The 134,024-nt window shown below is 49.0% G+C and overlaps 47 protein-coding genes across 47 annotated transcripts; 26 read left to right on the forward strand and 21 right to left on the reverse strand.

The window, feature by feature from the left end:
* Positions 1 to 7,782: 7,782 nt before the first annotated feature.
* On the forward strand, positions 7,783 to 10,065 carry FTJAE_8584 (transcription factor STE12; the record flags this gene model as incomplete). Its single annotated transcript, XM_037355415.1, has 5 exons — positions 7,783 to 7,879; positions 7,933 to 8,032; positions 8,087 to 9,592; positions 9,646 to 9,729; positions 9,783 to 10,065. 5 exons carry the CDS (start codon positions 7,783 to 7,785, stop codon positions 10,063 to 10,065), a joined length of 2,070 nt encoding a protein of 689 aa, XP_037204301.1.
* A 484-nt stretch (positions 10,066 to 10,549) lies between these two features.
* On the reverse strand, positions 10,550 to 11,504 carry FTJAE_8585 (swr1-complex 5; the record flags this gene model as incomplete). Its single annotated transcript, XM_037355416.1, has 2 exons — positions 10,550 to 11,092; positions 11,151 to 11,504. The coding sequence occupies 2 exons, from the start codon at positions 11,502 to 11,504 to the stop codon at positions 10,550 to 10,552; spliced, it is 897 nt and encodes a 298-aa protein (XP_037204302.1).
* A 503-nt stretch (positions 11,505 to 12,007) lies between these two features.
* Positions 12,008 to 13,024, reverse strand: FTJAE_8586 (swr1-complex 5; the record flags this gene model as incomplete). Its single annotated transcript, XM_037355417.1, has 1 exon — positions 12,008 to 13,024. One exon carries the CDS (start codon positions 13,022 to 13,024, stop codon positions 12,008 to 12,010), a length of 1,017 nt encoding a protein of 338 aa, XP_037204303.1.
* Positions 13,025 to 13,939: 915 nt separating this feature from the next.
* On the forward strand, positions 13,940 to 15,646 carry FTJAE_8587 (RRB1-like protein; the record flags this gene model as incomplete). Its single annotated transcript, XM_037355418.1, has 1 exon — positions 13,940 to 15,646. One exon carries the CDS (start codon positions 13,940 to 13,942, stop codon positions 15,644 to 15,646), a length of 1,707 nt encoding a protein of 568 aa, XP_037204304.1.
* A 1,449-nt stretch (positions 15,647 to 17,095) lies between these two features.
* FTJAE_8588 (component of SWI SNF global transcription activator complex) lies at positions 17,096 to 21,498 on the forward strand (the record flags this gene model as incomplete). Its single annotated transcript, XM_037355419.1, has 3 exons — positions 17,096 to 17,188; positions 17,269 to 21,240; positions 21,295 to 21,498. The coding sequence occupies 3 exons, from the start codon at positions 17,096 to 17,098 to the stop codon at positions 21,496 to 21,498; spliced, it is 4,269 nt and encodes a 1,422-aa protein (XP_037204305.1).
* Positions 21,499 to 22,105: 607 nt separating this feature from the next.
* Positions 22,106 to 23,530, forward strand: FTJAE_8589 (uncharacterized protein; the record flags this gene model as incomplete). Its single annotated transcript, XM_037355420.1, has 4 exons — positions 22,106 to 22,147; positions 22,235 to 22,392; positions 22,455 to 23,293; positions 23,343 to 23,530. 4 exons carry the CDS (start codon positions 22,106 to 22,108, stop codon positions 23,528 to 23,530), a joined length of 1,227 nt encoding a protein of 408 aa, XP_037204306.1.
* A 148-nt stretch (positions 23,531 to 23,678) lies between these two features.
* Positions 23,679 to 24,463, reverse strand: FTJAE_8590 (3-hydroxy acyl dehydratase; the record flags this gene model as incomplete). Its single annotated transcript, XM_037355422.1, has 3 exons — positions 23,679 to 23,764; positions 23,814 to 24,164; positions 24,229 to 24,463. 3 exons carry the CDS (start codon positions 24,461 to 24,463, stop codon positions 23,679 to 23,681), a joined length of 672 nt encoding a protein of 223 aa, XP_037204307.1.
* Positions 24,464 to 24,956: 493 nt separating this feature from the next.
* On the reverse strand, positions 24,957 to 26,120 carry FTJAE_8591 (gibberellin 20-oxidase; the record flags this gene model as incomplete). Its single annotated transcript, XM_037355423.1, has 4 exons — positions 24,957 to 25,089; positions 25,141 to 25,367; positions 25,413 to 26,030; positions 26,076 to 26,120. 4 exons carry the CDS (start codon positions 26,118 to 26,120, stop codon positions 24,957 to 24,959), a joined length of 1,023 nt encoding a protein of 340 aa, XP_037204308.1.
* A 554-nt stretch (positions 26,121 to 26,674) lies between these two features.
* On the forward strand, positions 26,675 to 27,811 carry FTJAE_8592 (2-amino-3-carboxymuconate-6-semialdehyde decarboxylase; the record flags this gene model as incomplete). The annotated part of the gene is made up of 1 exon (XM_037355424.1): positions 26,675 to 27,811. One exon carries the CDS (start codon positions 26,675 to 26,677, stop codon positions 27,809 to 27,811), a length of 1,137 nt encoding a protein of 378 aa, XP_037204309.1.
* Positions 27,812 to 27,898: 87 nt separating this feature from the next.
* FTJAE_8593 (pre-mRNA-splicing factor cwc23) lies at positions 27,899 to 28,747 on the reverse strand (the record flags this gene model as incomplete). Its single annotated transcript, XM_037355425.1, has 1 exon — positions 27,899 to 28,747. The coding sequence occupies one exon, from the start codon at positions 28,745 to 28,747 to the stop codon at positions 27,899 to 27,901; it is 849 nt and encodes a 282-aa protein (XP_037204310.1).
* Positions 28,748 to 30,244: 1,497 nt separating this feature from the next.
* On the reverse strand, positions 30,245 to 31,008 carry FTJAE_8594 (uncharacterized protein; the record flags this gene model as incomplete). Its single annotated transcript, XM_037355426.1, has 2 exons — positions 30,245 to 30,679; positions 30,733 to 31,008. The coding sequence occupies 2 exons, from the start codon at positions 31,006 to 31,008 to the stop codon at positions 30,245 to 30,247; spliced, it is 711 nt and encodes a 236-aa protein (XP_037204311.1).
* A 1,261-nt stretch (positions 31,009 to 32,269) lies between these two features.
* Positions 32,270 to 33,457, reverse strand: FTJAE_8595 (transferase CAF17 mitochondrial; the record flags this gene model as incomplete). The annotated part of the gene is made up of 1 exon (XM_037355427.1): positions 32,270 to 33,457. One exon carries the CDS (start codon positions 33,455 to 33,457, stop codon positions 32,270 to 32,272), a length of 1,188 nt encoding a protein of 395 aa, XP_037204312.1.
* Positions 33,458 to 36,597: 3,140 nt separating this feature from the next.
* Positions 36,598 to 37,350, reverse strand: FTJAE_8596 (uncharacterized protein; the record flags this gene model as incomplete). Its single annotated transcript, XM_037355428.1, has 1 exon — positions 36,598 to 37,350. The coding sequence occupies one exon, from the start codon at positions 37,348 to 37,350 to the stop codon at positions 36,598 to 36,600; it is 753 nt and encodes a 250-aa protein (XP_037204313.1).
* Positions 37,351 to 42,873: 5,523 nt separating this feature from the next.
* FTJAE_8597 (ATP-dependent RNA helicase DBP8) lies at positions 42,874 to 44,493 on the reverse strand (the record flags this gene model as incomplete). Its single annotated transcript, XM_037355429.1, has 1 exon — positions 42,874 to 44,493. One exon carries the CDS (start codon positions 44,491 to 44,493, stop codon positions 42,874 to 42,876), a length of 1,620 nt encoding a protein of 539 aa, XP_037204314.1.
* A 2,604-nt stretch (positions 44,494 to 47,097) lies between these two features.
* On the forward strand, positions 47,098 to 49,029 carry FTJAE_8598 (STE STE7 MKK kinase; the record flags this gene model as incomplete). Its single annotated transcript, XM_037355430.1, has 5 exons — positions 47,098 to 47,142; positions 47,197 to 47,925; positions 47,974 to 48,635; positions 48,690 to 48,780; positions 48,835 to 49,029. The coding sequence occupies 5 exons, from the start codon at positions 47,098 to 47,100 to the stop codon at positions 49,027 to 49,029; spliced, it is 1,722 nt and encodes a 573-aa protein (XP_037204315.1).
* A 431-nt stretch (positions 49,030 to 49,460) lies between these two features.
* FTJAE_8599 (multisubstrate pseudouridine synthase 7) lies at positions 49,461 to 51,794 on the reverse strand (the record flags this gene model as incomplete). The annotated part of the gene is made up of 3 exons (XM_037355431.1): positions 49,461 to 51,482; positions 51,538 to 51,625; positions 51,679 to 51,794. 3 exons carry the CDS (start codon positions 51,792 to 51,794, stop codon positions 49,461 to 49,463), a joined length of 2,226 nt encoding a protein of 741 aa, XP_037204316.1.
* A 1,671-nt stretch (positions 51,795 to 53,465) lies between these two features.
* Positions 53,466 to 54,974, forward strand: FTJAE_8600 (uncharacterized protein; the record flags this gene model as incomplete). The annotated part of the gene is made up of 5 exons (XM_037355434.1): positions 53,466 to 53,507; positions 53,680 to 53,776; positions 53,829 to 54,369; positions 54,434 to 54,712; positions 54,764 to 54,974. The coding sequence occupies 5 exons, from the start codon at positions 53,466 to 53,468 to the stop codon at positions 54,972 to 54,974; spliced, it is 1,170 nt and encodes a 389-aa protein (XP_037204317.1).
* A 451-nt stretch (positions 54,975 to 55,425) lies between these two features.
* On the forward strand, positions 55,426 to 55,886 carry FTJAE_8601 (peptidyl-prolyl cis-trans isomerase PIN4; the record flags this gene model as incomplete). Its single annotated transcript, XM_037355435.1, has 2 exons — positions 55,426 to 55,551; positions 55,605 to 55,886. 2 exons carry the CDS (start codon positions 55,426 to 55,428, stop codon positions 55,884 to 55,886), a joined length of 408 nt encoding a protein of 135 aa, XP_037204318.1.
* Positions 55,887 to 56,179: 293 nt separating this feature from the next.
* Positions 56,180 to 56,826, reverse strand: FTJAE_8602 (40S ribosomal S1 protein2; the record flags this gene model as incomplete). Its single annotated transcript, XM_037355436.1, has 3 exons — positions 56,180 to 56,304; positions 56,366 to 56,678; positions 56,824 to 56,826. The coding sequence occupies 3 exons, from the start codon at positions 56,824 to 56,826 to the stop codon at positions 56,180 to 56,182; spliced, it is 441 nt and encodes a 146-aa protein (XP_037204319.1).
* A 578-nt stretch (positions 56,827 to 57,404) lies between these two features.
* On the forward strand, positions 57,405 to 58,087 carry FTJAE_8603 (40S ribosomal S2 protein2; the record flags this gene model as incomplete). The annotated part of the gene is made up of 2 exons (XM_037355437.1): positions 57,405 to 57,537; positions 57,828 to 58,087. The coding sequence occupies 2 exons, from the start codon at positions 57,405 to 57,407 to the stop codon at positions 58,085 to 58,087; spliced, it is 393 nt and encodes a 130-aa protein (XP_037204320.1).
* A 955-nt stretch (positions 58,088 to 59,042) lies between these two features.
* Positions 59,043 to 60,599, forward strand: FTJAE_8604 (beta-1 2-xylosyltransferase 1; the record flags this gene model as incomplete). The annotated part of the gene is made up of 1 exon (XM_037355438.1): positions 59,043 to 60,599. One exon carries the CDS (start codon positions 59,043 to 59,045, stop codon positions 60,597 to 60,599), a length of 1,557 nt encoding a protein of 518 aa, XP_037204321.1.
* A 527-nt stretch (positions 60,600 to 61,126) lies between these two features.
* On the reverse strand, positions 61,127 to 62,606 carry FTJAE_8605 (DNA-directed RNA polymerase II regulator; the record flags this gene model as incomplete). Its single annotated transcript, XM_037355439.1, has 2 exons — positions 61,127 to 62,283; positions 62,336 to 62,606. 2 exons carry the CDS (start codon positions 62,604 to 62,606, stop codon positions 61,127 to 61,129), a joined length of 1,428 nt encoding a protein of 475 aa, XP_037204322.1.
* Positions 62,607 to 63,330: 724 nt separating this feature from the next.
* FTJAE_8606 (RER1) lies at positions 63,331 to 64,061 on the reverse strand (the record flags this gene model as incomplete). Its single annotated transcript, XM_037355440.1, has 4 exons — positions 63,331 to 63,416; positions 63,466 to 63,765; positions 63,821 to 63,938; positions 63,993 to 64,061. 4 exons carry the CDS (start codon positions 64,059 to 64,061, stop codon positions 63,331 to 63,333), a joined length of 573 nt encoding a protein of 190 aa, XP_037204323.1.
* Positions 64,062 to 65,232: 1,171 nt separating this feature from the next.
* On the forward strand, positions 65,233 to 66,177 carry FTJAE_8607 (enoyl hydratase; the record flags this gene model as incomplete). The annotated part of the gene is made up of 1 exon (XM_037355441.1): positions 65,233 to 66,177. One exon carries the CDS (start codon positions 65,233 to 65,235, stop codon positions 66,175 to 66,177), a length of 945 nt encoding a protein of 314 aa, XP_037204324.1.
* An 801-nt stretch (positions 66,178 to 66,978) lies between these two features.
* FTJAE_8608 (cysteine synthase) lies at positions 66,979 to 69,839 on the forward strand (the record flags this gene model as incomplete). Its single annotated transcript, XM_037355442.1, has 3 exons — positions 66,979 to 67,029; positions 67,077 to 68,980; positions 69,407 to 69,839. 3 exons carry the CDS (start codon positions 66,979 to 66,981, stop codon positions 69,837 to 69,839), a joined length of 2,388 nt encoding a protein of 795 aa, XP_037204325.1.
* Positions 69,840 to 70,147: 308 nt separating this feature from the next.
* Positions 70,148 to 71,319, forward strand: FTJAE_8609 (cysteine synthase; the record flags this gene model as incomplete). The annotated part of the gene is made up of 2 exons (XM_037355443.1): positions 70,148 to 70,265; positions 70,322 to 71,319. The coding sequence occupies 2 exons, from the start codon at positions 70,148 to 70,150 to the stop codon at positions 71,317 to 71,319; spliced, it is 1,116 nt and encodes a 371-aa protein (XP_037204326.1).
* Positions 71,320 to 71,445: 126 nt separating this feature from the next.
* Positions 71,446 to 72,849, reverse strand: FTJAE_8610 (uncharacterized protein; the record flags this gene model as incomplete). The annotated part of the gene is made up of 3 exons (XM_037355445.1): positions 71,446 to 72,550; positions 72,619 to 72,787; positions 72,834 to 72,849. The coding sequence occupies 3 exons, from the start codon at positions 72,847 to 72,849 to the stop codon at positions 71,446 to 71,448; spliced, it is 1,290 nt and encodes a 429-aa protein (XP_037204327.1).
* A 133-nt stretch (positions 72,850 to 72,982) lies between these two features.
* FTJAE_8611 (ribosomal L19 mitochondrial) lies at positions 72,983 to 73,728 on the forward strand (the record flags this gene model as incomplete). The annotated part of the gene is made up of 2 exons (XM_037355446.1): positions 72,983 to 73,133; positions 73,190 to 73,728. The coding sequence occupies 2 exons, from the start codon at positions 72,983 to 72,985 to the stop codon at positions 73,726 to 73,728; spliced, it is 690 nt and encodes a 229-aa protein (XP_037204328.1).
* Positions 73,729 to 75,221: 1,493 nt separating this feature from the next.
* FTJAE_8612 (alpha-actinin) lies at positions 75,222 to 78,069 on the forward strand (the record flags this gene model as incomplete). The annotated part of the gene is made up of 5 exons (XM_037355447.1): positions 75,222 to 75,438; positions 75,811 to 75,994; positions 76,047 to 76,113; positions 76,168 to 77,147; positions 77,208 to 78,069. 5 exons carry the CDS (start codon positions 75,222 to 75,224, stop codon positions 78,067 to 78,069), a joined length of 2,310 nt encoding a protein of 769 aa, XP_037204329.1.
* Positions 78,070 to 79,331: 1,262 nt separating this feature from the next.
* On the forward strand, positions 79,332 to 81,020 carry FTJAE_8613 (d-lactate dehydrogenase (cytochrome); the record flags this gene model as incomplete). Its single annotated transcript, XM_037355448.1, has 1 exon — positions 79,332 to 81,020. One exon carries the CDS (start codon positions 79,332 to 79,334, stop codon positions 81,018 to 81,020), a length of 1,689 nt encoding a protein of 562 aa, XP_037204330.1.
* A 1,067-nt stretch (positions 81,021 to 82,087) lies between these two features.
* On the forward strand, positions 82,088 to 84,101 carry FTJAE_8614 (transcriptional regulatory moc3; the record flags this gene model as incomplete). Its single annotated transcript, XM_037355449.1, has 4 exons — positions 82,088 to 82,310; positions 82,692 to 83,107; positions 83,158 to 83,277; positions 83,331 to 84,101. 4 exons carry the CDS (start codon positions 82,088 to 82,090, stop codon positions 84,099 to 84,101), a joined length of 1,530 nt encoding a protein of 509 aa, XP_037204331.1.
* A 604-nt stretch (positions 84,102 to 84,705) lies between these two features.
* Positions 84,706 to 85,736, forward strand: FTJAE_8615 (proteasome component PRE6; the record flags this gene model as incomplete). Its single annotated transcript, XM_037355450.1, has 5 exons — positions 84,706 to 84,736; positions 84,796 to 84,802; positions 84,851 to 84,903; positions 84,959 to 85,346; positions 85,406 to 85,736. 5 exons carry the CDS (start codon positions 84,706 to 84,708, stop codon positions 85,734 to 85,736), a joined length of 810 nt encoding a protein of 269 aa, XP_037204332.1.
* A 190-nt stretch (positions 85,737 to 85,926) lies between these two features.
* On the reverse strand, positions 85,927 to 86,426 carry FTJAE_8616 (zinc finger protein; the record flags this gene model as incomplete). Its single annotated transcript, XM_037355451.1, has 3 exons — positions 85,927 to 86,246; positions 86,328 to 86,371; positions 86,422 to 86,426. The coding sequence occupies 3 exons, from the start codon at positions 86,424 to 86,426 to the stop codon at positions 85,927 to 85,929; spliced, it is 369 nt and encodes a 122-aa protein (XP_037204333.1).
* A 412-nt stretch (positions 86,427 to 86,838) lies between these two features.
* On the forward strand, positions 86,839 to 89,316 carry FTJAE_8617 (DNA excision repair ERCC-3; the record flags this gene model as incomplete). Its single annotated transcript, XM_037355452.1, has 1 exon — positions 86,839 to 89,316. One exon carries the CDS (start codon positions 86,839 to 86,841, stop codon positions 89,314 to 89,316), a length of 2,478 nt encoding a protein of 825 aa, XP_037204334.1.
* Positions 89,317 to 93,061: 3,745 nt separating this feature from the next.
* Positions 93,062 to 96,070, forward strand: FTJAE_8618 (potassium transporter TRK-1; the record flags this gene model as incomplete). Its single annotated transcript, XM_037355453.1, has 3 exons — positions 93,062 to 93,161; positions 93,307 to 95,057; positions 95,108 to 96,070. The coding sequence occupies 3 exons, from the start codon at positions 93,062 to 93,064 to the stop codon at positions 96,068 to 96,070; spliced, it is 2,814 nt and encodes a 937-aa protein (XP_037204335.1).
* Positions 96,071 to 96,671: 601 nt separating this feature from the next.
* On the reverse strand, positions 96,672 to 98,943 carry FTJAE_8619 (uncharacterized protein; the record flags this gene model as incomplete). Its single annotated transcript, XM_037355454.1, has 3 exons — positions 96,672 to 96,857; positions 96,914 to 98,567; positions 98,627 to 98,943. The coding sequence occupies 3 exons, from the start codon at positions 98,941 to 98,943 to the stop codon at positions 96,672 to 96,674; spliced, it is 2,157 nt and encodes a 718-aa protein (XP_037204336.1).
* A 1,664-nt stretch (positions 98,944 to 100,607) lies between these two features.
* Positions 100,608 to 102,538, forward strand: FTJAE_8620 (AMP-binding protein; the record flags this gene model as incomplete). The annotated part of the gene is made up of 4 exons (XM_037355456.1): positions 100,608 to 101,425; positions 101,480 to 101,726; positions 101,785 to 101,827; positions 101,880 to 102,538. The coding sequence occupies 4 exons, from the start codon at positions 100,608 to 100,610 to the stop codon at positions 102,536 to 102,538; spliced, it is 1,767 nt and encodes a 588-aa protein (XP_037204337.1).
* Positions 102,539 to 102,731: 193 nt separating this feature from the next.
* FTJAE_8621 (members of the aldo keto reductase family) lies at positions 102,732 to 103,684 on the reverse strand (the record flags this gene model as incomplete). The annotated part of the gene is made up of 2 exons (XM_037355457.1): positions 102,732 to 103,064; positions 103,130 to 103,684. The coding sequence occupies 2 exons, from the start codon at positions 103,682 to 103,684 to the stop codon at positions 102,732 to 102,734; spliced, it is 888 nt and encodes a 295-aa protein (XP_037204338.1).
* Positions 103,685 to 105,033: 1,349 nt separating this feature from the next.
* On the forward strand, positions 105,034 to 105,825 carry FTJAE_8622 (uncharacterized protein; the record flags this gene model as incomplete). The annotated part of the gene is made up of 2 exons (XM_037355458.1): positions 105,034 to 105,154; positions 105,224 to 105,825. 2 exons carry the CDS (start codon positions 105,034 to 105,036, stop codon positions 105,823 to 105,825), a joined length of 723 nt encoding a protein of 240 aa, XP_037204339.1.
* Positions 105,826 to 107,537: 1,712 nt separating this feature from the next.
* Positions 107,538 to 109,065, forward strand: FTJAE_8623 (beta-glucosidase; the record flags this gene model as incomplete). The annotated part of the gene is made up of 2 exons (XM_037355459.1): positions 107,538 to 107,581; positions 107,637 to 109,065. 2 exons carry the CDS (start codon positions 107,538 to 107,540, stop codon positions 109,063 to 109,065), a joined length of 1,473 nt encoding a protein of 490 aa, XP_037204340.1.
* A 412-nt stretch (positions 109,066 to 109,477) lies between these two features.
* FTJAE_8624 (uncharacterized protein) lies at positions 109,478 to 110,341 on the reverse strand (the record flags this gene model as incomplete). The annotated part of the gene is made up of 1 exon (XM_037355460.1): positions 109,478 to 110,341. The coding sequence occupies one exon, from the start codon at positions 110,339 to 110,341 to the stop codon at positions 109,478 to 109,480; it is 864 nt and encodes a 287-aa protein (XP_037204341.1).
* Positions 110,342 to 111,731: 1,390 nt separating this feature from the next.
* Positions 111,732 to 113,781, reverse strand: FTJAE_8625 (uncharacterized protein; the record flags this gene model as incomplete). Its single annotated transcript, XM_037355461.1, has 3 exons — positions 111,732 to 111,839; positions 111,896 to 113,347; positions 113,689 to 113,781. 3 exons carry the CDS (start codon positions 113,779 to 113,781, stop codon positions 111,732 to 111,734), a joined length of 1,653 nt encoding a protein of 550 aa, XP_037204342.1.
* A 2,693-nt stretch (positions 113,782 to 116,474) lies between these two features.
* On the forward strand, positions 116,475 to 118,005 carry FTJAE_8626 (uncharacterized protein; the record flags this gene model as incomplete). Its single annotated transcript, XM_037355462.1, has 2 exons — positions 116,475 to 116,920; positions 116,985 to 118,005. The coding sequence occupies 2 exons, from the start codon at positions 116,475 to 116,477 to the stop codon at positions 118,003 to 118,005; spliced, it is 1,467 nt and encodes a 488-aa protein (XP_037204343.1).
* A 4,965-nt stretch (positions 118,006 to 122,970) lies between these two features.
* Positions 122,971 to 126,371, forward strand: FTJAE_8627 (sulfite exporter family; the record flags this gene model as incomplete). The annotated part of the gene is made up of 2 exons (XM_037355463.1): positions 122,971 to 123,319; positions 123,370 to 126,371. The coding sequence occupies 2 exons, from the start codon at positions 122,971 to 122,973 to the stop codon at positions 126,369 to 126,371; spliced, it is 3,351 nt and encodes a 1,116-aa protein (XP_037204344.1).
* A 580-nt stretch (positions 126,372 to 126,951) lies between these two features.
* On the reverse strand, positions 126,952 to 128,748 carry FTJAE_8628 (pheromone a factor receptor; the record flags this gene model as incomplete). The annotated part of the gene is made up of 3 exons (XM_037355464.1): positions 126,952 to 127,513; positions 127,565 to 128,063; positions 128,127 to 128,748. 3 exons carry the CDS (start codon positions 128,746 to 128,748, stop codon positions 126,952 to 126,954), a joined length of 1,683 nt encoding a protein of 560 aa, XP_037204345.1.
* Positions 128,749 to 130,118: 1,370 nt separating this feature from the next.
* On the forward strand, positions 130,119 to 130,645 carry FTJAE_8629 (single-stranded DNA-binding protein; the record flags this gene model as incomplete). The annotated part of the gene is made up of 3 exons (XM_037355465.1): positions 130,119 to 130,396; positions 130,456 to 130,544; positions 130,596 to 130,645. 3 exons carry the CDS (start codon positions 130,119 to 130,121, stop codon positions 130,643 to 130,645), a joined length of 417 nt encoding a protein of 138 aa, XP_037204346.1.
* Positions 130,646 to 131,137: 492 nt separating this feature from the next.
* On the reverse strand, positions 131,138 to 132,841 carry FTJAE_8630 (glutathione synthetase; the record flags this gene model as incomplete). The annotated part of the gene is made up of 4 exons (XM_037355467.1): positions 131,138 to 132,161; positions 132,219 to 132,354; positions 132,413 to 132,492; positions 132,540 to 132,841. 4 exons carry the CDS (start codon positions 132,839 to 132,841, stop codon positions 131,138 to 131,140), a joined length of 1,542 nt encoding a protein of 513 aa, XP_037204347.1.
* Between the last annotated feature and the right edge of the window lie 1,183 nt (positions 132,842 to 134,024).

Genomic DNA, 134,024 nt, shown 5'->3' on the forward strand with positions numbered 1-134,024 from the left:
CCTAGGTCATCCTGGTCGCTTCATCACTGCAGGAAAGTAACCGAAAGTGCATACCTAGGGTGGCTTCTAACTACCGCTACATGATTTACTCTGAACCAAAGGTATATGCACAACGCAGCTGAGGAACAGCATCACAACCAAACATGGGTTGTTCCTAAATTGAGTATGCGAATGCACCGTGCGCTCGAACCTACCCTACACTATTTCACATAACTTTACCAACACCACAAACAATGTCGGTCTTCTCATGTCCCTCACAATGATCAGCCCGGTGCATATCATCCTTGGGTTGTCTTATGGCCGCGTTTCAATATGCGCTTACTCTTTAATTCGGCTGCAGGTCGACCATTCGCGTACTGGGCCACTTTCGATGGGCGACAATGCAGCGTTTCAAAAACAAAACAATAAATCAAAAGGAACACTACTATTTATATAGTGACTATTTGGTTTACTTGCACCTACGCGCCTTGAGACACATACATGGTGATTTGACTGGTCGCTTCGCAAGAAGCCCAAGATACTAAGGTAGCTGAGCTTGCTCGAAACAAGCACATCAGCAAGCAAGGCTTTAGCACGCTCACACTGTGGCTGCCAGATCAACCAACATATCCCACTGGAGGGGCTAAGAATTCTGCTCAGCCAGAGATAGTGGCGATCCTCTGGTCCTGGCAAGTCTGGGCAAGGTCAACGAGTGACAGACCGATCAGTCTGACGACCTTCCGTGTATCGACCGCCGGAAAGCAACCACTCGGGAAGAAGCAGAGCTGTGGGTTTGTCGTCACATTATGCCATCACAGTTAGGCCTCTCAGCGAGGTAAGCTCTGATAGTGGCATTGTTTCACAACAAGGAGCCCTGATGGGGCGCATGGTCCAGACTCGGATCTGTCCTGACGATGAGAAGAGCTTCCGAGAGACCACTACTGTGTGGTACATTAGCAGTAAGCAATACCTTCTTGCAGAGTGACCGGGTCAATTACATGCTGAACAATGATAGAGTTGCGACACGAGACCCAACAATGGAAAACTCGAGCCAAGTGTTCTGCTACAGCATTGATCATTGTCTCCGCCATCGTGAGAGCCACCTCGCTTCGAGACCAACGTTCGGATCTAGATCACGACCGAGAACAGGGATAGAGAAGCTGCCGATCAAACAATCAAATGGCGTAAAAGGGTTTGACATACCCCGTTAGTTTGAATGGGGTTGCATTCACAGATATCTGGATCCATATGGGGAAGTCAGTTCAGCCAGGTTCACGAGAATAGCGTGCCAAGTGTGGTGAAACTTTGCAGACATGGCTCGCTTCAACAAGGGAGAGAAGAAGAATGCCCACTCAGCCACTACCTCAATTCATTACCCACGGGTAACATGACTCAAGGGAGGGCATCGCACATGGCTATACTCTGTACGGAGAGGTCGTATGCAGGAACAAGCGGACATGGACCCCTGATGCCCCGGAAACAGGAGTACGAAGTGTGAAGGAACAGGTCTGATGACCGACAACGCAAAGAGCCTGCTTCAAAATCTTCTGGAAAAGCTGGTGGCTGGACGCTTCGTGTTTCAAGTATTTGAAGCAGAGAACAGGGTCCGTTTCACGATCTCGGCAATATGATGTGAAAGGAGGTTTTGGGTCACAAAAATACTGTGGTCGATGAACCAGAGAACCGACGAGTTCACTTTGATGAACACACAGATCTCGGTTACGGCGAATAGTTTAACACGGACCTACTTGTACATATCGTAACGAAGCTGATATCGGGACAGCGTATCGTGAATATATGATCGCTGCTTGGGGCTTGGGCTGTTTCAGGTCATTAGTCTGTTCTACGGTTGAGATAATGCAAGCCAGATCCGCCAGTGCTAATACAGAATCCTGTCTTCGAGGTAGCAGGGAAGAGACCTAGCCAAACAAATTTAGTTCTCAGCTGAATATAACATTCATTCGGTTTGCGGCAGTGGTATATCAACTGAAAGGCGGGTCGATTATACTGGTACAACGGGTGGTTTATGAGAGTATTCTTGGTCAACCACAGGCCAATTTTCCGAAATGAGACATTATAAGCCCCATAGGCTTGTATTAGTATCGAAAATTCATGATAAACACAATTCTGACCCTTCAGGCTTCGACTGAGAAACTTCACAAGTTAGCGCTGGGTTGATGAGGAGGTGACAATGATGACTGGAGATAACCATCAACTCAATCCTTGACATACCGTGAGAGAAAAAAAGAACAAACCCGTAAGAATTGGTCCACCGCCGGGAAACAGCCCGATCGGCGGCCATCCCCTGCCAGCAGGTTTGATGAACATGGTATTGATGCTATTTCTGGCTTGTAACAGAAACACGAGAGGCTGGAACGAAGATGAAGCATAAAGATGATGCTGGGGCGACGACTTGATACAGCCAATGGAGCCGCCGAGACGCACCTCAAACTGGACCCCTTGCGGGACTTGACTAGAGAAATCTTGGGTGATGCCGACAGGGGATGTTGCCGAATTTGTGATTGGATGCTTTCAGACGCTCAACTTAAACTTGGGCACACACCAGCTTTTGAAACACCAGCGTTAAAAGATGTGTGGCGGCCCGTTCGGCGAAGTCCTTGGCTACCAAGTGCTAAACAGGTCAAACGGAATGAGGCCCAGTAAATGCAAGGCGTTGCCATTTTCTCGTGGATTTGATGTAGGATTGGTAGGATAGACGCTCGATTGTTGGCTTGCGGTCAGGAAATGGGAGATTATTTTTAACCCCAAGTTGTGGTTGACGCACCTTTTGGTATGTGGACAGGCAAGTCACTGGGCCACCGGGAAGTGACTCGTGTTACATACTTCCATGGAACAAAGTGACAAATTAGGCACAGTTTGCAGTAACAGCTGAGGCCATGACATTCAAGACTTGTAGTGGCCCGCAATAGCGCGAATCAGAGGTCACAGGCTCACATGAAGTCGCCCACCTGGTTGTATGTAATTTTAAAATTACTCAGGGGTAATGTTGACCATGGCAGTCAATGCAACCACACTTTCCAGCCACTGGTACTCGATCGTGTTGGCTTATCGATGGTGTTTCCAAGGATTTGATGAAGTCAAGGCCACTGACTGCAAGCCAGACATAATAGTTCCGGTTTAGATATCTCATTATGACTTGTCAATGTTGAGTCAAACCCAGGCCCAGTCAAAATTTGAGAAAAACGAAAGGAAGTCTTACTCGTATCCAGAACGAGCTTGTTAGTTGCTTAGCTAGCTGCTTGGCTGCGAATGCGAGAGATCATGATGGCGCGCAGATTGTACAGTATTCTTATCCACGACAACGACGCGATACTAGGCTCACTTGTCTAGTGTCACTATAAAGCTGTGATTATCGGAGTTGATAATTAGTAAATAATACTGATTCGAGACAAAACATGAAGTTCTGGTAGCCAAACAACCCAAACTCTTTTGAGAAGCAGCTCAACATGCTCCCTATACTTCACACTTGAATATCAAGTGCAGAGTTCTCAACCACTGAACCAAACTGTTAGTCTACAGAAAATGGTAATGTGAATGAGCATTGGTCCATAAAACAACACGCTTGTATCCAATCAATGTGAAAAATAATTAATAGGTCGAATGTACAAACGGGTAGTAGGCGCAAAGTGTGAAGATGATTCGATCATGTTTGATAGAATCGTAAAACAGAGTAACCCAACGACCCAGCTAGTCCAGCTACCCTCTCTACCTCTTGATCACAATCCAGGGTACATTGAAGGGGTGTGATGGTTTCAGATGTTCTGCATCACTGGTGCACAAGCATCTAGGCGAGGATGTGGTCTTTGATGCAGTCCAGCGGGTACGTTTCACCTCGATGAAGACGTTGTCTTAACACAGCCCTGGCAGGGATGTGTAGAGACAATTGATCCTGTAAGCCGAAAGGATATCCTTGTCTTGCATTCGGACATACAACTGACCAGCGGAACACATCGGCATTTCTGATCAAAAGCGGAGGATGGGATCAAAAGAAGATGGCGCAGACGTTGCTGAGTGGAATCCAGCTCAAGGATTCGTCAATAGCTGGGCATTGTTTATCGAACCCTCTTCCTGGGTCTTACCCTTGGGAACATCTCCCTCCCCGCTAATATGATGCTTTCTCTTCGAAGGCTAAGCGATAGTCCAGCTACTACGTAGTACAGTATGAACTACGTTGCGACTTGTGGGATGATCTTTAAAAATTAAGTTATCCCAATATCGATGTCTGCTATAATATTGTTATTAACGATTGGTATTCATCATGTCTAGTTCTCGAACTACATTTGATAGTTTTATGTGATGTAGTTACTGACTGTACGAAGTATTGGCTAACGTTAGGTCAGGAAACATGGCAAATAATCCACTACATGGATTCGAATCATTCGATGAACATTTTAATACAGCACAGTTTCCCCACATAAATGAATAAAGTTCTGTTTTGTTCAACAAGCATAAATAGTGAATGCTGTGTCGTGCATACAACGAGCGATCTACTGTACGAACCTGATGAGATTATGTACCCATCCCTAGAAGGCTCGAAGGTGACAAGATGAGCAATCTGCGACTGTGTTCGGTTGGGGGAATCTCGAGGGAGAATGGACCCATCTCGCTTCAATCTGCTCATAGGTAGATTACTCGTTGTGTCCTCGGCTGTAATCAAACATATAGATGGCTTCCAACATTTGAAGACATTATCAGCCCCTTTTCTTGACATCCAAGGGATGGCCTTAAGCCATCAATTATGGCTTTCATTATGATCGTAGCTTATACCGGCCGGCCACCCACGTTGTAACTGGACTGTTCCTGCATATTGATAATGTGGTGCCTGGTAATATCAAGAATTGCTGTTTGCGAGGAGAGCGTCGGCCGAGGTACTCCGTATTGAATATGAATTGGCCCCATTTGTTTTAGCAGGAACACTATAGTGCATGGTATGATAGTGATCTCCGAGATTGACTCTGGAAAATACGATGAGATTGCGACACTCGCTTGGACAAAAGCCACATTATGTGGTTGGCTTCCGTGGGAAACTTTTGTCTTCAAAGCTGATGGTAAACGGTAAACCAGAACCAAGCATGGTTGGCTGACAGCGCTAAAGGCCCCGATGGTTCAGGCTTTCTTTCACCGTACTACGTGTAGGTAATAATAATAATAATAGGTAGTTAGTCGTTGTGCCCGTCTCTGAAAACGCCCCTACCTATTCTTCCTGCAAGTTTTCAAACCCACTGAAAATTTAACACAACAACTACCTAGGCTGTCCGACCATCGAAGGGATTCTGAAGTAGAAGCACACCTTGCCTACTAGTCACTGAAGTTGAGATATTACTGAATGAATCCCACTAGCATCATGACCGGGCAATGTTTGTGTCGCAATTTCGAGATTAGCTCACAAGCTTTTAGGCTAGACTTCAGAGAGGCCTTTGAAATCCAATTATTAGGCTGAGACAAGCGGCACGATGCGGCCAGGCCATGAACCGACTGTGTTTTACGTTTCAGTCTTTGGGGCTTTGTTGTGTACATGTCCCCAGTCATTGTTTCTGTGGATGACTTGGTATAATGGTTGTACTGGTAAGACAGCAATCAAAAGACAAGAATGAGGGCCGTTACCCACGTTGCTTAGCTGCAAATGCAACTCTGGATTTGTTTCCGCGACCCTTGTCGATCTTTTCGGCCTCAACCCTATTCTGTCAGTCTCGTCCGACGCGGAAGGGAGCGTGGGTTTGTTTTGAAGCAGGGGCGTGGAATCAACCTGTCGAATTCTATACCTGGTACTCCGTAGTCAAGGGAGCCAATAGTGAATGACTTTGTTGGCGTTGTTGACGTCCCCGTCTTTTCTTTGCAAGCTGCCATGCAATCTTCCCATTCTATTGTTTCTTCACCTACATTGTACGCGGTAATATCGCCGTTTGCGCTGGGTTTAAGTTGGAGCCCCTACAAAAGCCACTTACTGGAAAGTCAGCTCCACGGCGCCTTGCAGCCAACTCCATACCGGTAATTGATATTAAAGAATGAGGGCGCGCGCAAACTAGTATGTAGCAAGGCTCCAAGCCTGGCTCTGTTAAGGAAACTGGAGTACTCTATGCGGAGGCACCATGTTGAACCTAAGTGTATCAACTTCATAGGACTTCTGTTGTGATACTATTATAGCACGTGATACTGTACAGTACAATCCATTACCGTACGGATAGAATGGCTCACATCTCCCTGCGAGTCTGTTATTAGCCTGGGTTCCTAATCGGACTGCTAGAATGGAGTGGGTGGTCCAGTTTTTGGTCTCCCAGGGGTTTCTAATCTAGAATAAACTAAAGACCAAAAAGTGTTTGGGTAATTGCTAAGTGACAGGGTAGAGGCGTATGTATAAGTGGAAGACAAGAAGCAGAAGAGGATTAATGACATGGAATAGAGAGCTATTGCAGGTTCCATCAAAGGTGACCTGAACCCATCCATTGCCCGTTATCGTTCCCATCTATAGGTAGGATTTAGTTTATTCGTTGCAGTGCATAGGTACCTAAGGTAGGTAGGAATGGAAGCAGAGAGGAAGCCACACTGTGCCGGCTCCAGTACAAGCAGAGCGATGGGCCTCCACCTGTTGTCTCTGATTGGCACGCTGAATCATGCTCTGACATTGACTCCGCTGCTCCCGTTGCTAACGAGAAAGCCCTCCACCCTCCATCCCACTTGGCTCCTCACCAAAAGCACCGTGCGTGGTATGTGGCTGCTCCCGCCCTCGCAACACCGTCGTTCACTTTTTCAGGTTGGCGCGTGCTCTGGAAGTCCAATCCCAACCTAATTGGAACCCACCCCATCTGTCCGCGCGCACCTCACGTCCTCACCTGCCATGCCAGGCCCAGCACCCAGGTACTTGCCCTTGGGTTACTCTGTCCTCCTTTCCATGGGTCTCCGTCTCTTAACTCACTCACTTACTTGCCTTGCTCTTCCTCTGCCTTACTTGCTACCCAGACCCATCGGCGCGACACTCTCCCACACAACATCTCATTAAACCCCCGTATATCCTCGCTCGCCCGCTCAGATTTCCCTTCCGAAATCTTTTCCTCTTGTCGTTTTGTTTTCCCTTCATTTTGCACTCCTCCCTCCTCCCCTCTCCCCTCGCTCCACACTCCGCGGACGCATTCCGGAGTTGCCCTCAAACTCGTTTCTCTTTCCAACTCAATAGAAGCCGCCTTCTCCCCCGACGTCTCAAGTTCATCCTCAACGCGCCGCTACGCTTTCAGCTGTCCTTCGTTTTCCTTCACGAAGCCGCTGCTCGCTCTTGATGAACATTGCTCTACGGCTCTGTTGATATCTTTTCGCTTCTTGATTCTCCATTGTTGCTTGCTTATAGCTTTAATCTGGTTCGATTTCTTGTTTCGCGCGAAACTTCGACTTCGATCCCCCACCATCGCCTACGCCTTGACGGTTGCACTCCAGACGCCTCTCAGTCACATTCGCTTGACGCGGTTGCTGAGTCTTGAATCGCATTGCGCAGCGATTCCATTATTCCGGGCTGGTCTCGAATTTTGGTCAACAAGCATCATTCCCATCATTATTTATACTCAGATCCAGGCTGCGCCTCGACCATTTCATTCTCATTGAATCTGGCTAAAACTGTTGTTTGCACCTTCATCACTTGCTCGCCACAAGTTTCGACTGTCATCTGCCAGACTTTTCGGTTCCCTTCGCAACGACTCCCGGCCGTTGAGCGCCATCGACTCGACTGACCAACCACGGTCACGTCACTATAGACAACACTCAGAGCCCGGCAAGATGTATCCGCAACACTCCACAATGGCGCCTCAGAAGCCCGAGACTTTCATGCTGAGTACTGAGGCTCAGCAAGCCCTGCCTCACGATGCCCAAGTCGCCCTGCAGCAAGTTGACAACTGTAAGTTCTCGGTGCGAGAAAATTGTCTCTGGTGTTCTGACACATTTTTTCAGTGAAGTACTTCCTCATCTCAGCCCCTGTCGACTGGCAGCCCGATCAGTACATTCGCCGATTCTTGCTGCCAACTGGCGAATACGTCTCTTGCATTCTCTGGTAAGATGAGAGTGACGGTGTCAATCACGAGTTTGGTCACTAACTTGACCTCAGGAACAATCTTTTTCACATTTCTGGTACAGATATCGTGAGATGCCTGTCGTTCCGATTCCAGGCTTTTGGCCGTCCTGTCAAAAACTCCAAGAAGTTTGAGGAGGGTATCTTCTCCGACTTGCGAAATCTCAAGTCTGGAACGGACGCTTCTCTGGAGGAGCCAAAGAGCGCCTTCCTCGACTTTCTCTACAAGAACAACTGCATCCGAACACAAAAGAAGCAAAAGGTCTTTTACTGGTACAGTGTCCCACACGACCGTCTGTTTCTTGACGCGCTGGAACGCGATCTTAAGCGTGAGAAGATGGGTCAGGAAGCCACCACCGTTGCTGTCAGCGAACCGGCTCTGTCTTTTCAATACGACTCATCTCAGTCGCTCTATGAGCAACTGACTAAAGCGCAACAGGCCAACTCATCCTCTTTCAGCGCTCAGCAGTCTGCTTTCTCTCAGAGCCAGTCCACCTCCCCAGTTATGCGTGCGATGGACTCGATGCCTCCTCCCCCGACAATGATGCCCCAGTCCATGCCCCCTTTGGCGGAGGGGATGGACGCAATGGTACCTTACGGGACGATGGCGGTGCCTCACCCAATGGCCCAAGCCGTCCCTGTCAAGAGGGAACCTGATTTCACCCGTGTTCAGTACAACCATAATGGTGTTCCAATCACTCAAGGGCACCAGCGCCATGCTTCCATGCCTGCCTATGGTCTCGAGTATTCGCCAGCTCCTTCATTCGTGTCGTCTCAGTACGAGGATTACAGCAACCGAGGAATATCTTTTGAACCCATCACCCCCCCTCAACAGGCTTTGGGTATCTCGGCTGAGCCCGCATATATCGCCAATGAAGAGACAGGCCTGTATTCGGCCATTCCTGACCATATGGCTAGCATGAACGGTCTTAACGGCATGGTTCAACTACCACCTTCCAACTTGGCGGGCCCTCAGTTCTCTCGTCCCTACGGTACAAACAACGTCTACTCTGTGATCGAAGGTTCACCGACATATAAGCAGAGAAGACGGCGTTCATCCATTCCTCCATCTATGTCGGCAATTTCGACCCCTGCTGCTACTGCCCAAGCAGTCTCACACACACACTCCCACCGGCCTTCTGAGCTTCGCCGATCAATTTCTGCCTCAGTTGGTCCCGTAGCTGAAGGTGATGAGTCGGCAGACAATTCACCCCCAGGCCTCTCCTACAGCACCTCCGCAGTTTCTGTTAACACCCAACACCACCAGAATATGTCAAGGCACGGAACCCCCCTGTCTGCCGTGGAAGGAAGCCCTGCTGCTCACCCAATGGGTATGCACCAGCAAGAGTTTCCCCATCTTGCTGGCGAGGAATATTCTGGTGATATCAATGATCAGCGGCGCTCTGTTTCTGCTCCCAACGGCGCTGTCAGACGTGCTCGCTCTGCAACCGTCATGGAAGTCGGTCCATATCCTCAGAAGTCACACTCTTGCCCCATCCCCACCTGTGGCCGTCTATTCAAGCGTTTGGAACATCTCAAGCGGTAAGTTCGCCGCCTCATACTAAGATATAGAGACTAAACTGAAGGATGTATAGACACGTGCGAACACATACGCAAGAAAGACCTTACATCTGTCCTCACTGCAGTAAAGCATTCTCAAGATCTGATAACCTGGCGCAGTATGTTGCACACCCAACCATGTAATAGAGCTGTCACTAATACTCAACACTAGACACAAGCGTACTCATGGCCGTGAAGATGGCGGAGATGGTTCCTTGAACCTGTCAGGCGAGGAAGATGAGGATTTCTCTGGTGACGACCACCTTGGCTCACTCGAAGAAGCCTCCCCACACTCTGATAGCGCCTATGTGACCGGCTCCCTGAACGCTGCTGCGCATGGCTCAACCCCACCTTCAAGTATGGCACCCACGCCATCATATAATAGTCTCGAGACTCTCAGCATGCCGATGACAATGAGCCAACCGGCTGCTATCAACGCCAGCGGTATGATGTAACGGCAAACCTGCGTACGAATTTGTCATTTTAGTTGCGCTCAGATCATGACTTTAAGGGATTTATGGCTTCAAATTTGGTGGAAATTTGCAATGGTTATATGCGCGCGCTGTCCTTGACCTTTCCTTTGTTTATACTTTAAATTCCTTTTTTTTTATAACCTGGAAGCGCTTACATGTGCTTAAAATATGGCCCCAATAGATTCATACTCTTGTAACTTCTGGGAAGGTTCTCAAATAGCTCAGAACATTACGAACGTGTTAAGTCGAAGTGGACTAGGGAAACATCTGTATATATACGGTTCGTATTCCTTGAATAAGACTGTATTCCTAGGCATTATGCTCGGGAGACTGCTGACTGGGAATGGTTACATGGAGTAGATCAAAAGAAGAGACTGTTGCTTTTTTACATGACATTTCGAAGGCTGTCGCTTGAAGTGATGATGAGGTCTTGCTGCGCGCATGAAAGTGGGTTCCAAATACCATGCTAACGCCGGCTTCTCCTACCAAACGCATCTCTTCCACCCTCTATGCTCTTGATATCCTTGTCGCTCAAGCGTAGTTCTGCCCCCTTGAGTCTACCAACTCCCGGTCGGTCAACAGCAACACCCCTTCCCCTATCTCTACGCCCTTTCTTCTTACCAGTCTCTCGTTCGAGGATCACTCCATTCTCCTTAGCTTCTCTCCGGCGCTTCGCTTCTCGTGCGTCTGCCGCAGCAACAATACCCTTGCGCATGTTCATGGGCATCTTTTCTTGCTTGTGAATCGACACTTTGGATCCTAGAGCCTGGACGCGCAAGTCCGTAGCCTTTTGACGAGTGCGGCCTGTAGCAAAAGCTTTGGGTGTAATAGTGGTACCCGATGCTGAAATGGCCGGCGCGAGAAGATGTGATTCTGCAAGGAGTCGTCGGAGTTCAAGGTCTTGGGCTAGAAGGGAGGGTGCATCTTCGGGGAGGGTGTTTGAGGACGATGAAGTCGCTGATAGAGACTGCTCGGTCTTGGGTATTGTTTGCTCTGGAGGTCGTGATGACTGTGGAGTTTCCCGTTAGTGCCATGTCCTGGAGTGATCAATACGACGCAATCCATACCATGAAAGCTTTGAGCTCTCGTTTTGACATTGATGCTGGTTTCGGCGGTTGCTTGCTCGAGTGGTCTACGACCTGTATTGTTGGATTTTGTTCTTCCTCTATGACAGAGTCCTCGTCGGAGAGCCCACCCCATTCGCAATCGCCCCCGTCACTATTGTTGTTATCCTCCTCTTCCTTGCTCTCGATGTCGTTGCTGCTTCCCTCATGTTTGGGTTTCTTGAAATCCGATCTAGCGGTTTCCGCCTCTGGCAGGGGTGCAAATTCCGCCTCGAAATGTCGTCTGAAAATGGCTGCAGCGTCTTCTTGGGATACTAAAGGCTCAGGTTCAGCCTTGCGCTTGCCTAAGATAGCCATTGCGGGCGGATTTGATTCAAGGTCAACAATGGTAAGCACCGGGCTGGGATTATGATGCAAGGAAATTTTGGCTGCTGCTAAGGTACCGAATAATTTTCAGCCTCACATCCCACTACAACAAGGCTGCCCCGCTCTGTTATCGATTTGGGTGGTAAGGTATAAGGTACTAGTCTACCTACCTACCTACAGTAGGTACCTACGTAATTAGGTAAGTGCCTATTCTAGGGTGCAGAGTAATCTATGATCAGCGTAAATATTATGAACAAAACATACGCTTGGTATGTGATATTTAAGAATCAAGAAAAGCTAGTAGTATTTGGGAGACCTTTTGATGTTCCCAATATTGATTACCTGCCTTACAGATGCCTGGTCCCATGGAATTGCAGGTCGATATACCTACTGACCTTGTGAACGCCAGAAATTGATTGAAAGTGATACCCAGTCCCATGGTATCGTGCCAAAACGCCAAAAAAGAAAAGAAGAAAAAAAACAGCACAGGCAGATCAAGATTTCCCAGCGAGCCTTGCCCTTCTCGAATCCTCTTCTCTAAGAGCCTCGCTCTTTGCCAAAAAGTCTTCTCTCGCCATGTATGAATCTTTGGACTTGCCAGCCAACTCAAGCTCATCCTTGATGCCTTCCTTGTCCACGTAGCCAGCCCAGTCCATACGACTCTTCTCGACAACATTGAGTTTCTTGGCTTGTGCCTCTTTGCCAGCCTTGATCCGGGCGGCCATTCCGAGATTCAGATCGACCCGATGGGGAAGAAGATCCACCTGAGGCTCGAAAGCTGATCGGAACGCCTTTCTGGTAACGTTCTTTTCAGGGCTATTCTTGGGCGCCTCCTGACCTTGTGAGGCAAGATAAAGCTTTGCTTCGGCTGAGTCACGCGGAACCAGCTTTTCCTCTATGTGAATTCGACCAGCAAAGTTATACGTACGTTTGATTCGAATCATTGTTGATGACTGGTCGGATGCTGTTGAATGCGACTTTTTCTCAGCAGAGTCGTCTGGCTTGTCAATGAAGTTGGTACTTGTGTCTGCGTCGTTGGGTCGCTCGTCCTTGTTCCCTGGAGTTCGTGGTTTCGATATCATTTGCGCCCATAGCGCATCAACATCGATAGTGACTGGCTCGTTGTTTGTCGCATACTGACGTTCTTCCTTCCTGGTAGTTCTTGTCAGTAAAACACACTGAGGGATGCGAACATCAGAGACATACTCAGCGGCACGCTGTCTACGAGTCTTGATCAGACCGCCCTCGCCCTCGTCTGGGTCGCGTATGCCTTTTGCTTGCGTTTTCTTACGACGCTTCTCATCCCTTTTGATGATCGCCTCATCACCCGAGTTGTCATATCCTGCATCGGCTTCATCTTGTGGGTGACTTCTTTTGTTAGCTGTTTTGTCGCTGGAATCTTCTAAGTCAGAGTGATCGGAAGTCCGGTCCGGTGAATCATCCAGAGCGAAGTCTGAGTCTTCTGAGGATACATATGATCCATCTTCGTCTAATAGAGAATCTGGAGGCATTCTGGCAACTGTGCTGTTGGAGCTTGGTGCCCTGTTATTCTTGTCGCGTTAAGATGACATAACTCAGTGAGGTGAAGGTCTGCTCTGGGTCAAGAAGTGGGTCGTGGTAGTCAGCCAATCAATCAATATGTACTCCGTATTGCTTTCATCACTCGGCGATGGAAGGCACGAAATATACTCCTTGTGGGAGGTTTGTTCTAATCCGTATCTACTCGGCGATTTCATCCAAGAACGATAACGTGAATTAGCTCTATTGTTTAGGTGAAAGAAAAGACACGTGCAAGGTCCTTTCATTAGAGAGTGCATGCAAATGAATAAGGGAGCAGGGGTGCTTCCAGATGGAAAAAGCTACCGGAAACTGAGTATTTCGGGCCAATTCTACTCCGTAGCAAGAATAGACCATTGATGTCTTTTTTTCGTAGGGATGCGTATCGACTAGACTACCTGACAGTTTGTCTGTTGGCAAAATGAAAAACGGCATCAGACCAAACTTCACCATAGTGACATACCAAACGAAGCACAAGGAGTAATGGCACTTCAGTTACAACTGGTTACTCGACCTAACGAGAATGAGAACTGTTATCGACCATAGAAATATAAGAGATTACGCAGACTGGCCACTACCAACGAGCACGCGGCATTCGTAATAGCAATGGGTGAAACGAGGTATCAATTCATGTCCCTAGATACCTATTCATTGTCTTGCTCAATAGGAGGAAAAGAACCGGGGCGGTCGACAAATCCAACCAGCGCCGCCCAGGCAAAGTTCAACCAGATCAGACCGCCTGCCCGACTGCCCGACTACCTTCTTCATTCATACCTTAACTGACTCCCACCGTGACCTTCTCAGCCCCACGTAACTTCGTCTTTCTTTCTCTTCCTCCTATTTGGCGATTAAATACCAACCTGTCTGCCATGAGTTCCGACGATGATTTCGAGATCGAAGTTTCCGAATTGGCAGCAGACGATCCTATGAGATCTTTCTTGCCCACATCCTTTGGGAAGAAATCGAAAGAGGCCGATGTCGCCGCCCAAATCGAAAGAAGTCGCAGAAAAGCCGCAGAAGTCAGTGGTGGAAGGAAAAAGCAAGGTTCTAGTGATGACTCCGACAGCGACAACAGCGACGATTCCGATCAAGATGAATTCCCTGTATCACACGAGCTTGTTCTTAAAACCCACGATCGCGCAGTCACCACAGTCTCGCTAGATCCAGCAGGAGGACGCTTAGCAACTGCTTCCACAGACTGTACTGTCAAGTTGCATGATTTTACTTCTATGACTCCCAGCACGCTGAGATCTTTCCGATCCGTCGACCCCTACGAAACGAAGGCATCCGACGTTAACTCGCAATCGCATCCTATCCACCGCATAGAATTCAACCCTCTAGCAGGAGGTGTCCTTCTTTGTGTGTCAGCGCATCCCCAAGCGAAGATCCTGTCCCGGGACGGCGATATTGTTACAGAATTCGTCAAGGGAGACATGTACCTTCGTGACATGCACAACACCAAGGGCCACATATCTGAAATCACGACTGGCACCTGGCACCCAACTGACAAGAACTTGTGCGTAACTGCGGGTACAGATAGCACACTGAGAATTTGGGATATCAACAATAAACGGACGCAGAGAGACGTCGTTGTGTTCAAGTCCAAAGCCGCTGGCTCTGCTGGTCGAACCAAGATGACCGCTGTTGCATGGGGATCTTCACCCCAGGGAAACAGCAACGTCCTTGTCGCAGCAGCCTTGGACGGCTCGCTGGTCATGTACAGTGGCAATAGTCCTTTCTCACGACCTGCAGGAGAAATTCGCGACGCACATAAACCGCAATCGTGGACCAGTGGCATTGATATATCGAGCGACGGTCGCATGGTAGTCACAAGGGGAGGCGACGATTTGATCAAACTCTGGGACACCCGCAAATTCACGAAGCCTCTCGTCACAGTCGCACATACCTCAACCTCAGAGCATTTCCCTACGAGCAACATCAAGTATGCGCCAAACTCGACAAGCATCATCACGGGCTCCGCGACCGGCCATCTCCACATTCTGAATCCTGGCAATCTGCGCGCAGAATATGTCACTGAAATAACACCTGGGTCGCCACTAATTACAGTGGATTGGCATCCGAAGATTAATCAGATCGTGACAGGTTCAGCTAATGCCGAGACTCATGTCTTGTACAACCCGCAGATGTCGAGTAGAGGCGCTGTTGACGTCATGTCACGAGCACCGAAGAAGCGACATATTGACGATAATCCTGAATTAACAATGGACCAGTCTGTTGGCGTATCTGGTGATGCGATTGTAGTGCCAGGTGCGACAAGAAGCTCAAAGCCATCTGGAGTTACAGTATCAGGGCGCTCGAAAGATCCTCGACGCCCCCACATCCCCCAACAAACACCATTCCAGAAGAACCAGCCGGACGAGAAGCTCATTGCAGAGAATGTTCCTCTTGCACGCATGCTGCACGAAGATCCGCGAGAAGCTCTACTGAAATACGCAGACAAGGCCCAGAGTGACCCTATGTTTACCAAAGCCTGGAGCAAGACGCAACCACAAACCCAATACGCGGAGCTGAGCGACGAGGAAGATGGCCCCGAGAAGAAAAGGCTCAAGAGGTGAGACCACTAACACATGCTGGGGGTTATGGGGCTTAAGATCGTGTCTTCTAAAACATACAAGAGCCCAGTAAGAGCCTACTACGTCCTCAAGCCTCCTAGCTCGTGTTACATTGTGATTGATCGATTTGAAGCCATGGTGAGATCTAGGCATCTCGGTAAAATGACACATTAGCTTTTTGCCCCTCTTCCAGACTATACTCTATTACTCTTCTATCCAGTCTGCCAGTATCAACTCTCAATAAAAGACATTGATTGATGATGCCATCGACTTCTGTCACTCGGTCAGATAGATCTCGGCGTCTCGGCAAAAATAACACATTAGCTTTTTTCCCTTCCAGGCAGAATAGACTCTGTTTTCCTCTTACCCAATACCAACTCTCAATAAAAGACACTTGATATGCTTTTATCATGAGTCAACCATTCCTTATGCTCATTGGTCTTATGCATTTATATGGGTATGACAACAATTGATAGATTGGCTGCTGATCTTTTTAAAATACCTACAAGCCTTGAAAGTAGGCACAGCAGCATAAGTCAAGGTCACAGCCTGCAATTCGCATTTCCAATTGTACTTTATTCCATACTATAGATAAGAGAAGAGAGATTTCTGATACTGTCACTTTTATTGCATAGGTAGACCCTAAAGAGATACCTCAGAGGTGTCCTAAGGGATATAAAAAGACTGCTTTGTTCTCTCCAGTGTGACTGCACCAGAAGATACAAGCCAGCCAATGCAGACGGGACTAGCAAATACATTACCTAATACTCTTTCTTGGCTGCCTCAGGCGCATTTTGTAAATTGTCAGGTCGGGGCTGCTTAGGTAGGTTCTGACAGGGGAGCCGTGCTGAAAAATACTCTGGCTGGCCGACTCAAGACCGCACCAACCATCACGCTGCATCTTGTTCAGTTGTGCCTTCACCACTCCCCATCATCAACCGGCGAGCGCGCGCATCCAAAAAATCGCCAGGGCCCTTCTAAACCATCGGTTCTCATCGAGAGAAACCACCGAATCCGTGTTGCACGCGATTTTTACGCCGCCCCGATCCCCGGTACCGATTCAATACGCGCCTTATCGCCACATCAAACACTTTCCCTTCAGTATTCGACCTTCGGACCATCGAGTGTCCATTCCCGTGCCTCTAGCAACTCACTGCAACCGCCGCGTTCCAAACTTGAAGGTTGCTCCACGCCAAGGATATCCCACGCGCCATCTCCGACGTGTTGCCATTTTCTTGACAACTCCTTCCAACGTGTTCTTGAACATTGTCTTTTTTGCTTCGATTCCGACGCGTTCATTATCCCTTAATTGTTTTCTGCGTCAAGCATTCGTTTTCGCGACGCCGAGGCACGTCCCATCTTGCGCGACATGCGACATAGGTAGCTGCATCTTCACAACTAATTAATCGATTTGACTATCAAAAAGTCAACGCGCTGTACACTTGATTCATCATGGCGTCGGTGCATGCACCACATGCTGTTCAGCACCCAGGCGCGCCAATGCCTGCTGGCGCGACCAAGCAACAGGCAGAAGAAGTTTTCAGGGTATGCTCTCATTATGGACTCTTTTTCTTCTTCTTCGAAACTTTCATTGCTTCGGACTATCATGCTGATACGTCATATAGAAACTTAGGCAGATGAAGGAGCAAGGCGTGCCACCGTCGGACCCTGAATTCATTAAGGCTTCACAGTTCTTGATGAGTTTCCAGCAGCAACACAACATGCGACGTAACCAGCAGCAATTCCTGCAGCAGCAGCAACAAAAGCAACAGATGCAAAATGCAACAAACGGTACGCCTGCTAACGGTGTTATGCCTGGACGTTCTATGCAGCAAGGCTCGCCCCAATCGACTCAAACTCCTTCTAATCCGCTCGGTGCCTCCGCAATGCCAAGTCAAACAACTCCTACTCCTGCATCCACTGGAACGTCTCCATCGACTGCACCATCTTCAAACCATTTTACGCAGCAACAGCTCGGCCTACTTCGACAGCAGATCCATGCCTTCAAACTGCTAGGGAAAAACGCCGGAGTCTCTCTGCAGCTGCAGCAGGCCATATTCAACCAGCGCCATCGTAGACAGGCCGCCGCCGTCGATGCTGCGCAGGTGATCCAAACGACTAAATCGAACCAGGCAGAATCCGAATCCACTAAAGATGGACAGAACGGACCTGGAACTGTGACGGAAGATGAGGCCTCGGAGATTCCCAAGGCGCATACATTCAAGACAGTAAAGTCTCCCTATGGCACCAGCATGATTCGCCCCGAAATCAAGTACTTTGATCATTCCCAACGGAAGAATCGCTGGTTCATTCCTGGTGTATTCCCTACTGGTATTGATTTTGATCATTTGCGATACGAACGAGAAGTTGTTGTCTCGAACAGAATGAGACAGCGATATGCCGAGCTAAAGAACCTGCCTGGCGATTTGGCTCACTGGGACTCTTCCAAGGAGACACTAGAGGCCGACGACTCTCTCAAGCGAAAAGCAATAATTGAGATGAAAAGCATAGCTCTCTACGCCAAGCAACGGGCTCTTCGGGATAAGATTGGACGTCAAATGATGCATTATGATAACCTCGCCATGACCACAAATCGATCCGGTTTCCGCCGAATGAAGAAGCAGAATGTCCGTGAGGCTCGTATTACCGAAAAGCTCGAGAAGCAGCAACGCGATGCCCGCGAGAACCGAGAGAAGAAGAAGCACACCGATTTCCTTCGAGCTATCTACACCCACCGTCAAGAAATTCAAGAGTCTGCTTCTTCTCAACGTACGAAGTCGCACAAGCTCTCTCGTCTTATGTACCAGCAACATTTTAACATCGAAAAGGAGGAGCAGAAGCGTATCGAAAGAACGGCCAAACAGCGTCTCCAGGCTCTGAAGGCCAACGACGAAGAAGCTTACCTTAAGCTTCTTGACCAGGCCAAGGATACCCGTATCACACACTTGCTCAAGCAAACTGATGGCTTCTTGCATCAACTCGCGTCATCGGTCAAGGCCCAACAACGCCAGGCTGCCGAGCGCTATGGTGACGGGGATGATCCGCAGATGGATGATGCCAGTGATTACGACGAGGATGACGAAAGCAGCAAGAAGATCGATTACTATGCTGTGGCACATCGCATTCGTGAGGAGGTTACTGAGCAAGCCCACATGCTCGTGGGCGGTAAGCTCAAGGAGTATCAAGTCAAGGGTCTCCAATGGATGATCTCACTCTACAACAACAATCTGAACGGTATCTTGGCTGATGAGATGGGTCTCGGAAAGACCATTCAAACTATCAGTCTAATCACTTACCTGATTGAGAGGAAACAACAGGCTGGACCATACCTTGTCATCGTGCCTTTGAGTACGCTGACAAACTGGAACTTGGAATTCGAAAGATGGGCTCCTTCTGTGAGCCGCATTGTCTACAAGGGACCTCCCAATGCTCGCAAACAGCAGCAAGACAAGATTCGGCAAGGAGGGTTCCAAGTATTACTCACGACCTATGAGTACATCATCAAGGATCGCCCTATTCTAAGCAAAATTAAGTGGTTCCACATGATTATTGATGAGGGTCATCGAATGAAGAACTCAAACTCCAAATTGAGCTTTACCATTCAGCAATACTATCATACCCGTTTTCGACTCATTCTCACCGGCACTCCTTTACAAAACAACCTCTCTGAACTCTGGGCCATGCTCAATTTTGTTCTGCCGAACATTTTCAAATCTGCAACGACTTTTGATGAGTGGTTCAATACCCCCTTCGCGAACACTGGCGGCCAGGACAAAATGGAACTCACTGAAGAAGAGCAAATTCTCGTCATTAGGCGCCTTCACAAGGTCTTGCGACCCTTCCTCCTCCGTCGTTTGAAAAAGGATGTCGAAAAGGACCTTCCCGACAAGACAGAGAAGGTCATCAAGTGCAAGTTCTCTGCCCTTCAGTCCAAGTTGTACAAACAGATGGTCACCCACAACCGACTTGTCGTTAGTGATGGCAAGGGCGGAAAGACTGGTGCTCGCGGATTGAGCAACATGATTATGCAGCTCCGGAAGCTTTGCAACCACCCGTTCGTCTTCGATGTTGTGGAAAATGTCATGAATCCTATGAATGTCAGCAATGATCTCTTGTGGAGGACAGCAGGAAAATTCGAGCTGCTTGACAGAATTCTCCCTAAATATCAAGCAACTGGCCATCGAGTCTTGATGTTCTTCCAGATGACTGCGATCATGGATATCATGGAAGATTATCTGCGTTACAAGCGATTTGAGTATCTCCGATTGGATGGTACGACCAAATCCGACGAGCGCTCCGACTTGCTTCGAGAGTTCAATGCCCCTGACTCTAAATACTTTATGTTCTTGCTATCCACACGCGCAGGTGGTCTTGGTCTCAACTTGCAGACCGCTGATACCGTCATTATCTACGATTCCGATTGGAATCCTCATCAGGATCTTCAGGCTCAGGATCGTGCTCACCGTATTGGCCAGAAGAATGAAGTCCGAATCCTCCGACTTATCAGCTCCAACTCGGTAGAAGAGAAGATTCTCGAGCGAGCAAGATTCAAACTGGATATGGATGGCAAGGTTATTCAGGCCGGTCGTTTCGACAACAAGTCATCTGAGACCGACCGTGACGCTATGCTTCGAACATTATTGGAGACTGCTGATATGGCGGAATCCGGTGAGCAAGATGAAATGGAGGATGAAGAACTCAACATGCTCCTTGCGCGCAGTGATGATGAGATAACTGTGTTCCAGAAGATTGACGAGGAGAGACAGAGAAATTCGCCCTATGGCAATGGACCAGGCAGCAAACCTCGACTTATGGGTGAGGATGAATTGCCAGATATCTATTTGAATGAGGGTAATCCTATCTCGGATGAGACGGAGGATGTTGTGCTGGGTCGTGGTGCGCGTGAACGCACCAAAGTCAAATACGACGATGGTCTCACTGAAGAGCAATGGCTTATGGCTGTGGATGACGATGATGACTCTCCAGAGGCAGCTGCGGCTCGCAAGCAAGCCCGAAAGGATAGGCGAGAGAACAACAGGTTAAAGAAATCTGGAATCTCCAACTCGGTGGATGAATCGCCATCAGGTAGTAGAGCAAGCACTGAGGAGATTGAAACCCCCAAGAAACGAGGTCGTAAACCAGGCAGCAAGAACGAGAAGCGCAAGGCTGAAGATGGTAATGATGAGCCTCCTCCCAAAAAGCGACGTGGGCCACAAGGACGCCCCAGCAAAGTCAGTCTGGAGTCACGTCTTCCACCACATCAGCGGGAAGTCTTACAGAAGAGTCTCCGTAACTTGTACGATGCTCTAATGACCTTGGAGGTGGACGATATTGAACCCCCCGAGGATGACGAGTCGGATCCTGGCAAGCGTCTCATCATCGGACCCTTCGTCAAACTGCCGCCCAAGCGCGATTACGCCGATTACTATGTTATCATTCAGAACCCTATCTGCATGAACCAGATACAGACTCGGATCAAAAAGGAGGAATACACATCCTTAAGTGGACTGCGAAAGGACATCGAATTAATGATTCGTAACTGTCAGACTTACAACGAGGATGGAAGCATTCTGTATCAAGATGCTAAGGTCATGAACGTAAGCATACTCTGTCTGTGGTTGTCCGTCTGATTTGTCACTAACGTGTTATAGGAATTCTTTAACTCCAAGTACCAAGAAGAACTGGTTGCGCATCCCGAACTTCAAGAACTTGAAGAAGGGGTAAAGGACAGTTCAGTGGCGCCCTCTGGAGGTGGCGGCACACCGCAGCCCAGTGGCACCCGGATCAAATTGATTTCTAGTGGCTCGAAAGAAGCAAACGGTGGTAGCACTGCTGCTCAAAGCGACGAGGAATGACAAATGCGGCTGCCAAGGGGGGACTCTTGATCGGTAAAGATCGGGCCGCACAGTAGCCCGTAAAGTTGTATCGACCAAAGTGGCGATTGTTTGATGATATATGCAATGGCGTTCGGCAGGACAGGTGTCAATAAACAACATGCGATCAGGGTAAGAGAAAGCGAAGGGAATCGAGGACCAAAATACCATACACAGACGACGCATTGACGGAAGTCGTTTCATGGACCTCCCAATGGACAACTCTGGAGTGAGTCAAACCTGCAAGGGGATGGCGAACTTGCACTGCGTGTTTAGATAAATAGTAGGATGTATTTTAATTAGAAGACTTACATGCAGTAACTTTTATTCACCTTTCTATCTATAACGATGACAGCGGTGGTGATTGATCATTTGATGCGATAGCATTCTGAGTTTGATAGTACAGGTCAGGTGTCTTGAATTTAATGCTTTCTCAACCCAATTCAGCTCTGCTCTCTCTCTCTCTCTCACTGCAACAAGCCTAGACTTGTCTTCATTCACCACAACCCCCGACACGCAGACAGTCTTAGCTGGACCTTCTTCAACGTATGTTTTCCGTTAGGTCGATCTTGATGGACAAAACTTCATAATGAAGAAGACTCTGCTACTTTGTTTTATTCATGGTTTCAAGGTATGCACACCCCATACTTTGCCTCCACCTCTCGCTGCCTCGTCTGTCGTCATAGTTAGTGTCAGCCATAATACTAATTTTCTCAAGGGCGGCGAGGACACGTTCGGTGTTGATTATCAATTCACCAAGGACCTACGCGATTTGGTAGGGCAGGCTTTGCCAAAGGTTGATGTTGAAGTGGTTGTTTATCCCAAATATGAGACTCGTGGGGATTTGGGCAGTTGTGTGAGTCGCTTCCGCGACTGGTGAGTGTTCCTTGCTGGACTGCTGCTGTTCGCAGAGTGTTAGCTAAAAGCGATTGCTATAGGCTTCAGAACAAGGTCATAGATATGGAGGTTGCAGCTGGCACGCCGTCGCCAACGATAGAGCCTTCGGTACGAGCCATACTCGTCGGCCATTCAATGGGTGGTATCGTGGCGGCCGAGATGCTCATCGGCTTAGCTTCTGAGAAGCCTATCTACACAGAAGACGGGATTCAAAAGCCCGAGAAACCAACTTTCAATTCCCTCATGTTTCCCTACATCCAAGGTGTTCTCGCCTTTGATACTCCCTATCTTGGCATATCTCCTGGTGTGGTAGCTCACGGCGCAGAGGATCAGTACCAAAACGCTGCACAAGCTGTAGGTGCAATATCGCAGCTGAGCGGCCTCGGAGCATCACTCTGGGGCGCCAAAACAGCAGGCTCTCCTTCAACATCGCCCGCTCCCCCGAAGATAGCTGGAGCGTTGCCAGCTCCCTCCGCATCTGGTGGCAATTCATGGCAAAAATGGGGCAAAATGGCCATGTACGCTGGTGCAGCTGGAGCGGTAGCAGCTGGGGGTGCTGCAGCATGGATGAAACGCGACCAACTGGGCGAAAGTTGGTCTTGGGCGTCATCGCATCTCGAATTCGTTGGATGCCTTGCTAGAGGAGAAGAATTGCGCAAACGAGTGGCGTGTCTGCTTCAATTGCGAGAAGAGTTAGACGTGGGCTTCGCCAACATATACACTCGTCTTGGTAAAGCAGCGCCGTCGAAGCAGATCAACGTCGTTGGTACCGTATTGGGGCAGGACAGGACATTCTGCAATCTTCCCAAAAAGCAGCCCGGAGGGGTGTGGATAGAAGCCATCAACAACAAGGCGACGGACGAGGCTGGAGCACATATGAGTAAGTCAAGCCGCCCCAGAGACAACCGCGATACTGAGACTGTTTCTAGATATGTTTACGCCGAGAGAAAATCCTGGGTACAACAAACTGGCACAGGATGCCACTGAGATGATTCGTGGTTGGTTACAGAACAGCTGGTATGAGACGAGTGCTGAAGAACCACTCCTGTTGGAAGACGCCCCATTGACTGAGGACGGCCTCTCGCCCGAGACTCCACAGGTCGAAAAAAATGTTTAACCTGCTGGATTTCTGTTGCTTTAGATATATCTGCCCCTAGACTATATATGGATCATATCGAGATAGTTCTTGGTCCCCCAAAGTCTTTCAGCTGTATGCCATTCAATGGAACGCGTCTCTCCTCTTTTCTTTACCGTCTAGATTCCTTTTATTGAGCCTTCTGACCATGGGCTTTCAGATTTCGCATGACCTTGCGCCTCTGGCTCATCAAATGTGTGTACAAGACGTAAGATCCTATGCAGAGTTAGGATTGCAGTCGCACACTCGGTCTCTTTTAGCTTACCAGGAACATAGATAACCAAGATGGCGTAAAGTGCCCACTTGTAGAGCTCGTTGATGTTGCCCGCAGGCTCAGTGGCGAACCAGATGAGGGTGCATTCACTGAAGATACCAATGGGGTAGAGCACAAAGAAAGTGTTGTAACGCAACCAAGTAAGAAACTTGGGCTGGTAGCCGGACAGCGAGAGAGCGAAGAAGGAATAGCGGATAATCTCGGTGACGGACCAAGCGATGAGCATGGACGAATAAAAGGGCGAGAGGGCGAGGAAGGGAAAGACGTCGACGATGGCCCAGACGAGCAGGAAACGCGAGGCGACCTGCATAAGAGTGGTGACAAAGGAAGCGCGAACGACGCCTGCAGGGGACATTCTATGTTAATATATACCACAGTGCAATGTCAAGGAGCAGGGGAATCATACCAAGCATCGAATGCAGGATCTCCAACCCAGCCAAAGTCTGTGTCCATTTTGTATATTGGCCAATATTAGGATATACGTGCTCAGGCCCGTAGGCACTGGCAAGCATGGCGGTGCGGCCGAGCACAACAGACCATTGCACAGCTGAGATGAAGTTGTAGAAGATCAGATAGGCCTTGTTTGCTGTCGAAGCCTCCTGTTTCAGGGGTCGTTTTGCGGTCGCAGTAGTGGAATCCATTGCTGCTAAGACTTGGAAGCCGGGAACTTCAAAATTCGAGCAGTAGGTTATTAGTTCATCAAATGCGTGATTGCGAGTCAAAGGCAAAGTTGGAGCCGAGTGTCAGTGTGAGCGTTGACGATGGAAAACAGATGTTGAGGATGCCATGTAATAAAGGAACCTCGAATTTCTTCATTGGGTTTAGTGCCTCGGTGTTGAGTGTTTCTGGTGGGGATCACTCACGGAGTAACTTAGCGAGTTGCCTAACCCACTTCGATCCAGATTCACATCCATTGGATGGATGGATGCTAACCAAAATCTACATACACTCTAGGTTGCTCCATGAGACAACATTATCACAATACTTCACCTTGGGGCCAAGGGAATTAAATTTTTTTAAATCATGATTTGGCTATGTCTCGTATCACTGCTACGCCACTTGAATGCAGAGTTACTCAAAGAGCGAGGTCTGTGTGCGCTGACCATGATGTTAGGTTCTCAACGAAGCCGACTCTCAATACGTCGCAGTCAGTCTCTGGATCAAGTAATCACCACTATTGATGCCTTCATACTTCTTATCTTTCTCCGTAATGAACGTCCCCGGAATCGCCTCAATATAGCTTTTGAAGTTGGGGTTACAAAAGTATCTGCCACCAAGTTAGTCTGACAACACCACAGTAAAACACTACTATACTCACGCAATGCTGTATCGAGGTGGGTAAGATTCAGCTTGCTTCTGCGGTGGCTCAACAACTCTATGGATAGTGCTCTTGATGGTGTCGTTACTCCATCTCGCAAGCAAGTCGCCGGCATTGACGACGACCGTGCCTTCGATTGGTGTCGCATCGACAAATTGTCCTGTTGGGCTCTTGACTTGGAGCCCCCCTCGAGCATCTTGGAAGAGAAGGGTGATGGATCCATAGTCCTATTCTGGGGTCAGGGCGAAACTCGTAGGATCAGAAGAACTTACGCTATGTGCACCAGCTCGAACTGTGCCTGGCTTCGTTTTGAAGATATTGGACTCAACGGCTGGATAATGCAATAGCCGCAGCGTATTGTCTCCGACATCGACAAAAGAATCGAAGAATCTATCATCGAGCCCCATTCCAACAGCAATAGCTTTCATGACCTCCACATGCAGTTGGCGGCACTTCTCAAAGAATCCAAGCATATCCTTTCGAAACCCAACAAGGTCGCCGGTTTCTTCAACCCATCTATTCGGATGTCCGGGCTCATCTTCACGGCCAATCTCAAGACTCTCTTTCAAGTCCGGCAAAGCAGCACGCACTTTCTCAACCTCCTGAATATCCTTGAGTTGACTGACTTTCTCGCGTCCAGGGGCTGAATAGCCTCGGTTTGCCTCTGGAGTTGTCCAGGCTACCTCCATCTTCTTCTCCAAAGGTTCATTGAAGAAGCGGGCTGATAGATCAAATGCATGCTGTAAGTCTTCTGGAAGGATGGGATGGTTTTTGAGATAGATGAATCCAGCTGTTTTGAACCCGTCAAGAATGGCATTGGCCGTTTCACTACGCTCCACAGGAGTTCCGCTAAGGAAGCGTGAGAAGTCAATGAGCTTGAACAGGGGAAGCTTAGTTGGTAAGAGTTACAGCCTGTTGGGCATTGGATTACTGACGGGAATTGAGAGGCCCTCCTTGCTCACAGCTAAACTCGAAGCCATGGCAATGGTACTCGTAGAGGCAATATAGTCGACAAGACAATTGAATGAAAAGGAACTGCAGTAGGTATTTCAAAACAGGTTGCATAGAAAATGAGTCGTGAGGGATGTCTTTAAGTTTGCTGGCATCTACTAGCTACATATACATAGGCACAGCACCTCTACTCAATATAGGCCGATAAGCCTGGACGGCACATCCCTCCACTTGGCAATTAGAAACGAAAGAGGCTTGCCGGCGGCCAACGCCTAACCCCTCAACGGTTACTGATAAGCAGGTGATAGGACATCGCAAGGTTGTAGTGATAACAGCCATGCGGGGTTAGTATCGATCTCAATCGCTCTCAAGTAGCATCTTATGCGTGTCTCTCAACTTGGGTAACCCGATTTGTTGATCTGCAACGTTGCTACAGCTTGGCCCGCAAGAGTTGATAGCGAGTGTGTGTGCTGGCTGTGCCTCATCCAGACATTCTAGCTTGCTTCTTTACTCACTCGAAGCTTTGTCCAATTTCCAACCTCACACTTCCACCATTGCCTCTCTTCTCAGAATTCGAAACACCATGTCGTCCTCTACCTCCCGCGTGGTAGACATACACACACACATGTACCCTCCCTCGTATATCCAAATCCTGGAATCGCGTTCCCAAATCCCCCTCGTCCGCAAGTTTTCTCAAGCACCTGATCCGAGACTCATCCTTCTGGAGGCTGAGGTCAAAGCATTGGAAGATGCGACACACAACCCCGATGCAAAACCACCTGGGCGGCCTCTAACCTCGCATTACGCATCGCTTGCGCAAAAGTTGCACTTCATGGATACGCACAGGATTGATATATCTGTCATATCCCTGGCGAATCCATGGCTAGACTTTCTAAGCCCATCAGAGTCAGGCCCAATCGCGCAGTCCGTCAATGAAGAATTCTCGCGCATGTGCAGCGATCACCCTGGAAGACTCTTTTTCTTCGGAACACTTCCTTTGACAGCAGCTCTCGAGACTGTCCTCGCCTCTATAGAACATCTTCGGGTCCTCAGATACTGTCGCGGGGTCATTCTGGGCACTTCAGGACTCGGGAAAGGCCTAGACGACCCTGATCTTCTCCCCATATTCGAGGCTCTCGCAACAACAGGACTGACTGTCTTCCTACATCCTCACTACGGTCTCCCGAATGACGTCTGGGGACCTCGAGCGAGCGCCGAATACGGGCATGTGCTTCCTTTGGCCCTCGGCTTCCCTATGGAGACAACAATCGCTGTAGCCAGGATGTACTTGGCTGGCGTTTTCGACAAAGTCCCAGAACTGCGCATGATCCTCGCCCACAGTGGCGGAACCCTGCCTTTCCTTGCTGGGAGGATCGAAAGCTGCATCATGCATGACGGGCAGCTGCTTCGTGAAGGCAAGCTCAACAAGGGCCGCCGAACAGTGTGGGAGGTCTTGAGGGAGCAGGTTTATCTTGACGCTGTTATTTACTCAGAAGTTGGGCTCAAGGCAGCTGTTCAAGCTAGCGGTGCTGACAGGCTTATGTTTGGCACAGATCACCCCTTCTTTCCACCACTTTCGACTGATGAACAAGGTGAATGGGAGAGCGTGAGCCTGAATGCAGAGGCCGTTGCTCTTGCAGTGGGACAAGACACGGGGGACTTCAAGAACGTTATGGGGATGAACGCTGTCAAAATATTGCGGCTCGACACTGAATCGTGATTCTAAGGGATATATTAGCGTGAGATGAGCCACTCCGTATAGACATAGCTACCAACCTTGTTCCGAATCCTCTCTCTAAAAAGACCTTTACGAAACAGATGCATGCTCCGCAAATCGAACTTCTGCCTGATGTATTCTCGTTTTTGCGTCAAGTAAACCTTGCTCCGCTTGTTGGTACTCTTGAGGGGTCCCTTCTTTCTGCCGTAAATCCCTGACTGCCTGAACCGCGCGGAGTTTATCGCAAACAAGCTCCCAGTAAAACTTTTGGTCAGCACCGAAGTCAACAGAGAAGTCGCCTGGTACATCCATGACACCATTAATTGGTCCGGGTGCAGGCTTGCCGGCTGAAGCCTCCGCCGCCTTTCGTGACTTGCGCAGAAATTTCTCTCTCGCCTCGTCCTGTTTCTTCTTCTCTTTTTTCTCCTTCAGTCGTCGGCGTGCTTCCGCAAGGTCTTCGACTTCTTGCGCAGCAGCGGCTTGGCGCCTTTCCTCTTCCTCGCGCATGCGCCTCTGTTCAACCAATCGTGACCTCTCCTTCTCGATCTCTTGTTTCTCCCGCTGCTCCTTTTCCGCTCTCTGTACCTTCCAAGCATTCTCTCGCGCCTCGAGGTCGTCAACAAAAGCCTTACGCTGCTTGTCCATGGTCTCACGCTCTTGTTTTCGTAGCAGGGCAGCCTTGATGGCGCCGTCGTAAGCGCCGCGCGCGCCTGGTTCGGATAGGATGTCGCGGGCGCGTTCGAAAAGCTGCCATTTTTCCGCATCAAAATTGTCGCCTGCTTTGTCGGGATGGTATTTCAGAGATCGCTTGCGCCACGCGCGATGGATGTCTTCCTTAGGTGTGAGGGCATCGATGCCAAGGAGTTCATAGAGATCTACATCTTTGGAGGCATATTCTTGAGCGAATTGCAGCAAATCGGCGGCTTTTGTGTCAGACATATTGGGGTCTCCTGAATCATATGTTACTCGTAAATAACTGTTCGAGTGTGGAGAAAGGCAGAAGCTTTTAGACAGTAGCCAAGGCTTGGTTGAAGAATCACGAAAGCACGTGACCTTAGAGCGATCAAGCCTTTGTGATGGAACTGTACTCCGAATTTGATAAGAGACTATTAACTAATAAGATGGTTAAAAAATCTCATGTCTCAAACGATTCATTTATTATGATGGACTTCCCAAATGCGAGGCGTTGACGCCTCGCATGGCCCGAAACATGTACTCATCATAAATGCCGGAAGACTTAATACAGTCTTTAGAAAGGTGAGAAGACAGTGTCTTCACATAGTATGTTAAACTCATCATTAGATATCATATAGTAATGTAATGTTATCTAAGTCTTTTATCCCTTCGGGCTGTAGTCAGAAGACTTCTGCCGCCTCCTACCCAGCAATCAAGCCAGAGACTTCAACTGTTTATCGTATCCGCAAAATGATACACATTCGGTGATCCTGCTGATAAGCTGAGTAAGTATCGCTCATAGGGTCCCAAAGGCTCTTCAACCATTATCCGTTGTCTTGCTTCTTTGGGGCCATCATTCTCGTTACCGACGTATTCCCAAACCCATCGCCCCTCCGACCAATCGTTAGGATGGCCCATATGATCTTTTCCACGGTTCGGACACCAACCAGGCTGGAATGGAACTGGATCAGTATATTTCTCACGCGTTCGTTTGAGTTTCCAGTTACTGAGCAAAGCTCGGCAGTCCCAGACGTGGTCATCATTCAAGCCGAGGCCTTTGCAGACAAGCCTGACTCGTACGGAGCTGTGTATTCGCTCGTTTGTATCAAGAAGGTATCTTGACCTATCGCATTTCGATTGGCGGTCAGTTGGCCTATACAGACCTGGTGTACGAACTGTCTGGCCAGAGAGTTTGTAGAGGAGTCCTGGAGCTTTGCTTATTGTCCCAAGCCCCCAAGGTCTAAATGGGCGGTTATTCTCGTAGATTGGGTTTATCGCCCACTGGCGTTTCTTTGTTTTCTCTCTCCTCTTCCTCGACTTTATGCTGAGTTTTGACGGAGTTTTGTGATAGAATTTGAAGTTCTGGAAGAAGCATCGTTCTAGTGCAGGGAGGTCGAACTCAATCCCAATTGAAGCCAGTTGGTCCATCATCCCTATTTCGAAGTCAGTCTCTAAGTACAAGGTTGTTGTGCATAAGCTGTTTGGAATCCTCACATGCAAGTGTGATGTTTGACATGCCCTGGTCTTCCCACCCGCCACCGCAGTTACCATGATTCCCAGGAAACCATACCTGCCTGAGATCCGTCGTGTATTTGTTCTCCGGGAGCCTCTCCCATACTGCTGGTGTGAAGGGGGGCCTTGTTTCATCCAGGGCGAGGGCCTGGAACGCATGTTCGATTCTATCTGACAGATTTGTGTCATGCCACTTAAACGTAAGAAGCTGGTCAGCAACCCGAGTTATTGAAGATTTGAAGGTGAGACTTATTCATCATTGTCGGCACGAATTCCCAGTTTCTCCAGCCACAAGACTCTGGGGATCCCGAGGCTACCCACGGTATCCCAGACGCCCACTGCTTTGATGGTGATGATGTCGCCTTCTCCTTCACTCCGCCTCACACGAGTGTAACCGAGTTGCTCCAAGCGAGCCCTGTAAACTTCTGCGGCGTCCTTCCCTTTGGGTTTGTTAGGGAATGGAATGTTGGGGAATGGATCTTCATAATCATCGTCCATCCAATGCTGCATATCTTTGAAGATAGGGTAGAAGAACTCAACACCCTCACGCGTGAGTAGGCCTAGATTGCCAATCATGCCTGCCACAGAACGGACTGTGAAAGCACCTCGAGAGAAACCAACGAGTATTATCTCATCGCCATCCATATAATTGGAACATAAAAACGAATATGTTTCCCGCATACGCTAGAAGAAATGGTTAGCCAACATCCTTCATCTTTATGCTCCGACACCCTCACCTCTGCGAGTCCCATACCAAAAGCACCGCCAGTAATGCTGTCGAGTACGTTGCTGCCTGTACCAACGCCTGACTCATAGTTGACCACTTGAAGCTTGCCATCGCTGCACCTCTTCTCAAAGCAACGGGATATTCGAGTAACGTTGGAAGGTATCTGAAGAGAACCTTCTTTTCTTAGCAAGCCGGGTTCTTCGTAGCCATTGTCACTATCCATCCAGGTGCCATCGCAACAAGCGATTAACCGCTTGATGGTCTTGGGGGTAGTCTCAGTCACCATCGTAGAGATACAAACGCCGTGGGACCCTGTGTTTTAGACGCCAAGAAAATAATGAGAGAAGGTATCGTTAACCGATGTTTACGATGCAGAAGTTCAGTGCGGCAGCTTCGACCATGAAATAAGGCCAGAACGGCAGAAAACAATGAAGAAGGCTGAAGACTGGCAAATGCATCACCGAGCCGTCAAATGTCGGCTCCTGAGAGCTTTACCATCCATGAGATAAATTAAGCGACAGGCCAAGACCATCCCCGGTCTCAACCACAGGGCTGAGGCTCGCGAGATTATAGGTAGTGTACGGAGGTACAGTCAGACGACGATCCAAGAGTTAATTTCAACCTTCCTGCAGTCCGTATGTAAGCCAAGGTCGCAGCAAAAGTACCTAATTCGATGTCACTGGTTTAATTCAATTCCCAAGACTAATCAAAGTCCGCGAATGGGCTCTTGCAACCCGGCCCTTGTTGTACAGGAGATAGTCATGGCACACAGTTGGGGTCCGCAGCAATGCAAGCTGTTGCTTACTGCCCACTGCCTGGTTACCTGCTAAAGGGGGCAAACACCGCGACTTGAACGAACCCCTTGTCCAACAAGATACCGACCCACCCAATGCTTCAGAAGTTCAGGGCTACGGAGTAATTTGCTACGTATTTCAGTGATCAACTTCACGATCATCCTGTCCATGAGTCTACGTCAGACTAGCCCATGTCAGCCTTCTCTCTGGCTAACATAACCTCAAGTCTTGGTCTTGTTGGTCAGCATTCTTAGATACGTTCGTTCAGTTTTTGCTTCAACTAGAAGTCTGTGCGCAGCCACAACACCTTGAAAGAAGACCTGTAGACTTGAAGGCGATGAATCATTCAAGGACTCATGACTAGTGGCAGTGTGAGCTTTTTCCATGCGTCACAACATCTCTTTTAACTCCCTTACATATATAGGGGACAAGGCTTCAACATCCTACTAGGACCAATATATCATAGAATACATTCTAATGGATTGTTTCGGCTGTGGCCTTATCCAGAAATTGCAGTCAGGAGGATCGCATAATCTGATTATTCCGCCGTACAACTGCAATAATATGATACTGTAATGATCCGTCTTTTCATGGTACGGTGTAATCACTGATAATGGTTCTGTGTCAATAACAAAGTAAAGTTTGGCGATGATTGAGAAAGAAACTTAATGAATATCCAGATATGTCCCTATTCAAGACATGCAAGTATTGTATTTATACAGTGTTTTACAGCACAACTTCATTCTTACTGTTCTACTTTTCGTTTCTCTGATTCTCAGCATCGAGGCCATCTCTCAACCACTCGGGCACGAAAGCCTTGACCTTTACTCTATTGCGGCTTTCCTCCTCGCCCCAATCTAGGACAAACTCGTCCTCGGGGTTGAAAGCCCCCAACGCCGCATCTCCCGGCAGTGTCACATCAGTCATGATCTCCAGGCGGCACAGCCCGAGCCCAATGTTTCCCACACCCTTAAGCCACTTGCCGGCGCTTCGACCTCTTTTCTCAAATCGTCCGATGCTTGTGTCTCGTGGTATCATGTCTGCGGTCACACTCTCGAGAGAAGACGTTATGTCGTCTGAGTGATACTGAAGTGTTGTCGGCGGTGCATGCTCTTTTTCGTAGACTACACAGGGCAGAATTCGTTTGCGAACTACACCACGATGTCTAGTGCGGATGGTAAGTTCCTGACCAACATAGCAGCCTTTGTGGAAATCGATTCCTTTCATAATATCGATGTTCGTTTCCTGAGGAAGAGCGTGCTCTCGAGATATCTCATCTTGACCTTCTGGAATACCATTTAGGTATCTTCGTATTGTATAAGCTTCCTGGGTGCTTGGTGCGAGATCGATCTGGGGAGGGTGATGATCCAGTTGCAGTAGCCGATACCCCAGACCGGGGGCTCTTGGATCCTGGAGAGAAAGTTTGGCCGACTTGACGATTGAGCTCGAGTTCGCAGAATTTGAGTCGTCCCATGCATGCCAAACTGTTGCCTCGTCACTTTCTAATAAGCGAACAGCTAGCTTTGCTCTGAGCTTGTAACGCTTAATATGTTTCGCGAGCGTTGATGCTTGGTCCGCATCAACTTCAATCAGATACCCTGGCTCCCCAGCCGATGCTCCCGAAGTATTGTGATTTGGGTAGATAAACACATCGTAGAGTACTCTGCCAGTCGCAGTCAAAAAAGCGGCATAGAACCCATCACTCCTCAGGTTTCCGTCTTTCGTGGTCACGTTGGCAGTCACAATTCCCTGCAGAAACTTTGCTGAGTCTGGGCCAGTGACGGATATGAGCCTTCGTGAAGTCAACGATGTGTAACCGGAAAGAGGCGGTGGGGGAGGAGAAAGCGAAGTCGCGTATTGGCGCCGTTGCAGCCGGTAAGTACGGCATGTGAGGCCCGGAGAAAGATCGTGAGCGAGGGCTCGCCTCGGGGGAAGTCGCATGATAGCAAATGTGCGGTTTTATCAAGACGTCGACATGTTTTACACTGAAAAGGCGGCAACTAATTTGATTTGCGAAAAGCTACAGAATGACGTATTGAGAGCGCTTGGTCCGTGCATTTGGCTCGCTCGCGGACTTCGGACTTTGGCAATCCACGAGAACAAGATCGACATACAAACTCCCCAAGTCCGAAGTTTAATAGTAAATGTATGCGGAGGAGCTTACTGCTTATCTTATTCCCGAGCTTCAGGGAATGGTCTCTAGTCATGATCAAACTATCCGTAATCGCTCTCGACCAATATCGTGGGTGTATCGTCACAACGGTCAGCATTAGCCGTGAGCAACTTATGTTGTCAGCAACATCAACGAGAAGTCTGAGACCAACAATGGAATTAATGGCCAGGTGATGGTGCTTAGACGATGCTCTAGTTCAAAACATATCGTGAATGCTAGCCCGTTGACTGGCTGGCCTCATACCGAGTTGTCTCCCAGTAGATCAGCAGCTCACCCTCAAGATTGGCAATAGATAACAATCAAGTAGTGTGAGGTGCTGTTGATCAGCAGACCCCTATGTTACATACATAGACTCAGCATCAACTAGTAAAGTTTATCAACCCCGCCAACTTTTCTCCCGCAGTCCCGATAACAGAAGGTCTATTACCTGGGTAGGTGTTTCGGCATGAGATCAAGTCTATCTCGGTCACACAAGCCACTTCCCCGGAGTCGTCCAGACCCCCATGGCCTGACACGTGAAAAGCCAATGAAACGCGGTCCTGTTGTCCGATTTCCGGCCGGGATTGCTCGGAGAGGAAAACGGAAAGATGTGGGCATTTCGGCCGATACGACGCCGTGGCTCCAATAATGTCGGTATCGGACCTTGTGTGAATTTTTCGATGGGAGGGGCAGTCTGGCTTGCGCAAAGACTTGTGAGAACGCGCAATGTAGGCCCAAAAACATAATGTTCCATGAAGAATATGTGTTGATAAACTTTGTGTATGTGACGAGTTCACCATTGTCTCCTACGATTCTTGCATTCTGATGCTGAGTATTGTATGCGCATACGCGTATACATAACGAGCGATAAGCAGTGAACTGGGCCTATCTTGTCTTATCGATCTCATGATCTGTGATCTTCCATCGAACCCCGTCTAGAGATCGACTTTTAGCTCAACGGACAATGCTTCCGGACACAAAGGCTCGAGGTTCCCCTTCTTCTTGTCTACGTGGCTATTGTGAAGAAGACCATGCATAATCATAAATAATGACATGGCAAACAGTCCAGACACTTCGCTTCAGCATGAAGCAGTCAATTCTCCTTTACCGCCTCTATCAAGCCCAGTAAGGGGGCTAGATGGGCTCATTCATTCGCAAACCGAGTCGATAAAGGTGCATGGTACCTGTCCAGTGCTGTCCTGCCAGGTCAGCCGTCGGTGAGAGGCCCAGAAGCGGTCAGCTCAGCTTGCTTGAGCAAGACACGCGCTGGGCCCTTGCATGGTGTATGGTATGTACCTGAGATTATGGGGCCGTGAGCCTCTCGGCTAAGAAAGCCAAGAAGGCAACAAGAGGATATTAGTGGGCAGCGAGATCGAGTGGCCGGGAGACGTGTTCATGAATTTAAGGAATAAGAAAGAAAACTCGCGTCCCTTCTCCCAGGTCCGCCTCATCGTGATCCATCGCACAGGATAACTCATAAGTTATTGGGCGTCTTGTCTCTGCCCAAGGTAAGTAATGGAGCCCTGACCCGGCTGTACGTATGTAAGGTTTTAAAGAAATCTATTTCAAAGCGGAGACGACCCGCGGACGCAAATTTTGTGCATGGTTCTATCCTTGTTCACGATTGAGTTGTCTATGTTGACAGTTGTAAAATGTTTGGAAAAAGTCTGAAGAAAACCACCACCTGTGGAACGCTGGATCCAGTTGGACCCATTTGAGGCTCGATGCGGCGATGGCTGGTGGGGGATGATTAAAAACTACTGTTAGTGGGAGATCCAAGCATAAAAAGATTGTAATATTGGGCATTGAATGACTCCTCATGGATGCTTTGATAGTTCCGCCAAGCCTGTATTCGTAAGTCCTTCTTGTTCAGTCAAGGGATGGAAATGGCGGGCGGGCTATGCGGCCTGGGCGGTTTTGTCCGTCTGTAATTTTTGCCTGTGCCTCTTCTTTTCTTTTTGTTGTCATCACAGGGCATCCATCGGGGTTTGGTAATGTCCGCTGATAGTCATTGCCATTGATGTCAAACGAGCTTTGCTTCGACTGCTACGTAGGTGGTACTGTGTCGCTGACATAGCAACAATGGAGAATTGAATGTCTCCGCTGACAAAACCCGACCGTTACAGACGCCCCAATGTGTACAGTTCATGTATCGTGATTGGGTATCACAGACCCTGATGGCTGGGACGTCAAGGTCTTTCATGATGGGCGGGCCTGGCTGATGAATCATTCACCGCAATCGAAGGGGAAAATTCTATAGAGCAAAAGGGGCGTGCATTGAGGAGTCGGTGTAGCACTGCCAAGATTCCGCACGCCCTTGACGGATCTCACGGGCACCACCTGTTGGTCCAAAGAGACCCCCGATCGGACTTGGGCTTGCGACCGATCCCGATACTCTCAGTTATCACGAAATTTTTACCGCTGATAAGGATATCGACCGGCGAGTATGGCGTCAACACCGGTTACCATTCATGATAGCCGGCAGCTGACCGAGGCATAGCATAGCATAGCATAGTTCACACTTTACAAAGGAGATCCAAGAATAATATGATAGTTTTCAATGTTTTTTCTTATTTGTTTTTGGGGTTATTGAAAGCCTCTTTTAGCTACTACCATTGGGGCAAAGCCTATCCAAGGTTGCCACTCAACCGTGTGGGAGCGGAGCCAATCATGATAATATCCAATTCCCATCTGTCTGGTACAGTCCTTCTTTGTCCTTCGTAGAGTGGTGAAATCCTTCTTTGTAATAACACAATGAGATCCGTAAAGTCATATGCTTTGTAACTAAAAGAAAATGCGAAAATGCTTTTGGTTGTATCCAAATCCGTGTGGTATCCCTTTGTATAGTAAACGCCATGCAATGCCGACATCGCTTTGTCCATGAAACAAGTCGCTAAAATCACAAATCAATCATCAAATGAGTTCCCGCTCAGTAGACCGAGATGGCCGACACAAGCCTCGCAGGGTTTCGAGGTGGCAGATAGTACTCCTCATCGTAGAGTGAATTGGATTCTTGTTCTTGTTGCGACTGCTCCTTGACATCCTTCTCATCGAAGGTGAGGATGGACTGAGGTGGCGATGGGGGCATTGAGTCATCATCAGATGAATCTGAGTCGTGGTCGACAAGCTCGGGGGGTGAGTTGGAGTGAGACGGTGTTCGAACAAGCTCTAGCTGAGCATAGTCCTCCTCAAGATCATCCTCCTCCATGTCTTCGTCGAGCTCGATATGTGTGATTCGTGGGCTCATGGGCTTGACGGGAAGAGAAGTATTGGCCATCTCAATATCTTCATCCTCTGAATCGTAGTCGTCGGAATCCGAAGAGTCTGAGTCGTAGTCATCCTCGTCCTCTTCTTCGACAATGTTGTCGGCCCACTGCACCCTTCGTTCTTGCTGGGCATTGGTTGCTCCTCGAACAGATTGGTTAAACCATCGTTCTTGTTCTCGCTCAGCGTCGGCTAGCTCGAGCATCAGAGAATCGAGGAGGTTGGCGTGACCGACAAGCAGGCGGAGGTCATGATCGGGCTGAGCAGCCTCACGCGACAGCTTGGCTCGGGCCTTGTGGGCGAGGTAGTAAGTTTGTGTGATAGACATGTTCTTCTTGAGCGTGGACTGTCGGAGAGAAGAAGTCTTGGAGGCAGTTGGCCTGTTACTAGAAGTGGTGGTTGTTGTTGTAGTTGACATGTTGAAAAAGAGGACCCAGAAAAGGTAGGGGTCTTTGTCCTATGTATATAATGGCGGTTTGATGTTGTGAGTCAAGGCAGCGATCCCGATTGCGGCAGGCTTGAAGTTAGCGGCAGGGATGTCGGCTGTGGTGACAATGACTTGTGAGATTAGGTGATAAGGTGCTAGTCGAGTCCGTGGGTTTGTCTGAGACGAATGTGGAGATAGTCGACCTTGATAGAAGCTTTTGAGGCTGATTAGTAGTTGTTGTGATGATGTTGTGTTTATCTGATTGATGTTGTGAGAGAGATGGATCTTGGAACGGGGGGGATCCGAATCTTTTAACTCCAGTGATCCTTTACGGACTTTTCATGTTGTCTCACGGGTGTGGCATGGGATTATGAGTTATGCCCGACACGCCGCTAAGCGGACTTTGCGCACGCGGACCCGAGGAGTGCGAGAAATGTCCACAGTCCCCATTGCAAAGCAAGGGCCAAGGTTCGAAGGGTGTGTGGCTTAGTGATGATTGACATGGATATGGGTGTGTGTGGACGGATGACTCTTAGACACCGCGAAGCCGCGAAGCTTAGAAAGATCCACCCAAAAGGCTCCTACGGCACATCGATTTGCACATGGCCCCTGTACCTTTCTGTCTTTTACTGGATGACATGGATGACTGACACCGTGACACGAAACGTCTCTTCTATCCGGCAGCGAAACATCCCCGTCCGCGGCCCCGATGTAGCGGGCGGACGTTACGGAAGTCCATGTCAATCCTCGGGCTTGGGTACCTCAGTCAGGCCGCTACTTGACGGCCCCGGCGCAGGTACCTCCTGTATTGTGTGTACCCGAACTGGGCAGGCGGAGGTTCACTGCCCTGGATTCTTCCATGCCGTGTCCTTCAGTACTTTGTTAGAGTTATCACAGCGACTGCATCTTCCGGGTTCAAGTACCAATGCCAGTCGAGTCAGTCTTACTGGCAGTATTGCGCGGTAGCAACTGTAATCCTCTCCTCAATGGCGCGACAAACCCATCGCTTTCACCATAACTCAGATCGAAACATGCTCAACTGTAAGGTAAGCACTGCCAGCACACGCATCGAGTCGCAATTTCACACAGGGCTGGCGTGGGCGATTCATAATCGCAGGCTGGCTTTCGAGGTCCGTAAGCAGCCTGCAAATGTGTCTTTGATTAGAAACCCGGTGCCAGTAGCGTTGACTCTTCAGCCTACCACAGTCGTTAATCTGACCATGTCCGTCTAGCTCCGCTAGAACCACGACAAATCCGAGGATGGATTTACAAGCCTGCTCTTCAGGAACCTTACCTAAGGCAGATGCATTTCTCAGCATTGAGCGAACCTTATTCGTTCCTTGCGCCCTATCGGTGTCGCGATCATGTCTGACTCCGATACGGCGATGACTCTTGCTGCAGAATCGATTTCCTAGATGGGATAGGCAGAGATCCAGGTGTGACGCTGATTTACAAACGCTGCATGCTGGCTCAGCAACAACATACTGATGGACGGGAATTTGTATTATCTCCATGCATTCATCAAGACCAAATCCAAGACAACATTTTGCACCCCGTGCCTACCTAAAGTTGATTTCCCGTTACGATGATAGGTAGGATGACCTACATGCTTTCCAGTCCCCCTATGGTAAATGCCCGCTGAGCCCAGCGCAGTTCAATCTGATGCTTTTTAACCGACGACTTGCCAAAACAAAATTCGTAACGACTGTTTGAATATGCTCCACGTCGATGTTGACGAGTTTCACGTAGTGGCTGATTGATCAGTCCAGATTGCGTATTCCGCTCCCTGGGACATAACTCCGCCTCGTGTGCTTGTCGTCAGCAGCCAAGGGATCATAGGGCATACCGCGAAAGGGGTAGCTGTTCCAAACAGCGAGCATAAGCGAAAGCGAGAGGGCATAAGAGGGCATCGTCCAGTAACAACGCACGATGCTCACTGTGCCCGGGCCTGGCCCAGTCCGCGGGGGAACATACATACGTCCTTGTCCACGTATTGTGTAATCAATCGTAGGGCTGAGCTCAGTCGGCCGCCATCTAATCCATGCATGGATGTCGGCTTTGTTGTTAAAGACCGAATTACGGTATACGAGCCAATGATAGCCAGCAGACCTGCCAATCACCACCGTTATGTTCAATGATAACGAGCAAGAAGTATTAATCCAAATCCCAATACCACCTATGCCTCATGGTCACTTGATTAAGCTTTTACCAGGCTGCCAGGCAACTGTAGATCTGCTCTCGCTTTTTTCGTTTGGACATCTTAAGTCAGCACCAGCCTGTTGTATTAGTAGCTAGCATCCAGGATTGTTGTAACGCTCTTAACTCGGCTACACGGCTAGCCTTAAGACGGCCTCTTGATCGGTCCAAGATGATGCCGACTTAGAAGAAGCCATGTTATTGCCGGACTAGGCCGGTCTATCCTGAATCCCGAGGTCGCCGACCACTAATCGTCCGTGACTGTCCGCTGGGCGGTCTAACGACGGGATTGACAAGAGTCACAGATTTTCCAAACTCCGCTTTTCTGGAAATATTTTTCGTTCTTTTTCGCTTCCATCGCCGAAAGAGGCTCCACGATGGGTCGCACGCTGTACGGTGCCTCGCTAATCAACATCAGCCACCTCGGCGGTACTCAAATCGCGGATTTAAAGAATGGGTCTCTGTTGGTGTCGGGCAACTCCTTGGGACGTTCATTGGGTGCAGATTTCTTCGATTCATGTTTCCACTGGGAAGTTCCAGCTATGGATGTGGTGCAAGTTGGGAAATGATCCCAATACGTCCATCAACTCGGCTTCAGCCGATGTTCGAAGCATTTTCTTCTGCATGGATCCTGGTTTGGATGATTTGATATCATTTGACTCATCAAGCCTCAGAACAAGCACATCGTAACTCATTCCCAAAAGGGTTTAACACCGACTAAATTCCACGTATTGCCATGCCGATGTGACACATCGTAACAGCGGCTGTAAATAAAACACAAGGCGCAGATTGTGCTTCACGCAGAGGACCGTCATTGGCAAGGACTCATCGGTCGTGTGCGGACAATTGACCGCTGGTCTGGTTAAGGTTGTCCACAACACAACACAGTCAGCAGCATCACAGCCAGCATCACAGCTTCGAAGAGCGGAGATTGGTGAGAGTCACGATCTCAGGCTCAAAGAAGCCCGCCAGCCAGCGCCCGTCTGAGGCTCAGGCTTTCGGTCCAGGGACATATGCGTTAGCGTGGAAGCTTTCCAGGCCCATGCCGAATTTGGCACATTAAGCGGATGGTCCCTAATCTGCTTTGTCAGTCAATTCCACCGCCATCTTCTCTTCTCGGCTGAGGTTGATCATGGGTGTGTGCCTATCATCGCTGAAAAACCCTGCGAACCTGATTCCTAATCCGAGTGTTGATAATATCATTGCTGAGTGAGAAGCTTCTACAAGCTACGATGCATCCGTTTACTTGCTCTTTCTTGGTGGATCTAAGATTGTGAACATACTACTCACTGATCAATTCAAATTATCTTGAAAACATGGTTGTGCGAGGGTATCTGCCGTGAAGTAAGGTTGGTTAAGTTTTTTGTCCTTGTGACTGACTTTCTGGCGGACAATTTTCGCTTTCGGGTGCACGAAACATGCCGAGCCCACATGCACACCCAGACAAGCACCTACGTACCTATCAATCCGATCAGATCAGCGGGGGGGACGCTCACGACAATCTTTGCGCAGCTCACGGATTTCGTAGGGACCGATCTACCGAGAACGTGGGGAAACAGACTAGGAACACGGTAGGCATGATTTCCAGTTCTCGCTTCTTTTGTTAAGAGCAGCAAGAGCAGCAAAACCCCGGCGCTGGTGTTTACATTGATACATCCTAGCTCCGACGGATCCGTCATCCACTGTCGCAGTTCTAGACAAACCCGTAAATTCCGATTTGCTTGACAATGTTAATTATCATATGTATCGATTTGTGAGGTCTCATGAATTTATTCCTCGGACGATATTGTTAAAGTATGTCGATAGTTCCGAAATCGGGTCCAGTGTTGCTGTCGAAAGTCGATGATGTTAACGCTTGGGGATATAGGTGAGCCATGTCATTTACACGCCAAGATTGATCGTCCTACCAAGCCAAATGTCGTCAACCTCAGGAACAACGCCACAAGTTATGTCGTCAACGACAAGTGTAATAGTAATACCATTCGATCTGGCGCTGTCGCATCTCTTACCCGGGAGAGACCAACAACACATCGATCACATAATTCGCTTGACAGCAAAGCAATCGAGAAGGCAATTCGAGGACTTTGCCATCCGGCATTGGCTCAGGTTGTCCTAACCTACGTCATTTCATAATACACATTGATCGACGAAATTTCCCGATCATCAAGTCCACTCTAGGTAGTTACCACTGCATTGAGATCGGATCGATAACAATGACGCAGGAGAATAGTTCCATGTCAATTGGCATTTCTGTAAGCTTATTCAGCGAGTCCAACCTGATACGCAAAGCTTGTGAGCAAAATCCCCGAGAGACACGTTCGCGGCGGTTGAGGATAAAACGGCAATGTTGGCAATTATTAGCAAACTGCCTAACTGCTACGACATCGGCGCACATTGCCATTTCCAGCCCAGTACCTATACTGGCATCTCGCGATGACGGCACTTACGACAGAGATACATAGACCTGATTTGGTCTAGACGAGAAGCAGGCTTCTATCGAAGTTGCTGAGAATCATCACAAGCTCAACATACCTAGTAGTATTTACTTCTCGCAACGGGCACGGATGATCGACAACAGAAGCTTGCAGATCATGTCGGCAGTTAGGCTGGGGAATTACAGTATAATAACATTAAGTATATAACTCTATATAGATCTATCAAGCATTGATAATAAACTGGCGCTTATATTGTTATTAGACATGATTTTATATTATAGAAGTTTAGACACAGACTTAAGACTTTAGTAAAAATAACTTTATTAAATAAAAGTCTGTTTTATCTTTTTAATATAATATATTATTAAAGTAATTAAATAAAATATATAATTAGACTTATTCAATTTCAATTACTACTGGTAATAAGAACCGAAATATATCAAGACTGTGAAATAGTGTAGTATGAAGTGGGAAGCTGGCGCCTACTTCTCGGTAAAATAGTCCAGAGCCTTATATACTGAAAATTTGCATCGTCGGCCGTGAGCCCCCATGGTGTAGTGGTTTATCACGCAGCTCTTATATGTCCAAGACTTCATGGAGGTATGCTGAGGTCGCGAGTTCAATCCTCGCTGGGGGCACCAATTTACTTTTTTGCACTTTTTTAGACGTCAATTGCGCATCAACGAACTTGATTGTGGATTATATGCAAAGAGTTCACATGAGATACCTGGTTGTGCTTTAGGAATGACTTTAGGCATGCGCAGGTTGGCGGAGCTCTGCCTGTTACGCAAATGTCGTCTACATGAGATGGATTATTAGCCTCTTGAAATCAATATTAAGAATACGCTTTTGTCTATCCGTTTGATCCAGAGAACCCAATGCTTTATTCCGCTCGCAACTTTTGCTTTGTGCGCTTTCGCTTGCCACCTCCCTCCCTCCCTTCCTCTACCTCCAATAAAGCCTCGCGTTTCTTCTCTGACACGATCTTGAGGGCATCGCGAACCACACGAGTCTCGAGATTGACGCCCTCTTCCTCCCAAGGTTCCATATCACGGCCGACACGCTTCTCGATTGTAAGGGCCAGTTCAACGTCACGCTGACCCACAAAGCTGACCGCCTCACCTTTACGACCTGCACGGGCTGTACGACCGACTCGATGGATGTAGTCATCGGGGTCGCGTGGGAGATCGTAGTTGATAACAAGGCTGACTTCAGGAATATCCAAACCACGAGCGGCAACGTCGGTTGCTACAAGGATACGTGCCGCTGAAGCGCGGAATCGAGCCAAGTTGTCGATTCGCTGTCTTTGGGGAAGCTTAGAGTGCAGAGAAGTCACTCGATGATCAAGCATTCGAAGAAGGTGGTGAAGGTAGTCGGCGGTCGAGGTTCGGTTGCAGAATAGGATAACAGTTTTGTCGACATTCGCTTCGGTGAGCAAAAAGACGTGGAGGTAGTGCTCCTTATGAGTGACGGGTGTCTTGATATACATTTGTTTCAACGTTGTAGGTATAGCCAATGTCTGTGTGTCAACCTCACACACGAATACTGGTTGCTTTCCAGGCTTGATTGGCATGTCCTTGAGAGCTCGAACTTCGGGAGTAATAGTAGCAGTAAACAGAAGCGTCTGTCTCTCGGTAGCTGGGGGGAGAACAGAGAGGCACTCTTCCACGTCAGGAAGCATACTGCCAGGCCCATTGGCGTTGAGTAGGCGATCAGCTTCATCAAGAACCACGTATCGAACTCTCCTCAATCCGCAAATGGTATCCTCTCCGGAAGTTCGAATATGATCCGCCAGACGACCAGGGGTTGCAATTATCACATGCGGCCGCTTTCCGATCTCGATGGCCTGTGTGCGCATATCTGAGCCTCCTGTCACTAAGATCGCCTTGAGGCTCTGAGGAGAAGAGATGGCTTTGAACTGCTCAAAAATCTGCAGCGCTAGTTCTCTTGTTGGTGTTAAGACGATAGCAAAGATGGCAGTAGGATCCTCTGACCATTTCTGCAAGATAGGCACAGCAAATGCTACTGTTTTACCGGAACCTGTTCGACTGCCACCAATACAATCCCTGCCTTTCAAGATCTCGGGAATACAGCCCTTTTGAATCCCCGTCGGCCGTTTGATAGCCATATTTGCTAGTGACTGTACCAGCCACGGTCGCACGTTGAGGGAAGAAAAGGTGGTATTTGGGTCGGTAGGAGCCTGAATCGAGTTCTTGGGTGTGATCAAGGCTTTAGTTTGAGCCTCCTTCTGGTCAATTTGAACGGCTCGCTTGATTCGAGATGGGACTTTGATAGTAGAGAGAACCCTTTCCACCTCGTTGTCTACCTCATCCTCGTCTTCGATCTCGTTACCTTCAGTCTGGGGCACTTCTGTTGTCCTCCGGCGTTTTCGAGATGAGGCGCTGTCGAGGTAGTCAGATTCTTCAGAGGATGAAGCAGCGCCAGACAAGATTTCGTCGTCTGACACAGCAGTCGCACATTCAGGATCGACAGGCGACACCATTATTCGAGTTTATAATAGCAGTAGTCAATTTGATCCTTTCAAAGAACAACCTCCCAAGCTAAGGTAGGTATGCAAAGTTGGATCTGACTGGAAAATTTTGGCGGTGACAGGCGTCGCAAAATCGGGGGATGGGGACCCTTGATCCACTTTCGACGCCACACGCAGATGGTCACCTAAACGCGCGCTTAACTACAGCAATGGGGCATGCCACTAAAAAGGCGCTCTCAAAGGCTAAGGTAGGTAGGTACCTAAGGTCGGTAGGTATCTAACAATCCCTACGACGCTCACCTATCGCGAATAAACTGATGACTGATTCTATTGTTTTCATCTTGGATCATCTTGTTATGTACCAATCATGACTACCTTAGTCATATAATTCCGATAATGATAGAAAACGCATTTGAAGCCGGCACTCGGGCGCCTGCAAACCTGTAAGATCGCCCGTAATATCACAGGGGTTCCTTTGACGAATGGGGAGACATGCCTGGGATGTGTTCAGCTGCGACGTAGCTAGGTGATGTGACAGTCATTATGTTTCGCCATTTGATTGGGTTTGAAGTAGGTAGTGTTTTGATTGTCAATCCATTTCACAAACACGTCTGGGTTCCTGGTGTTATTCCAAATATGTAGTTCAGGGGCTTCCTAGGGTGGCATTTTGACTTGTCACCTAAACAGTAGTCTATCTTGTCTTACGACAACGATATTGCATATTACTCTCGAAAGCTTTATCAATTAGATGCTGACCGAGGGCTTGAAGGATCTCCTCATTCCTACCCAGTCTTGAATTGCGGTTGGACCACGTTGATATGGGACAAGCGCTTCCGATGCAACTGACCCATGATTGTGCGAATTAATAGCTCCACTATCTTGGCTTGATGCCATGAAGTACGGAGTACTGTAGCCTGACTCTGAATTTCGAAACGAGGATGTGGAGGTTGACTCAGCTCATCGGAATATGAATGAGACCAAGTCAAACTGCACTCCCGTTGGTACACCGACGGTTGGGGGCCATAGCGAAAAATCCTGAAATACTGCAGAGTGTGACGACAAGAATGACGATTTATGTGCAACCCAGCTATAACTTGATCATGGGCTTATGGCTTCATTTCCCAGGATCTATTGTCTCTCGAAGGCCCATGTCCAATATTGATATTCATTATTTCACGATAGGAGTATTAAAAGCCCCCAGCATGACAAACCGCAGATGAAAGAAGGAAATGCCGAATCACACCAACAAGAGCTCGTAGATTCATCCCACCATTCATCCCACTGGCCGAACTGATGGCTACCCTTGGCTTTTATATCGGGCTGGCTTGGCCTGCCAGACTTCAGACCAGTGGTATCACAGAGTAAATATACTCACATCTATGTACCAGGTAGATAGTCAAGTAACTGGCCATCCCAATACACTTACCTACCTATGACTTAACTCAAATCGGTCTGTGTTGTGGTTATAACCTGCCTGTAAGAAGTAATCAAGCGCGTGTTGTATATATTGAGCAAGTTCCTAAACCACTTTAGTAGATGAGTTTGGCGAGAATCTGAGACAAGTCTCAAAACCACCAATACCTGGAAAGCTCGCCAACTTCCCGTCCCTCCCCCCTCAAGTCTACTTTATCCTTGGTTGATAGGCAATAGGTAAATTACTCCGTACCTCTAAGGCGAAATATCAGGCTGGGTAACGCTCAATGCTGATGGAGTGAGTACTGGGAAGCCCAATCAATCGCTCAACGCCCCCGCGCCGCAAATAACATGGAGAGCTCCCCGCCCGTACCTCAGACTGCTCAGATCCATTAAAATATGTACTGTGTACTACCCCTAAGGGCCCTGTGCATCTTCCACTGAGCTCTACCTACTGTACCAGGTAGGGGTCACAGATGCCCAAGCGCCCCGCCCTTCCTAGTCTCAGTGGCAGTCACAGTCACAAGCCCGCCCACCCAGACCCGATCCAATCAATGCATCTATGGTGGACGCCATTCCCAGCTTACACGTCCTCTTTTCTCCAGTTCTCGCCCTCTCATATGATCTCACGCCCTTTCTCATCTTTTCCTCCTGCCGTTTCGGATTCACTCGACGACGTGTCGTTCGTTGCCACGCCTTTTTTTTGTCAGCTCAGGCCCTGCTTTGCGACGTTTTCTTGGGCGTAACAACATTAGTATATTTACGAAGCTCACCTACTACCTCTAGTACTTACCTCCATATATCTAAACGCCGCCAGCCATACTTTCCCCGCTCTTTTGCGTGGGCTGTTGTTACTCCTGCGGCTGCCTCACTTGGTTCTTTGACGACGACATTTGTACCTTGATCACTCTCAACTAAGCAGTCGGCTTCACCGATTCCCAACATTCGCTGTTGCTGCTATTGAAAAACACTTGACGTTGAATCAGTTCATCCTTTCATCCGTATTCATACTTACGACGACGCTGGCCGCTCGACGACGCTTACTCCTCACATCTGACTATCACGATCGTCCCTGGTTGATACAAGCTTCCCTAGGAGAGACTTCTTGTGAGAACAAAGAAATCACTTTCCATCTGGTCCCCAACAACACCTCATTGTTGTGTATACACTGTTGGAACCCGTGTCACCAGCGCAACAGCGAATATGGCCGACCAACAGCCTCAAAGTTCTGATTCGACTCCACTACCCGTACGCTCTCATGATTGCTCTTCCTTGTCTTAATGTCTAACTCACGAATTATAGCAACAGCCTGCTGCTCCAACTCCCATTTCTCTCCCAACACATAACTCGGGCCCTTCTCCTGTGCCTCTCCTCCGACCCGCCATTCCTGGCGCCAGAAGTGGTGGAGCCCGTACACCCAGACTTGGCCTCGCTATCCCACCGTCACCCAATGCCAAAGCTGTAGGCAATCAAGGAGCAGCCGCGGCTGCACCTTCAAGGCCCCCTTTGCCGACACTACATCTAGCTACCCCTCTGGGTAGTCAAGTCACACCCCATGAACAATTACCACGATCCCAATGTGCAACCCAAGCATCGGCAGGTGGCGGTAGTGAAAGTAGCGCGGCTCACTCAAGGTCTGGCAGTTTCGGCCCTCTAGATGGACGGGCAAGCAATCCCACTTCTGCAGGATCTCAATATTCCGCTTTGTCCTTTGCTTCGCAGTATGGTATAGGTGTATCAAGGCCTCAAGGTACTCCGGATCCGGTATCTGCTGTGGGATCTATGTACTCCGAGAGAAGCGAGGGTGGGGTATCCATGGAGCGAGATGGAAGTCTTCAAGGTTTGGAGGCATTCGACAAACTAAGCCTTGAGAAGGCCAGGACTCTGGACGTTGATGAACTTGACGAAGAGGGTTGGAGAATCGCAAGTTTGGAGAAGAGAATTGTCGAGATTGGAAATCTAGGTGAAGGCGCTGGAGGTGCTGTCACAAGATGCAAGCTCAAGGGTGGTAACACTGTTTTTGCCCTCAAGGTGAGTTGTTTCGACCATATGCCAGAGTTTGAATACTGATGTTTCAAGGTCATCACTACGAATCCGGACCCCGACGTCAAGAAGCAGATTCTCAGAGAGCTGGGATTCAACAAAGAGTGCGCTTCAGACCACATATGCAAGTACTATGGAGCCTTTGTCGACCCGGCTACGGCCACAATCTCAATTGCAATGGAGTTTTGTGAAGGCGGTTCGCTTGATAGCATTTATAAGGAGGTCAAGCGTTTGGGGGGCAGAACAGGAGAGAAGGTTTTAGGAAAGATTGCTGAGGGTGTTCTGGGCGGCCTGACGTACCTGCATACTCGCCGCATCATTCACCGTGACATCAAACCTTCGAACATCCTGCTCTGCCGAGATGGTGCCGTGAAACTTTGCGATTTTGGCGTCTCTGGCGATTTTGGTACTAAGGGAGAGGCCAATACTTTTATCGGCACCAGCTATTATATGGCACCTGAGCGTATCACCGGCCAGTCCTATACTATTACTTCGGATGTTTGGTCAACCGGAGTTACCCTTCTCGAGGTTGCGCAGCATCGTTTCCCGTTCCCCGCAGACGGCACAGAAATGCAACCGCGGGCTGGTCTTATAGATTTACTCACATACATCGTAAGACAGAACGTGCCCAAACTGAAGGACGAACCTGAAATGGATGTGTATTGGAGTGACAACTTCAAATATTTTATCGAGTGCTGGTAAGTCTTCTACCCCCACCCCTTTTTTAGGAGCGTGTGCTAACATTGTCTAAGTTTGGAAAAACAACCCAACAGACGAGCCAGTCCTTGGAAGATGATGGAGCACCCATGGATGGTTGAAATGCGCTCCAAGCGTGTCAACATGGTGAAATATCTTTCTTTTGTCTGGGGTTGGGATGAACAACCTAAGGACTCTTAGAAAGATATACAACGAGCTCAAGCTTCGGAGCAGCAAATTGTTAAAGCAGCCCAAACAGCACAGGATGTCAAATGGAAGAAGATCAAGACGGCACAAGTTCTCGCAAAAGCAGAAGAATTGGTGAACCCGGCCTCGGAAGAAGCAAATGGGAGAAATGCCCATGCAGCATTAACGCTTCACAAAGACCATGAATGAACCAGAAAAGGCCACATTCCTCATCAGCCATTTACACTACGCCCACGATTATGTGAACAGAGCTTGCGGACTTCGTCGTGAGCATATCTCTTTAAATACATCGTCACTGATGTTTGTTTCATGATACAAAATGATAGGCTCAGGAATGAGTGCGGACAAACGGCCTCCAGCCTGTAGTAGGTAGCTTCAGGAGACCCTCTTGTGGTATTATCATGTCCTCTGCAGTAGTGGATGTTTAATATTGGTGCAATTGCTCCAGCCATCAAGCTGAGTGCTGCCAGAATATAGCGACCTCCGCATAGATAGATATACTTGATATCTGGAATCCAAGCGCCTCAGTTTTATTGTACCCCCCACTTAAATACATGGGTATCAAATTCCTGTCGATGGTCCTCTACATTTTATTATCCTAGGTATTCAACGCCTGCATTTCAAGTGTCCCTTACAACAGTCTCGGTATCCTCAGTAGGGTCGCCCATGAGCTCGCGTAACGCAATAGTTGCGTATGCACTGCGTCCAAGTTGAAACTTGACTACTACTGCAATCTTTGTAGGTTCCTGAGAAGCAGGAGCTGCTTCAGGGGCAGAGCCATCGTCTGCTGTCTCTGCTTGGACATATGTCATCTCAACCTCTGCAGAAGCGGGCGTACCATTTTCAACCTTCGTTTTCTTGACTGTCGAGCCGGAGTCAGCGTCCTCATGAGAACGCTTCCTGCTAGGGCCCTTCGAAGCTTTGATATTGTCCAAGTCAGTTGGGTGCATTTGCTCTGCATCGTCCGAGTAGGCACGGATCTCAGCGGAGGGCGTGGCAAGGAATCGGTTCATGATTTTGCGGTATCGGCCAGGCAGACTGAACTCGCGGCGCATACGGCGCATTTTGTAGGGGTCAAGGTTACCATTCTCGTCGCGACCCATAAAATCCTTGTAGAACTCCCCGATATCGTTCTCGGGATATACGACATCGTAGCCTGGTGTTGGCAGCACAATGTCGAAAATGGTGTAATTACCACTGGCGGCTTCTTCAGCGGTAAGAGGACGAGCGCGAACGGGAGCATCCTCATCGTCTTCGACAGGGTTGATAATGTCATCACCGTCTTGGTCCTGGCCACTGACAAGAGGCACACTCTCCGTCGGAGCGATAATGAGATCGCCAGCAATCACATTCTCGCCGTGAAGCTCCCAGCGACGACTGGCGGCGTGGTTCCAGATATACGACTGATAGGCATGAAGATACATGGAGCGCAAGCCACGAGTGATGTGAACCAGAGAGCCAATGAAATCACGTCTAGACTGAGCGCCCTGCCGGTTCAGATGTCTGAAGATGCTGTTCTCGGCAGAAAATCGACGAGGCATGAGCTTGATGGCTCGGTCGACATCTTTGTCTGTAAGGAAGAGCATGCAGGCCTGGTTTCGCAAATACTCGTCTCTCTTGGAGGGTTCGTCAGGAATATCACCCGCCTCAGCCCTCTGTGCAATCTTATCATCGTAATGGAGTAGCGACATGACTGCCTCCTCGTACTTGTCCCCAAGGATGAGTTGCCCAATCTGGTGTGTACCAACTTCGTGAGTTCCGAAGCGCTGGTGACCAAAATAGTTGATCCAGCCGTGTTCATTCATATGATTCAGAGCCGAATCAACGTTCTTCTTCAGCACTTTCACTCGCTGAGCAATGGGCTGGTCACTGGACTCGCCAACTATTTGACAACTCTTGATCGCAATCACAAACTCGTTGCCGAGAAGCTGTCCGAGATAAATTGGCTTGTCTTTGTATTCGTAATCTCCCGTAGAAACACCCCAGATCCTCCCATTGATACCGGCGAGGTTTCGTGGCCGCATGTATCGTACCGAGCATCGTTGCACTGTAGAAGCTCTGCGGTCTTTGGTACCAGCGTATCCAATGACCTGGGGCTTGACCTTGAGGAAACGAGCAATCTGATTCACGGCATCCATGGTGTCGCGGTTCTCCTTGAACAGAGTAAAATGCAGGTATTCACCAGCAGGCTTTTCCTCACGGCCACCACCACGGCCACCGCGGCCGCGCTTCTTGCTGTTGGCTTTTCGTGGGGGAATTAGAGTTGCGACAATAGCACCTTCGTCAGTTGTGTTGGTATCTATCCGAGACTTAAAGATGCGCCGGATCTCTTGGTGAACTTGACCACGCTTTGCCCTGTCGTCCATGGGCTCCGATGTAACAGACTTCTTCTTCTCATGATCGGCGCCATGACCAGACCGATATACTCCAATCAGCTCCTGAGAGAACCGCTGATCAGTCAGATCCTCAAGGATGGCCGCATCCTCAGGCGAGACGTCGTTGACCGTCTCAGGCTGAGGTGCCGACTCGGGTCTCGTAGCGGTCTCGCTGGATGGTTGCTTCAAGGCATCTTCTGCATGCTCATCTGTTTTCGTTTCCTGGGCTATAGACTCGCCGTTAAACTCTTTCTTCACTCCAGCCGCCTGAGAATAAATTAGTGGCTGCGCGAGGAAAGCTGTAGAGTCTGCTTCTGTTTACCGGTGCTTCTTCATCTGCCAGGCCGACTTGTTGTAGGTGCAGGACTGTCCCATCTTCCCTGATCTCATTGACTTGAAAGTCCGAGAACCTGAATCGCATTAGTCTCTCAATTGCTAGCATGACCATGACTTCAATGTTCACCTTGTGCGCATTTCACCAGTCCATTGTGTCGCGAGTGGTGTCACACGCTGGCTAATTCCTATGGATCGTGTATAAGACGCGGTACCACGCACCGCGTGATGAGACTGCTCCGCCATTACAGATACTTTAACTGCAATCTAGACGTATATCAATTCTGGCGAAAGCTTGCGACAGATGTGTTTGCTTTCGCTTGATGGTTGAATCAACTGGTGGGGGCACCTATGCGAGATGTAATTTTTTCCCCGGCAGTATTTTATCTTACACTCAAATCAGAAGGCGGTGAGTCTTATCTTGCCAACCAGACTATGGTGCGGCGCCTCAAAAGGCAGGCGGTCGAGGATGAGTATTTATCAAGCTAACAGAGGGCAGGCTCTTGTTGAAAACTGGTTGTTTACCAGGCTGCCGAAAAGTCGAACAGGGGAGAGGACATATATCAAGAAATTATGTGCTATCTTAATATGCTTATTTCTGGTTTTATCAAGGCAGCTTGATGTTAATCATAAGTTTTCTCAACTTCCGTCTCAAGCAAGACCAGCTTAGTAGTATGGATAGCCTGGAGCCAAGGTGAGGCATGAAGAATCATCACCTGTATCCCAACCCTATTGCGAGCAGCAAAAAGGCTCAAGTAATTTTAAGGTGATGTAGACTTGATACAATAGGTCTTAAGACCAATCGTTTTGTACTACTTAATTTAAGTTCGGAAATTTCCATGTTCCCTGAGGGGTGGAACTTGTAGCTAATATTCTATTCTTCACACCTACCTTAGATTTTAAGAAGCATATAACTTTGGTCTACCATACTAGGTACCAACCTACCTAGGTAGCTTGTCGCGTACTCCACATTTCATTGGAGCGATACTGGAGGATGTGCGCGACAATGAGGCAGGCTGAAGGTAGCCACGGCTTTCTTTAGCAATACGTACATAATTACAACGTAAATGCCTAGGTTAGTACAAGTAGTGTTGCAATTCATATCTCTAGCCCGCGAACAACATGAGCCAGTCTAGTGATTCATGCGGGCTGGAGATTGACAAATTATAAGCGGACTTTTTCAGGACGAACAGTTCATGTGGCATGGTGCACCCCGGTATTCTTTTACTTGTGCTGCATCCTGATTGCCGTCTTGGAAGAGCGGACAATCATAGCTACCTACCTACGTACCCTAGTAGATCACTAACAAACATGCCTCCTCATCATCTCAGGAACCCCTCTCTTGTACGAGTCACTAACTAACGTTAGACGCTTGGTGAGTAGCCCGCATGACAAGTTCAACTAACCTTTTCTCTCTGCACCTAACTACCTACCTACCCAAGTACTTACCTAGCTGCTATGACTTATACCACCTACTTTACTGTGAGACCTCCTTGGCTGATCGGTGATGATAGTCACTTATTGGTCTATTGCTAGCTGCAAGGATCGTTTGCACACGACAAGGCGTGATCCAACCTCCCCTCCTCCAAATTTCGGCCACTTTTAAAAATCTCCCTTAGTTATTATCGAGGGGAAGAGTGAGGAGCAACACCAACACACTCTTTGCTGATTTTTGGTTATTTTTATCATTCCGAATTCTCTGCTCCCATTTCTCCTCCCTGCTCGAGTTCTCTTCCAATCACTTCTCGCTTCTACGGTTGACTGCATTGGGCCCGCAATTGACATGTCAATCATGAGCCGTAAAGACAAAGATCGGGAAAGACTCTGTCGTACGCAGCTTCGAAAGATCATCTGTTCTGTCTGTCATCATAACGCAAGTGCAACTGAAGAGTGACCCAGGAACGATCCACGATCAAGATGCCTGTAATAAGAAGCGGTTCAACACGGGACATTTACAAGGTAAGGACGAATGGATATCCATTTTTGTATGGGCCGTCACAAACAATTCGTTCACTACATCCTACTGAATGCTTCAATATTGTCCCAATTCGTTTTATTTTGCATGGCACCTCTCGGCCATATTACTGAACGCTTCCCTATTCATCCATAACGCTAATTTCATTGCTTACAGGCACCCTTGTCTGCTGTACTTCGTCGCCACGGTCGTGAGCGCCGTGAACGCTGGAGTCAAGGTGAAGACCCGGGTGACTTCATGCCTCCCCACCAAGGTGAGCTAACCCGTACACTGCTATATGATGCGGATCTACTTACAGCACGTAGACGAAGAGCCCAGCCATGAGCCTTCTGAGTTCTCAAAAGGGAAACAACCTGAGCCTCAGCGTCTTCCATCTAGAGCTGGTTACGATACAGCTGTACTTCTTGACTTGTGCGACACCATTCGCATTAGCCTGCATGAGGGACGTCCCGAGGACAGGTGGGAAGAAGCCATGGGGTTTCTCGCGGCACTGCTAAGAGACGAGGAGCACTACAATCGCGCAATAGAATTCGAGACTATACGAGACACGCACCTTGACAAGCTTATATCGGATCTCATCGATCCCAAATATCGCCACCCAAGGGTCCCTATTAGATTTTCAAAAGACGTCGAAAGAGCAGAGGCCTTGGAACGAAAATGGGTTGAAAGGTTTCGGGGTCCCTACTTCAATATGGAGCAAAACCGCTATCGAGATCTCCCCAAAACGGGACGGCTCAGGGATGTGGCTCTGAACCCCAATGCAGACAATTCAGAAGAACGTTGGCAAGCCAAAGAAGGTAAGACCTTGTCAGAGCTGGAGGGTAATCTGGAAATCGAGCCTGGGCAGTAAGAAGACCCGACCCCCGTAGCAGTCGAAACTTTTTGAAGATTACTCACGCTAGAAATGCAGTTGGTGGCTCAACTTGGCTTGCGCGCATCGGGATGGTATCGTTGGTAGTGCTCGCGAGAAACCTACCAAGGGCAAATATGGAGTTGCCGCATTACCGTTGCTCACAGGGCAAGAGAAAATCAATGAAGGGGACGGAACTCTGAAATATGTCAGACAAGGAAGAATTACTGACATACATGTGTCGCTCATATCTCAAGTGGGAGCCACCTTTCGAATCCTGCGAGGCCATCACCTCAGAAGCCCATATGCACCAAAGGTCGGCATTCGTTATGATGGTTTGTAGGTTTTCATGGCCTTTCCTACGGCTCCTACTCGCTAATAAGGCGCCAGATATACGATACGCCGATATAGTCAATGGTTTAATGAAGTCAGCGACCGGCACCATATGATGCTCACTTTGGAAAGAGTTGAGGATCAGGTACCAATAGAAGATATTTTGCATGTACCCCGTCCATCTGAGATGGACGACTGGGAGCTCTATGAGAAATACGAGGGCGAGGCGATCAAAAAGCACAAGGGAAACAAGGCTCTTCTCGACTAGAAGTTAGAAATGGCACAAGAGAAAGTCGACCGGGAGGAGTATCAGAGGTCGCATGACTTCCGAAACTCGTTGGGTTATCAGATCAAGGAAGCAGGCCTTTATTGATTTGGGGTGAAGCATGATGGGACGTATGGCTACGCTGCATCAATTGGCTTACAAGACTAGTTCATAGCATTATAATGGTAACGTTTAATTAGAGACCTCTGACGTTGTCAGTCCATTCACACCCACCTAGGTACTATGTAGTTTTGGAGGTTTTGGAATGAGTTGATTGAGTGCCTCAACTGATGGAGTGGTTCCGCGTCGACACAAGACAATATGGAAGGAAAGCTTTCAATGGTTGACCTAGGTACTGCGGGGCATCTACAGTAGGGTAGCTTAAGTTCCAAACCACCACCGCCACTACAGCTGTGGTACCTTGCTCCTCTTACATGACATCTTCGCAAACAACATGGGCAAAAACGACAAGAAAGGTGCCGACAAAGGAGGCAAGGGCAAGGCAGACAAGGGCAAAGATGCAAAAGACTCTGGCGGCAAATCTAAAGGTGCCCAGAGCATCAACGTCCGTCACATTCTGGTGCGTTTCACACAAGTGTTGACCAATTGACATACTGACCGAGGAGTGCATAGTGCGAGAAACACGCCAAGAAGGAGGAGGCTCTGGCAAAGTTGAACGACGGCCTCAAATTCGATGAAGTCGCAAGGGAGTACTCAGAAGACAAGGCAAGGCAAGGTGGTTCACTGGGATGGAAGACCAAGGGTAGCTTGGACCCCAAGTTTGAGGAGGTGGCTTTTGCTCTTGAGCCCAGCACGACCGCCAGTCCAAAATTTGTAGAGTGCAAGACGGAGTTTGGATATCATATCATCATGGTAAGCTCACAACTTATTGCACAAGTATTGATCCGAGATTAACATTATGGGAGGTCGAAGGACGAAAGTAGACGGCAGAGCATAGTCACGTCAATCCGGTATGACCGTTACAGCAGCAACACAACAAGAGACAGGTTGAGGATCTAATTTGATGCCCAATTTTTTTTTATTCCTCTCAAATGCAATATGGCCATGAGATATGAGGCCTAAACCGTTTTAGATGCCAACCGAAGTGGCTAGAGTACAAGAGAAAAGTCATGTCGAGCGGTCTCGAAACAAAGTCAAGTCCGCACCTCTAATCCTCTCCCTTCACATCCTACACCGTTTAAAAGCCCTTACTGCTCAGTCTGGAAATAGTTGAGGAGGATAGATCGCTCCTGAGACTCCTCACCCCAGTCCTTGACGACGACGCAAGAGCAGTTGACGACCTTGCGGGCGTTACCCTCACGGTCAAGAACGCCTATATGTATTCGTTAGTAAATCAATCTAGACCAAAGTTGATTCCACAAGGCAAAACCTACAGAGACCGGCCCACTCGCCGAGCTGCTTTCCGTCGGGGATCTGGATCAAGGGGATGTTGTGCTCGTTGCAGAGAGCGACAACAAGCTTCTTGTAGGCCTCCTCCTCGCAGTTCTCGTTCAAGACACACATGTGTGCCTGTCGGCGATCGAGGGCCTTGGAAGCCTCACGGAGACCACGAGCGAGACCGTCGTGCATAAGAGAGAGCTTCAGGACACCCTTGAGAGCGTCGAGAATGGACATCTGGCCCTTGGGGGCATCGCCGGAAACCTCAACAACATCGGCGACCTCGGGGGTGTTGTCTTCTACGTCCGACTGCCACAGAAAACGTTAGCCAACATTTTTCTTCGATTTCTGGTGTTTCCCCCACCATCGCGAATTGACATCCGTTCGAGATTGCAGTTGCAAGGCCTCTACAGCGCAATTGGCGACAAGGGGCGGCAAGACTTCAAAAACTCACCATCTTGGATAGTATTTTCTTGTCGGGCGATCCTCGAAGATTTCTATGTGTATCAAGGAAAAGTTGGAAGGGGGGGGGGGGTAGAGTCGTGATCTGGGAAATGTCTTCGTTTAGTTCCACGTCGATTTGCCGAAATCTAAACGACCGAGTGTGCACTTAGGGCAAGTGCACGGACCCACTATCCACACACTACACCTTTTTTTCTCTCTTTGTGATCCGCGCTCCTTTACTTTGTAGTCCTCATCAATCGACCAAGTAAATCTTCGAGGTATGTATCCTACGAAACTGGCTCGCAGCGATTCGAATCCAGAAGGATGATGCTATTCACCGTGACAAGGGAGAGCAATCGAGGGCGTCGTCATACGTGAGCCGATCTTTCAACAATGGCCGGGTTCTATTCACGGCTGGCAACAGTTCCACGATACGCTTCTCCTCTTCAGCACTGGGCGGCAGAACCCTCGCGATCGATCGTTGAGGGCACTCTCCTCGCTCATGAGCCCTAGAAAGGCTAACAACCATATTCCATTCCAGATACCTCATTTCCCGTCCCGACTTGAGAATCTCCTCAAAACTCCACCAAAATGGTCCGCACTTCCGTCCTCCACGATGCGCTCAACGCCATCAACAACGCCGAGAAGGCTGGCAAGCGCCAGGTCCTGATCCGACCTTCTTCCAAGGTCATTATCAAGTTCCTCCAGGTCATGCAGCGCCACGGTATGTCTCGGAATTTTTCTTCCTTTCACTTTTTGTATCCCTCGCCATTCGACATGACAATATTTGGTAGTGGCTCTTCTTGACCATGATCCAACTACCATGAGTCGTCGACAACTCTCGATCTCCTTATTCGGCATGATAACTAGGGCGACGGTCGATACTGCACCACGACCCAGCCCCTATAAGTTGCCGATAGATTCAAACTCGGAGATCTTACACGTTTTTCGGATTCTTTATACCCATGATGTCTAACGTTTAGTCTCTCGAAACATTACTGACTCGATCACCAGGATATATCGGAGAGTTCGAAGAAGTTGACGACCACCGATCCGGCAAGATCGTCGTCCAGCTCAACGGCCGCCTGAACAAGACTGGTGTCATCTCCCCCCGCTACAACGTCCGCCTCTCTGAGCTCGAGAAGTGGGTTGTCAAGCTGCTCCCTGCCCGTCAGTTCGGCTATGTCATCCTCACCACCTCTGCTGGTATCATGGACCACGAGGAGGCCCGACGCAAGCACGTTTCTGGCAAGATCATTGGCTTCTTCTACTAAATGGGACGGGATACCAATCAAAAAGTGACTTCTACAAACTACACAGGGCATTCTCGGCGTTGAGGCAGGATGATGATGACTATGACCGATGCGATTGATAGCAACGTCGCTTATCGCACACGCGAGCACAAGAATTGAACCTATACGAGATGCTCAGACTCAAGACTCCCTACACATGTTGTGAAAGTAAAGACAAATGTATCTATGCTCCTGCCTGACGTTATGCCCACTTTGGTCGGTACAATCCACCCATAATATTGCTCTGGTTATGATTCCAGCAATCGAATTCTATTAGTGACAAGAGACATGCCTCTGGAATACGGCTCTATAATTCGATGTTGGCTATGTCTGGAAAATTATTGTCCATTTTTTTCCTTGGCATCCATGGTGATCCAATAGGTACCTACTTAAGGTACCTAGTGAAGTCGTTGTGCCAACAACGTCCCTGTTGAGCTATTGTTTTCTTTTTGGACGGCCAACCAATTAAAATGATGCAGCCAACGCCAATCCACTACTTTGTCTCAAGGTCAATGCCAATCTGCCGCTTTGCGCTGAGACGGCATCATGACTGGTAATGAGTTCATGGCTGCCAGACTTTGTAATTGAATTCTTTTAGCAGCAGATACTCTTGTATCATCGAGCCGATGGAACTTTTCAACATACTTCTTACCATGACGATTTAGCTTTCTGTTTGACCGAGAAGCCAACTATAAACATGATCCCCCTCTTGACTTTGCGCGCCTCTCAGCGGCGTCAACTCCTGTCCATCACTGCTCTAACATTATTTTGTTTCTGTGCGTATAGTCTCTTGGGAATATCACAAAAACACACAAAAGAAATTCAAATCCAAACTCAAACTCGAATACCCATAGAGCCATCAACAACTCCAGGGTCAGCGCCACAGGATGAACTTGTTCAAGGAAGCGCCGAACCAAGAAAGGTTTCCATTCCAGGAATGCATCCTATAGGATATCTTGCAAGAAATGCTCAGGAGGAGTTTGGAAAAATCAGGGGTCGACAGTCCAAGACGCTTGAAGAGGCTGTTCAGGAGTACCGTCGTCGATATGGTATTCCGCCGCCACCTCTTTTCGACGAGTGGTTTCGATTTGCAAAAGATAACGACGTCAAATTGATAGACGAGTTCAACACAATTCATGACCTGATCACTCCATTCTGGGGACTAAAACCCAAGACTATCCGGGCTCGAGCCAGAGAGGCATTGGGGTTTGATAACGGGTTGATTGGAGTATCTATTCGAGACCACAGGATCACTTATATTCAAAATGGCGTCGAATGGCAGCAAAATGCCACCAAGAGGATGATGGGCAAATTTCTCAAGTACCTTCCAGATATGGACCTGGCATTCAACTTTCACGACGAGTCCCGCGTTATCCTTTCGCATGAGGACCTGACGAGGTTGGTGAAAATAGCCAAAGAGCAGAACATGCCCGCAGCGTTAGCGAAACCACAACTCGCCAACGACTTCACTCAAACGAACTCGGAGTTATTTGATGGAAAGTCTTTCGACGAGATAAGTCTCACACGCTTCAACTCTTTTGCCCATCAATCAACCTGGTCTCATTCTCGCCTGTCGTGTCCGCCAGATACTCCAGCTCGATGTCTCGAGGAGGAAGAGGCTGTGGACTATAGAAATAGGTACGGCATGAGTGATCTTGGTTTTGTTTACAATACGACCGCCATGTCAGACATCTGCCTATCGCCCAGCCTCAAATCCAACTTTGGCTTCTTCGGTGGACCCAATACATATAGAATTGTCCAGGATTTGTTTCCCATATTCTCCCAGTCAAAGATTTCTTCCTACAGCGACCTTGTATACCCGTCTCCCTGGGACTGGGCCGGCATGGTAAAGTACGATGAGGACATGGACATGGAGTGGGTTAAGAAGGAGAGCAAGCTATACTGGCGCGGCTCGACCACTGGAGGGTACAGCCGGAATGGCCGTTGGAGACACCAGCACCGTCAACGTCTTGTACAGAAACTTAACGCGCGCGACCAGGCTCATATCCTCACTAAGCAGGACGACCGTTCCTGGGCGACCAGCGAGGTCCCGCGCGGCGACTACAACGAGATGATCGATGTGCATTTCTCTCATATTGGACAATGTGACCAAGGTGACTGCGAGGCGCAGCGGGCTTTTTTCAATGTCACCGAGGCTGCAGATCAGCAAGATGCTTGGTCATACAAATATCTCCTTGATATGGATGGAAACGCCTTTTCCGGTCGCTTCACTGCCTTCCTTCGCAGTCGCAGCCTCACATTCAAACTCGCGGTATTCCGCGAGTGGCACGCTGAGTGGCTCAAGCCGTGGGCACACTATGTGCCTCTGAGTATTCAGGGAGATGACTGGCTTGAGACAGTTCGATTCCTTGACAGCGAGGGAGCTGGCCGTGAAGAAGGCGAGCGTATTGCGGCTGCTAGTCGAGAATGGGCCAACCAGGCTCTCCGTCAGGTTGACATGGAAGCATGGTTCTTCCGCCTCATGCTCGAGTAAGTGCAATAGTATCGTATACTTTGATCATTTCCATCTTGATGCTGACAGGACACAGGTATGCTCGAGTGATAGACGATAAGAGAGAAGTAATTGGTTATGATAGCCGTAGCGCCAATATGAAGCTACCAAAGGTTGAGAGTTGATGAATGAATGAATGGATAGGCTGCGTGAATGACATATACGCATATGGGTTTGGAGCATAGCAAAAGGCACTTATACCACTGGAAACGGCATCAAGGTTCATATTACCACCACAGGCACTGGTGTTTCAAAGGAGTGAGTGAGGGAATCATACCTGTGTATATTATTTTGAATATGGTACAATTTTATTACGCCTCAGATCTATGATTAAAAATTGCAAACTGTACGCCAAGATGCCCTTGTTCGCCAAATACATGCCATTTCTGTCCTCGCAACTCTCAATCATCTCGAGGCAAATGTCGCATGAAGGACATATGCTTTTGTTCCCACTTGCTGAAGAGCACACCGCTTTCGTCTTAGCTATATGCATCACGACCAAATACGGTTTACTCCTCGTCTTCTCCTTCCGCATCATGTTCTTCAGAGGCCGACCTCGAACGACGGGCTGCTGGACTGTGGTGTTCTCCTTCTTCCTCGCCTTCAGCATCCTGGCCGTCGTGGTGCTCCTCCTCATTTCCTTCTTCCTCATCGGCCTGTCCAGTGCCGAGGGGGTGATCGCGATGTGTCTTGATCATGTCGCGGATATCCTCTCTTGGATCTTCGACGGTGACGTCGAGCTGGTCAACAACTTGCTCCTCATCGGTAATACCAATGTTTCGCGCAATGTTCTTTGTTCGCTGGGGTCGAATCACAGATTTTTGCATAACAGGATAGTAGTATACGGCCTTCTGGTTGGGATAGAAAGTGTCTTCGTTGTAAGCCAGGAGAACTTCTGCGTCGAACTTGGTCTCATGGTCGTAATTGGTCTCCTGAGCTGTCTCGTACGCTCTGAGCCGGTTGTATTGGAAGCATCCGCCATTGACGGAGTCATGAGTGTAGAGTTCGTCCTCGTTGTGGTCGGCATCCTCGACATCGAACTTGCGACGGAAACGATCCCCCACGTCAGGAGTTGCCGCCAAGTAATAGTCAAAATTCATCCAGTTCTGAGGCTTGGGGTTGTTTTCAGGATCTTGCTCGTGAGCTGCCACAGCTGCCTCGTACGCCTCCTCCTCCTCGGCGGTCCGATCAATGGGCCGGAACAAACCACTGAGGAGACGTCTGTCATAATCCTTGGTGCTGACCACAGGGTTCTGGTGAAATTTGATCGTAACGTACGCGCCCGAGTCGGGGAAAGCCTCAAGATCTGGGATGAAAGGCGACACATCGACAACCTTGAGATTTCTTTTGCTTGGGTGTTTGGCGCGTTTGGGGTCTTTGAATTCCTGCTCAGCAATATCGAAGCCCTTGTCAATCTTTCGCTTAATGACGTGAGGAGCATCGGCTGCAGGCTCCGGGATGCGTCGATTCTTGTTGGCTTTAGTGAGTAGAGCACGGGGTGCAGCACCATCTTGTCGCTTTGAGACCGTGGAAGATATGTATTCTGTCCGGCGAAGGAAGGAAACATTGGCTTCTGCGACCTTGTGTTTTCCCAGAGCGGCGATGGGTCTTAGAAGGGGTCGATCATGAGGATGAAGAGCGGGTGGATGAGGAGGGGCCTGAATAGCTGGGGAGGCGTCAGCTTTGTGAGGTCAAAACACGATGAACAGCCAACCTACATCGTTCGTCGCCATCGAAAACACCAGGCATGCCGACCAAGTCAAGGGGCATTCCCAGTTCAGCATCTGCCTCAATATTGAGCGGCTGCTCCCTTGCAAGGCGCGAAGCAAAGCCCGGCGTCGTATATTGACCGCTAGCAAGGCCGGTATTAGGTATGTCGAGCAGCTTAGGAGGATGGGGTGGTGGAGGGAGCGCATTGGAGAATCGGATGCGTGCGATGAAGTCCTGGTGAACCATGCGCTCGCCTGTGCGAGGAGCAGAAGATGACATGCTGGTCGAACTGACAAGGTGCGCCGAGGAAGACTTTGGTGAGCGTGTGAAGTCGTGATGTATTTGAAGGGTGTGGGCGCGCGATCCTTGTGAGTTTGGCTTGATGGAGAAGCTTAAGCGCGAGCGCGGCTGAGTTTCGAGGTCAAAGATATTGGATCAGAATTGCGGCGCGAGGCTGGCCTTGTCCAAGCTCCACGTTTGGCGTAGCCACTAATTAAGGCTTCCTCATGAAACTTACCAAAATACAGTAGACAGCAACGAAACCCAGAAAAAGAATAATAACGCAGAAAACCGGTTTTTTGGGGAGGACAAACATCCTTAACATGTTCTCACCTAAATTAGTTTAGCCATAATGCCACGATCAATCTGCACAAAGCGTTATACTGAAGAGCTCGGTCATACTCTGTTTCTGTTATTCATATGATGGTCATTTTCATTAAATAATTCATCTGCTCTGGTTGTCATGGCCCCCAGATCCGTCCAAGTCTATAGCTAAGGTTCGTTTGTATCACACGACCCAAGTTCCCTTCTTTATTGCCAATCCCCTATGTGAGTTGTCACCAGTCAATTTCCCCTCGTAATTGAAATACACACCCCGGAACACGCATCGCATTATTGTGTCGCTTAATAAAGCTGGCCGTCTTGTTTATACAACGCACACGGGCACTCGTTCAGCGGAGATGCCCGCTGTGCTGAAGAAAATTATCCCGAAAGTGGCGTCTGTTTACGAGTTGTTCTTGGCGTAGTTCTTCTTACCGACAGTAAAGGGTACGTAGCGGTACTTGATCATGTGCTGAATTTGCTTGCGCACTAGAAACAATTAATATAGAGAATTTTGTCTATGTCATAAAGAACTTACTAGTCAGGAAGAAGAGGATGAACCAGTACATGACCAGAACGGGCCAGAAAACTGGCACGTTAAAGATCTCGAACCAACTGCAGAAGAAGCTGATGATGATAGCTCGGGTGGCCCAGTACCAGAACTTGAACTCAGGAAGTCGGCGAATGAAGGGCTTGAATTCCTCGTCCTGCTTGGTGGGAAGAGTGCCCACAGAGCCGTCTTCCATCTCGTTGTCGGCCTCTTCGTTGGAGGGGTCGAACTTGGGCTGCAGGAAAGCCAGAAACAGGTTTAAAAGATAGATACCGAGCGCATAGGCAACTACGCAGTTGTAAGTAAGATGATCCAGGAGTGTGATTTGCAGGTTCGAGCCTACCGATATACCAGCCTTGCGCAAGGAGGATTCGAAGAAAGAAGAAGAGAAGGCAGACAACAGTACCGACCCATCGGTAGAGGACGAAAGGGGTCGACTGGTCCAGCAAAGCTTGGTATTTCTAATCCGGTGTCAGAGGGTCGCAATGCATAACAGTCTATTTCGAGGGACATACTCGCTGAAGCCTCGAGGTATGGACGCTGACAGCCTCGAAAGGGGTCTGCTCAGGCTCTGGCGCATTCATCTTGTGAAGAGGATCGATCGACCGTTGTCAATCGGGATATATAATGGGGAGGGGGCGCAAATTATTCGAATGGAATAATCAAGTGCAATTGTGTGGAACAATGAGTACGATGCCGTGACAAAGGCCGAAGTTGACGGGAAGAGAAAAAAAGAAGTGATGGCGAATTTGCGATTGGGGGGTCAGGACTTCCAACTTTGGACTTTTGGCGATGCAGCCACGTAAGGTTTGTTAAGCTTTTGGTACCTAGGCAAGGCTAGTCAATTCCCCGGTCCTTTACCGGAGAAAGGAGGACTTGACAAACCGTTGACAGGCAGTTTTGTTTGGTGGCCTCCCTGAAACTGGTAGTTAGCCTATGATCTTATTGGTGATTCAGCCGGATTGCTGGTGAGCGATCTGAGAAGAGAGAGCCCCTTGACCCCACATGCAAATGTGGCGCAGTCTCTAATCATCTATCACCGCGTCGCGTCGAGTTGCCTACCCCTGTAAGAAAGCTCATGCTGTATGTATTCAGCGTACGGATACAGACAGGAGTACGGAGGAGAGGTTCAACACCATATTGCTTAGGTATCTACTACCTACCTAGGTATTCTGCACAGAGGCACAGTTTAATTTATGAGCTCATCATCGCTACCTGGATGACAGATCTATCTAAAGCTGCGATTTATGCTTTATTCTACTCCGTACCTAGGTACTGTACCTCGATACTTACCGAAGGCAATATCATTCCGGTTGCGCCTCTAACTGCCATTAGCGAACAAGGAACTTGCAGGGCGTGGCTTGGCCACTACCTCCGTTGTATCATCAGTAGACTATTTGTGGAAGAGACTATCAACTGGAGGAGTTCCCATCTTACTTGTAACCACGAGTTGTCAAGGAGCTTAGATCGACCTCTCACGTGACGCTCAAACATAAATCTGGCTGTCGGCTTTGTCATGGGTATGGGCGGCCCATGTTATCCTCGGCTCTGTTGCGTCACTGGGGTAGCTTACTATTAAGCTCCCCGGTTAACAGTGCAGACCCAATACTTATAGCTCCTCACTGATCAGATTCTTAACTTATACAATAGTAACCGTACCAACTCCTTCAGTTGTGGAACCAACAGATAACGGGCTTACATCACAATATTGATCGTTCACTCTCTTTCTCATTATATCCATTCTCTAGTATCACAATGAACGCTTTCCGCTGCATGAGACCAGTGGCAGGTCGGGTGGCCTTCCAAAAGCCTACTCTTCCTCGCGTTGCTCGAGCTTACAGCTCGGGGACTTATGAGTATATCCAGGTTTCTCAACCCAAGCCCGGTGTTGGACAAGGTATGAATGATACTGAAACAATGCAATCTCTCGGGTTGGTATATCAAACAGTATCTGACGATGATTACTTAGTTACCTTGAACCGTCCTAAGGCCCTCAACGCCCTGTGCACGCCCCTTATCAAAGAGCTTAACCAGGCTCTTCTTGAATTCAATGTGGCCGACGATACGTCAGTCATCATTCTAACCGGCTCCCAAAAGGCGTTTGCAGCTGGTGCTGATATCAAGGAGATGGCCCCTCTTACCTTCGCCGAAGCTTACACCAAGTCCTTCATCGAGTCCTGGTCAGATCTCACCACTCAGGTGAAAAAGCCAATTATCGCTGCAGTCTCAGGGCATGCCCTTGGTGGAGGCTGCGAGCTCGCCATGATGTGTGATCTCATCTATTGTACAGAGAATGCGAACTTCGGCCAACCAGAGATCAAGCTCGGGACTGTTCCTGGAGCTGGTGGTAGCCAGCGCCTTACTCGTGCCATCGGCAAGTCAAAGGCAATGGAACTCATTCTGACCGGAAAGTCGCTTTCTGGTGTCGATGCCGAGAAATGGGGACTAGCTGCCAGGGTCTTTCCCACGCATGAGGCTCTGATGGAGGAGACGCTCAAGACAGCCGAGACCATTGCTGGCTACTCCAAGGTGGCTGTTCAAGCCGCCAAGGAGGTTGTTAACAAGAGCCAGGATCTGGCTCTACGTGACGGTGTCGAGTATGAGAGGCGGGTCTTCCACAGCTTGTTTGGTAGTCAAGATCAGAAGATTGGCATGAAGGCATTCGCAGAAAAAAAGAAGGCTGAGTGGAGCCACTCATAAACGCTATATGTAATTTAACAATGTGCCTTTGCGGCCATTATATAAAAAATATGAATGCAGGAGCTACTGTAGATATGAAAACCGCCACGACGTCCATCTGTTTACTAACAAGTGTGAGATTGAGATAGTTGTTCACAGGTACAGATACCAGTTGCCTAGGGAGCTGGCCGTAATTTGCGGTACGGGACATACTTGAGCCGACTATACAAGAGAAAGAATACATTAGAAGAACATTCGCAAGTTCACATGGGGTTGCAATGCAGGAAAGGTTCGGGACAGCTTTGTGCGATGATAATGTAACAATCCAATGGATCCGTGGATGTCTTAAAATACCCCCGCAAGCACCTATACATGTATGCTCGCCCTCATTTGCAGATTTTTCTTCCCCTTTTACGGTATGCTGTGGCCCAACAGCCAACATATCTCTAGATACAGCCTGTACCAAAACGGTGTGTTGTCGTGAACAGCTATTTCTGGTAATCCCTGGCAGAGAGTCTTAACGCCTTGACCGACCCCGCCACCCTAACAGGCTAGACAGGCAGACAGGGACAGGCACCTGATGGAGGTCACTACCTAGGTACTAACTAAGGCATAGGAGTAAGGCAAGGTTACCTAGTAGTTAGTAACATAGTACAGGTAGCTGGCGTATTGGATGGATCGTAGCTTTCCTACCTAGCCAACAAACCAACATCAGTGATCCCTTTACCTTCAGCCAACATATTCTCTTCGGCGCAACCTTGTTTCTTCACACGCATGCTATTTTCATCCCAATCATGGGCCGGGATTAACCAAATATCATGAATGGAGCCCACGAACGCTGGCTTGGACTTGGAAAAGGAGCTGACGTGCTCTGTAAATCTCCCCGCCTTTTTGTCTCCAAAGTCTGACCTTGTCTGTAGATCTGCACGGAGCTCCTATACCAACCTTTGACTCTTCTTGATTGCCTTCATACCTTTTGCGGTGCCTGTCTGAAGGAATGGTTCACTTTCCAGGCTGCGACGGCCGAGCGGGCCCCAAACCCGCCTGTTCCCGGTACCAACATTTTTACATGCCCGTCATGTCGGGCTACTGTACGAACGACCCAACATAATGCGACCGTCGTCACTCTCTTGGATATGTTTATAGCAGCAAGCCCAGGCAAGGATCGTTCAGCAGCAGAGAAGGAAGAGATGGCAAAGAAGTATAAACCCGGCGACCAAGTCCTTCCAACGATAAATACACATCGAACAGCGGATGAGCGGCGCATCGACGCTGAAGACAGAAGGTTGATGGAGGAGGTTCGAGAACTGAGTTTACAGGAGGCGGGAGTATCTTCGGGGCCACCAAGGACACGGCGGAGGCGTGAGAGTCGATCCGCAGACAACAGAAGGACAAGCAGAGATAGGGAAAGGGACCGAGGTAGAGATAGAAGCGTCGATAGCCGCCATCAACCACGAGGAAGCCGTCGCCCACGAGTTGACGAGGGAGGTCGGCATAGCTCTGATCAACTCCATGTCGAAGGCGAGCGACGACGTCGACGAAGCGAGTCGAGGCAGCGCCAGATTGAGCACCAGTCATCGATTCGGTCACTAATCAGCTCGGGAGATATGAGTGAGAGGGATATCGAACGAGAAATAGAGTCCTTTGCCAGACAGATCAAGGAAGAAGGTCTCCTCGACGGGCTTGATTTGGACAACATCGATTTGAGTCGCGACGACGAGCTCAGCAGGAGGATCACTGAAGCATACAGGCGCCGTCAGAGGGATCGAACACGCCAAGAAACGAGGAGGAACAATGGAAATAACTATCCTCCATTGACACGATATGCCGAGAATACAGCAGCTGGGGATCCTCGCATGTTGGCCCCAGAAGGAGGTCGACCAAGAGAAAGATCTCGACCACATTCTCGGTCTGCTAGCGCTACAAGTGCTGCCAGTGCTGCGAGTCAGACAGAGGAACGGAGTCGTCCCCCAACCTCTACGACCTCAGCAAACTTAGAAGTCCAGGAGCCAGTCCGAAGGCCTAGGAGACGGACTGCTAGCGGAGGTCGAAGCTCTACCACTCCAGTATTTCCGACCACTGCTGAGCCTAGGCCTGCTGCCCGGTCCTCTACGGACCTGGGATCGAGGCCACAGGCTTCCGATATAACACAGTCCCGACCTAGCTTCAGCGAGGGACGCAGCACCAGCACGCCCATCCACACCGTGCCGTTTCCCAACCCAACAGAAGCGGCTTCATTCAGCAACAATACCGGGAATATGTCGTTTGCTATTCGTCAAGGAACCTCTCAAAGTGCATCTGTCCTTCCTCTATTCTCCCATCATGATGCAACAGCCGGTCGGGCAAACAGACCTCGTCCGGTTGATCTGGCCATTGTTCATCAGACTGTGACCAGCCCGATTAGTAGTCCCACTGTCTCTGGACACCAGAGGACTAGGTCCCAGCTCTACCCGGAACCTTCAGTCACCTGCTCACGATGCAACAAACAGCACATTGAATATGAGCTCCATTACAATTGCTCCATTTGCGCCAATGGACAGTGGAATGTATGCCTCAACTGTTATCGGGCTGGCAAAGGCTGTCATCACTGGTTTGGGTTCGGCCATGGTGCTTTTTCAAAATGGGAAAAGATGCGTCAGCAGAAAGGGGATGCTTCACTACCACAGCCACATACACTGACCGCTCTCCGTTACCGTCCTCCCCGCTCATCTCCTGGCGGGGCAGACGGACGAAAAACACTAACAACGGACGATCCTCGACATCGTTTGGAAAGCGGTACTTTCTGTGCCAAATGCTCTGCTTGGACGAACGAGTGCTATTGGCGGTGCGATATATGTAACGAGGGCGACTGGGGTTTTTGCAACGACTGTGTAAATCAGGGAAGATCATGCACGCATCCCTTACTTCCAATGGCTCACGAAGCCACCCAGTCTAATCAGCACAGGGCTGGAAGTCCTCCCAGATCGCCCGGTCGACCCACGGCAGCAACAATATTTAAAGGCCCTAATGCATCCAGCATCAAACCATTCGAGTACTTGTCATTCACCACAAGATGCGACTTGTGTCAGGAGCCCATCCAACCGAATCAAGCACGATACCACTGCTATCAGTGCACAAGCTCTTTGGTATCAGATGCTGCACCAGGTGATTACGATATATGTTCTTCATGTTATGGGAACTTGATTATACAAAGACAAATTAGCCCTGAAAATGGCCATTCGGGTTGGAGGAGATGCCTTAACGGGCATAGAATGGTAGTCATCGCATTTACGGATGGGAAGAGTGGGCGATGGAGATATATAGCCCAGGATTTGGTAGGAGGTCAAGGACTAAAGCCAGAGGCGGCTGAAAAGTCAGAACACCGCGAGAAAGGACTTCAGAAATGGGTTTGGCACGAAAATGGTCAAGATCTCGCCCGGCTTGTCACCAAAGACGTGTCAGAAACGGCGCCGAGTGAGAGCGGTTTCGCAAAGAGCTTACCACCTGATGGCGGAGTCGGACTGAAGGCAACTGCGAGGTTTGGATGGTACCCCAGACCGGGAGCTGACGACGAGCTTCTCTTCCCAAAAGGAGCGGAGATCAAAGAGATTGAGGATGTGAACGGAGAATGGTTTTTTGGAGCATATATGGGTACTCGGGGCTTGTTCCCAGCGCCATATGTGCGGTTAGAACAGGATGCCTAAGAATGCAAGAGCTGACAACGCCGTGACAGACACGCAATAATCTAATACGTATTTATTTATATGATGGCTGCGTTAGCGATTTGTTGGTATTCAGGCTTCAAGCCGTATGGAAGTCGGTGCGGGAGTTGGTCATCCGACACCGACAGCCCGGGATTGCGCCATTGCCGATTGCGGCCCCACCATCCAAATACATTTCCCTTTCATCTCTTTTATAAGCTCAACTTATTCCTTTTGTAGCAAAACCCGGACCTGGTGACTGTCAATTGATCTGTTCAAGATCGCGCCACGTGCCCACGTCACACTGAATCATGTTCCGTCCCAGCGTTAGGCGGCTTGCAGCTGCTGCGGCCAAAGCTGCGGCAGCTCCCAGCTCTCATACCCTCAGTGTGTCTCGAGCTCAAGGTGTCTCCAGAGGTTTGACAGGAGGTGCGCCTATCATCAATATGATCCTGGTCCTTGAAAGGGAATCTGACCTACAATAGCTATTGGAAATACCCCTCTCATCCGTCTGAACCACCTCTCCGAGGAGACTGGCTGTGAGATCCTCGGCAAGGCAGAGTTCATGAACCCTGGTGGTTCCGTCAAGGACCGCGCGGCGCTGTACGTTGTTAAGGACGCCGAGGAGCGCGGTCTCCTCAAACCTGGAGGCACTGTTGTCGAAGGGACTGCAGGAAACACCGGAATCGGTCTCGCTCACGTCTGCCGTTCGCGCGGCTATAAGCTCGTTATATACATGCCAAACACCCAGTCTCAGGGCAAGATCGATCTTTTGCGGCTCCTCGGCGCTGAGGTCTACCCGGTCCCTGCTGTCGCGTTCGATAATCCCGAGAACTACAACCACCAGGCCCGTCGACACGCTGAGCGACTTGACAATGCTGTTTGGACAAACCAATTCGACAACACAGCCAATCGCCGTGCACATATCGAGACGACCGGTCCTGAGATCTGGGCGCAGACAGATGGTAAGGTTGACGCTTTCACGTGCGCTACTGGCACCGCTGGTACCCTAGCCGGCATCACAAGGTATCTGAAGGACGTCTCTGATGGCCGGGTCAAGAGCTTCCTTGCCGACCCTCCTGGCAGTGTGCTGCATTCTTATGTGTCCTCGGGCGGCAAGCTTACCGAGCGCACGGGTTCCAGCATCACCGAGGGTATTGGACAAGGTCGTATTACCGACAATCTCCAGCCTGATATTGGCCTGGTGGACGGTTCGCTGCACATCTCAGACGAGAAGAGCATCGAAATGGTCTACCGATGCTTGGATGAGGAGGGGTTGTACCTCGGTGCCAGCTCCTCTCTCAACGTTGTAGCTGCCAAGGAGGTCGCTGAGAAGCTGGGCAAAGGTCATACCGTTGTCACTGTCCTCTGCGATGGGGCTTACAGATACGCTGATCGACTGTTCTCGCGAAAATGGTTGACAGACAAGAAGCTGCTGGGCGCTATTCCCAGCCACCTGGAGAAGTACATCGTTTTGCCTTAGAAAGAGGCATCCCATATAAAAAGAATCTCGTTGTTACAAATATATTACATGATAATCCCCCGCTATCCGTGACAGATTGTCCACATGTAGACTCCAGGTCTTCTCAAAGTGCATGAATATTTGTGTCTAGTTATCCTCTACATCGTTCCTAGGGCGGGGCGCAGCAGGCAAATGTTGTTTCCAGCTGGGCTGTCGGCCTGTGACTCTTTCATACGCCATGTCCCAGCCGAAGGAGTTATTATCCGGGCTCATCATCACAAACTCTTCGATGTGTTTTTCCATTAGATCGTGGACAGGCTGCAGGTCTTTGGCATCTTGACCGATGATGTCCTGTGCTAGTTCTATCGCCCTTATGTTCTGGGCAATAGCCCAAATGTAGTTGAAAGGAGAAATGTGTTGCCTTTCGCGTACGTAGTTGTCGCTGTTGGGCTTGACTCGGCTGTTGATAGAATTCAGATAGGGCGAGCTTGTTAAGTCATCGGATTCTCGTTCAGCCCATGCGCTGGTGATAAACTCAACATTGTCTCGAAGCTCTCGGATCAGATCGTTCACAGGAGCTCCGGCTGCCTGCTGCTCCTTGACTGCAGATGCTTGGGAGAAGAGAATCATACCCCGAATAATGGGGTTCATATGAGGCTGACGGCGAGGAGGTGTGTTCTTAGCAAGATGCTCAGGGCGCTGAATGATATCCCAGACCATTTTATTCCACTTCAGAGCCTGTTGAGTCTCGCTCTGCTCTCCTTTCGGGGATATGATCTTACGGTTAATGGATCCCAACAGCAGGATGACAGTACTGTCGCGCTGTAGACTTAGTCCTGTCTTTTCAACTTGCTGAGCGCATTCAATGACCACATACGGCTGCCTATCATGGCCTGCACGTCGTGTCACAGCGTCGGCATGCCAGCGTTTGAGTTTAATTCCAGCTTTCTTATAGCCGGCAAGCAGGGTGCTTATGTTATCCCATTCCTCCTTGGTTTTCATGAGCTTTGTTGCCTCTGCAAAAGCCTTCATCGAGTTTGGGACATCGTGGAATCGATCAATAGTCTTGAAAGTGTGCTCGAGCCCATCGACTTCGATGGTGACGGGATTTCGCTGGATGTAGTCGCTCTTCTTGGGATTGAAAACGAGCTTCCTCGCTTTCTCTGGTAGGTGGGCAGGGAGAATGATCTTCTCTTGAATCTCTGTGAGAATTTCGTTCAACTGAGGATTTTTGGTCTCGGCGAACACAGCACTAAAACCTTGTCGATTGTCAACTTCCTGTATTCTAAGTGTTGCACTCTTTTTTTTTTTTTCACTTACTGCGTGCAGAAGATATACTGAAGCATCTGTACTGGATACCACGCAGTGCCAGGGATGTCCACGGGTTGGCCACAGGCCTGAAGCCCAAATTCAAGGATCTGTTCAGCATTGTGCTGACTGTCCCACAGTGCTGTGATAACTTTTTGAGGTTTCAAAGCTTGGGCAATGCCTACTAAATCGTAAGGTAGTAGGAAGGTTCATAGGAAGGTACCTACCTATTCTGCGTCCCATGGAAAAAGGCACCGGATGAACTGTAAGCCGAGCCAATCAGCAAGGAGAATTGGAAGTATTGCGAGTAGCTCCAGAAATTCCAGCGCCTGTCTCAACCTCAACTACTTGTATAATCGCAATAGTTCAATTTACGATGAACGTCACCGTCGTGGGACGGCCAGTTGGCTGTCTCAAATCTTCTTTTAGACGGGTAAGACTCCTGAGGACTTTCGAAAGGAGGGTTTCTTCAGCAGCCGTTGAGCCTGTGGCCAAGTCGATACCGAACGCCTTCAGCGCTGAACAACGTATGTATCTTTGATCCGCAATATTGCAAAAACAACATCGCTGATATTAAGACCAGGGGCGGATCTCGCGAAGGTTAGCAAATTTCATATCTATCCTCGGGTCCCGAGTATTCGTACCACCCACCCCGATCCTATGCCTGCACTTCTGCAAAAGCAACTCGCGAAACTCGATCCGACTGGCGCACGCACACGATTGTTCTCAAGAGAGCACGCCGACAGCGCTAAGGTCGGCGACGTTCTGATGGTGACGACAAAGGGTGGGGAGCCCTTTGCCGGCGCTTTCCTACAAATTCGACGCCGAGGCCAGGATACAGCGATCCAACTGCGTGGACAGATGATGAAGGTTGGTGTGGAGATGTGGTTCAAGATCTACAGCCCGACTGTGACGGGTATCGATATTATCTGGCGACGGCCCAAGAGGGCACGACGAGCACGCCTCACGTACATGCGGAAGCCCAAGCACGACATGGGCAGTGTGGATCAAATGGTGTTTGCATGGAAGAAGGAGAGATATACTCTACGCTCACGAGCAACTCAGTCTGGAAAACCTTCTGGAAGACAGCATGCCAAGATTCTTGGACAGAAGAAGAAATAGGCGAAAGGGTGCACGGAATGTGGTTGTATGATATATTGTGTGTAAGAACTTATTGAGACATAAAATCGTTTGCTCAAATCTACTTTTATTATGCCAGCAAACAAATGATGAAATGATGGTCTTCACTAATGTTGACAGGTGTATCATAATAGCATAGAAACCTGTAGCTACGACTCTAGCGTCAGATCTTGATTAGACTGTTGTTTCGATAGCCAGGTCGCCAAACACATGGCTTTTTGTACATATTCCAAGCCATGACGAATCCCAAAGGCTATTCATATTATCGCTCGTTAATAGTAGCCTATTCTTGACGATCTGTCTATATTGTACAGGGTCAGGGTATAACTATGTTTCATCGCAAACAAAATCGCAGCCAATTATTGATAGAAGCTGGGAGGTTTTCGTCCAATGAAATGACGGACTTCTCTTGATATCTTATTATTTGAGCGTTACAATATATGTTCATGCGAGTTTGTGTAAGTGTGGAAGATCGAAACAGGTCTCGTCTGATGTTAATTATTTATGTGAACCATGTTACACTTATTATTTGTCTGAATCCCTATAGGTGCTATAAGGCGTTCGAATACGATGGGCCTTGTAGAAGACGTAGAATGTTATCGTCAAAATGATATATGATTATTCAATTTGCTCTGACTCTTCGATTCATGTAAAGCGCTAGATAATGTTGCCAGTTCCTGGTTCAAACTCGGTTGAAGCAGCAACTATCAACTTACTCAACTACCAATATAATGTATGCACTAAGCTGGTTGCATGAAATTACCCAGGGTTTCACAGAAGGTTTCACAAGACGTTAATTACTAACCGTTTGCCTGGCCATTCACTCTGTATACGCATTTGAAGCTTATTAGTTTGGCCTACCCCAATGATAGGTAGGCAGTTGAGACAGCCCAACGCCATGCATCGGGATTTACAGCCGGTTGATCGGCCCCAGTGTTTCGTTCCTCGCGCAGGGTCCAGGGCATCCACCCTACTATACCTTACTTACCTGTCAAAATGAACGGGCACTCTAAATCCAACTGCTTACAGTACTTACTTATGTACCTATGTAACTACTAGGTAGTTTCAAATGAACCAACAAACAAAAGGAGAAGGCCAAAAAAATACAGTATATTAAAGTAGTCCCAAGTCTATTTATATCACGCTGTGCAGTGTCTCGAGGATGTATTCAGGGGAAATCCACGGTACGTTTTTATGCGAGGAGGTGTAGGATGCACTTGGGGTCAACTGATAGAACCCAACGCCCATGTATAAATGTGGTGACCGCCTCACCATTTGGATGTGTAGCTTATTTATAGCTAATTCCCTATCTTTTTAGTTACCGTGTGGCCATATAAAATTTCAGGTCGAAATTTCTTGCAGGGAACGGATATTCAACATCAATTCAAATCGATAAAACCCCGGTCCATCAACAGCTGGATCCATTAACTACCTAACGTTAGCCGCTCTTAGCAAACGCTGAAAAACAGCTAAAAATGGACGTTACGAAGGTTTCCGCCCAAGCCTTTCAGGGGATGCTTCCACTGCAACCCGGCAACGTGGAGGGCAACGAGAAGTTCCCCAATTTTTGTTTACACGCGGATGCCCAATCCAGCGATGACTGCGACTGCAACCAGCAGCAGCGCTACCAAGAGAACAAAGAGGACTACTACGCCTACCACACAGATCTCAGCATCAACAACAACAGCAATTGTAATCAGAATCATCAACATTTCCACAATTCTCCATCTGCTTCAATATCGGCGTCATCTCGCTTATCGTACATCTCCACCGTCTCGGCCTCGGCTTCATCTTCATCCTCAAGGATATCTACCGCTTCATTCGAGTCACTTCCTATTACCCCAATTTCCGTATTCGAGGCCTCCCCACACTCTCCTCGCTCTTTGTCTAACAGACTCTCCTCGCCTGTAACTGGATTCATCGCCCGTCATCGAACACTCACACATAATTCTTGTTCGCTCTCATACTCGACACCATCTTCACCGACCCCGCGCACGAGGCGGGACAAGTTACAGCTGCATGCGGCTCGAGTGCAGCGGTCAGGCAGCAAAACTACAGATACAGCATTTCTTCTAGGCCTTCAGAAAAGGAAACAGTCAACCAATTCGCGAAGGTTCCCGCCCAGCGCATCTAATCCTGCAGACGCTCTTGCTGCTGTTGAGCCTCCGCATGACCAAAGGTTAACGAGAATGGCTTTTGCAGAGCAGCAAAGATGGGTTACGGTCCAACAGAAGACATTCACAAAATGGTATCTATGTCTTGAATTCCTGGCCTGCAGTATGCTCACATCTTATTTCCAGGCTCAACACGAAGATCGAGGCTCGAAACCTTGAGGTTAAAGACCTCGTAAAAGATCTTAGCGATGGTGTAAGTGTACTTTCTGTAGAATTTGCCCTGACTGTCACTGACCTCTATGCATAGGTCATGCTGATTCATCTCCTCGAATGTCTTTCACACGAATCGCTCGGCCGTTATGCCTCAAAACCCAAGCTTCGAGTACAAAAATTCGAGAATGCGAACCTGGCACTCGACTTCGTTAAATCCAGGGGTATTCAGATGACCAACATCGGCGCTGAGGATGTGGTTGATGGCAACCAAAAGATTGTTCTTGGTCTCATCTGGACCTTGATTCTTCGATTTACCATCAGTGATATTAACGAGGAGGGCATGTCAGCAAAGGAGGGCCTCCTGCTGTGGTGTCAACGGAAGACGGCGTGTTATGACGAGGTCGAGGTGCGAGACTTTAGCGCCAGCTGGAACGATGGTCTGGCGTTCTGTGCTCTATTGGATATCCACCGACCCGACCTCATCGACTATGACGCCCTGGACAAGAAGGATCATCGAGGCAACATGCAACTAGCATTCGATATCGCACATAAGGAGATTGGTATTCCTAAGCTGCTTGATGTGGAAGATGTGTGCGATGTGGCCAAGCCCGATGAACGATCTCTGATGACTTATATTGCATATTGGTTTCATGCATTCTCGCAAATGGAAAAGGTCGAGAACGCTGGACGTCGCGTTGAAAAGTTTGTCAACAACATGCAAGGGGCTTGGGAGATGCAAAGTGCCTACGAAAGACGGATGCGGGCGCTCCTACAAGCCATTCAAGAGCAGATCGAGGTGTGGAAGCAAGCTACTTTCGAAGGAACATACACCGATGCCAAAGCTCAATCAAACCAGTTCTTTGAGTATAAAAAGGGTAAAAAAAGACAATGGGTCGCCGAGAAGAGCGACCTCGCAACGTTGCTCGGAAACATCAAGACCAAATTGGGAACTTATCGCCTCCGGCCATACGATCCACCCGCGGAGTTGAGCCTGGATGCCCTCGAGAGACAGTGGGCAGAGTTAGCATCAAATGAGATGACACGTGCCCAGCTAATAAACGAGACGATCCGAGAGTAAGTCGACTCTTTCAATAGATGTCCCCTCCTTCTTTTCTTCCATTAACATGATTATAGTATCAAAAACGCCCTCCGCAAATCCTTTGCTGACAAGGCAAATGATTTCGCAATGGCTCTCAATACCATGCAGTTGGCCATCTCTGGCCTTGACGGTGACGTGGAAGACCAATTGCACCATGTAAGGAAGCTGAGTGAGAGCCTTTCTCCCTTAGACCAATACTTGGACAAAATTTCAGAGCTGGATCAGAAGTGCCAAGAGGCCAATATTGAGGAAAACGACTTTACTACCTACACATACGACGAACTCTCATACGAGCTTGGTCTTGTTAAAACTTCAGTGCAGAAGAAACTTGCGTTTTTGGAGAACCAGATGGTAGCACGAAGTATGACAAACCTGACTCCTATCCAGCTGGAAGAGTTTGAGAGTGTTTTTCGTCACTTCGATCGTGACGATACAAACTCTTTACAGGAACTCGAATTCAGCGCGGCACTTGCGTCACTGGGGCTTGTGTTCTCCGAGGATGAAATGCACGAATACTTTCTCGAAACATCTGGTGGGCGCGACTACGTAACGTTTGAACAGTTTATCCGGTTCATGGTGGATGTGACAGAAGATCAGAACACGGCAGAACAAGTCTTCCAGTCGTTCCGCGAGGTGGCTGACGGCAAACCATACGTGACAGAGATGGATTTACGACACAGCTTGGTGCCCGACGAAGTGATTGACCAACTTATCGAGATCATGCCGCCTCACAGTGGACCAGACATGTCGGAGGATAGAGGAATGCCACAGTACGACTACATCTCCTTCATGGAGAAGCTGATCAACGACCAAAACAACCAGCAAGGGAACTCAGAAGCGACACAACAGAATAGGAGCGACGCTGAGCCACAAAGCCCTCACACAAATGGGGTCTAGGAGAAACAGGGCGAAGACCCATGGCTGGAGATGCACGCATCAGTTCAAATGGAACTGAGTATGAGACTTGGCATCACGAGTCCGAAAAGGAGGGAGGGGTAAAATATAGAGGGGAACGCTGGCGAGATACAGTATACTTACATGTCTCTTCTTAACGATGCATCTCCTAGTGGCGTTTCGCCTTGTGCTGGCGAAGGTCGAGGGCGCATTTCGACTTGAGGTAAAAAAGAATATCCCATTAACTTATACCAGAGAGGAGATGACTATTTGGTGGGAGCGAATGGACGGCCGATCAGGATAACCATACGTTAGGCGTCCAACCCAGGTTTCTTGAGGGGAGCGTAGGAGTGGGCCTCTTTTTTATTTTCTCCTTTTTAGTTCATACCACCAAGAATCAAATACTCGACATGTCGAAGCTTTCTGTTATTTTTTCACTCTGCCATAGACTCACGCCAAGTTCAAGACCTAACAGTACCTCCAAGACGATCTGGGGGCTGAATGATTTGAGGCCGGGACTTTGTTATCGTGCCATGGATGTCATATCATGTGCGTGGACTTACATCGAGGGTGGAGGGGAGGATTTTATTGGACGGAAGATTATGATGTATTGGATGTGCCCACAAGAGTGGGAGGAAGTTTACGGCAAAAGCGTGGGTTCGCCGACGTTGAGCTGGGTATTTTTATTCGGCATAAAGTCAATTCCGCCGAAATACATTGATAGATGACTACCTTACGGTTGAACATGCAAATCTTTGAACCGTTTAGAAAGCAAAGTGTTAGGCATCAAATAGGGCGAAGCTGGCTGGCGGCAACTATATCGGGGTCTTCTGTAGATGGGCGAAGAGTTGTCGGACTTTGTTCAGTTAGATTAGTACCTAGGTACCTTACCTAGGGGAGGAAAGAAAACTCAGGACCTTAACCCTAAGGGATAAAAGTCTTTAGGTAAATTTAACCTAGACTTAGAGGACTCTTTACTTGGTTTATTTTAACACCCTGTATGGAGGTTTGGTGTTTTCTTGCCCTCCGAGGGCTTACCTAGGTACTAGGTACCTTATGCATAGCCGGTTCGGATTGCGTGAGAGGGATGAAAGGTGGGCTCCGCAGTTTCTTAGCCTTGTGCAATAGATAAAATGTTACTGGGGCGATATGGACTACGGCTTCAGATTCTCTTCGTCTCTTATAATTCTACCTCTAGATAGGCAATTGGGATACCGGCTTCAAGATCTGCACGGCCCTTTCGATCCAGAGTCGATTTTCCCAGCATGTCGTGTCGTTCACAGCTCCTCCGTGCCTTGAGAGGATCCGCCTCCAGCTCCGGTGGCCGGAGGACTGTTTCTTTAAGGACCAACATCCTCGAGAGAAGCCTTGCTCACTCAAAGACGCCCGCCCGATGCATCGCGACTACAGCCCCGAGGCTCCTCTCCCAGACTCGGGTACAGCAAAGCAAGCTGACATCCGAGACGTACCCGCAGCTCGAGCGTGACGCCCGGTTCGCCCAGGTGACCCCCGAGCACGTTGCGAGGTTCCGTGAGATCTTGGGTGACAACCCCTCGGCCATTATTGACGGAATCACGGGCGGCGGAGCGGGCGTCGATGCGGCCGACTTTGAAACGTATAATGAGGACTGGATGCACAAGTACAAGGGCCAGTCGAAGTTGGTGCTACGTCCAGGCACCACTGACGAGGTTAGCGGCATCCTCAAATACTGCAATGAACAGCATTTGGCCGTGGTACCCCAGGGAGGAAACACAGGCCTTGTGGGAGGCTCCATTCCCGTTTTCGACGAGATCGTCATTAGCATGGCTCGCATGAACGAGATTCGTTCTTTCGACGAAGTCAGTGGTTCACTTGTTATTGACGCCGGCTGTGTGCTCGAGACTGTCGACTCATACCTTGCCCAAAAGGGTTATATCTTTCCTCTCGACCTCGGCGCCAAGGGCTCGTGCCACGTCGGCGGAAACGTCGCCACAAATGCTGGCGGTCTGCGATTGCTCCGTTATGGGAGCTTACATGGCACCGTCCTCGGTGTTGAGGCTGTTCTGCCTAATGGTACCGTCATCAATGACCTGTGTACCCTGCGAAAGAACAACACCGGCTACGATGTGAAGCAGCTCTTCATTGGTGCAGAGGGAACTTTGGGGATTATCACGAAGATCGCTATTCAATGTCCTCAGCGATCTCCCGCTGTCAACGTTGCTGTGTTTGGCATAGAGTCGTATGATAAAGCTCAACTTGCCTTCCGTGAGGCTAAGAAGCAGCTATCAGAAATTCTATCTGCATTTGAGCTAATGGACGGCCGCAGCCAGAGAATCGTGTCAGAGGTTAAGGGTCAGGAGCATCCCCTCGAGGGAGAATACCCTTTCTACTGCCTGATTGAGACGAGCGGTTCCAACGGCGAGCATGACTACGCAAAACTAGAGACTTTCCTGGAGGATGTCATGACCCGAGAAGTCATTGCCGATGGTGTCGTCGCTCAGGACGAGACGCAGCTTCGCAACCTGTGGGGCTGGCGTGAGGGCATCACCGAGTGCCTTGGACATTGGGGCGGCACCTACAAGTACGATATCTCTATTCCCCTCGACGAGATGTATACCATTGTTGAAGATACCAAGGCTCGTCTGATCGATCTGGGTCTTCTGGGTGACACGTGTGACCACCCGGTTGTTGACGTACTTGGCTATGGCCATATGGGTGATTCCAATCTGCACCTCAACATTCCGGTGCGTCGTTACGATCCTGCAGTTGAGAAGGCCCTGGAGCCTTGGGTATACGAATGGATTCAGAAGCGTAGTGGTAGTATCAGTGCTGAGCATGGGTTGGGAATTGCGAAAAAGAAGTTTATCGGCTACAGCCGAGACGACACAACGATTGGCCTGATGAAGCAGATTAAGAATCTCTTTGATCCCGTGAGTTTGCTCCCCTCGCCCCGTCCACCTTTCAAGCTTGGGTGAACCCCCGTCCATCGAACGCTGCGTCGTGGAACTCTATTTTCACCTCAATCCTCTGTTACAATTCCCCGGCATTAGGGCTGACACCTGACCCAGAATGGCATCATGAACCCCTACAAGTATATTTGATACCCCGGTCTCTTGGGCTCGTACCCGAGTGACAGCATATGTGACCCCCCTTCCCTTTATTGGGGTATGCTGCAGCGTCATTCGTACTGCTCAGTAATTCCAGCTGTGGCTGGCCAAACCGACCTCGATAGCCCCGCTGACCTAAGCGAGCGTGAGTGAGCAAAAATTGGAAAAATGAGGCCGAAAGCGTTGTATAAGCAAAAGTGCTGTGCACATTGCAGCTATGGCTGTTTTGTGTACAGCCATTTGAAAAAAAAGAGCCATGGCCCTCAAAGACCAAAGTACGTCTGCATACATACGCAGACATGCTTAGATAAAGTCGTTAGCCGATTTGAATAGCGTTGGTGGTAGTCAATCAATCCACAGGGCGGAACTATCTCCGTCATCTTGCGAAACGTGCAGGTCACTGCTTATTTTCAGCCAGCACATTATCAGGTAAATTAATGCCTAAATATTCGCAAGGCGCAAGTCAATACGACTGGAGGTCAGAAACATGACTCGACCGGTTAATGTTGACACTTCGTAACGAGTTGGTTGTGTCTCATTGCATCTCAAAGGCCCCCTGCCTGTGCTTGTGCCCATGCCCATACCCATGCCCACGTCCTCGTCATTTGGAATCTGTCAAACAGGAGTAACGGAGCTGCCCTCCACTCCAAGTTGTTTGTCAAATAGCCAGCTTCAGCTCTTAAATTTGATGGCCAACGAGGAGCCAATGCCGCCCTTCCTCACACACCTCCCTGTCAGCCTTATGGGGCGGATGCTGCAGCTTCTCCACAGGAAGCCGATGCGCTAGGCCAAAAGTTCCCTGTAAGTGAAGACTTGCTCGTTCGCATATTCCTATCTCAGTCCAAAGTCCCTGTCGTGGGTCCCTGACCGTTGACGTCGCCAGCCCCAATCGATTCCAATTGGATTGTTTCGTCATACCTAGCATGTGCCGAGCCATGGCCCCAGAGAGCTTTACACCCGGTGGATGTTGTGTTGTCAGCGGCCGTCGCCAACTAGGTCAGGTCGAAAGAGTGCCTCTTAACACTCCTTATTCGTCGTACATGGTGGCCCTTATTACCGCAATGAAACTTCACCGGGTGATTACCATGAAAGGAGCCATCTTTGCATCTCCCCGTCGAGGTGGCCCTAACGACTATGTGCAAGATGGACTTCCGCAATGTGTGGGGTGATAGACCGTTGACAGGATGCCTCATTGCAACAGATGCCGGTGACAGTTGAGGTGCAGCATCGCAGACGGGGTAGCCGAAATCCTGGCCATCCCATAGTTCCTTCGTTATAATAGAAGCTGCCCCGAACACAACTTGTCAAGATGACATCCTGCAACTCAACCTCCTTACCAAGATAAACATGGTTGGCGTTCCTGGGAAATACAAAGGCTGCGAAACTTGCCGGCGTAGAAGAGTCAAGGTAAGTCTCTATCATCTCATCCCAACTCTGCCATCCAAGTTCACATTCTCGAACAGTGCAGCAACGAGAGGCCTTATTGCCAGAAGTGTATATCGAGTGGAAGGCAATGTGAAGGCTATGAACGAGAACGAGTCTTCATTACCGGGACGCCGCAGAATAAAGGCAGGGTAGCCTCCCATCCAAAGAAAGGCTCATCCTCCAAGAAGGAGAGCTCGCCTTTGTACGAGGAGCCTCCCAGAACTCTCGGTATCACGCCAGTCCTTCCTCTCACCTCAGCCTGGGACGACCACACACTTGTCTCAAACCAAGGAGTGGAGTATTCGGTTCTCGTCTCGGCCCTGCACACTAGGCTTCCATACGCTCTTCCAGATCATTCAGCTGATGACTCCACACCTTTCCGCATTACCTTCCCGCCATATACGCCGACAGACTTACAGTCATTACTGGGTGAAGGAGAATTTGGTGTAAGAGCACAATGCTTAGCACGTTTACCGAGTGTGTATGAGCAAGATGACTCGGCACAAAGTTACTGCATCTTCTTCTTCGAGGTTTGTGCAATACCCTTACCGATTCCAAATGACTGCTAACAAGTAGCTAGCATGAAACAGCATATGCATTTGGCGAATCAGGATCCCAGCGGATGAGACGAATGGGACCGGCCTACTTTAGTCACTTTCCCAATCATCATTTCTTTGTGCGGGTGTATCGACCTCTAGCTGTAAGTAGCGTTCAACGATCCATGGTTATTTCCTTCTGCTGAGTGCAAGATAGACCGGCTTCGCTCTCCTGAGGCGACAAGATACATTTGTATCATCTCCAGATTGGAAGACTGTCCCATGGCAGAGACATCCGAAGTCTCTCCTGGACCATCTCCTGGATCTGGTTCTTCTGCTGCCAGCCATCCTTTCTCAAGTTGATCAGATTGTTCCGTCAGAACCAACCCTCCATCGACGGCATAGCGCTCAGCAGCTTCTCCGGGATTGTCTTTCCCTTGAGAGACATCTTGATGCTTGGTTTCAGATGGCCAACCGTCCCAGCTTTGAACAGCCCGTGGCCTACTGGACTGAGGAGCTGATCAGCCCCGGAGGTCTTATTCCTTTCACAAATTCGTACGCTTTCAGGGACGCAAACACCGGACTTGCCTTCCTATATTACTGGATGACACAAATCCTATTTCACCAATGCATTGAAAGCTTGCACCGATCCATCTACCAGCCAGTCATCGACGCTTACCCAAACATGTGGCCTGACTTGCCATTCGACTTGCAGATCGACCTCAATCGATATCAGCATGGGCGCATGTTTGCGGCAGATATCTGCCGTGGACTCGATTCAGTCTTGCATGACACTGTTCAACCTGACATGCTGATTATGCCGATGACCGTGGCGATGGATTTGTACAGAGACATCAATTCGGTTTCGCAGGATGGACTCATGGAGATCATGTGGATCGACAGCTTTCGATCGAGGCTCATTGAGAAAGGTCAACATGTTGCCGGTGTTTTACAGAGTCAAACATGGTCCGAAGTGGCGACGTTCTAAGCTCGGGGATAGTTGACATGTCTCTTATTCCCAAACATTAGTCGTGCGCTTACCTTGTACCGTTCACCTATTTTTATGGCCTCGTGAGAAATGTTAAATCCATTCTTTTCATGTGTAAACAGCCAGCTTCGCACATAGTTGAAGTAGGGATCTGAAAGATCTATATGGACTGCGAGACTGCAAGACTGCAAAACTGAATCAATCAGACCATGGTAGCGGTTTCAGTATGCAAGCACGAAGCGGAGTATATGAAGCAATGATTTGATTAATTGGTACCAGGGGCAGTTGACTGTTTATGCGGCTATGAAGTCGATATAAGCATGTAGAAGAGAGCCAGCAGTAATTAGAGGTCCGTGCCCACCATGGAAAACGCAACGGTGTTTTTCCGGCCCGTTGCTAACTGGGGAGCTACAGCTCTCAGCCTTCCGTAGGTACCAGGCAGGCTGCCGTTCTGACGAAGCTGAGCACTCCAATACTTGTACATCAACGTCAACACTCCTTGAGCCTCGCAACGACTCCACGGTTCGCCTCCATACACCAAAAAAGCACACTGTCTACCCCCAAGCACAGCGATTTCGCAACAACTCTTCTTTAATCCGACACCATGGCATCCGGCTACGACAGAGCTCTGTCGGGTGAGTTCACATAACGGGCCCGTGTTCAATGATATATCCATCGCTAACAATAAGTGCAGTATTCAGGTCAGTACCATAACAACACTCACGACAAGCTTCCTAACATCTGGATAGTCCCGACGGCCACGTTTTCCAGGTCGAATATGCCGGCGAAGCTGTCAAGCGAGGTAAATATCAGGTTTTGGTCAACAGCTTTGTTGCGGTGGCTTATACCTTCAATAGGAACTTGTGCTGTCGGTGTCAAGGGTGCCGATGTTGTGGTGCTAGGATGTGAGAAGCGCTCCGCCATGAAGCTGCAAGATACTCGCATCACCCCTTCTAAGATCCAGCTCCTCGATCACCACGTCGCCCTCGCCTTCGCTGGCCTAAATGCGGATGCTCGTATCCTCGTTGACAAAGCTCGATTAGAGGCACAGTCCCATCGGTTGTCAGTTGAAGACCCTGTTACTATCGACTATATTACCAAATATGTCGCTGGCGTCCAGCAACGGTACACGCAGGCTGGTGGCGTTCGACCATTTGGCATTAGCACTCTGATTGTTGGGTTCGACAACGGCAGCGATGTCCCTCGGCTGTACCAGACGGAGCCTTCCGGCATCTACTCTGCCTGGTACGTTATTCAAAATGATAGAAATATTAGGCCAGATCTCGAAACTAATGATCCAACAGGAAGGCAAACGCTATCGGCCGTTCAAGCAAGACTGTTCGTGAGTTCCTCGAGCGAAACTACAAGGAGGATATGGACCGAGAGGCTACCATCCGGCTTGCCATCAAGTCGCTGCTCGAAGTTGTTCAGACAGGAGCCAAGAACATCGAGATTTCTCTCATGGCACCTGGCGCCACCATCGAAACACTACCTACGTCCGAGATTGAAGGCTACGTCAAGGAAATTGAGCAGGAGAAGCAGGAAGAAGCTGCTAAGAAGAAGACGGGACGGACCCCTGGAACCGGCAGTGCTGCCATCCTGACTCGATCTCAGGATGACTCCGCTGCGGAATAGAGAGGCGTATGGGAAGAGTTTACATAGACAAGAGCACGGGTCTCAAAAGTCGGGACCCGGTGCCATTGTATTAACACAACTAATGATGCACGCCTAAGTTCTCTCAGAACGTATCCCCCTGAAAGTGACAAATCGCTATGTATCCTAAACGCCACGACTTTCCTCTTTTTATCTGATCTTGTGTTCTGAATTAACCCAGCTTGTCGGCTTCCTCTGTCGGGTCGAAGATGGACCTGAGCCCTCGTGTCTTTTGTCTGTCGTCCTTGAGCATCTTGTTGTCCATTCGTACATCGTCGCTTTCAATCGAAAGAGCTGCTTGAGGGGTCTTTGCGTCGATTACAAAATGGTTGTCGCAATGAGGGCAAAACTCGTCGGCCTCTTCGAACTCCTTCACATCCTTTCTGAAGCACTTTCTGCACTTCTTACACGCGAAAATCATCTCGAAGCTTTCCTTAAGAGGGTGTGACTCCTGTTCGCTGTGGCATTCGACACAGTCGAACCATTTTCGACCTGTAGTTAAAGTGAGTTGGTAAGCTGAGCGGGTAACAGCTAAAAACCGCGGAGACTGGCTTCAATAAACTTTGCACGTACAACAAGGCGACCGAACGGAAACTTGGGCGTTGAGAATGTGTTTGCTAGACATTGATTAGTCACAGGATAATGAACAGAATCGAGGCATATGTACCACATTGTAGTAAGTGATAAGTAATTCCCTGAGGTTGTGCAATATCGTCTGCGTCGTTGAGAGAAGTGTTCACAGCTGGATTATGGTGTCTGAGAATAGTTGCAGGTTGGGTTCAGATCAATGTCGGTAGAGTTTTGGTGGGGTATCTAATAATCAGGCTTTCGGGATGCACTTTACAGCCCCCTGCCACAGGTGCTAACGTACGGAGTAGTTGTAGGTACCTTCTGTTGCTTACTAGAGCAGGCGCTTCGAGAAACATGGACCCACTTAAGTACTCGGTTAGTCATTATCATTCAGTGACGCTCTTAGCAGCGCTTACTCACACCAAACAACCTTCACGTTCTCCTTTCCTTCATCAGCATTTATACGACCGCCGCTAACCACGCCCTGATTGTCCGGCCCGGAAATTCAGCAACAATGCCGCCCAAGAGGAAAGCAGGTGTTGCTGTCCAGGGTGGGGGAAAAGTGGGAAGGTCCTCGCGCATGTCAACACCTGGAGCTGCAACGCCACGAACGATCGATAGCAATGAGGACATGCCGGATGAGGAGGAGGGCCCCGTCGACGAGGCCTTGGAACGTGATTTGAACAAGAATATAGACATCTTTTCTTTGGATCGCTATCAGAAGAGACATGCGATCCGGGATCCCCTACCACACATCTTTGGCGACCGTGATTTTTCATACCTGGTCTTGAAGAAAGACCATCAGAATCGACCTCTCTGGATAGACCCTCAAAAAGGCCGCATCATTCTAGAGAGTTTTAATCCACTCGCGGAGCAGGCTCAGGATTTCCTCATCACTATTTCTGAACCCCTGTCTCGACCGACTTTCATGCACGAGTACGCCCTTACAACACACAGCCTGTACGCTGCCGTCTCTGTTGGGTTGTCGCCAGAGGACATCATCAATACACTAGATCGATTTCTCAAGACACCTCTGCCCGACGAGATTCGAAATTTCATTACAAGTTGCACTCAGAGTTACGGCAAGGTGAAGCTGGTGCTCAAGAATACAAAGTACTACGTCGAAAGTCCTGATCCAAACATGCTCCAGACTCTCCTCAAGAACCCCAAAATTGGTCCCTTACGCGTCCAAGGAACGGAAGAGATCACAACATCAGTTGCGCCAAAGATTGGCGGCCTTGTCATTCCCGGAACACAGAATGCCGCCGGAGTGAAGCAGGCCAATGGCCTTAGCCAAGCAGGCGAACAAAGCAAAGATGGGCAACCCGTCCAGGAGGGTGAGGTCTATGCCACGCTCAACGAGGAGGATGACGAGGACCAGGAAGTGACGCATTCGTTTGAAATTGCAGACAAGGATGTCGAAACGGTACAGAAAGAATGCCTGAATCTAGGATACCCAGTTCTGGAGGAGTATGACTTTCGGAGAGATGAAGCCAACGCAAACTTGGATATTGATCTGAAGCCTGGTACTCAGATTCGGCCTTATCAGGAAAAAAGCTTAAGCAAGATGTTTGGCAACGGCCGAGCCAAGAGTGGACTAATCGTTCTGCCCTGTGGTGCTGGAAAGACACTTGTGGGTATCACAGCAGCGTGTACTATCAAGAAGGGTGTCATTGTTCTATGCACGAGTTCAATGTCTGTTGTGCAATGGAGGAATGAATTTTTGAAATGGTCCAACATTAATCCCGATGACATTGTTGCCTTCACATCCGATTCCAAGAACAACGTCTTCACCGGAAGCACTGGGATCATCGTCACAACCTATGCAATGGTCACACAATCGCGGGCCCGATCTTACGATGCAGAGAAGATGATGAAGTTCTTGACAGGTCGAGAATGGGGTCTGATGCTGCTGGACGAGGTGCACGTTGTGCCGGCCAACATCTTCCGAAAAGTCACGTCTTCGATCAAGACTCATTCAAAGCTTGGTCTCACAGCTACACTCCTTAGAGAAGACGACAAGATTTCTGATTTGAACTTTCTTATCGGACCCAAGCTATTTGAAGCCAATTGGATGGAGCTTTCAAAGCAAGGACATATTGCTAGAGTTCAGTGTGCAGAAGTATGGTGCCCAATGCCTACAGAGTTCTACGACCAGTATCTCAAAGCACCAAGCCGGAAGAAGGGTTTGCTTTATATCATGAACCCCCGGAAATTTCAGGCTTGTCAATATCTCATTAATTACCACGAATCAAGAGGAGACAAGATTATAGTATTCTCGGACAACGTGTATGCGCTCAAAGCATATGCACTAAAGCTTCAAAAGGCGTTCATCTATGGTGGCACTGGTCAAGCAGAACGTCTGCAAGTGTTGGAGAACTTTCAGCACAACCCGAATGTCAACACGCTTTTTCTATCGAAGATTGGAGACACGTCCCTGGATTTGCCCGAGGCTACCTGCCTCATCCAAATTTCATCCCACTATGGTTCACGTCGCCAGGAAGCGCAGCGTTTGGGACGAATTCTTAGGGCCAAAAGGCGTAATGATGAGGGTTTCAATGCCTTTTTCTACTCTCTGGTGTCGAAAGACACGCAAGAAATGTATTTTTCTTCCAAACGTCAAGCTTTCCTCGTCGATCAGGGATATGCTTTCAAGGTCATCACACAATTAGCAAACATCGAGAAGACACCCGGACTAGCATTTGCAGATGTATCCGAGCGGCGTGAACTGTTGCAGAAAGTTCTTGTGGAGAATGAGAGCATGGAGGAGGATGACCCGAACGACGACATGTTCCATCAGGGTACTATGGGGCGCAAGAAAAAGAAGGGAGCTCGACGAACAGCGGGAACTCTCGGCGAGCTTAGTGGTGGCCAGGACATGGCGTATATCGAGCAGAATAAGAAGTTATCGGCAAAGCGGAAGAAGGCTGACAGCAATGCCTTCTTCAAGAAGATTGGACGCGAGAATGCCAGGCGAGCAGCAGCACAGTAATCGAAAGACAGTTGGAATCGGCACAATGGACGTAAAGGTACATTGAACGAGCCATAGAATGATGAGCCAGGGGACCGGAATCACGGGTAAATACAAAATGTCGTATGCATAAGAATACGCAGCGGCAGATCACGCATATGTAGAACGCATAATAATGTTTTCAGGGCGCAAGGACGGGAAAAATTCGGCGTTCAGGAAAAATTACTTGGTACAACACGGCCATAGCCGATCACATTGCACACCTGGTACCGTATTCAATCAGATTTCTGGAAGTAGGCAAGAGATGACTCATTGGAGTGAATTGACTGACTCCACGTAACTTGAGACGACTGCAGTGCATGGGGTGAAAGATCCAGGTGACACAGGAATGTATGAACGTATGGCAAGATAAGAAGACTAGCCAACAGGGAGAATCCAGCCTATACAGGTCTCATAAACTAATTAGGAATCGGAGGGTGGCATGCATCTCACCACGTATTAGTTGTGTGACACGGCTTTCAGATATGATGCCATGTGAAGGATGGTTTATGAGCGAGTCGAAGGCCCCATGCGACCTCACCAATGACCATTACTGACAAATTCCTGCAGTAGCAATGGCTAAGTATTTAGAGTCAGAGCTACGAGGTCCCAGGTAGGGGATCTTTAAGAAACTAGTGCTGCCTTAGTTTACGGGGAGAAAAGCTTGGCAGTACTAGGGTTTGGATATCTATTCCTGGCTGCAACCTCACACAAAGAATTGGTGATGCTTATTCTAACTGCACTCTGCCATGTATCTTGGTGTTGTGGTGTTTTCCAATTAGTACTCTCCTGGTTTGACGGCGAGAGTGGGTGTGGCATGGCGCAATTTGCTCATATCTCATTTGCATGACCTGTTTGAAAAGAGGCTGCATGATATTACCTTAGGCATTGACTTGTTTGTACGTAGTGTCCATCCTCATGGAAGTTAGGTTAAATGAAAGGTTCCATTCTTCCGGAAACCCCATTGATTGATGCGCCGCATACTCATGTACGCCTGCAGAGGTTTTTGTCTCAGCCATGCAAGTGTTTAGTAAGTAGCTTGTGAACGCGGGATTGGGTAGTGGTCTGTGGACATGCGATTAAAGAGCGGTGACATCACCTTGTTAGAGGAGTTCATCCCAGGGTAGTGTCAGAAGGGCGGAGCGGTTTTGGTGAGAGGGTATGTATCGTTTTGAATATGTTGACAACAGCACAAGGTACCAACCTGGGTACTACCTTGGTGGGAGACTTTTCATTTCCTCGGCCTTGTGGTAGCCAATGGATCACAATCGATAGCTCGCCACCTCTGTTTGCCAACTCTCATAATATTTGAGGCATTGTCTGGGTGCCCTTCAAGAATAATAGCTCAATTGCAGTATGGGAAATGCCCCCCTGACTGCGAACAGAGAGGCCTACTTCCCTCCCCATACTGGTTTTGACTGACTGTGTCCCCAATTGCTGAGTCCAAACCCCTTTCTTCCACTTTATCCCTTTGTTTGACTCGGGCAAAGCACGTGTCAGTGGTTTCACCATATATCTACATGTAGAGCCATCTCTCAGATCTCCGAATTTTCTTGGCTTCCATGGAATTGGAGATTGCTTAGGGGGACGTGCCTAGCGTGCCATTGGCCCGATAATACCTAGTGCAACACACAGACAGCAGACAAGGACAGGCTTTTGTTACCCGCAGGCGAAGCTCACGCCCGCAGGGAACTTGAAAGAATCCATCTGGGTACAAAGAAATTTGAGATGTTCAACAAACGCAGGAATCTATCTGGTCCAATCAGTAAATTGCCCAGTTTGCGTTGAGCTGTTACTAGTATTCCTGCCCTTAGAATTGAGGTCTCAAATTACATAGATTGCGCCGGTTCAATGCTTCGCCGGCCCCAAATCGTGGTGACGTTGTTAGCCTTGTTACAAGGATACCTAATCGGGTGATGCGTTGGTGGTGTGAACACGATGATCGTTAGGAGCCATGGGAAAAGGGTATATTAGTACTTCCGATGCAGTAACATATTGTTTACCAACCTCATCAACGGTGCTTTGCTTGATCATGAGAGGTTGGAGGAACAATAGGTACCCAAACGTCGCGGGATCAACGGGCGTTTTAACGGTTTTTGCCACACTTCCCGCTCCTCTGTCCATAAACCGACGGGCGCTCTGAGTAGGTAGGTAAAGAGTGTTTGTACGGAGCACATGCGTAATCTCAGTAGCTTTTCACACACTGATGCGTATGTACTGGTTTTCGCACTACTTCGCCGTCTCCCTCCAGCCCGTTCATACATACATACATACATACATACCCAGTATGTGTTTTAAGTGCCCTAGCTAGCCTACCTAGTTAGCACCGATAACTGGAGACAACAAACTCAGCTTCAGAATGGAGCCACTAATGTAAAGACCAGACGGGAGAACGCCTACCGGTACCGGGGAACATGTCCCGCGCGGTGGCATCCTCAGTCTGTCTATGGGTTTCTCGTCGTCGCCGTGTCCCCATCTGCAAGCATCTGGGCTTTCTACAACCCCTGTCCTGGCCCAAGCCCTGCCAATGCCGCGTGTGTGCTCTGCTGTGCCTGGGTCGTTTATGGACCCGGTATCTCGGTCCATGGCTTGGCTCACCTCACGTCCATGATCCAAGTTTGTTGAGTCGGCTGTCTCGTGAAAACCCCCTGCCATGCATGTACCCTGGCTGTACGGAGTAACATTGAGGTTTCTCGTTTCCATTCTTCTTCCGTGTGTAGGTAGATAATGGAAGAGCCAAGTGTCGGGAGCGAGCATGCATGGTTGTGGCTGATCAATCACGAGATGGATGTCTGGGCCCCTTGAAATCATCAACAGGTCCCTCGTGGTTGGATCGCGAACTCCGAGTCGCCGCCGTTTGTCTTTGTTTTCCTCGGTTGCTACTGTTGTTGCCGCAGCACTGCAGTGCACTGATAAAAGTTTGGATTATTTTTGGTGTCCGTTCCATTTCCTTGAATCTCAGGTAGCGCGTTGGTAACGCCAGGGGCTTTTCCCACTATCTTTCTTCCATTTCCGCTGCCAGGGCTACTTTCATGGTTCGTTCTATTGCCTTCCTCCTTCCTTATCTCTAGAGAATTTCCTGACACCCTAGTGCCTAGGTAAGGTACCTACCTTATAGTCCAGTCCATGTACACTTCGTTGCTAATTGAAAAGTTCTTAATCTGCCAAAGTAACTTGATATCTGCCTCTTCCAACTTCATCCCCACCATCTATTGAAGGGACTCGATCAAAGCACTATGCTTCTTTATTTCCAACTTCAACAATTCGGGTCTTCAATTCCGAGAATGGTTAACTAGTCCAGGTTGTTTCTAACCAAAGCCTAGCCCAGGCCACCACACCCTGTTTTCCCGACATCAAAATCACCTAGCCACTGGCAGTGCCCCAGAGACTCACTCCGCACCAAAGTCGCCGGGCCATTGCTTTTTCTTATAGTTACTCGACGCATTGCAAGAAAACCTTGCTCTTTCTGTGCTGAATGGGAGTGGTGTGTTAAGAAATCTCCAGTTCAGTTCCCGCGCCCCTCCGTTATTCAGTCTCCAGTCTCCGCCTTCTTACGCCATAACTATAATTGTCCTTAGCCATGGCACAGTCTAGTCCCTAAGCTCAGCGACTAACTTTAATCCAAATAGCGCAGGAAGCCCTCTCTCTCCCTGTTTCTGGGTTTCTGCCTTCTCATCTTCCTTAGCATCACAAAAGTTGCCAACGGACTTCTGCTTCTTTGGAAGACATGCTCGATGAGACGCGCGCCTCTGTATGGGCGCGGCTCAAAGCTGTCAAGCCGCCGTTTGTGTCCAAAAAACCACACTTCAACTTTATTTCCGTTCATTGTAAGTCACATCCATTGGTCTTTTAACCCCCCATGCTTCCTTCTTGAGCGCAACCCCCACGCGATCATCTCATATACCTACACCTTCGCTTCCCATCAGGTATCGAATTTCAAATGCCAAGTCTCTGTCTGACCATTTCCCCTAGATACATGGATCATTGGCGCAACCTTGGTAGCTTCCGTCATTATATACGGTGCTGGTCGCGGTCAAACGTCATATGTCGATTCTCTTATGTTCGCTAGCGGAGCCAATACACAAGCTGGACTGAACCCAATCGATGTCAACCTTCTCAACACTTTTCAACAAATTGTCGTTTACCTCTTTACTATAACGTCTAACCCAATCACGCTACATACTTCAGTGGTCTTCTTGCGTCTTTACTGGTTCGAGAAGAGGTTTCAAGGGTGGGTTACGGACGCCAGACAGCGCCGTGCTACGCTCTCTAAGGCCAAGACTCGTCCACGAAGTGAAGCCCGTGAAGCTGAAGAAGGAGTCAATGGTCGGCATATTACGGTTGTGCCTTACCAGGGGAGACCTCCACGTATCACGAACGACGGCATACTGCTTGATGGAAATGACGTTATTCAATCTCAGGCGATCGCCAACGATGATGAGGAGGAAAATCTACCACATAAACCACCACCTGCGAGCAGCGATGAAAGCGACACAGTCTCAGCCGGCCGTTCTAACAGCATAGAGCTAAGTCCTTTGGAGAAACCTGATCAGGGCTTTGGAGATGGCGGGGAAGTGAATGAGGGGCAGAGCAGGTCACAGAATGCGCCGACAGGTATTAAGTTTGCTGAGACGGTCAAGCGAAGTGACGGAGTCGACGACGACTTGACCAAATTTCCCCAAAGAAGAAGCCATGCGGAGCATATCGCTATCCTAGAGCGTCAAAGAAACCAGGACAACGAAATTCTGAGGATTCCTGGTCCACGAGAAACCGAGCGGGGGATGGGACCTCGAAGGCTTGACAATGATGATACCCAGGACGGCGACGATGACAACAACACCATTGCTATGACAAGAACTGTGGAATCGAGGCCAGACAACGCGACACTAGACCACAGGGCACCAACAGGCCGCAGACCAACCATTGTTATTGCCGAGCCGAAACGTCCCCTCAAACACGAACTGACTGATGATGCCAAAGCCGTTGGCGGCACTCTTAATGCCCTTAGAGTGCGCAAGCCTCGTGTGTTCAACCGTGGTCAGAAGGAGGTGCACGATGACAATGAGAGCACTATGGGTCGTGCTTTCCGAACACGCACAATCGATACTATCAAGTCGGCCTTGTCAAACGACCACACGAAAGATATGCCCTACCTCAGTTACACCCCGACTATGGGTCGAAACTCTAACTTTGTGGGATTGACCCTGGAACAGCGAGAGGAACTTGGCGGTATCGAATATCGATCCCTGAGGACTTTGGCACTGATTTTAATGTCCTATTTTTGGGGGTTCCAGCTCATTGCTGTAACCTTCCTTTTGCCTTTCATTCTTCATAATGAGAAGTACGGGAGAATTGTTGAAGGGAACGCTATCTCAAGAACCTGGTGGGGATTTTGGACGGCCAACTCGGCATTCAACGACTTGGGTCTGACCCTAACCCCTGATAGTATGAACTCTTTCAACACATCAGAGTATGTGATGATGATCATGTGGTTCTTCATTATCATTGGAAACACGGGTTTTCCTGTCATGCTACGTTTTGTCATTTGGGTTCTTGCTCAAATTGTTCCTAAGGGGACCGGCCTGTGGGAAGAACTCAGATTTCTTCTTGACCATCCTCGCCGGTGCTTCACCCTCCTATTCCCCTCAAGCGCCAATTGGTGGCTATTTTGGATTCTTGCCGCATTGAATGCCATAGACTTGCTTTTCTTTGTGGTCTTAGATGTATGCAGCTCGTCAGCCCCTCTCGTTTATATCATGCTAACCTTCGCCAGCTTAACTCAGGTCCAGTCGCTGAACTGCCTGTTCATACTCGAATTGCGGATGGTCTATTTCAGGCTGCCTCTACAAGAACTGCAGGCTTCTCGTGTTTCAGCCTTAGCGACCTTCACCCAGCCATCCCAGTCTTGTACATGATCATGATGTACATTTCGATCTTCCCAATCGCAATCTCCATCCGCCGAACGAACGTCTACGAAGAAAAGTCTCTCGGAGTTTACCACAACAAGAAAGACGAAGATGAAGAGGAATCAGCCAGCGCTCTAAACTATGTTGGTACCCATCTGCGACGCCAACTTTCTTTCGACTTGTGGTACGTTTTTGTGGGGTTCTTCTTTCTCGCCATCAGTGAAGGTGAAAGTCTCAAGGCAAAAGACTTCAATTTGTTTGATGTTCTTTTCGAAGTTATCAGTGCGTACGGAACTGTGGGTTTGAGTATGGGTATATCCAACGTCAATGCTTCTCTGTGCTCTCAGTTCACCGTTGTTGGGAAACTTATCATCGTTGCCATGCAAATCCGTGGCCGCCATCGCGGTCTGCCTTATGGGTTGGATCGTGCTGTTCTGTTACCCAGTGAGGCACGTTTCCAGAAGGAAGCTGAGGAGAACCAACCAATTCTTGTTCGCACCAGGACAAATGCCTCAATGGCAACCGCCTCAGGCATGGAACCGCCTACTAGTCCAGGTTTACCTGGTCGACGTGGCAGTATAGGCCGCATACGCGAGCGAGCAAATAGTCGCATCATTTCCCAATTTTTATATCCTGGTCCCGTAATCCCCAGCAACGAGATACACGGTCACAAACGCGCAACATCAAACAACTCTAACAACCTGCGGGATTTCCCGCGATTCAATACCGAGCCAGTGTTCGAAGAGGAAAAGGACGATGTTCCTCCTCTTCGAACCATCGAGTCTCATAGTGGTGGTCCTCGTCGTGCAGAGACCAACCCGATGCCCTAAACAGCGGGCAACAATCAAAGCTTTGCTTTTGCAGATCATACGACAGATACGGCATTATACTCCGTTACATGGCTTCATTGTCCTTCTCAGAGGGGTCTTCCGTTCATGCATCATTTCACAAACTACATATTTTCCGGACAAAAAGCGATTCCAAATGTCAAAAGGGTTTACGGCGTTCAGCATCAGGGTTTTAAGAACATAGAGCTTTTGGAAGGCGATAGTCATAGCGCAAGCTTTTGTTTCATGTCAAGCCGAACGAATGTCGCAAATTTACGATGGTTCTAGAGGCTGAACCAAGGTGTTTTCATATTCATGGTCTTTTATGTAGCGTAGCAAGTTCCAGACCACACTGGCGTTTCATCTTGTCCAGGGACTTGCATATCATCATGGTCTTCGTTAGAGTATTCACGCCCAATAGAAGGCGATCCCGCCCTAGGTGCAAACCATGGTCATTTAATCATTCTTTGCATCAAGTACAACAAACAATAACTACACTTTTGCTATTCATATAGCATATCCACTGCTCCTATACAGTTACTTCATCCAAGTCTAATTAAGTCTAGAGAATCTATGCATAGGTCTGTATTTTATGATAGCCTGCTCACTTGGTCTCAAAAGCACCAATATCCTTCAATGCGCCAGCCAAACGACGGTAATCTCGCAATAAGTCAAGAACTTCACCCAGCTTAAGCTCCCCAGGAGTCTGTATCTCCATAAAGCGTTTGTTGGGCGGAGCAATTCTAGGAATCTCTTTGGGTGGAAGAGCTGCGGCGATGTCAGGGAATGCCTGGGTGTTCGTTAGCCTTAGTTACTGGCAGTCTGACTTTCGTGTCTTCAACATACTGTTCCTAAATCTCCACCGTCTGCGGGCTTCACCGGCTCCTTAGCAGCTGGGGTTGAAGGGGCTGATGGGATGTTGCGCCCAAATCCACGGATCATGCTGATGCTGGGAAGCCGAGCCATAGGATTAAAAGAATTGCCTAAGTTGCGCATCTGGTCCAGAACGGCAGGGTTTTGCCCCGGAATTTGGTTGGCTGTCTTAGGCTCGTCAGAAGCGAACAATACTTTCTTTGAAGAGCTCGCACTGCGACCACTTCGAGCACTGTCAGCACTGCGGTCGCCGCGGCCTCCTATCAGGTTCAAAACTCGTTCTTCGCGAGAGGCTGGGCGCTTCAAGAGATCATTGTCGTCAGGTGCAAGGAGTCTGTTGAGCCCGCTGCTGTCCTCCTCATCCGGGGAGGGCGTGCTGACAAGTTTTCGGGCATCATCTAGAGTCCTAGGTACTGTGATAGACTCTCGGGGGCTATCCTGATGCTCCCTTAATTTCCCTACGAGAAATTTGTAACTATCTCCCAGGCTGTTCGATATGTTTTTTAAGCTCTGGTCGGCTGTGTTAAAGACCGCATCGCTGGCAGCCCCGAAAGCCTGCGCAGGCCCGTTTACAAGGTCGCTCAGACGACGGTTACGCAACGCCACAGATGCTTTGACATCGGTCGCTGAAGTCTTTGCCCCCTCAGCCTTGGTCTTGGTTGTTTCGGGCATATTTGCCGATGAGGGCGCTTCTCCTTGCTGGTAAGCGGGAGGGAAAGTTTCGGTCCTTGGGCTTGTGCTCTTTGCTGGACCGGAAAGCTGTTCATCCGCCCTGAGTGTTGTAAGATCCACTGTCTGCAGAAAGCTGATAGCAGCCTCAAGGTTTGTCAAACAGTAAGCAGCCTCGCCTGTAAGCTTCGGCTCCCATCGAAAATACTGTATAAAATGAACATCACTAATGACATGTAGGTTCTCTGGCGGCAGAGTTATAAGGGTGTAGATAAGCATAGGCATAATCTCATCAGCGGAAGCCGAAGGATGAAAATGAGCGAGGGTGTCGACGATACTTCGATGGGCAGCTTTGAGATGATTCAGCTTACCCAGTGGATATCGCTTCTGTGTCATCATGGCAACATCTCGTCTGGCGGGCTCCAGCTTCTCTTTAATATCTTCCACTGTCGGGCCAGCTTTTCCCTCAGATTCATCTGTCTCGCCGGTGAGGTCAATGCCTAGGTCAGCAGGCCCAATACCGACCAAGGCCAACGCGGCAGTCTTGGAGCGTAGTTTGTCATCTTGGGCCTCATCCTGCGTGCTTCGGTGCCTGTAAATCTTGTCGTAGATACCTTCACACAGTCTACGCTCGACGGCCTCTTCCAGCAGAGACCTCTTGGCTTCAAGAGCTTTCCTTGTTCTCTTACGGCTTGCTAGCTCTTCTGATGTGATCATTTGCTGCTCTGGTTCAGCCTTGGTAAGCGCACTGGCCTTTGATCGAAGGCGACTGGCGGCAGAGGATATTGAAGAGGTGGATGGTGCGGGAGAGACGTCGCGGCTTTGTCTTGAGGCAAGGGCGTTGATATGGGTGTTTATGTTAGCAGAGGCTTGCGTATAGAACTCTTGGAACTTCTGCGATAATCTCTCAATGTTGGGAGGAGTCGGGTGGACTTTTGCATTCAGAGACTCGATGAAGCTGTTCATACATAACTTAGCATGGTGCAGTCAGGATCTAGCATTTCTCGGTGTGCATACCTATCCGTCAAGGTTATCAGTTCGATGGGAAGGATGTCTAGCTCGATGGAAGCCCGAGTTATTTCAATGCCATCGTCTGAATCGCTATGCTCGGCAGTGTCGAAGGCATCGGGAGATGCAGTGCCATCTTTCGTCGAAATGGTGTTTGCAAACGTATGAGCTCTTTTGGGGACTTTTAATAGATCGTCGCTGCCAGAAGCAGTTGTTTTAGGAGCGTGCGTGTGGGAAGCAGTGCGTATGGTAGAGGGACGAGCCGAGGGGCCCTCAGAGGCATCGCGAGACGCCATGAGTCGTTGGTTTGAGCTATAGACAATCATCATGAGCTTTCCACGATGTTCCGGGGATACTATGGAGTGTGTGGGAAAGAACAAACACGGGAAGAGGGTTCAAACTCGTCGCCTAGAGCCTCGTAGTACATACCGCGGATGCCAATAGCTCGAGTGAGAGGTTCGCATGAACAAATGATGTCGATGCAACAGACAGCGTGTCTCAAGGAGCCGATGCTGGCTGAGACCGAGACGTAACAGAGAACGGGACAATTGCTCCTTCTGTCCGTGCTGCCACTTGTATTAAATAAGGTACTAATGGGGAGAAAATAAAGAGGCAATGCCGATATAGTAGAAACGAATGTCAAATAGATATCTATACAGTGAAGGGATGGTGGAGGGCTTCTATTACACGCAATACAATGACGATGGATAAAGAAATGATAAGCAAATCATATGAAGACGAACCCCCCCGTTCTAGGGATTGACATGCAGCAGGAGTGGAGAGCTCAAGAAACTATCCTACGCAGCCACAATGCCAGCCACTTCCGCCACACGTACGATGTTCACTTCCATACTTGTATACACCTAAGGTAGGTAGTATATGAATGGAATAACTTCCCCCTGATTCCACATTTGGTATGAGAGACTACTTATCGATACGATTCTGATGTTGTTTCAATATACGCTAATGCTCCGATATGAGGTCTTTCGTCGATCGCTTTTGGCACACATGTACTTGTGTAAGGCAGTGCTGCACTGCAGCATCTCATGCTTCAACTTCTATGGACTCCCAGCTTATATTGTTTGACTGCCAATGGATGCTTTTCCTTTCTCGCCAGGTCTACTCATTTCCCCATTGTTTCCGATTCATTGTCCTTGATGAGTATGGCCACCCACTTACACGAGGCCAACTCCCCGCCCCGATAAACTATGATTACCCCACAACGTTAGGAAATGGACTGCAGGTGGGCTATTCTACTGTTGGGCAGTACATGAAGTGGTATTTCATTGCATTTCGCCTTTACCGCCCAGCTTCAGACATATATAGTGCAGCATCAATATGCAAGTTCATATTCGAAGCCAAAACTCTCACTGAGCTTCAGTTCCTTGCACCTTTTCCACATTATCTTCATGCAGCGTTGATATTTGATTTACGTTTCAGAGTGGCAGCACTCGGATTATTGTGAGTCTTTCACTCCAACCAGTTTCATGTAACTCTTCGCCTATATCAGCCAAAGCCCTAAACATACATGTATTTCGAGCGTTCGTAGATAGTCAAATCCCCACGGCATGCTTATGCTGACATTGTACTCCGTAGTTCAGTTAGTAGACCACCTCCTACCCTGAACAGTGGACAATAAGGGTCTCTCCACTGCTTCCCTGGCTCCCGACCGCACCTAATTTTGCGGGGTCCCCGCCTTTACAGAGACACTAGATAGATCAGCCTGGAACTGTAACTCATCATTGGCTCACTGCGAGCTAAGCTGCTTCGAGTAATCAAATATCCGTCGCTATTGAATGGCCCGGGCAATTGGGATATGAGAAACCGAGCTGGTACCGCGTTTGCCGGGCTGAACCGAGACACCCACCGAGATACAGCTATGAAAGGGCCTATGATCCTCTTATCTTGGGTCTCGTCCAGCACCTAATCATTGGTTATCTATCATTGCTCTGAAGTCTTTAAGCAATACCCTTATCCGCGACCCTTCACAATGTCAGATCCTCCATCTCGCATCCGCTCTATTCTCAACCATCTCCGCCCTCATCCCACGGCGCCTGTCAACTTCCACACTCTATCACCAACTACATTTCTTGAGCGTGCTGCTTCCATTGAACCAGATGCGGAAGCCATCTTCCATATCACAGTGAACGGTGCTGTGCTACGGCGCTCCTACGCTGAGTTTGCTGATCGCGCCCGAGGTCTTGCTTACTACTTCCTGAAGCATGGCTACCGACGCGTAGGCATACTCGCACCCAACACGCCAGCTTTCCTGGAGTCTATTTACGGCATTGTTGCGGCGGGTGCTGTCATCGTGCCAGCGAATTATCGCCTGAAGCAGGATGACATTGCCTATATCTTTGACTTTGCAGAGGTGGACTGCATTATTGTTGATAATGAGTTTGTTGGCTTGCTCGATGCCTATAAGGAGAAACACCAGAGTGTGCCCTTGATCGTTGATATGGTTGATTTTACCCCTTGCGCGCATGTGCATTCTTGTCTCGGAGTTGTTGCTAACCTTGCCCCTCAGGATACTGATGCAACTGAAGGACAACTATCCGGTCCTTTTGACGAAGCCGTCTTGGAGGGATTAAAGCATGACATTGACCAAGGTAGTCATGGCTGGCCTGGCCTTCATGCCCAGGCACGAAGTGAGGATGATATGCTTGCCATCCCTTTCACCTCTGGAACAACATCACGTCCCAAGGGCGTTGTATACACGCATCGAGGTGCCTATCTCGCTTCTCTGGCCAATATTATTGAGTCGGGCCTCAACATTGGACGATGCAAGTACCTGTGGACGCTTCCAATGTAAGTGAAGATAATTTGCTCACCGTGTAATCATGACTGGCTGACCATATGCAGGTTCCACGCGATTGGATGGACGTTTCCTTGGTCAGTCGTCGCTGTTCGCGGCACAAATGTTTGCTTGAGAAAGATTGACTACCCTCTTATTTGGAAACTGCTAAAAGAAGAGGGCATCACTCACTTTAACGCCGCTCCTACAGTCAACACACTGCTAGTAGCGGCCAAGGAAGCTGAAAGGCTATCGCAAGAGGTCAAGGTTACTGTAGCCGCTAGTCCACCCACTGGATACCTGTTTGAGCAAATGGTATGTTTTCCTATATGTTCAGGTCTCAGAATCATCCAAAACTAACTATGATATATAGACTAAGCTTAATCTCATGCCCGTTCATGTTTATGGGATGACAGGTGCGCAAGAAGAAGAATCGGTACAGGCAATTGCTGACGTTCATTTTTATAGAAACATACGGACCTATTACGAAATGCTATATTCTTCCTGAGTGGGATAATCTACCTCCTCAAGAAAAGTTTGCCAAGATGTCCCGGCAAGGCCATGGCTTCATCACAAGTCAGCCTATCCGGGTTATCAAGCCAGACCAACCACAGGGCGTGCTTATTGACGTCGCCAGGGACGGTAACGAAGTTGGTGAGATTGTTTTCACCGGAAACATTTGCGCCAAAGGATATTACAAGGATCCTGAAGCTACACGGCAGCTCTTTGCTGGGGGCGTACTTCACTCTGGAGATCTAGCAGTATGGCATCCTGATGGTAGCGCTCAGATTCAGGATCGTGCGAAGGACATCATCATTTCGGGGGGTGAGAACATATCATCTGTTGCTCTCGAGAGCATGCTCGCCCAGCACCCAGACATCCTCGAAGCTGGCGCTGTAGCTGTCCCGGACTCACACTGGGGTGAACGACCCAAGGTGTACATCACAGTCAAGGATGGCAAGACTGTAAAAGGAGAAGAGGTCATCTCGTGGGCAAAGCATCAGAGTGATATTAGCAAGTTCATGGTTCCTAGAGAAGTCGAGGTTGTAGATGAGCTCCCCAAGACCAGCACAGGCAAAATCAAGAAGAACGTACTGAGGGAGTGGGCCAAGCATGGAAGACAATAGGAGAGTCGCTTGGGACTTTGTGGGGAAAAGAGCGGCATAGAACTTACTCGAGTAACCGGGACCGATTTCTTTAGCAATCTTGTATATATCACATATTACATCCAACATCATACTGGTAGTGCAGCCATTCGAGCGTTGCGAAATTGACGGATAGGTTTGCTTCCAAATCATTATTTGGTGACGTATTATGTGGTTAATCAACATTCATTCGAAAAACAGCACCTGCGGGCCCTTCGTCCAGCGCATCCAAAGCTACCATGTCATCTGTGTCGAGAGCAAAATCAAAAACCATAATATTATCTTGAATGCGACCCGGATGTGAACTCTTGGGTAGAGGTATCCAGCCTTTCTGGAGTGAATACCGGATAAGGATCTTTGCTGGAGTCTTGTCATGCTTTGATGCTACCCTTTGTACTTCTAGGTCATTAAGCCGAGTACCTGTTGCAAGCGGGCTGTATGCCTCGATAACAATACCGTTGTCCTGACAGTAGGTCACGACATCTCGTTGCTGGCACCAGGGGTGTAGCTGATAGTACACAGGCACCGTAAAATTAGAATTCCTTCAAGACTGCAGCGGAGAGTCTAGCTCACCTCGATTTGGTTCGCACTTGGAGGCCATTCAGTGGCATACTCCTTCAGTTCTTCGAGATGCCGGACTCGAAAGTTGCTAACACCAATACTTTTGGCTCTTCCCCTGCTCTTAATCATTTCCATCGCTGCCCATAACCTCTGACGGTGATCTCTGGATGGTCCAGGAACGTGCATCAACAGTAAGTCCACGTATCCATCTACTCCAGCGATACGGTCCACAGTTTCGATAACATCTTGATACACGTCACCCTGGCCTGACATCCTTCGCGGACTCCCAACTTTCGTAGTAAGAAAAATTGCTTCACGAGGCACACCAGACTGTTCGATGGCCTCGTAAACGCACACCTCATTGCGATATAACGCAGCTGAGTCAATGTGGCTGTAGCCCGCTGAAAGTGCTGCCAAAACTGCGGTAGTGCATGTTTGGCCGCGAATTTTGTAGGTGCCGAACCCGAGAAGAGGAATACTGGCTGTCGTGTTTCGGAGACTGAGGCAGTCTTGGGCTACTAATGAGGTGGTCGTGGCAGATGTTGCTATGTGATTTAGCTGCGTCATAGTAGGTAAAAGCTGACTATTCGAATAGTGCGGTGTGCAGGAGTCTCGATACAACACTTCACTCACTTTCATTGAGACATGAAAAACATGATGTGACAAATAGGCAGGATTAAGGTAGGTAGTAAGTGATGAGGTGGAAGCCTCCACTTGTTTGTCTCGCTAGCTCTTTCTTTTTAAGCCTTGGAGAAATTTAGTTTCATGAATGGGTTGCGATAGTGGCAGCAGAATAAGGCAAATATTTATTCTCCTTTCCTTACCTTACTATGTATAAAATTCTCTAGTCAAAACCATACCTCAAAAGGCATTAAACAACAGGGCGCCAACAATCACTGCACTATAGATCTTTTCCTGAACCGACCCAAACTACATTGCTTGATCCTCTGAATGTTAATAGTCTGTAAGTTGTCTTTCCTCACCTTGGTGCTATGTAGCCCTTAGGGAGCAATAAAACATTAGACCTTTATATAAGGAGTTAAAATAAAGTTAGCGAAAGATATCTTAAACTTATAGTTAGTTACTTAAAATCTTTTTATTCTTTAGAATTATAGCCCTGTGTTTTCTTTCCTCCTTTAGGTGATATATATTAGGCTTATATTTCGTGTTCTATAAAGAAAAGATAAAGTGTTTAAGCGTGTCTTAAAACTTAAGCACAGTCCTCCCTTCATTCATTCATCATTTTCATGCATGCAAAGTCAAGGATTGCGCATGGCTCTTTTTAGGTGTTGGCATTATGCTGGAACGTTTGCTGATGATTAAATGCCACCTTAATTAGTAAATTAGAATACATACCTACCAACGTAAAACAACTTGAAGGAGATTGGCAAGAAAAAAATACCACAACAAGAAGAATACGGTAAATGGCCCCCGAATCAGTTTATCTCCAAACCTTTTTCTAAACACCAGTATACTCAACTTAAGGTACTGTTCATAGTTTATAGGGTAGACCGATGCCCATCTTGCTAATCGTACGTTCGTCAAAAGAGGGGCATGCAGCTGTCCAGTGGGGCTGGCATAATTCTAGAAACCCCCACGAAGCGCTAGAGAGCCGTAGAAACTCTACGTTTAGCGGGAGCTCGCTGGAATATGTCGTCACTGCCTGTCCACCTACTGGGTCCTGCCTGCCACCTGGAGCTCTTCCCGTGCGTGGGCAGCGTCCAGAGGTGAGGTGAGAAGGTGGGCGGGAACTGCTAATCACCAAACAAATTCCATTCCTTCCATTCCCTCCAACCACTTCGACTTCATCACCCAAACTTTCCCCTCCAAACATAATCATCCATACGTGCTTCCTGTCTTGATAGACGTGACTGATACACGCTTTACAGAGTCAACGGGTGACCTCTCTGTCGACCATGAGCACTCTCAGGCCGTTGCGTGGCGGCTGCCAATGCGGCCGCAACCGTTACATAATTGCTGTTCCCCAGAATGGCATCAATGAGGCACAGGTTCTCTTCAACACCGAGTCTGCACATCGTAAGTTGATGATGCCCTTCAGAGACACACCCGCGAGTATCGAGGATATGATCTGACATCCGCCTACAGAGATACCTCTTGCAACTCCACTGGCCGCCTACATCCGAGTTCCGCTTTCATGGTATCACAGTACCACCTACTCTTTCTTCCCTGACGAGACACACGCCTTGATTCGACGAGTTTATACACACCCTAGCCAACAATACTCAAAACGTCACTTCTGCGGCTACTGTGGCACACCACTGTCCTACTGGTCCGAAAACCCGCATACCGAGGCCGAATTTATCAACCTGACGCTCGGAAGCCTGCTGAGGGAGGACTTGCGAGATCTGGAAGACATGGGACTGATTCCAGAAGAGGAAGATGGCAAAGCCTCGGCAGGCCAGTCACCAGCAGTGGTTGGTAGGAACACTGCATTGCGCCAGTCGTATGGAGTTCCGTGGTTTGATGGCATGGTCGAAGGAACGCGCCTAGGTAACATGCGCCGAAGTCAAGGTGTCAAACAATCTCATGATGGCCAAGTTAAGGTCGAGTGGGAGATTGTCGAATATTCCAATGGCGACGAGTTGACGGTCCCGACGGAAGAAGATAACGATGTGGAGATGTCGAACCCCGGAAAGCGAAAGCTGCAGGACAGGGACGATTTGGAGGCAGGTGCTGTTGGGAACTAGGAAGTATTGCTGACTGAATTGGGCTCAGTTGTGCCTTGTGTAATATCGAGAAAGCTGGCGACTGATGGGATAATGATGAGCGGCCCCTGCTAAAATTCCGACGACGAGAGGCGTTGACAAATGCATATTCGCAGCGATTTCAACAACCACATGGCACTTGGATGACATGTTGGCTCAATCTCGGTCGTCACATTATGTAGTTTGTGAAAAGATTGTACTACCATGCTGTCTAAAACTGCGTTATCATGTGAAATAATATCTGAGCCATTATCCTTGTATGCTGATGAATTAGGAGAAGCCGCCAGTTTAAGGAAACCAAACCATAAGCAGATATGCATGGATATACGTATGGTGATAGCGAAAAGACGAAATCTGTCATTGAGCCGCATGGGGAGTCCGGATATCTGAACCGTTCTGTTAGTGCCTTTGACTGGTGTTTCGGGCCTAGCAGCCATGGCAGCCCGGGAAATTCGGGGCAATGCAGTCCGGACCGTTTGATAGAGCGGGAACAGGAACCGGGAGAGAGCGACAGGGCGGGCACATGCAAACTAGAGAAGCAATGAGGATCACAGTTACAGCACATCATCCGAAACACAATGCAGCCTAAAAAAGGTAAACAATGGGTGGGAGGACCCTTGGATCTCGAGGCCGAGACACCACGTGCAGAGCATAAGATCTCGGGAATCAACCAATTCCTCCTGCATTTGATTCATCCGGTGAGGCGAAATTTGTCGCGGTCATTACAGAGCGTGCCGAAGTTCTGGCGATGGCGGGCTGTCGTGGCGCCGGAGAGGCGGGCCGAAGGCTCGAGTAGGCACATATGAGCGGGAATCGTCTGACGAAAACGGAGGTTCAGGTTGGACAAAAAGAGCTAAGTGTCCAAGCGATCTGTTATTTTACCAGATCTTTTGTCGAGAATTGAGCAATTGTAAGTTTCCGGAAAATCATAATGAGACGAAGAAAAAGGAGAACAAGAGGAGGAAAAGAAAAAGAGGAGAAAAGGAGGAAACATGGAAGTAGTAAGAGAATCCGGAAGGGTCCTGAAACCAATCCCCCATGGGGGCAATCACATTGCCTGGGGTTGCCTTTTGCCCTTTATTTAAGCGGGAGTGGAGGAGGGTGCCAGGGCGGTTGAGTTGAGGGAGACACATCCATCAGCGAGCTGCAGGCGCAGGCAGGCATGGATGGCCCTGAGTAGTTAATGGATCCCTGGCAGTTGCTGTGCGTGATAAACCCACCAATTCGACTGAGGAAGGTACCCTACCTTGGCGTTCGTGTCTTTTCGTGTCGTCAAAGAACAGCCTTTGTCAACCCCACCCCAGCTTTTGTGGCAGATGATCCAGCCGCGGATATGACGGTCCGAAGTACAAACACGGCCATTGAGAGGCATATCCCTTCTACCTACCCAAGGTATTCATCAGTTTCACCGTGCATTGTAGCTGACAAGAGAGGTGAGAGTCTAAGCTATGAGTGGAACGAAAAGCGACAACCCATGTTCTAGGTTGGGGTATATAAGAGCGTCCTGTGATGCCATGGGAAACATGATATTCCCCTTCCTCTCTTCCAATCCAACATCCTCCACCTCTACTCACTTGTAACCTGTGGCCTTCAACTCTTGTTTCTTTCGTTTCAGCTGGCCTGATAACTAGCTCTCTCGAACCACGACTCAGATCAGTCCACACTTGAAGGGCTGGTAGCCAGCCTGATTCACAATGTCTCTCCCCAAGGACTTCCAATGGGGCTTCGCCACCGCCTCGTAAGTAATTCAACTCCCAGAACCGCCGAGTGACGGTAATTGACCCTCAAGATAGGTATCAGATTGAAGGTGCTATCGATAAGGATGGCCGTGGCCCTGCGAACTGGGATACCTTCTGCGCTAAGCCTGGCAAGATCGCAGACGGCAGTTCCGGTGTGACCGCCTGTGATTCTTACAACCGTACTGCTGAGGATATTGCTCTTCTGAAATCAGTAGGCGCTAAGGCTTACCGATTCTCCCTCTGCTGGTCTCGGATCATTCCTCTCGGTGGTCGAAATGATCCTATCAACCAGGCCGGAATTGACCATTATCGCAAGTTTGTCGATGATCTCCTCGAAGCTGGAATTACCCCTTTCATTACTCTTTTCCATTGGGATGTACCCGATGAGTTGGACCGCCGCTACGGCGGTCTCCTGAACCGAGAGGAGTTCCCTCTTGACTATGAGCGATATGCTCGTGTTGTTTTCGAGTCTATCCCTCGCTGCAAGAACTGGATCACTCACAATGAGCCCTGGTGCTCAGCCATTCTGGGTTACAGCACAGGATCTAACGCACCCGGTCGCTGTTCTGACCGCAAGAAATCCGATGTTGGCGACTCTTCTACCGAGCCTTGGATCGTTGGTCACAACCTTCTTGTTGCCCACGGCCGTGCTGTAAAGATTTATCGTGAGGAATTCAAGCCCAAGAACGGTGGTGAGATTGGTATCACCCTCAATGGCGACGCCACATATCCGTGGGACCCCAAGGACCCGAGAGACGTCGAGGCTGCCGAACGTAAGATCGAGTTTGCTATCTCGTGGTTCGCCGACCCTATCTACTTCGGAGATTACCCAGCCTCAATGCGCGCCCAGCTCGGTGACCGCCTTCCCACCTTTACCCCCGAGGAAAAGGCTCTTGTTTTGGGATCCAATGACTTCTACGGCATGAACCACTACACTGCCAACTATGTCAAGCATCGGGAGGGAGAGGCTGCTCCTGAAGACTATGTTGGTAATCTTGACCTGCATTTCTGGAACCACCGCGGTGATTGTATTGGCGAGGAGACCCAGTCTACTTGGTTGCGACCATGCGCCCTGGGCTTCCGTGATCTACTAGTCTGGATTTCCAAGCGTTATGGCTTCCCCAGAATCTATGTTACCGAGAACGGCACTAGCATCAAGGGTGAGAATGACATGCCGCGAGAGAAGATCCTGCAAGATGATTTCCGCGTCAAGTACTATGACGATTACGTGAGAGCCATGGCCGATGCTTCTAGGCTCGATGGCGTGGATGTCCATGGCTACTTTGCCTGGTCTTTGCTGGACAACTTTGAGTGGGCTGAGGGTTACGAGACTCGATTCGGCGTAACTTATGTCGACTACGAGAATGACCAAAAGCGTTACCCCAAGAAGAGCGCTCAACATCTGAAGCCCCTATTTGATAGTCTCATCAAGCAGGAGGAGCATGTCGTAAATGGGAATGGTGTCAAGGCCGGACAGACCTGAGAATGATCGAATCGAAGATGATCATGATTATTATTACGGTCTCCTGAATATGATACTCCGATAAATTTATTGCTATTAAATTTGAAAATAGAAGATGAATAAAAACGTGTGACTTGTTCCCTTCACGTGTAGAATATTTTTCATCAGAGTTGGTTTACTACTCTCTTTACGCATTGTGGTATTCTTATTAGAGTTAACTCGGCATATGCGGGTTAAAAGTAACCTTGATATATAAGGTTATTTAGACCTGAATCTTGACAAGGGGTCGTACTATATAGTATCTTGATCTGTATTCTGGGACAGGTAGACGACAGCCAATATCGACGTCTATCAAGTGGTGTGGAAAATACTGAAATCTATTTTCTGTAGCTTTGGCCAACGTTGCACCCAATCAGCACATTTGGAATTCCTTTTACTGACATTGATGCATTTTCTGTTCCACACCCTCATCAATGATCTGCCTCGATAGTTCATCAGGTTGCATTTGAACTTCCATAGAACATTGCTCTTGGGAAGTACCCTGTTCTACTTCCTCGGTGCCACGTTCCTTTTTTCCTCTCCGCATGTAGTAGCGAAAGACGTATACTAGCCCCTGAGCCATGAACACTTGTTCGATGGTGTACAGCAGTATAGGTATTTGTATATAGGCTCTTGTTAGATCATCCGCACGCGCCCACATTGAACTTGCTAGCGGTATACCCAAGCTCGTTGTTTTGGCCGCCCCGCAAAAGCATACGGCGATTGTCTGCTCTTTAGACATGCGCTTGAAGACATGCCTTAGCCAGGATGAAGACACTGTTCTGACAACGCGCCCGGGTGGTCTGGCGAAAAAGAAGCAGATAATTGTGAACAGAGCATATAACGCAACGTTCATAAAGACAAGAAAGAGGACGTTGCTTGTAGATAAGTCTTTCAACGCTCCGGTGCCGAAAGCTCCAGAAAAGGTCGTCCATACGAGCAGAACAAGGCACAGTGTTGAGACCTTGGCCAGTTTGAGAGCATTGAGAACTTTGACGGTACGATCCTCCCACCTCCAACGTACAGCTTGACCAACAATAAGAGGCAAGACTACACTGAGACATAGCTGCTTGGCTACATCTGCATACATATGCCCTAGGGTGGACGGATCTGCAGGGCGCCAGCTGTTGAAAGCTTCAGGATGCCCAGTTGGAAAGAATCCGTATATGAGCAGAGGAGATAGAAACGATCCAGCAACGTTGCCGATAACAACAGAGATAATGGCAGCGGCTTCGTCTCCGCCCGAAGCCCGTGTCATTACGACATTAGAGGCAATAGTGGTTGGAAGACAGGCAGTGGTAAGAAGGCCGATGAGGATCGGAGGCGAAGGTGTTTGAGACCTGAGAGCCCCGGCTGCGATAGAGATATGAACAATGGCTAGAGATATGAGCTCGGGTTATAATCTTTGACGGCAGAGACACAACTCACCAAGGACAATGGCCGGGATAACGGCAAAGCTAATCCCATGGACCAGAATATGTAATCTCCAATTTGTCACATTCTCCCGGAGCTTCCCTGGTGATAGTTGCAGACCACTAACGAGAAAAATGAATGCGACCGCCCCGTATAGGATGCTATACTCTGAACGAATGACGCCTCCATGCTGAGCAACAGCTGTGAACAGGGTGTTAGCACTTGTCTTGGCGGCGAGAGAGAACCATAACTTGCATGGGAAAAAATATCCAAAAACACAAGCAGTGGCGAAGCCAATGACCAGATATTGTGCCAGTATGAGATTGAGCACTTTCTTTAACCTGCCAGTTGCTCCTCTTGGAGGCTTCTGCCTTTCCTCAATCGACATTCTCCAGTCTTGATGGCTTTTCCGCCATTTTTCGTCCCTAGGAAGAAAGATCAAGTGCCAGAGTACGTGCGGTGCCGATTGTCGGCTATATACCAAATGCTGCTTCTTGTAACGACATGGGCAGTAATCGCATCATTCGTCAAAGTGTTATGGGTTGGGTCCTGGTACATAGCTTGGCAGATTCAAAGACCGCCCGCGTTATTACCGACATCACGAAATGGTCAAGAGGGCGGACTTTGAATTGTCCTCGGAAGGCGGGCAAAAACGGATATCCGAGGTTGTTACTACACCATCCACCGATAAAACATGTAGGAAGCAATTGGGGGTTACGTTAGTAGCATTTAGACAGATACTGTATCTGTATGATATCAAAGTACATGATGATACAATTACGCATAATAAAACAATTGCCTCCCAGGCAGACAACACTCTCATTCTCATCTCTCGAGCGAGTCATGCCAAGCGAGAGGTAGGTCCTGGATCTGATCCTGGTTTGTCTGGACAATACCGCCTCAACTTTTCTACCTATCATCTCTCCAAGATGAGATGGAAACACTCAAACCAATTCTTAAGAAATGGGTAGCTGGCTTCTCATGTAAGACACACAATTCCGAAAAAAACGCCGCGCGATGTGTAGTGGTATCAAGATGGATAAAAGGGAATAACTTCTCGCAAGTCTGAGGGTATAGACTGCTTGCTGCAACTCGTTAAGAGACGTCCTGTTCATAAAAGGAGCTGTCTCGTTCGTCGTCAAGGAATTAAAGAAAGTAAGTTCAAAAGGGAATTGACCAAGAGTCGGTCTGTCAGTCGGTCGAAGAAAGGCGTCACAAAGCGACAGTTGATCTGTTTAAACAACAGCAGATGGAGGCTCCAAAGGCAGGGCGGTTCTGGAATCATTGGGGTTCGTGGTACTGGGAGCTGGTGCAATCTCTGGATCAGGAATCTGGATATCGAGCTATTGATATGTTAGTAACTTCCCTAGTACGATGAGAAAAAAGTAGCTTTACATACAGTCATGTAGCCCGTTTGCCGCAGCGGCAAGATCTTGGGTGGAATAGTACCATCTTCAGTGCCAATGGTTTTTTCCATCTCAAGATTCCATTGTTCAATCCACTTTTCGAGACTGTTCAATCGAGACTTGATTCCAGTGAGACCAATATCATCCCAGATCCAACCAGTGACGAGTCCAAGGAGGGTATCAATTATGTTCCGCAAGCCGTAAGGGTCGAAAGCAGGAATCAATTCGCCGTTAAGCTTCTCGATAATTCGACGGAATTCTTGCTCGGATAGACCAGCAGGGTCCAGAATCTCTGGGTATAGGTTGGAAAACGTCGGTGCTAAATCGCCCTTGATCAACCAGTCGCGTCGTATTCGAATGATGCGCGTGTTGACGTATTCAGGTGAGTCAACGGGAACATGAGGGTTGAGGTGAGGATAGCAAGGGTGCTGAGGACCCCATTCGCCGGCTGCATCGGGCTCGACATCTTCGCCCATAATAGAAGAATTTGTCGTCGACAGAGCGGATCCTATTCCATCGCCAGCCGAGACGTTAGAGATCCGCGGGTCCATGATGTCAGGACCACGCTCCAGATCCTTGCCATAAGACGGCATAGAATTGTCGGTCTCTGGCATCATCACAGCCTTCCCTTTGCCCTTGTCAATCTTGACAATTGGATCTTCCACCACGGTCTCCTGAGCAAACAGGTCCCTGCTCAGGCGAGGTTCTTCGGCTGACACTGCACCCCTGCGAGACCCTTTCTCGTCGTAAGAAGCGCGCACAGAATTCGGTAGGCTTATGCGCCTATCACTGCTGCCGGCCCTATCAACTTGAAGGCTTGCACGAGGCGTCAAAGAATGCCTTATCTGATGCTGTTCGGAAAGCGTAAGGAGAGGATAATCACTAGGTCCAGAACCTATGGGATCGGTCGGTGCTCGGGTGTCGAATGTCGGGTGCTTGAGGGGAATGGCTGGTGGTGGAGGGGTCGAGGGACGACGTTTACGCGAGGATTCGGGCTTGGTATGAGGCCTAGGCGTCGAATTTGTAGGATTCCAGAGACGGACAGCTGATAACCGACGAGGACGATTAGCAGCTCCAGCAGCCTTTTGGGGTCGAAATGGCGAAGGATGCAAGGTTGTTGCTTGGTAACCGTCAAAGGGTCGAGCTGGCTGGCGCTGGATATTCGAGGCGGCAGCAGCAACAACAGCGGCTTGTCCAGAAGATGAGCCGGTTCCGGGATAGGCGGGCCTTGGGGGTTCGAGGCTCAGTATTAGAGGGTTGCCGTGGGCATCTACGGCGGCCGGTATGGGGTTGAGGGGAGAAGGTCGGGCGAGATGGGGATCCGTTGGAAACAGGTTGTCGGCACGGCCGCCAGGACGACCGCGCTCGCTAGAAATGGCGAGGTCCTTCTCACGCTGACGTGAGTGAGATTGAGATTGAGACCGAAACAGTCGTCGACTTGTTGGCTACGTTCTGGGTAATGAGGCTGGGCGCTAATTGCCTGTGCACGGAGCCGGTGTTGGAGGAAGATAAACGCAGAGAAAGAGAACGAAGGAATGCGACAACTGCGCGTCGCAGCTGTTGCTAGACTCAAATCGGGAGCGCTAGGAGAAAAAGGAGGATTGAAGGCAGTGGCGTCTGTGAAATTGTCGTCGTGTACGGTATCGGCCTCGATCTCGTAGTGATGGATTGTCGAGCGGCAGCGGGCAAGAGAATTGCTCGAGTCGCTGACTGGAGGCAAAGGGGAGAGTGAGCAGGAAAAGAAGCAATAAAGGAACCAAACGTCGACCAGGGGAAATTCGCTGACGGTGGGCCAATGACGGCTGCGGAAGGGGGCTGGGAAGAGGGTGACAGGGGGTTTAGTTGACGATGGGCTGCTGGATGCCCTGGAAGCCACCATCCTCAGTGCTGAACTGCAGCTTAAGTGGAGGAGATCCCCTGTAGGGCTACCTCAGACGAAAGTGACTTTGAGACCTCTCAGCTCGCCTTGCTCGACATGTGGATGTGTTCAGTTGTGAAGGATTTGAATCTCATAAAATCTTGCAGAAGACTTTGTTAGAGACGGATGGGTTATCAGTAGGGCTGCCGGAGTTTGCGACTAGTTGTCGTAACACTATTGGACGGTTGACCCTCGAAGTAGACGGCTGCTCGTCGTACTTGAGCAAACCAGGAGAGGCCTAATGAAGGGGTGAAAAGAAGGCTTTGCAAGCCCCTTTGACCTTTATAAGGTTGATCGTGTTTCCTTTTTCTTTTTCTTCTCCTCCCTGGCCGGTATCACCGGACGGTCCAAGGGTTGGAATTCTTGGTCAACAGGCGGAGATTTGCGCTCGCTTGAAGCCTTAGATGAATTAGCCTCATATAACGGACGGTAGTTGTGCTGTTAGCTTACAACCCGGCTGCTTTAAGTTCCCGAGTGGTTCTGATGATATCGATAGATGAGGCTCTTTTACCTATTCTGCAACGGTGTCTTCCAAGTTCAGGCAACGGGCGGACGAGCGAGACACGGGGGAATACAGCTACTTTATTGCAAGCGAGTCTCATCACTCAAAACCAGATCTACTGTAAAAAGTACATCGAGACATCTGGCCATGCAAAAAATAGGAGCCTAAACCTCTCCAGTTTCCTTTCCCCTTCCTATCTGGGCTATCTCTGACATCCAGTAAGTCGTTTAAGCATGCAGGGTGTGTGCTAATTAGTATCTGGCGCTCTGTTCTCGTCATCAAATCTTCAACTTGAATCTTGAAAACCTGGAACCAGGGGCTCCCGAGCTTCTGGGCTCCAGCAAACTAGTCTCCATCCCCTGAAAAGGTCTTTTTTTCTTTGACAGGCGACGGCTTCATTACAGGGGGTTTATGCAGTCCCTTGGGTGACGCCATGCTGGTTGTCAATGTGTGCGGGCGTTGGGAATCCTTGTCCAGAGAATTGATGGTTGGCCTTGAGCTGAGTTCCGAGGCATCTTCTTACATACATAGTTCATGGCTGCAGAATATCCATGCAATGTACAGAGTAGTGATGGCCTCAACTGCGAGGCCGTTTTCCGCTTTCCTCATCGTCCTATACTTGCATACACATAATCTTAAGAGCATTTGTAGATCTTGGGAGCAATTATTGTAGTTACTTTACTCAAAGAACATGACACATGCCATATTTCTTGTAGTTGTTAGAGTCATTCCACCTGAGATAGCCCCTGTCTCAAGTTGGGACGAACGTCTCGAATTTAGTTGCCCTTGCAAATTTTCGAGATCGTTACGACGGAAGAGAGATTTGCTACCCTAGTCAGCCTCGCTTGCATGATCTAATGTAAGTACTCCGTAGTAGGTTGTTATTATCAAGACGTGCTGCACGTCTAATCTTGTGATGGAGTTGATCTTCTGCACCCCTGAACCTCTGGAACTACCCGACATCATTGACATCAGCTGAACGTTGACGTCACATTGCTGTAAAGACGAACGGCCCTCGACTCTATCGTCTGCTGGTTCTAAACAGAACTCCTGAACGGACACACCGACTTCCGGGCCTGAATGGACTCTTGCATAAAGCACTCAAATTGATACGGAACTATTCCGTATTATCCCAGCAATAGAGATGCTGAACGGTCCGGAGCATTTTTTTGCTATCAACAGCTGGGCACCTAGGGCACCTACATGAATCCCACCCAGCATGAGGTGCGTTAGTTATCCTTACAGCTTGACATCAGACAGGGCACAAGATCCGCCCTTCACTCATAGCCATCCAAAGGCCTTATAATTGATAAGGGGTTCTCGCAATCCTTCCAAATGCATGCACCCGATAAAAAAAGATCTTCCCTTATGCAGAGCAGGCGGCTCATAACATACCAAATATGACACCTTCAAGCACATTTCAATTCGATCTCCCGCTTCCCGTGCATGCTGATCGACACGGCCCAAGACCTAGCTCAAGACATATCTAGATGACTGTCAAATCACAACAAAGCCATGCCACCCACTAGCCCAGCCATTCTTCCACATCAACTTGACATATGTATTATAAGTTAGCTACAACTGGCCAGTTTTCCCAGCTGAACGAAGGGAACCTGGTCAAGGAAAACCTCGACTTGTTCCATGTACTGAATTCGATGGCCAGCCCAGCTTCAGCTTTGGGACCAGCAACAAACAGTACCAGCGCTAAATTACCTAGGTCCAGTTATAAAGTGCTGGAGAAAGCACAGAAAACAGCCAAGAGCTTCCTTCTCGTCGGTCTCACTCTCCAATGCCGTAGGTCACTTTACCTTCTTAGTAAGTGACGTCTTTAAAGACAACTCACATCGTCACACTCTCTGGATGAACTCATCGCCACCACATTCCGATTGCTCCAAGTGTTGCACAACGCACGTTTTCATCACCTACCTCCCTTTTCGTTCCCTCAACCGCTGCCCTTGTCTTTCCTCGTCTTTCTTGGCCCCCTCACTCTCCGTGTCTTAAGGGAGCTTTGTCGCGTGACTTGGCCCAATGCGCTGTCTTCTCTTTAGGTACCTAACTTTGGACATAAGGTAGTTTAAGCTCGGCCCTTCTTCAACACTGAGCGCCGCGCTGCACAAACGGTTATAGCGGTTTCAGCAATCGAGCTTCGGCCATGACGGACGACAATACAGCGTCGTCCGCCGCCGGGAGACCCGCTACCGGGACAAGCTTCAGCTCCAGCTCCAGCTTCAGTGCCCCGCCTCCCGGCCATGGACTCCGCCGTGCCGTGACCGTCTCGGTCGCTGAGGATGCTGCTTCTCGGCGTCAACATATGTCACCGCCTGGTCTCGACACGATACCGCCACGCCGCAGCTCAAACTTTTCAGACTATAGTCTCAGCGAAGCTCGAGATCTTCTTAATCCCCAGCTTCGAGATACTAGCAGCACTGAGCATTCTTCTCCTGGAGAGACATCTTCCCTAGCATCATTGTCATTGGCTTTTGCTCTTCTTCCAGCTATATCTGGTGTTCTATTCAAAAACGGGAACGCTGTGGTAACGGATGTCATGTTGTTAGGCTTGGCTGGCATTTTCCTTCACTGGTCTGTAACACAGCCATGGTAAGCTCCTATCATTTGCTTTCCCCTACCGCAACTTTCGAGCATCTGTACTTATTCTGGACAGGGCATGGTATCACTCAGCACAGGAGGTACGGATACAGCACGAGTCAATAACCGATAGTGTTATCGACGATGATAGCGACCTCGACTCGAGCAACCACATGCCAACGCCTCACTCGCCGCTTGATCATGTACCGGAATACCAAGAAATCCAGGCTGAACCGACTGAGGAATTGCAGGATACAAAACCATCAGGCCAGCAACAGGAAGCTCTTGCGGAACTTTACTATTACGAAATAATCGCCCTAGCCTCGTGTTTCATTCTCCCACTCCTCGGCGCATACCTCTTGCACACCATCCGATCACAGCTCAGTCGCCCCTCTGAAGGTCTTGTTTCCAATTATAATTTGACAATCTTCCTTCTCGTAGCCGAGCTTCGGGTTCTATCCCACATGATAAAGCTGGTTCAGTCGAGGACGCTTCACCTACAACGGGTAGTTCAAGGAGGACCATCTAGATTCCAGAAAGGTAGTGAGAATTCGGGACAATTGGAATCCGTACTTGCGCGTCTGGAAAGACTCGAGTCACGTTTCGCAGCAGAAGAAAACATGTCTGTCCAAGAAACAAAGCAGGAAATTAGCAAAGCAAAGCAGAAAGACAGCGTTGTGGCACGCGACGTGCGTAACGCAATTCAACCGGAGTTGGACGCGCTCAATAGGGCTGTTCGTCGTTATGAGAAGAAGGCGACACTTCTCCAATTTCAGACAGAGTCGCGCTTCTCAGGGGTCGATGCGAGACTGGATGATGCTATCGCCCTTGCTGCGAGTGCTGCGAAGAATAGTGCATCACGTAAGAACATGTTTGTGTGGACGGTGGAATCACTCACCGCCGTGATCCTCCTCCCGTTCAAAACGCTGTTAAGAATCATGCTTTTACCTCTGAGCACACTGTTAGCGCTCACGAATAAGAGCAAAGAGAAGAGTCCTCCTTCATCAAAGATGCCGCGCAGCAGTAGGAACGGGAAGGCGTCTGTGCAACCGAGATATAACGGGGATAGAGTTCCATCCAGAGTTACCAAGCGATAATGGAGCGTTGCTAGGGCGCATTGTGTAATAGGCCTAAAATGATATTCTTTATGTCAACTCTCGAGAATGATTCCCAGCAAGTAGCTTCATCGGCGGTGAACACCTTTCGAGACACATACTGAACATGACCTCGTATTGAATGTTTACAGTTACACTTGCTAATCTTTTATTTATTTATATATCTAGAAGCTGTTTTTGAATGGCTTTGACTTACAAGGTTTCCTAAATAGCAACCACATACTGCATGCATACTTGTGACCGAACCGTTGGCAGGGGGACTTAAACTTCTTGGTTGGGGCGAGTGGATGTGAGGTAGATGTACACAGCGCAACAATGAGCTCACAAAATGGGTCTTGTAAACAAAGAAACGGCAGCTCACGACTGAGGAAGCCAAGCTGAGGTCATCAGCACACGACGGTCGATGCCCATCCAGCATGGCGGGTGATTCAGCAACCAACGATACACCAGCTCGTGTAAGTTGGTCCTTGTCACAGGATGAATCTAATGAGCGCCACTCTCGCCAAAATCGATGCGAGCCAGGAAGATATGCCCGTGATTTAGGATAAGCTAGTTTCGAGTTGGTGATATAGAAATGTTGGTTGTCCAACTTGTACACATTTTCCCTGCATGAACTCAACTCGGTCTACATACAGCTCGAGGCAATGAGCTTATGATGGAGCGTGGTTTCGACTGGTGGAGGTGGTCGGAGCTAGGAAATGAGTTTTCCGCGTCACACATCCGGATGCCACGATGATAACTTGTGCATATGCTGTCATGCTGTTCTATAATACTGCTTGAATCGGCAAATCATAAGTAGGTAATATCAGCGAGGCGCTAAGCTTGACAAGGATGGACAGGGATAGAGAAAATTCAAACATATTGCTAGATCATCGATCGCGTCAGCCCTTGTTTCTTCGGCCCATCAAGCCCAGTACAGCACGTGGCCGGGAATCCCATCGCCAATAAGCCGGTGAGGTCTACCAGCATGGGGTTGCTGTGAGTAAGGCCTTGCCAATTATTCAACTTAAAGCTAGGTATCAGGCACTATCCTCCGTACCAAGCCTTGGACCGGGTCAAAGACATGATCAAGCTGCGCTTAGGAACACGCTGGCTCTGTAAGATGATGAGAGTATGACAGATGTTCTGCGCTTCGTATGTGTGCAACGGGTCTTAGGATGTTATTATTGGTTTGATATCAAGAACATCCCAGCTGCAATGAGTGATACTCCAAGAGACCGCAACTGGATCAACATCCTCCACCCAGAACGCTGGGCCCTTCAACTGGTGGAACAATACTCTGTACGTGGAACAGAATACACGAGTGAGACCATGCATTCGTTGCACACCTCGCTTGCAGACGATAGAACACGTCGATCAACCAAGTAGATGTTGAGGATGACGAGAGACGTGCAATTTCTCATAGACAACAAGCTAACGTTAAACCCATTTTTACATTCGCTACCTATGTTGAATATTGGTATTGACCCAACGTTGTTCGTGATGAGTCTTCTTCACGACACTCACCACTGCTTCTCCCATTCTCACGGAGGGAAACAAGGTTGACAGGGGGTGCGCGTCTCTACTTTGGCTTTAATGATCTTCCCGTGACAAGATTGGCGAGAAGAGGACAAGCTGGATGTGATGGCATCCATGGTGAAAGCACCCATGATCTGGCCGGCTATAAGCTTGTGTTCAGCTGAAGCTTGCCAACGACAAACAAAAAGAGTGGAGCGCTTTAATCACCTTAATTTCCAGTCGCGTCCTACCGCTCGGCGCTGGTGTCCAGGTACAGTAGCGTATGTTCCAAAAGAGTAAAGAGACGAGGATCTATGAAGGTATCGGCTGGTACATCCAGGCCAAGGCAAATCTCTCGATTGTATCAACCTTTGATCATGAATTATGACCTTGCGGGGCTAGTGAACCATAAGTTCTGCCGACGAGATAAGAAGCTGGCGTGGCCTTGAAACTGATCAAGCCGTTGCCGATTCGCTCAGCGACTGATCGAGAGCTTGTATTATTCTGAGCTATTATCTGACCCGTTGTTGGATAATGAGGCTGTCTTTCTTTGCTGGCATACATATGCACCGGCAAGTTTGGCATCTCGTCCATGCGACCATCCGTTGCCTTGGACAGTCCTAAATGCCATCGCTGGACGCTTGCCATAGATATCTGTCTTTGCATGTCGAGTCGATAGGGAAGCTAATATGTCGCAACGCTTGTAGCTCACCGTCAATGGTTGAATGTGTATTAGGGAGAGACCAACCCAAGTTCGACTATTCAACAATCTAAATGCACATGAACTTAAGAACCCTCTAGTGTTAACATAAGTCCCTGCCAGGACGGGAACGGGCGATAGAAGCCAACGATTGACCACCTAGTATACAGTAAATCTGCAAGACATCTGACTGCTAATGAAACTCTAGGAACAAGTGATGCCCGTGCCTCAACGGCCAATCACGCATATCACTTCCACGTATTTACAGCAAATCCAAAGGTCACTTGGACGTCTTTGCTTTGATGTGCATATGCAAGCAAAGCCCTCAATCATATGCCAGAAACAGATATGAGAACACTTCAAGGAGAAGCCAAAATGTTCCAGAACAATCAAGGCAACGCTTGGGCCTCCAGAAGAGAAGAGAATTCATTCTCCGTACCTACCTTAGGTACTCTGAGACTCGAAATGGAACCCTGGATGGTGGGCTAATGTCGCCATGGGCGTTATCGCACGTTGCACGAGACTTACTCATAAATTAAAAGCTCGGATCATAGCCCGAAAATTTCACACAAGTCAAGGTGTGACCTTTTTTTTTGGTTGCGGTTTGAAGCTCAGGTTCGTTGGCAGAGGAGAATCCCGATGAAATAATGAGGGGCTGAGTGGCTGGCAGACATACATAGCATTGTCGTCTCCTGAGACAGAGTAGAGTTTATTGGTGAGTCGGTGTGCCACGCCATGGGTGACTTGTCCGTAATATCACAGCCAACATATACTTTTGTCATCAGACACGGCATTGATGGGGGCTTTCGAGGCGCAGCTGAAGAAGGCAATGGCCCTTGATAATAAGGTAAGGGCAAAGAAAGATCTGTTGAGACAGACTGGGGTATAAGGCAACGTAGATTGGCCGATTCACAAGACCAATAATTTCGTGGACTCCGAGTGGTGCTGATGCAGAAGTGACTCCAATTGAGCTACGTGTGACCATGGCATCGGTTGGAGGCAGAGTTTGCCTGCAGCATCGTTGATGGCTTGCAACATAACCAGCCTGCTAGTCTGCCTGCTTCTGGTATATGTGCATCGAAGGGGAGACAAGGTTTTGCTCTCAGAAGATCGCGAGGGGAAAACCCGTTCACAAGGCAATACTCTCTCTTCAAATGTTTTGACCAAAGGCCTCTCGTGAATGAAGTCACGCCATTCGTCTGGTTGAACGGAACCTGCCAACAGGAAGAGCACCTCCCAAGCTGAGAGCACAAGACCAGCGGCGACAGGTAGTATGTGTGTGGTATTAATCACCATGTTGTGTCCATCCAAAAGGCCTCATTCACATGGATCTAGATGCCTTACAGGGATGGAAATGGAGACCCAGTGGCAGCCCCCAGCAGAGACTGCATGCTCTCACAAAGCCCGCTACTAATCAGCCGCTCAGCAGAATCCCTGTAATGTGCAATCTGAGAAAAAGCATGTGTGGGAAGTGGAGAGAAAGGCGCGGCTCTTATGCGTTCCGTCTCAGAAAGACACGACCAGGTTGTGAGGCGAAGATGATTCAAATATTGTAGCAGCCTTACTGATCTATGAGATGAAGGGTCATTGTCAGAGGGGAATTGAATTTTGCTCACACTTGAGTCTTCAATGGAGCAATTGATAGAGGCAGCGCTTTAATGACGACTAGGCTGTCAACGCGAAGACCTCTAGTACCTTGGTAGGTACTAGAGGCAAGCCTGTTGAATGAAACAAGGTCGGCTTTGGCCTAATTGGGCGGAGCTTGTACCTGAAAGTACTCGAAACAGGTACCTCTTGGCTGCCATTGGTTGCCTTTCAACTCAAAGAGGGGTGGGGCCGCTAAGTACCCTGGGGTGCTTGAGGCGTGATCTCCACCGGCTAATCCCGAACAGGGTAACCTGAAAAGTGGGTAATTGCAAGCTGGTGCAAGCCAAGGACCAGGAAGACGGTGGACCGCGATGTCCTGTAAGTCGTTCGTTGACCATCCATCACGACACCACAGCGTCACAGGAGGCCCTTGGGAAATTGGCCCAAGAGGCTGTTCTCAACGGCCGCGCCATTTGCTATTGTTTCGTCCAGTCATTGCTAATCTTGGGCCATGCTAACAAGGGTATACCCAGCCGCTCTCCGCGTCTCCATCCCATCGCATCCGTCTCGACTCCATCGCCCACCATCGGATCTTGAAAGTGAGAACACACCCACTCAGCTGCTGATAACTACTTACTAATGATGCCACACCCTTCCTGGTTCTTGGTCGCTGAACCATTTTCTGTCACCTCTTCTTCTCTCTTTTATAGCTACGCTTGTTTCCTCTGGAGGTGTCTGATCTTGATTTGAGGGCTTGCTCTGTTTCTCTGACGTCCCGCGCTGTGCTGCCGATTCGACGTCGATATTATCACATCCAATTGTTCGAACATAGTAGCGGTTGAGATTACACCAAAAGCGCCTTGGTCATACGTTCTTTTTTCATTTCTGCTTTTTATCACCTGCTATCTTGACATCGCCTCCGTTACCAACTAAACCCTTCATCCAAATCTGATCCGTTCAGAATCTCACGCAGCAGGATCACTTCTCAACTGCTTTCGATCTAGGCTTCTGTCTTTCTCTCTTGTTTCTCTTCTTATTTAAACTCTCGTTTGAACACTTTGAGCTTAGCACTTGATGATGCTTGCATAATCTCATACTATTGCGGCGACTTTTTGGTTTCATATCATCGATATCTTATATATCACTTATTCCATCAACCTACAATGTACTCTCGGTGGCCTCGGCTGTGGGCATTGCTCTGTCTACTTTTGATTGTGCAGCATGTTAGCGGAGAGGTTTTAAGGATAGTCCCGAGAGCGGACGACAACCCAGAGAAGACAACGGCAATCGATTCTAGCACGACGTCAACGCATGGGCCCAGTACTGCCACCAAGACTAGCAAAGTTTCCGCGAAGCAGACAGAACTATCCGATGCCTCAGAATCTCAGTCTCAAACCGAGTCTATCTCAGTGACTGCTACTGAGACAGAGAAAACACAAAGTTCGGACCCTTCATCAACCAGCACAGATGGCTCCCTCGAAAGCGGACTTGATGATTCCTCGTACTACAATGGTATTGATGGACAGAAAACATTGATTGAGACATCAACTGACATTTCCTAGCTACGATACCCGCTGGACAGCTGCCCATCGAGCCTAGGCTCACCCCGGGCTGGGGCGTTGCAGGAACTATCTTACTTATTACTGGCCTCGCATATGGCCTTGTCGGGATCAAGAACCGAATGATCCATACTTTCTTTTCAACTGCTTTCGCTGCCTCGTTGGGCGTTACCGTCCTCATTGTTTATGTCATGAAATCCGAAGTCAGCGATGCTCTACAGGGGGGCTATGTGGTTGCCGCTGTCATCTCCGGGTGCGTCCTCGGCGGAGCCTCCATGTTTTTTCGGGAGATCACCGAAGGTCTAGGCTGTGCCCTGGGTGGCTTCTGCATTAGCATGTGGCTTCTTTGCTTAGTTCCCGGAGGGTTACTCGGGCCTGTGGTTGCGAAAGCCATCTTTATTGCTTGCTTCACCTTGGGTGGGTTTGCATTCTACTTCAGCCATTATACTCGAGACTGGGCGCTTATCCTTATGATCGCCTTTTCTGGGGCCACTATTACAGTCTTGGGAATAGACTGCTTCAGCCGGGCTGGACTGAAGGAATTTTGGACCTGGGTTTGGGAACTGAACGATGATTTATTCCCTCTTGGTGCAAATACATACCCGGTTACTAAGGGTATCCGCGTGGAAACTGCAGCCATCATCATCATCTTTCTCTTTGGTATTATCTCACAGATCAAATTATGGAAAATTGTCCGGGAGAAACGTGAAAAGAAGGCAGAGGAAGCTGCTGAAGGAGAACGCAACCTCCGCGAGGAAGAGGAGCAAGTAGGCCGGAACGTCGAAGAAGCGAACGCTCGAGAAAGGCGCCAGTGGGAGAGAATATATGGCGATGGAGACGTCGGAAGCTTGACAGCCTCGCGTGACTCGGACGATGCAGAGCCCACAAACGAAAAAAAGAATCGCAGCAGCCAAACGGACTCCTCTAAAACACGCTCGACTTCGATTGTCGAGGTCATCGAAATGTCTGAGATGCCAGATGCTGCTCAAACCAAAGAACAACCCACCGTAACATTAATGTCTTCTGACCAAGATGAAGACGGCAGGGTCACAGTTCGCGTTGCCACGGACGATGCAGTACAACCAGCCATCCAAAGAGGCTATCAGCAACTGGATACTGGAACTGCTATGCAAAATCTCCCCTTCAAAAGCGAAGAGGTTGATCGGCGCACCTCGACGCATTCATCTGTTACCAAATCTGCTATACCTCCTGTCGTTCCTCTCCCATTCACCATTCCTGTCGCTGATGATAATGACGATGCGCTGACGAACGGTGATCGTTCTTCGGTGGCGACCTTCGCCGATGAAGAAGAAGATACTGGAATTCATACTTCGGACCAACGACACTCGCTTGCTAAGCGACTTTCTCGCCTGTCCCGGGGATCAATGGAGCTTCTTGGCAACATTTCACACCGATCTAGTCGTGTCTTTGGAGACTATCAAGAAAACGAACATGGCGAAAGTACTGATGAGTTAGTGATTCCACGATCGCGACCACGAGACGATGACGGTTCAGTTGCGGCGACAATTGATGACGACAGCCTGAGTGGTGATGGTCGCCAGTCACGTCCGATTTCAGAGCGCCCAAAGAGCATTGAGATTAACGCCGAGCTCTCGGAGAAGGACGATAAGGGCAAACCGAGTCCGCCTCCAATCGGCCAGGAGGCGTTCATGCGTGCTGATGGAAACGAAGCCATCAAGGCCGAAGAGCCTGCCTCGGGTGAAGTGGGAAAGACCAGATCCGCAACTTCTGGCTCATCAGCCCGTGTTAGTTTGACTAAAGATCGCCTACCTAGGTCACTCTCGCGGGTAGCACTTTCCTATAGGACCAACGAGTGGGCGAAGCATCTGAGCAATGCTGAAGCTCCCGAAGTTGATCAAATCCACATCGAAGTATCTCAAAACCCAGCAGTTCCGACCGTCGAGGCGCCCGCACCAGTGCATGTCGACGAGCTTCGAAAATCGTCAGCCGAAGGAACCCCTGCACCCATGATTTCAAGACCGGACTCTCAGGCGTCCAATTACTCGCACACTGCTTCAAGGCGCAACGTAAAGCAACACGTCCCAGCCGCTCTCGCTCTACTCACAGGCGAGAGTCAGAGCCGAAGCCCTGGGACCACTCCCCCTAGTAGCCTTATGGCACGAACTTCTTCGGGAGGCTTGCGAATAGCCTCAGGCGGAATTGCTCCAATTGCAGAAGAACAAACTGTTCCAAGCCTGACTCCAGCGATTGCTGAGGAGGAAACCATGGAGGTGCAAAACATGACTGCTCCAGCGGCAAATGAAAGTCAACGCACTTCAACACCAGGCGTTGTATCTTATTCGAGCCCCCAGACTCTCCTTGGTCAACGAGAGATGTACCTCCGCAATAAATCGGCCGGGAACCTAGTGCCCAGCTCATCTGACATGAACCTTCCTACACGCCACAGAGCTTCGAGCGACGCAGGATCACTCAACAATTATCCGATGTACGCCGCCGCTATTGGTGTAGATGTGGACGACTTGCCACTTAATCAGAGGAAGGAACTCTTGCGACAGAGCAGTTTAAGCCCTTCTATCTCAACACCATCTTTGCAGCGGCTCAGTGGCGGCAGCAACAGTAACGGTTTCAATAGTTCAGAAGCACTATTGAACACCCACCAACCGAAACGTGTGTCAACTCTTCCCACTTCTGCAGCCCGCGAGGCTGCACTTGCGACATTCCGACAGTCAGTCCAACATGAGTTACGCGCAGGTACCCCTGCCATCAGCAGTTCTGGCCGTGAGACACCCTTCACCCCATCGTCTCTCTTAGCCAGCAGAGAAGTTGAGGTCCAGCGCAGTGTAGACATGAGCCGCAACATCCTTTTGAGCCAAAAGCAAGCCGAAGCCCAGCGCCGCGAGACGCAGCAGCGGGAAAGGGAATGGGCTGACAAAGCCTTTGACGACCGAATGCGAAACGGCGACCTTCTTGACGTTCATCGTGAGGCCATGCGTAAGCTTCAGAGGCACGCCAAAGACATGTAACCAACGTCCTCCGCAACTTTTTCGGAATCCATTGTACTCCGAATTAGTTTCCTTTTCTCTCATTCCTTTTTATCTACCAAGTCATTTCACATACCCAATTTCTTTTTATCTCTTTTGATTATTATGATACCAATGGGTTTCACGGTCACTATTAAAAGTCGGGGTGGGGTGGTTATGAAGTATGGGTAAAATATGACACTGGGGTTCGGAAAGCTCCTCATTACAATATATATACTAGATAAAAGCGTAGGGATTAATCTAGTGCCTCTTTCGCTCTTAAAACGATAGCAAAATCCAAATTAAGGCTCACCTAGGCTCAATAGCCCACTTTTCAGCAGTAAAAGGAGAGAAGGAGTTCATGAAAGGTGAATTATCAAGACTTGTAAAAGTACTTGACGATGTACATCTAAACCAGAGTAAAAACTTTTCATACCTACGCCATCGCCTGCAATGATATCGAGCCCGGGAAATACGAGCTATGTTAAAAACAAAATGGCGATAAAGAAGATAAAAGACAGGGATCCCATTGCATCAACTGAATGTATAGTGTTTATCATCTCGCCCAGCCATACGTTCGCTCCTAGCGCCGATATGTTTCCTGTAGTGGTTCAGTTGTAACAGAATACGTCGACGACATGGGAACCAACAGACTGGACTCAGTAGTAAAAATACCCGGACTTGGGGCGATCTCTCTATCAGCCCAAACAAGTGTCTGGTTGCAGGGCTGCATAGCGGAGCTGTTCTCCCACAACTGGTTGTTGACGACGGAGGGGAGAGAGTCAAGAGGCAGACCGCGATCAAGCGGGTGTCGTTTATCCTTCTTCTTACCGAAGCGAAACGATGAGAGTGAACGGAATGGAATGACGGACATATCGAAGCGCGTCCGGAAGAGGAAAGGATTACGAGGAGGTGGGTTGATGGGTTCCGAGAAAGTCGGGATAGTTGGGGGAGGATAGGAAATCTCCCGTAAAGGCGACTGTGATACTTGTAACCCACCCACTCGAGGTCCTAACTCATATTCACCGGTCACGGCGGGAGCGTCGGTGGACTGTAAAGATATTGGGTTGAGGCTTGCAGAGGACGCCGTGCTCAAATTGCGCTGAGACAGAAGACTCCTGATCTTGCTCGATATCGAAGAGGTACTATGTCAAGTTAGTTATACAAACGAGAAAATCCCCCAGTTATTTACTCACGTCGAAGTCGTGGAGCTCATAAAGCGAGAGTGTCCAGAACCGCTCCCACCGATTGTCCTGTCAGGGTCATACTCCTCGTGAAGCTTGGGGAAGAGACATCCAAAGCCAAGACATAGCAGGCCGCGACGATAACTATTCATGGCGTCCTTGGTCATGCCGAAAAAGATGACGACAGGAATGGCGGAAAGGATGTGGATATAGCAGTTGTTCAGATACCCGAAGTTGACACCATTGGAAGGGACAAAAATGACTGCCGACCATGGATAAGGGATCACTCGGTTATGGATGAGGTCGTAATCAAAGGGTTGAAGAGGAAATGCCTTCAGCATGTTTAGAATAGCAAGGGTGACCACAAGAGGTAGATAAGGGACTAAGATGGCCAACACCATCAGGTAAAGGCGACGCTTCGTCCTCTGAGCGCGTTGGTTAGCAGACCTGCTGCTGTTGACCGCCGAACGAGTGGTTCTTGCAATGTCACGAAAGCGTATATAGACAAGGACTGTGTGATGTTAACTACCTTGGACTTATGTATGGGTCGGTGATAAGGGAGGCATAGACTCACTCGCATATCCGGATGTTACCAGTGCGACTGTAACAGGGGCCAGGACGAAGAAGACCATATATGGCCACGAAGGCCATGCAATCCAGCTGCATCCAGCCAGGGTAGCTACTGCGTACCGCTGAGTAGTCAATGGCCAGACCCATGCGACCTGGATAATTGGAAGAGGGAACATGATGAGTGCCTGGACCAGGTTACGCCGGCGTCTCTCCCGAACTGTGAGGGCATTGGCACGAAGGAGGCCGACTTGCTGGGCGAGATTCCGCATGATGGCCAGGAGGCAAGTTCCGAATAAGGCGCCAGTGAAGCTGACGTAGTAGGCATTGACATCGCAGAATACTTCGCCATTCCACCACTTGCTAGTGTCGTCGTTCCGCCAAACGAGGGCGTTGATTATTGTGTCGAGATTTGACCATTCGATGTTGGCAATAAAGACAACAGCTGCGAATTCACCATTGCGGTAGAGGTTCTTCAGAGGGACTATACAGGCAATATTGGCGATGAGCCCGAAGAGAACTCTGCAAACAAGGTTGGCTGTGAGAGATGGAGTGGTGATGGTTCCAGGTCCAGGTGCCACGATGATAGACAAGTCGTCGCGACCAAACAGGTGAGCTGAGTCGATCATGACGACAGCGAAGGAGGAGGGAAAGAAGGGGTGAATATATCTCAAGATCTGTCACGGTCAAAGAAACTTGGAGTTGTTGGTGATGGTGATAGATGCAAGATGGCTCCCGACGTTTACGTCTTGGCTCAACGGTTGATTAGAGCGGGAAGCGCAAGGACCTCACCCAGGGAGCAATGGCTCTGTTGGCTATGTCGAGCAGGACTTAAATAGTATATAATGAAAGGAAGAAGTAAGTCAATGGCAGCTAGATGTGTCATGGTGGAGGGCTCAATAAGGTGGCCATACCGTCACTTAGACATGAGATGAGATGAAGGGGCGGCATGCCAATTGGCGTTCCTGGGTCCCTAATTAGCAGCATATTTTCGCTCGGGGAACTATCATTAGCCCCCTCCTCCCCCTTTCAATAATGAAGAAGCTGGAATCTCCGCCTCCATTTGGATTTTGGCGTTACTGTCATGTCTGGTTGTATAAGGCGCGGCTATTGTGGGCGTCTATTGACAACCCGATCGGGTAAGTGGATCTGGCAGGGGTGAGCGAGCAAGACCACTGAATAAGGCTCAATAGGCTGCAATACATGGGTGCTTCAAAGCTCATTTACAAAGTACATACATAGAAACAGGTCTGTTCGATCTAGTAAAGTTGATAAGGAAGTCGGCGATGCTAAAGTCTGAGCCGTATAGCATGGCCATTTCTCAGCAACATATACCGACCGACTGGATCATTTATTGGGAGTGATCCAGAGCACTCAGCACCGCGGTCTAAAGTACTAACTAACCTCGATGGGAGGATGAACAAGGACCGCCATTACAGTGCAACTGAAATGGTGATTTCAGTCTCCGCTAGTGAATAATTTAGACAGTCTATGCTAGAGGAAGTGATTCGTTTCTTCCGATTCACCGAGAAGCGAAGTCTGCTTTTGGAATGGACCACTTCTTGGCCACGCGGAAGTTGGACGGGTTTGATTATGCTTTCGAGACATCTATTAGAACTTTACTAATGGTACCTAGGCTAGTAGGTTTAACGTTAATGCGCATAAATGCGAGGTCGTATTCAAATCCCAGTGTACGGTAGTTACGGTCGCAGATATGCAGTTATCCAGCACTCCATACTTAGCGGCACCCATCTACCGGGTCGCACAACACCAGCAATCTGAGCCAATCAAATAGCGCATTGAGGGAGCATCCCTGAATTCCAATCTCAGCTTGCCCACCCTATCGCGTATCAGGGTTTCGAAACAAACCGTCTTGACGCGACAAGCACACTAAAGCTCAGTCCTCCAGTGTCCACCTTATCAACACCACCCATACCCTCGCCGTCCCAGTTCCCAGCTTCAGCTCTTCACCAACAACGTATCACACAAACAAGCAAACATGTCTTTCTCCTCCGTCTTCCGACGCGCCGCTGTCGCCCCTGCCTCTGCTGTCCGGGCCTTTAGCACCACCACCCCTCGACCTCTGGCCAAGATCACCATCATTGGTAATCTCGCCGACACCCCCGAGGTTCACTCCACCAGCACCGGTCGCGAAGTCCTCCGCTACGCTGTGGCCAGCAACAGCGGCACTCGAGACAACCGCAAGACCAGTTGGTTCCGAGTCACTAGCTTCGCCGAGGGCCCTCAGCGCGATTATCTCATGAACCTTCCTAAAGGGTGCGATAACTTATAAATGCAATTGCAACACGTGGTATTTTGTGCTGACTGTTACTTAGTGCCAGCGTCTACGTCGAGGGTGATGCCTCCTTGAGCACCTACACCGACTCCAACGGTCAGAACCGCACCAGCTTCAATGTCGTCCAGCGTATGTTTACTCCTCCCTAGGTACTATTTACCACAGCTAACCATTCTTGAGGCACACTCGAGGTTCTCCGACGTCCTCAGGCTCCTGAGCAGGGCGAGTAAGCAGCAAATATCAACCGAATTCCTTGTAACATGGTCACAAATAAATCGTCTGGCCGTAGTTTTCTGCCTGCCTGTTCTCCTCTCTCATTATGACACGTTTCTTTTGTTGGATGTTAATGTATGGATGTAATGTACGATGAGTGTTGTGCGCAACCTTAGGAGGATCTGTATGATATCACGATGCAATAAACTTTGCTGATCACGCACTTATTCCTTCGTCGTGTGTTCGCTTATACAAGCTACTGAATAGAGCCCATGGTTTAGGAAGGGTTGTCAAAGCACTAAATCGTACCCAGACTGCCTTGTGGTCATAAATACCTATGTGTGACCCCAGCTCTTCAGACGCACGGCGGATTCTCCTCCGTTTGGGCAAGTTTCTATTACAGCAAGGAAGGATTCCTCTACGGAGGTGGGCCTGGTTGTCAGCAAGAAATTGTATGGTGTTGATACCTTATAGATGCTGAAAGAGCTATGCCTGGAATCTAAGAGCATCTACACCAACGCACAACTGTCCATACATCCGAAACCAGCTGCGACCCCACCTTCCTCGCTCTTATCGCCCTTTGTACGCAAAAGATACCCGGCTTCCTCATTGTGGTGAACTTTGCCTGTGCTCTGGTCCCAAATGCAAGTACCATAAATGCCCAGCTCGCAGATGACACCGCCTTGCTCTAGATTGCCATTGCGAAGAATGATGTTATTGACCGGTGGGGGAGTGATGAGCTCCATGAGAATATAAGACCCCCAGTGGGATTCGGGAACAGATTTGAGGAAGTCTGGGATAGCCCCCCGATAGATGTTGTTGCCACCACCTTCACGCTGGGGCTTCAACACATAACTTTGACAGATCTTGGGGTCGAGGGCCTTCTTCCGGGCCTCAAGGCCGGCATCACTGCTGTCCATCGGGTAGATGTTGGTAAATGTGCGCCATAACTCAGCTGCCTCATCCGTGTCATCGCGAATGAACCTACTAAGAGCCGAGGACTCTGTGGAAGGGCGTGGTGTTGCAAGAATTTGTTGAACCTTCTTCGTTCCAGCTAATTGAGTCAGGACACTGGGGCATTTGATAGCATTCGACCTCTCCAGGTGATAACGAGCCTCCCAAGCTCGTTGATCAGGGTAGTCAGAAGGCCCATATCCAGATCGCATGTAGATCACAGCAACTTCGTAAATCTTGGAAGGGTTTCTTGGAAGGAGGTATAGAAGCTGGCGTCTAGAGGTGTCTGCAATCTTGCTGTGCTGTAGGATTTGGGAATAAGGTAGTCGGAACACAGGGATAGATGACGAAGAGCTAGAGATTTGGTATTCAAGATGGCGCTGGTCGAAGATATTCCTCTCACCATCTTGCACGAGAAAGATGACGCACTTCTGGTGGCCAAGTTCAGAGTCGGGATAAATGTTGTACGCTTTCACGATACCTGCTGCTAAGCCACGAGTGCTGGCGTTCTCGGGCAGGTCTAGTGATCCTTGGGTAATAGAGTTCTCCAAAATCGGGTACTCGGCTGCAGCAAGATACCTGCTCTCATTAGCCTCGGTTTATTAAATGGATAGCTTACGAAAGGAGTCGAATTACTTATGGAGAGCAGAGGTGTGTGTCGAGAGACCGCCAAAAGAAGACGCAATGGTATTGAACTCAACCTGCTTGACTTGCAAAGAAGAATTCGGGGCTTCGGTATCCTGATGCACCATGTAGTCTGAGCGGAACAAGCCTAGAGACAGGGGCTATGATCTTGTTAATAAGGCGTCTTTGACGGAACTAAGAAACACTTGCCTGTGTATATCCCTCAGCCTTAACCTTGGTATGGACGTCCCATAAGTTTCGAATAAACTCATCACCATCTGAGACCCTAAACTAATTTAGAAATGATAGCTTGCAAACCGGAGGTGTACTCACTCCTTCACAACCTGAGCCAAGAACTCTTCATCCCTGCTCACTGAGGCATACAGCTCGTTGTAAGTCTTTTGAACTGCCTTACCCTGCGCGAAGCATTGCTTGGGAAATGGACTTGGGAAGAGGGTCACAGGAACATTGATAGCAGCGATGCTTTTGGGGTCTGCCTCGGCGGGTATGACTGTGGGAGGAGGCCTGACTGCGAGGCCATTACCTATTGACCAGTCCTTGACGGTCTCGATGAGGGCGTCCTTTTCTTCGGCCTTGAGAGTGGGTGGGTATCTCCCGTCTGTGAGAGAAGCCATTATGCTGGAACTGACCTAGGCTTTGCAATGAGATGTCCACCGAGTGACAGGAATCGAGAGATACTGTTGATGACAGAATACCTTAGTCAAGGTAGGTATGGAAGAGAAGTATGAAAAGTCCTTGGTGTATTAGTCAAGACGCTGGCTTGTGTGCTTAGCTGAACGGGGTGGCTTAATAATTACAGTGGGTGCGGGACGCGGAATACCTGAAGATAAAAGGCTCGTCCTCATGTTCAAATGTCTAATTTTAGGCGATAGACCATTTGCGAGACCCACGGCGAATTGGTTCACCCTCTAGACGGCAATTGGACTCAAAGGACTCTGCGTTTGGCGTAGTACTTTATTTGGGTGTTTTATGAGGGGCATTTACGATAGCGGGGTAGCAGATTGTGAATTTTATACATATATTATCGAGTAAAGTAATAGGTACCTAGGTAGGCATCCTGTTTTGCTCTTCACTTCCGGCGGGATTGTCATTCTACCTTGTATTGATATCTTGGGGCCGCGCCAAACACAGCAGCGTATACTGGTCGATCTCTAGTATGCATGAACAAGATGAAGCTGAGGACAATGGATCCGTCACAATAGAGTAAATGGATGTGATGTACCTGGGATACGGAGTGATGTGATCGGAACCCACTTGTACATTACCCTCAGGGAGCAAGAAAACGCCGTACCTTTACATGGGATATCAAAATAAATTCAGCAAAAGGCATCCACACTTCTGTAAATTACCCAAGCCTTTTTGTCACTTATGGTCAATGTCTCGAGTTTTCTTTTCTCCCCGAGGTTACCTACCTAAGGTTGTGAGGTAGCTTACCCAGTACCTGAGTAAATACCAGACACAAAATAAGTCCCTGTACGGAGTAGTATTGCAGAGTAGAATGGATGGAAAAGACTGCTACCTTTTGCCATTGTCTTCTCTTTCCCACGCGCTTCATTCTCCCTTTTCAAATGTTCCCATTCTCTTCTTCTTCCTTCTTTAGCTTTTTACCTACTAACTATACCTACCTATAGTAGGTAGTCAATTACCTCCAAGGCCAATACCAAGTGCACCTTCCTTGCTTGTTGGAACTCGCAGAGTCACGTGACAGACCCAAGCTGCCATTCCCGGTCCTGAATGGAGGTGGTTGCCACTTTCACACGCACAGTACCGTTGCCTTTGGGTACCGTGCATCAAACG

The sequence above is a fragment of the Fusarium tjaetaba genome, assembly GCF_013396195.1.
Source record: "Fusarium tjaetaba strain NRRL 66243 chromosome Unknown NRRL66243_c0000188, whole genome shotgun sequence".
Classification (NCBI taxonomy): domain Eukaryota; kingdom Fungi; phylum Ascomycota; class Sordariomycetes; order Hypocreales; family Nectriaceae; genus Fusarium; species Fusarium tjaetaba.